Raw genomic sequence first — 142190 nt, 5'->3', positions numbered from 1 at the left:
GGGTGTGGATAGCAAGCCTAGCATCAGCAAGGTGGGAAGTACCTGCTTGAGGTGCCAGGTTACCTTTTATGAAAAGGCTAGAATTGCATTAACCCAGTGATGTGCTAGATGACGAGTTTGTCCAGGAACTGGCCAAGTGGTGGCTGGTGGCCTCCTTCAGATCCTGGTGGGACTCCCAGTGCTTTATGGTACGTGCATAGTGTGGCTAATCTCTAACAGAAGGAACCTAGGTGCTGTCCTCACCTATGACTCACTCAAAAAGGCTGGGGGCAGCACTGCTTCTTACACCACCCCAGATCATTCTACCCTTATCAGCTGGCTAAGGCCCACCTCTGTCCTGGACAAGCCTTAGCCTTAGGCAAGGGCAGTGAGGGCAGCCACTGCCCAGCACGCCATCCTGTGGGGCTTGGCCAGCTGTGCCTGGCTCTGAGACTCCAGCTGTGCCTGGCTCTGCTTCCACCCATCTCCTACACAAAGATGATGTGATGCCAAATCAAAGTCCCCAGCTGGAGGACAGGAAAGAATCAGCAGAGTGAAAACCTGTGGGATGGGAGAGCATGCCAGGCTCTTGTGAAAGGACAGCACCCAGCAAGTGTCACCATAACTAAACAGCAAACGAACATACAACCCAGTGGAGGATCGGACCTGTGATTCAAGCCAATACCTTTTGTGGAGAACTGACCATACATTAGGCACGTCTCAGGAACAGGACACCAAATAAGCCCGGTCCCTGCTGAGTACACTGGAATCAAGCGCTGGAAACCAAAAGCCTACAGGTGTGAACATGGCCCGCCCTCCTTGGCTCGTGTTGAGTCAGAGTGTTGAGGATTCTGAGGAGTGAGTCAGCTCTCACAGGGCTGCACTGGTCCTGCTAGAGCAGGTGCTGTCAGGGAGCTTGGCACCTCCCCGGGGCCTTTCTCCACACACATCTGCACTCTCCTACCTGCCCTTCCACCAGGAGACCCTCGCCAGAAGCCAAGCAGATGCTGGAACAGCTCAGAGCAGAACTATGAGCTAAACAAAAATCTTTTCCTTATAAAGTACTCAGATTGTAGTATTTTGTTATAGCAACACAAAACCAAGACAAAAAGGATCCTAAAATCGTACAAAAACAAAACATCAAAATTAAGTCATATGGGGCTGGTGTTGTGGCTCAGTAGTAGAGTGCTCGCCTGGCACATGAGAGGCACTGGGTTCCATCCTCAGCCCCTCTTAAAAATGAAATAAAGATATTGTGTCCACCTACAACTATATATATAAAATTTAAAAATCAAGCCATATATAAATTATTGAGAATCAGATGGTGTGAATTTCTCAAAGAGAACACAGAGAAGTTGGAGACAGTTGAATAAAGGTGTTTTCTAAAATCTAAGAGAAATACTTTTGAACTTCTAATTCTGTACCAACCAATCCATCAAGTATTAGAATAGGGTTGTCTGACATCCAAGCTCACAGAAATGTCATCCTTATTTGTTTCTATTAGTACTTTAAAAGCTAAAGTTGACTTCTACAAAAATGAGGGAATAAACCAGAAAGGGAACACTTTGGGTTGAGGACTCAGGGGGTGAGGAAAGTCCCCAGGTCCCAACTAAGTGTCCAGCCTGGAGAGCAAGGAGGAGTGCTCAGGCTGAGTGCTCAGGCACCACACTTCCGTGTAGTAACAGCAGGCCTGACAACTCAGCAGCCCAGGAGGAAGAGGAGAACATTATCTGATGGCTTGGACACTTGGAGGGGAAATTCAGCTTTCTGTGGGAAATTATGGGAATAATGTAGCATGATACAGAAAAGCAAGCCAAAAAAAGAGACAATAATTAACTCAGCTAATTTCTTTAATTACAGGAATAGAAAGAAAAGAAACATAACAATATTGCTTACATGATTTAAATAATAATTACACAATCTGAGTAATATATATCCTCAATATTGAATTAAACAAAATGACAATATAATCTCATACAGGGACAGTGAGCTGTGTGTGTGTGTGTGTGTGTGTTGTGTGGTATGTGTGCATGTGTGTAGTGTGTGCACATGTGTGTGGTGTGTATGATATGTGTGTAGGGGTGGTGTGTGTGCATATGTGTGTGTGTATGGTGTGTGCATACGTGTGGTGTGTGTGCATGTGTGTGTGTGTGTGTGTGTGTGTGCATGTGTGTGTCCAGGGCATGGAGAAGAGTGAAATCTAATCTTTTATGATGGAAAGTTAATGGATGATGAGTACATTTGAAAAATAAAAAGCTGATTTTTAAAGAACGTGCAAGGGTCTGAATGCTTATGTTCCCCTGAAATCCATGAGTAGAACTCCTTATCCAGGGTGTTAGGAGGAGGGACTGTGCGAAGTGGACAGGTCTTGAGGGTGGGGCCTCAAGAAGGGCACTGCCCTTGTGGACAGGCCCAAGGAGAACTCCCTCAGCCTTTCTCAGTGAGGAGAGGGCTGGAGAAAGCAGCCCCACTGAGGTCCACAGGTGGTGCCTTGACCCGAGACGCTGGCCTGCAGAACTAAGTCTCAGTGTGAGCCCCAGCCTGAGGTGTCTGCTGCTGCGGCCCGAGGGGCAGCAGGACACTATTTTATAATAACAAGATCAAAGAGAAGAAAGAGCTGAGTGCAGGGCGCTGCCATCTGGGGCGCGAGTTTAGGGGCCCTTGTGCCAAGAGACTACGATAAAACCCTCTGCCTCGCTGCACTGTTACAATACAGAAAATTAAAAAGCAATTACAATCAGGTGACATCATAGCACAGCTGGCAGTGAGTCACAGTTGTCATATCAAAACTCCTCTTGGAGCTGACCTAGCTTCCAGACCCATCAGGCAGAGGGAAGGAGGGCTGAGCTGAGGATGGCCAGCGCTGGAGAGGAGTACGGCACCACACCTCCGGTGGCACCCAGCCCTAGCCCACAGCCCGCTTTCCCAAAGTGTCCGCAAGGGACACGGATCATCACTCTTCTACAAGGAGAGACACTAACAGAGGCCAGGGTTGTGAAGTCTTAGAATACAGGTCTCGGACCTGGGAAATGCTGACCGGCTATGGAGAGAGTCGATGTAGAGATGGGGGTGACGTGGTGTGTCCAGCACGAGGCTGATGGGTGGGGTGGGGAGGTGCTCAGGAAACCCTCAGGCTGCAGCCCCCCACCTGCATTCCCCTAGGAACAGACCAGTGCATGCAGAGGGAGCCACAAGCCCCGCGGGAAGGAGCTAGGGCCTCGGAACAGGGTCTCAGCAGTTGACCCTGACCCGAGGCACAGGCACAGGGAACATGGCACTGTGAGTTGTGTTAGACTCCTAGTCCCGCAGGTCCTAGGAGGAAGGAAACGGGAGAGAGAGCGGGGATGCACTCTGCCTCTTCAGAGCCCTGCTGGCCTGGAGGAAGAAGAGGAGATGGAGGCCTCAAAACCAGAGAGGAAGTGTAGAGAGGAGAGCACAGGAGTATGGCCATGTGGTGTGGAGGTTACTGCGGAGGTTACCACGTCCAGCTGCATCGCAGAGCCAGCTCTGAACACCAACATGTGAAGGAAGGGCGCCTCCTGTGGGATTCCCTTCCACAGGTGGGTAAAACCGGTCCCAGCACAAGGTGCTGCTGCATATCTTGAAATGTTCATGCACTAAATTTTTGCTTAAAATTAATAGTTGGGAAGCTGGTTCTTCCTGTTGTGATGTCACTTCTGTATCTTTGTTGTAATAGATATTTTACCTTGATTTTAATTAATAGGTGGGCTGTATTAGAAAATAACTTTTCCTGCCTTTTACGTAACTAGAAATACAGTTTAAAGGTGGCTTTTAACACAGCAGAGAAGACCATTAAAATGGTAAAATTTAAAGATGGAAAGAGAAAGTTTTGATAAATGGTAAATTAAGATGACAGACTTTTTAAAAAAAAGAGAGAACTACTCACATACGGCTGGGGAGGGGGAAGTACTGAAGGGTCCTGGAACTTGGGGAGGCATTTGTTTGCCCAGAGCATCTCTGGTGTGGGAGAGACGCTCCAGGAAGGGCAGCAGGTGCAGCTCTGGGAAGGCAGGATTTGGTAACGGTACCAGAACATTTTGAATCATGTACCTGAGTAGAAAAAGGGTATCTGACAATGCCTTAGCTAGGAAGTTTGTTAAATAATACTACAAGCAGAGGATATGGAATCTTCTAGAAAGAAATGTAGGTACACTTAAAAATCCAAATCTCTTTGTACATATTTCTCTCTTACTATAACAGAAACTGTGGGGCTATTGGCCACAGTGGCCACTAGCTTTTCTGAAGGGGACAATTCAGAAATGGGGCCATTCTCCATGGGCAGAGGCTGAAGCAGGTCTGGAGCCCTGGGTGGGTAACTGGTCATGGAGCTTCCCAGGATAGCAAGCTCTAGGCGAGGCATGGTTAGTAGACCAAGGGAGGACGTCAGAGGAAGCGACTCTTGCAGTCAGATGAGGCAGCCTTCGTGCCAACACCGGTGGCCACAGCTTCCCTCAGAGGCCAGTAGAGACTCCTCATGTCATAGAGCCATAATGATCCCTCCACAGAGTACCCGGCTGGTGGGTAGAACATGAAGATCACCTTCTCTGCTTCCTCCTCTTACTGAGAGCAGTTGTGCAATTGGCTTTTTATTGCTTTTTATGTTCTAAAACTGTCAGTCACCTGCTGATGGAAGGCAAACCCCACCAGTGACAACTGGCCACAGGCTTGTGGCAACGAACGTCCTGAACCTGTGGAGGCCTGGGGTCAAAACTTCCAGCACGCCCTGGCCCTCAGCCTGGTCCAGCACATGCCTCTGTTCTGTTCCACAGGTGGGTCCCCTGTGGGTCCACTGAGCTCCTGCACAGACGGAGCTTGGGAGGACGTGGGGTCTGGTGAGCTCTCACGCTGCAGACTCTTTCCTCCTCCTGGTGTGGACACCACCCTTCCTTCCCAGCTGGCCTCTAGCCACTGTTCTTCTCCCCACTCCCCACAGGAAGCGTGTTCTCCCAGTGATGGGTGCTAACTTTGCATCAAGAAAGCTGAGGCAGCCTGGGATTTCAGGGCTGAGGTCATGGCTCAGTGGTAGAGTGCTTGCCTAGCACATGGGAGGCCCTAGGTTTGATCCTCAGCACCACATAAAAATAAATAAATAAATGTATCATGTCCAACTACAACTAAAAAATAAATACTTGAAATAAAAAAGCTGGATTTCAGTGCCAACCTGCCAAGTACCAACTAGAGAACTTGGCCAAGTGACCCTTGTGTCTAGGTCTTGATTTTCTTATCTGTGAAATAAAGATCAAAAATATATTCCAGTGAACACCAATGACGTAATAAATGAGGATATTTAAAAACTATAAAGTGACCTATGAATGGAGCTCATCGAAGTCGTCCTTCTATCTTGCCTTCCCTGGCTCCCAGCTGCCACGCCGCTGCCAGGCCTGGGTCAGGCGCGGTGGGTGCCAGGGACATGCCATGCTTTCCTCTCCCCTCCCACTTGGCCTACTGCTAATTTTGTTTTCTCAGGTTATGTTCACTTTTGCAGCTATCTCAAAATCGTCCCTCAGGACTTAATTAATTATATAATAAAAAATAATAAAACAAATAATCAATTAATGGTATGAGGTACAATCCCTATCCCTACGGGCTTATATCCTAATGCGGGGACATGACATATCTTTAAAGCCATCTCACAGCACAGGACTTTGGAAGCCCTGGGTGAGTGATGGGTGGCAGGGCACAGCCTGAGGCTGGGAAGGCAGGAAGAGCAAAGGAGGCAGTAAGAGCTGGCGTGAGCTCAGGGCTCTGAAGCCCGGGAGGAGCAGGAGACCTTTCAGGCCAGGGGAGAGATACACCTCAGTGGGAGCTGTCACAGAGGGGAGCCCTGGGGAGGAAACTGCAGCAGAAGGTGGGGAGGTGACTGCTGGGGCCCAGGTGGGGGTGGGTGAAGCTGCTAGCTCTCGGCCACCCACACCTCCTATCCCGATGGCCTGTCAGCCTGACGGCCTGTCGGAGCTCCAAGCCTGAGTCACAGGATGACTCTGGGCTTGGTTTGCAGAAGAACAGTTCTCAGCATCATATGTGAAAGGGCCCTAGGGAATGTCACACACATCATTTGTTGCCGCATGAAGGTGTTAGAGTGGCTGAGAATTTCAGTTAGAAATCACTTATTCAGAATTTCCTGACTAGGATAAAGGGGGTGGGGTTATGGTTAGTGCCAGGTCCCTGGGAGTGTGTGGGCTCATAATCAGGGGTCATTGGTGTGACAGCACCCTAGTGATGTCCCAGCATCAGGGTGGGAAGGAGAGTCCACCATCCTGGAGCCTAGAGACAGGTCCGTACACAGTACCTTACTGCAAAGAACGGATCTCACTAGGTCTGGCCTGTGCCTATGAATGGAGAGTCTGAGGACGACTGGCCCTGGAGAGGCGGAGGCCAGTTGCCTGACACTGGGCAGCTGGAAGGGGAAAAGAGCAGGAAGCCCTTGCTGGTTCCTGGTATCCTGTCCAGGCTCTGCAGTTTAGCTAGCTGCATTCACCTGTGACTGTTCTGAGTTGGCTCAGCTTAGCCCTGTGGTCCTGATCTGTGCACCCAGGACGGGCCTGCAGCCTCTGCTCCTTCCTCTTCCCCAGTTCAGGAGGCTGACCTTGATACCTGCCAGGGGGCCCTCTGCTGCAGGTTCATCTGCTTCCTGTTCCCCATGGATTCCGGGAAACGTGTGACTTGAATCTCACTTGGTGCAATGTCTCATACTGTTGGAGGGAAACCTCCCTAGGGAACACCTTTCATTAGAAGAAGCATCTTCTCTGAGATGAGCCCTGTAACTGACCCTGAGCCCTTTACCTCTGTGTTTGCAGCATCGAGCTTCCTTGAGAAGAGCGTGGCTGCACTGCCCAGCACCACTGACAGCCAAGCACTGTCCCAGGGCTTTGGGGCACTCCCGGGTTCCTGGCATTCTGTGCACCTAGGCACATGGAAGCCCACCACTTTCCGTCTCTCACAGTCCATCCTCCCAGGCCTCAACTTCACAGAGCCCCTTGGACGTGAGCAAGAGCAGCACATCTTACGTAAGAGGAAAGTTCACTGCCCAGAGCCAGGTATGAAGGTTCTGAAGTGAGGGAAAAGAAAAAGTGGAGGGCAGCCACATCTCCCATACTCCCCCATGTGCCTGTGAGCTGGGGGGACAGCAGGCCCTGGAACACGGAGGGCTGTTTGCACAACACACTGGGTCGTAAGTCCTCTGCAGGGGCCAGCGGGACACATTTATGGAGGGAGGCAGCATTTCCTCCAGCGTGGGAGGAGGAGGAGGCTACGTGAGTCACCAGTGGCTGACTCAGCAGCAGCCATGAGCCAGCCCCCAGTGGACAGAGGAGTGCGGTCCTTCAACCTCCATAGAGGAGAACTCACACATCAGAGTTGGGCTGAACTGACAGATCTAGGACTATCACTAAACAGAGGGGACCTTGGGCCTGACGATTTTGGAGACTGAAAGTAGGAAACATGGATGTTTACACTCAGGAAGCTCTCCGCCTCCCAGGAAGGGTCAAACAAGGCTGCTCAGGTGAACGTCCTGTCCTCTCTGCTCCTCTCGCGACACCATGCAGTTGTACTCCTGCACTGGCACCTGGGTACCACTGCCCCAGACAACCCCTGCTGCTACCGCAGGGCCTTTGGTTCCTCATCACCCCCTTGTGAATATGTCTCCCTAAGGGGTCCGGAGGCAGTGGGCTTGGTGGGTCGACCTTCAAGTATCCCCAGCCAGCTGGACAGAGAGTGACAGTGCCCCGGCCCCACCTGGAGGCTCCAGGACAGGAACAGGATCACACTCCTACAGCAGCAGGAGCTGTCTGGAGGAATGGGGCTGGTCACCAGGGAAACCCTGTGGCCAGGCTGGTGTCTTTGCTGCAGGGTGGGCGAGAGCAGACCTGTGCCCAGGCCTCTGCAGACTGCAGAGATGCAAGCAAAGCGCCCACTGCGCTCATGGAGCCTCAGCCCGAGCATCACAGGGCAGGGGCTGGTGTGGGCATGCGCTACCTTCCTCTCCTGCACACCCCCCCCCCAGCCTGCCCTGCCTCACAGGGGACTGTCCTTCAGGCAAGGGAGGTGAATACCTCCTCCATCCCCACCCCCAGGCCTTGTGCTGTCCTGGACTGAGGATAGGCCACCTCTTCTTTCCTCTTTTGGGAAATAAAAGTCTGGGTCAGAGTCTCCTAAACTGAAGAAGTTACTTGGAGAAGAACGACTTTCTCTGTGGAGCTAAAGGCAAGCGGAACCCCCATGCCAATGAATCAGCAGCGCTGGCTCACGTCCATGAACTCTCCAGAGCAGGGGTGGACAGGAAGAGCCCAACACCGCACAAGTAGCTGGGCTCAGATGAGGGGCAAGTCCTAGAGACCAAGGGCAAGTCCTAGAGGCTGCACGCAGCCCTGCCACAGGCTGTTTCCTCGCCCCTGCTTATCTGCTCTCACTCAGATCCCATGGACTCTGGAACGAGGCTGCACCTGCTCCCCAGCCACTTGCTGGCTTTCACCACTGACCCATAAGCACGCTCCTCAGTCCTGCTTATCTGAGATGGCTTTGGCTTCTTGGATCTGGGGCTCATGGTTTCACTCTTTGCTTTCTACTCTGACCTTTTCCTATGCCCCAAGGAGCCAGTTTGGAGAGCCAGAACCCAACTGTAAGTAATTGCACACCTGTGCAGGGCTTGCAGGCGCTGCACTGTGGAGCCCAGCCTCCCCTGCGGTGTCCAATCCATATCTCACTCTTGCATATCTCACTCTTGCTCCCAGCAGCTGAGTCTGAGGGCAGCGTCCCAACTTGGTGTCACTGGCCCAACCCAAAGCCATGACACAGGGTAGCAGAGAAATAGCTGTGCATCTTCATCTCATTCTGCAGAACAGGGCATGGCTTCCCCTAGCCTTTGGAATAAGACTAGAATGTGTGTTGGTGTGAAGTCCATTATCTGATGGTCCTGGGAAGTCCTGTGATGCTCGGGCTGAGGCCCCGTGAGCGTGGTGGGCGACTTGCATCCTTGCATACTGAGCATGTCTGAGAGAGGAGCCTCAGGATCACAGCCTGCCTTAGGAGAGTAGGATCTCGCTCCCATGGAACATGATTTGGATAGAGTGCTCAGCTCAGAAACCGATAACAGGCCTCCGCCCACCACTGTCCGTTAACAGTATCCATTCATTCGCACCATCAAAACCTCAGCACCTGCCATGTGCCTCACCAGGAACAAGCACTGGGCACAAGGTATTTCCATCTTTGAGAATTTGGCCTCATGAAGATGATCAGAGGAATAGGAACTCCTGATACAGAGCCTGAGAGGCAATGCGGAGCCAGAACAGGGGCGATCTCGAGTCCTAGGAAGTGACTGCCGGAGAATCCACAGGAGGCCCGGGGGACCCAGAGGCAGCTTGAGCACCCCTCTATGAATGTGGATCTTGGGGACCCACCTGTCATGGGCGACTGTCTGTGTGCTCATGGAGACATTCATGGAGACAGTCATGGAGACAAGTTCTAAGACGCCATCTTTAGGAAACCGATGTCAGATGGCTTTGTACGTCTTACCCTGGCAAATACCCCCTTCTTTCAGTGCTGTCAAGAATCCCACCCCATGGGATTGGGCATGGAAGGACCCGAGTAGGACTTGGAAGGTCATGTTCTTTTATCCTCGCTTGCTCTTTAGGGAACCAGGTAATCTGCCAGGCAGAGAGCTCTGCTCACTACCTTACACTGGGCACAGGCAGTCTCTCTGTGTCCTGTTCCTGGGACCTGCCAAGGCTCTCTGGTCATGTTGATGTGTCCAGAGTTTCATGTAGGTCTCTGTACCTGACCTGCAGGCTGTTGGGAAAGCCTTGCTCTCCTGCGATCCTCAGGTCTCTGCAGCCCTCAGACTGTCTGGACAAAGCACTCTGGCCTATTTCTAAAGCTGTCCTCAGAGTGCCTCTGGGAGGCCTCGCACTCTTCCTCCTGCAGCACACAAAAAAACCTGCCTCAGGAACCTGTGAGGCTGCAGGCAGCGGACTCAGCACACCTATGAGGGCCCGAGGACAGAGGCAAGCTTTTGCCTCAAGGGCTTCACGTCCAGCAGGGAACGCCAAACATCTACAAATTAGGAATGAAACAGTGTCATAAAGAAAGACTCAGCACTCCAGGAGCTCCATTCTGTTGTTCCTGAAAGACCAGGCTGCCAGGCGGGCCACGTCTCCATTGCCACCCAGTGCCTAACTGCCACGATGTGTGTAGTCCGTGAGCCCTTGATGGATACTGTGGGCCAAGAGCTGGCAGTTCCCGCGCTTGGTAGGAAACAGTCACAGGAGCCTGCCAGCGTCACTGTCACATGCCACGTTCAGGGCATAGCATGGTAAGGGTGGTTCTGTACAGCCACCAGGGCGACGTGTACAGAGTGCCCGTGTCCTTACACACAGGGCTGTGTCCACGCAGGTGCTCCTGGACTTTAAGGTAACACCCAATGAAACCACTGTCAGCGGGAATACCCGGGATGGGAATGCACACGGCACAGCTCAGGCACCTACCACCTTGCCGGCCCCAGGCTGCACTGGGGAGTTTCTGCTCCTGGCTGCTCCCACTCAGGACGAGACTGCATAGCTGACCCACTGTGCCTGGGAGATGTCAGAACCCATAATTCAAATCCAGGTTCTACTGTGTCCACATTTTCTTTGTACCATTACAAACTGAGAAATCCTGAACCAGCGTCACGACTCAGGGATTGTGTGTGTGTATGTGTGTGTGTGTGTGTATGTGTGTACATACACACACACACAGTTGCACATGTATAATGAGATTTGGGGAAATACCAGGACAACCTCTAATAAAAATTTTTCAAGAGGAGGGGCAGAGGAAGTCTTAGGGACTTAATAAAACAAATTGTATTTGACACATGTTTGATCATGTCAGAATGAACCCCACTATCATGCTTCACTGTAATGCACTAATAAAAACATTTAAAATTTTCCTACTATTTTCCTAAACCAAAAGATTAATGTGGAAGAGGGAGATCATAGGAGGAGAAAAAAGGCTGATGACATGTGTCAGGAAATGGGGCCAGGTGAAGGGACTCCAGGTAGACTGCCAAGTGGGGGTTCTGAGGACGTGGGGACAAGGACTGATGGCATGACAAGGCAGTGGCAAAGCTGGGAAAACAGGGATTTGAGGAGATACCCTGTGGCAGCTGAGGGGCCAGGCATCTGTCCACCTGCTGCTCTGGTGGCTGAAGAGGCCCTGATCCCTCCAGCTGGCCCGGGCAGGAGTGTGTGGCCCTCAGGGAGCCTGCTCTGGAGTCTGAGGAGCCTCGTCCTCATCCTGGCTCAAGTTACCCATCGCTGGGGGAATTCTCAGCTCTCCTCTGAGCTTTTCCTCATTTCTGAAATGGAGCTGTGACCTGACCTCGTAGGTTGTTGAGGGAAATAGAGCAGAAATCCCTCAGGATGGGGCCTGCCTGGTAGAAGAAGGTCACGTTCATGGCTCTCTCTGGATGTCCTCTTGCAGGGGTAGCAGCTCCCCCAGGACGGTTGGATTCTCCTATGAGTCCCTGGAGTGGAGCTGGGCCCAGCCAGACAAGAATTCCAGGAATATTTCCTGCTTACTAACCTCCGAAGTCTTCATCGTGACTTATTCCTTGATGTGAGAGGACTTTCCTGGAGCTGGTTTTGATTAAGGCAGGGAGAGGACCAGTGAGAGAGACAGTGGGAGGAATTTCAGGCTCCTAGATGAAAGGGGAGGTAGCGGGAAAGCCTTCAGGGCGTAAGCCCTCCTCACTGCCTGCCCCTGTTTTGCTGCTGCTGGGTAGGGGGCACCCTAGCACCCTGTGGCTCCCCAGCACCCCCACCTGGGCAGAGGGTACCTCTCCCTCCATCAATGTCCTTCCCCAGCACCCCTGGGGCCCCGTGAGTGGATGTGGCCCCTGCACAGTCACCACGAGGAGCCTACTGCCCCATCACACCCTGCATTTCTGCATCCTGCGCCCAGCTGTGTTGAGAATACTCCAGTCCCCCCCGCCCCCCATTCTCCTTTCCATGTTGGAATTAGGACTGAGAAGGTAAGATTAAACCAACTTGACTCTGCCAATTTCAGAGTCAAATCTCAGGATATTTTCTTGAAGACTGTGGTGAAAAAAAACCAAAATACTCAAAAGAGTTATTCTTGAGATATTTCTGATTTATCTGGAGCCAGAAAATTGAAGACATTTATAAAAGGCAGATTTCTGTGGGGGGAAATTTTTTTTTAATGATCCCCTTACCTGAAAGCCAGATTGTGTTTAGAATGTGAAAATTGGAAGCAGATTGAATAGGGGCTGCTGCTTGTGGCTTGGGCCTTTTGAAGTTAGAAAAAAAAAATGTGCAGCCCTCAGTCTGGGCTGAGGAGGCTGGTGTCAAAGGCTGCTAGGTGACGCATAGGCATGAACACGCCTGCCCACAGATAAGGCATTCATGGAGGCAACAGTGGCCACATCTACTCCATGCAGAACTAGTTCCCCAGCTGAGCGAGTCGGGAGAGTGCCAGACTCTGAACCCACACTCAGTCCTCTTCTTCAGGGATGTCGAGTCTTTCACGTGAACTCAATGTATTCATTCTTTGTGCTTTTTCAAGAATGAGCAGTTAATATTGAGCATTTTCCCAGGCTCATTCAGCAATTGTCTTTTCCTCTGAAAACAAGATCGAGGCACCCACATCCTGAGGCTGAGCCAGTCGTTCATCAGCTGACTGAAAGCGTATGCACAGCCTGCTCTTCCAGACAGTTCTAAGTTTGCTAGCTCTCTAGGTTCTTTAACCTTCAACACCCAGGGGAAACAAAAACTCATCACTCCAGCAAAATTAACCAAAATGAGAGCTCGTTCAACAGGAAGCCAGCAGAATTCCTGCATGGAAGATACATAAAATATACATGAACACAATTGTTGATATTTTTTTGTTGTTGTTCTGTTTAAGACATGGCCGTTATCAACAGAGTCGAGCTTGTTCTTTGTAGATTTCAGACTGCAGAAACATATGGCAAACAACTTGAAATCAAAGAAGATACCGATTTCCTTTACACTGATCATCATCCATTTCCAACCAAAGGAAAAAGTATAGTGGGATTCTCATTCCCAATGGAAGAGAGGAGACTGGAGTCGTGTGACCCAAGATGATATTCATTAGGGTGATGTTGTCCAGAAATTTAGATTCTCGGGGAAACAGTGAGTGCCTGCAGCTTGCACACCTCACTCCAGGCTAGGTTATAGGTGAGCAAACCAGATCTAACTGTGCTGGCCATTGCATCTGGGATTTCAAGCTCAGCATTTTCTCACTGCACTGACAGTGGAGCTTTTCCACTCACAGGTGGCCAGGGGAAGGCAGGAATTTGTCGGGATGAGAGAATCCAAGGGCAATGCTCAGTCTCCTGCTCAGAGAAGGCTCTGCTGCAGCTCTTCTCAGTTTACCCATAGCCTTTATACCCCACGCATGGCAAAGCCTGTCAGAGAGGAAAGTTCATATGAAGTCTGCCCTCCAAGAGACACGCGTCTAGAGTAGGGCTATCAGGAGACTCTGGGCTGCGTAGGCAGGTGGGGACAAACAGAGACATGAACAAATGGCTGGTGTGGAGAGGGAGACAGAATTACTCATGGCACCTGAATTTGTCTTTGAAAGATGAGTGGACTTTTATCATATGAGAGAATGTCAGTTTACCCGTTGTCTAAAAGGATACAGAAACTCAGAAGATGGGGGTTCAGTGACAGGTGACAGGCCATCACTGGTGACTGAGAGGAAGGAGGCGTCACTGCTGATGCCCGACAGCTAAGTGGAAGCAACTGCAGGAGGAGGGGAGCCTAGGAGTGGCCAGGTGGGCACGGCATGGAGACCCTGGCATGGGGGCACGTAGAGGGACGTGCAGAAGGCACCTGGCACCGTTCTGTGGGTCAACTCCTGATTTGGTCTTGACTGGAGGGGCTGGCTGAATTTCTCCCTCTCTCTGTAAGGAACCTTGAAGGCACCACTGGGACTGTGGCAGGGTGGGGGCGTCACAAGCACAGGCCCCGAGGCCGGAAGCAGCCGCGGTGCTCAGGGACCAGTGAGTCACACACGGGGCTCTGCCTCCTCTGCTCTAGGAGGAACTGGACAGGCATCTAAGAGGGAGGTGGAGACTGCAGACGGATCCCACCTCTGCTCCCGACCCTGAGGGAGCAGTGGTGGGAGGAGCTGCCCTCCTTGGGCAGGAAGGACCCTGTAGCCAGGAAGGCTGAGAAGCAAGCACAATTTTTAAGTCAAGAAGGACTGGTTCTGAGGGAAATAAGTCCCCACACAACCTGCTCCGTGTGAGAGCCTTGAAATTGCCCAGGCTGCATTAGACCTTTTCTGACCGAGTGGAAAGGGTCCTGTGAATTCAGCCTGAAATGGGCAGCCCTCGACAGGGTGGCCTTGAGGCTATCTGGAGGTCAGGGAAGAGTCCCAGGGGTGAGCTGTGAGACAGGAGCATGGGCACAGGACCCTGGCAGCACAGGTCTTGTAGGGACAATAGGTCTTCCCATCACCCTCCCGGTGCCACACCTGGGCTCCAGTACTGCAGGGCAGGGCTGCTCCCTGAGCTCCGGGGCACTGGCACCATGTGCACCAGCTTGGGGGCTGCTGGGGGTCAGCACTGAGCTGATGCCCTGTGTGCCTCTCAGACACAGCCCTGGAGGGAGCATGGGCTGGGGATTGTCGTCAGCACTGGCTCAGGGACAGGCCTCTAGGGAGCCCAGGACATTAGCACCGCCGCTTTGGTTCTGAATGAGTTCCGGTGACTCTTCTTGAGGGTGTTTGGGGACAATGGAATATCCCCAGCAAGGGCAGGCTCCGAGGACGCTCACCCAGGAAGGTTACTGACGGCCACGTCAGGCTTTATGAGGAAAGGAAGTCAGAGTTAGAAGAGAACATGGGCCCCAAGAGCCAGTGCTGGGCTTGCCAGCCAAGAGAAGTGCTCCCGAGCTCCGGGGTCAGCTCCTCCTGAGGGCTCACATCCTATTAAGAAATAGACTTCAGCCACATCCTGACAGACAGGAAACTAGGGCATCTGGCCACTTCATTTCTTCAGGGTTTGTTAACGAAAGAAGACCAAAAACATTAGCACTTGCTGTGACATCTGGCTGCACCGTGGGGTCCTGGAAGGTAGCTGGTGGAGCCCCTACAATTGGTAGCTGAGTACCAGCTTCCCTTCCTGCCTGTGTGCTCAGAGCTGAGGATGGACCTGGACCTGGAGCATGCAGAGGCATAGTCTGCCTATGGGCCACGTCCCGGTTCTTGCTTTCCCTTCTTGAAAGCATCGTGTCCAGAGCTGTTTTCCTGGTAGGCCATGCTCTTCTGGGGACCACCAGGCATGCGGCAGAGCAGGGTCTCACTGGGGGAATCCGCTCTTGTGTTCCCAGCGTGCTTCAGCAGACCCTGATGGACCCTCTAGAGGTCTAGGGAGAAGCTACTGCCCTCATGGCCAGCTGTGGAATCCAGTTGGTGACACTGACCTCTGTCACCAGCACAGCGGGAGATTCCCCGGAGAAGCCTGGAAACCCACAGATGGCCAGTGCCCTGCCCAGGTGTGCATGAAGCATGTCTGCAGCCACCATGTATAAGGCACTGCTCTGGGTGGTAGGAACCCAGAGACAACTAGCTCACGTCGGCCTCCCCACCTCTGGGCTCCACATGCTCAGATGCAACCAACTACAGACCCGAAGTGTCAGGGGAAACCCGAGTTTGCACTGAATATGAGCAGAGTTGTTCTACTCATCATTCCCAGCATTAGGGTGTAACAATGACTGGCCTGGTGTGTGCATAGTATCTAGAGGTCAATGACTGGCCTGGTGTGTGCATTCTATCTAGAGGTGATGCTTGGGTATCTGTGGGGGTCCTAGAGCTGAAGGTCCCCTGAGTGATGAGATGCCTTAGAAGGAGCCAGCCCTCCATGTCGAGAAAAGCACCCATCGAGGGCTAGCTTTGGAGCACAGGGAAGAAGGAATTTGTTTACTCTGCACCTGGAACAAGTCACCTGTCCAGGGCCACAGCAGTCTTTTTCCAAAGAGGGGGAGGGGATCTTCTTGGGGCCTTCAAGCCTCCCGTGCGCTGCTCGGTGGGGTGTGACTGCCAAGGTGAGCCTTTGTCCCCAGGGACTCAGGTGGAGATACCAATCTCCAGAGGAGTGCTGGCCATGGGACTGCACTTCCTGTCGCCTTAGCCCCTGTCCTCCTGCACTTCAGGACAGAGGAGGAAGTCGTAGGTCCCAGCAGGCCTGCGACCAGGAAGGGAAGCTACTTGGAAGTGGAAGAAGAGCCATCTCTGCAGAGCACCTTCTGTGCAGCAGACCCTGCACCCACTAGCTTGTTGGCTTATCAAGACCCTTAACTCGTTCATACTAAAATGCTCTTGGAAGGAATCACTTCCTTCTTTTCCAAAGACCAGGACACAGAGAGGCTGAGTAACCTGCACAGCATTACCCAGAAGACAACAGAGCCAGGAGTCGCTGGGAGGCCTTGAGCCAGGGCTGTCTCTAACGCCATGGGTGAGTGAACAGATGAGCTCTGGGTGAGTGACAGACACTGTCTGTCCACCTGCTGCAGTCGGAGGCCTGCCATGTGACCAGCCACCAGCACTGGGTTGGACACACGGCTGACGCTGGGTCCCTAGGGGTACCACTCTGGTTCCACAGTGACCAGTGGGAGCTGCTCCCTGGCTCCTCGCTTCCTACTCTCTCTCCAGCCTGGTGGCATAATAAAGATTCTTGGAAACACGGTCCCAGCACTGTTTGCCTGCCCACATCCACCCACCTCGAGCTCATGAAGAAAACACCACTAGAGATTTCCAGAAGCACTCAGGGCAATAGCATTGCCCACAGCCACACACTGGACAGGCCGCACCCTGGGCTCTAGTGCCTCATCCTGGCTTTACCTCTGGGAAGCACCACCCACTGTCCACCACGCTCTGCCTGCTTCCAAATATGTTGGAGGCACAGGTTCAAAACGACTGAAATGAGTGGTAGGCTGAGCTCAGAGCAGTGGGCAGGGAGAATGGGATCCCAGAGGCCCAGAACTAAGAGACCACTGGCCACAGAAAGTGACCCTCAACTTGCTGGCCACCAAAAGAGAAATGGCCAAGTGGAGCTTTGCAAATGCGGTGAGGCAGGTCTCTGCACCAGCAGATGTGGACGTTTGCTCTGCTTGGTCCTGAGACAACCCTGGGTGTCATCCCTGTCCCTGGCTTTCCTTTTGGAAGCAGGTCTGTTCTCCTGGCGTTTCCACCCAGGCAGGGAGCCACCGGAGGAGGACAGGGACTGCGGCACAGTCCCCCCGTCTGCAGAGGTGTCACCTCACAGAGGTTCATAAGTGTTCCGTAATGAACACTTGAGCCAATACGTCCTTATGTCACCATCCCTTGACAGCAAGGAGGAGCAGCCTCTTAGAGATGTGCACATTGTCTCTCTGGCCACGTTTGATGTGGCCAACTAGAGATCAGGCAGACCATCCGGCGAAGCCACCAAGTGTGCTGTGAGTCCCAGAGTCCACAGAGATCCCCAGAAGCGACCTCCACCAGCTTTTTAAAAGACATCTGTGGGTCTTTTATGCACGCTGTGGTGTGTAAGCCCATTTTCTCAAAGAGAGACGCACAAGGTTTAGCACCGTTCCTACAGCCAACGCTAACCACATCCATGACCCAGTGCGTGGCTGAGGGAGGGAGGGTGTGCCTCTGGCCCCTCTGGGCCTCCTTTCCTAATGCATTGAAGATTCATAAGCAAAGGTTTATCTGTTAAGGCCAATTAGGAGTATGCACATGAAGTCAGGTACTGGCCTGCAAGTTCCCAGGCCACTGCCAGTTGCCACAGCCCTTCACTGTCCCTCCCCTTCACCAACCCTGCCCAGCTTTCCATTCCACAATAAACTGGGACATACCAGTGAAAAGACACAGGGCCTCTCTTCTCTTCTGTCTGCATGCCTTCCATGCACATAGCATAGACACCCACCATCTTTGGAGAGAACATTTTAGAATGTTGAATCTGAAAATCAGCATTCGTGTTGGCTGTCTTGGTTTTGGTTTGATTTTGCGTTGGCTTTGGTGCAGTTGGCACTGCCCACAGTGCCTTATCTCCTCTTGCTGCAGCCCAGGTGTCCCGGGCTACACAAGCATGGCCCATGTTTGTCACCTAATGTGCTGTGACAATTCATTAGCATGGTCAGAGCCTAACTTTATTCAGGATGGCCATTCCAGAGGAGGAGCTCCAGGTATGCTTTCTAAAAGGCCAGCCCTGGGAACTAACCAGGAAGCTCCTTGAGGCAACTCAGAGGCCGCACTTACCTGGCTGCACAGCATGTCTCAGTGACGTGGCTGAAGAGAAGGTTTTGTAACTAAGGTCCTTCTTATCTCTGGGTGGCAACCAACTGAAAGGGCAGGGACTTTTCTGTCCCAGCATGTGTAGTGTGGGTGGCTCAAGTCCTCTGTCCTGCCCCCTCATGCCCTGAAGGACCACGGGCACTCACGCTTTCCATCAGCCCCACTCAAGGGAAGGACCAATCCTGGCCCCAGGGTCCAGGGGCTCAGGGGAGTCCACAGGCTCCACTTCCCTGGGAGAGGGCCCAGCATCTCCATTTGCCTTTCTTCAGATATAGGAATTATCTTTGGGAAGATTAAGGGCGGTCAGCTGGGAAGCTCCCTATGAGCAGGTCCAAACAGGCCCCAGAACATCAGTGGGAAGGATCTAGATTGTGTGCTGTTGAACAACGTGGGCTGCCAGGCCAGCTTCTAACACAGCCGGCATGATACCGCCTCTGCTTACCGAGGTTTGACAGAGCCTTCGGAAAGAAAGGGTTTAGATGGAGGGATTCTGGGATGAGCCTGGGGCCGATGCATCAGCAGGCCACTGAAATCCTAGGAGCCTTGAGGGCATGGTACCTGCTGCTCGGAGCTGGCTGCTTTTCCCTCCAGGAGCTCAGCAGGCGCCCAGGGGCCTGAGAAGAGCACCAGGCAAGGGGGAGAAGTCTCGCCCACCATTTTGGGATTGTGGCTCTGTTTGGGTCAGTCAAGGTGTGTTGAGTAGCCAACTAACGTGTTTCTATGTGAAATGTTTACTAAGCGGTCACTTTCGTCCTGTCGATGATGCTGAGTCTACATTCTGAAAACATCAAGCTCCAAAGCCACCTTCACCCTCCGAAGTTGGGGGCCAGGGTGGTTCCCGTAGAGAAGCAGAGAGCTCTGCCTCCCACGAGTTGGTGAAATGCAGTTCTGCCCTGCTCCCACTCAGAGCCTGGGACCTGTCTGGGCTAGCCCCGGGGCCCCACCTCCCCTGCAGCGTGTATCCCCACCCCTCAGCACCACTGCGTTCTGCTGGCTCTCAATCTCCACTCTTGTGCTGACTTTGACCTCTACTGAAACCTGGTGGGGGCACGGAACCCAGGACCTCAGGCACCTGGGCACGGGCTCCACTACCCAGCCCACATGACTTTCCTTGTCAACCCCAGGAGCTGGCACATGGCCAGGGACGCAGTGGGCACTGAACACGTGTTTGTGGGGTGGGACAGCAGCGAAAGCACTAACTCTGCAGCCTGACCTTGCCTGCCTGCACATGTGCCTCCCACAGCCACTGCCATTAGAGCTGCTCCCACTCACTGCCTGGCCTGGCCTCACTGCCATCCACGCCCTGCATGAACACATGGTCCCCAGCCAAAAGGAAGTGGTGGAGCCCCAGGTGGACCCTTTGGGTGCAGTGGAAAAGGAGCAGACGAAGAACCAGGCACCCCTCCGAGATGTCCCCGGTGCCTGGCTCTTTGTCTGCTCCTTCGTCCTCCTTGGCCCTCTCTTTTCTCCACCTGAAATGAATCTTTTTTTTTTTTAATTTTTTTATTGGTTGTTCAAAACATTACATAGTTCTTGATATATCATATTTCACACTTTGATTCAAGTGGGTTATGAACTCCCATTTTTACCCCGTATACAGATTGCAGAGTCACATCAGTTACACTTCCATTGATTTACATATTGCCATACTAATGTCTGTTGTATTCTGCTGCCTTTCCTATCCTCTACTATCCCCCCTCCCCTCCCCTACCCTCCCCTCTTCTCTCTCTACCCCCTCTACTGTAATTCATTTCTCCCCCTTGTATTATTTTTCCCTTTCCCCTCACTTCCTCTTGTATATAATTTTGTATAACCCTGAGGGTCTCCTTCCATTTCCAAGCAATTTCCCTTCTCTCTCCCTGTCCCTCCCACCTCTCATCCCTGTTTAATGTTAGTCATCTTCTCATGCTCTTCTTCCCTACTCTGTTCTTAGTTACTCTCCTTATATCAAAGAGGACATTTGGCATTTAATGCCGCAGTCTTGGCTGGGCACAGAATCACGAGCCACTCAAGCAGGAACAAAACTTTATTTTGCAAAAACCACCAATACTCCGTAGGCGCCGGCAAGCCAAACCCGGTCCTCCCACGCGGGCGTCTGCCGGAACCGCGCGTCTCCCGGAACCGGGCCCCCCCCCCCGACCTCCCCCGGAATTTCCTCCTACTATCCTTCCCCAACCAATGGGAACTCTCCATGAGTCCCGTAACATGAGTCCGGTAGCAGGCCAAGGTGAACAGCGGGAGTCCAATTTCCATATGAATGTAAATCTTAACATAATCATATCTCAGTGGCTAGCTGGCGTCACTTTACAACCAAAGGTGCCATACATCGTATTATTTGCTTGTGGCTCCTAGCATCTGCCCCCTTCTGTTTAATTAAGCAACAAGCAATGTGGCTAGGGACCCTGCCTGGTAGGTTGTCCAATTCAACATATGGTTCTTACCTGTCATGGGAGAACTGACCTTTAGGCGTCAGCTTCCTGTCTTAGGTTGAATCCACTGTAATCAGATCAACCCGTCACTGACTACCGGTCCAGCATTCAGCCATGCTTGTGGATAGGCCTATGCACCAGTGGGGGGGTGAGGTTCTTGCCTCACCTCTGTTGGCCCCCAAATTTTAGACCATCACTAGTAGAAGGGAGGAGGATACAGAAATGCCACGACACCAAGCCAATTGATGGCTCCTTGGAAAAATTGCGTCACTGGTGACACCATCAGCAAAGATATGCCAGCATTACCACAATTAACATGGGGTGAGCTGGCAAGGAAATTGCATCACTGGTGACACCATCAGCAAAGATATGCCAGCAGTACCACAATTCGGTGCACCAGACGATATTTCATAATGCATGTAACTGATATATAGTCCAGGCAAGTTCTGCAGGCAGTTCAAATCGGAGGAGTCTATCAATATGTCCATTTCCTCCCAAAGTAAATCAAGTCCTTGATAGAGGTAAAAGACTTATACAATGAAAACTACAGAACCCTAAAGAGAGAAATTGAAGAAGATCTTAGAAGATGGAAAAATATACCCTGTTCTTGGATAGGCAGAACTAACATTATCAAAATGGCGATTTTACCAAAAGTTCTCTATAGGTTTAATGCAATGCCAATCAAAATCCCAATGGCATTTCTTGTAGAAATAGATAAAGCAATCATGAAATTCATATGGAAAAATAAAAGACCCAGAATAGCAAAAACAATGCTAAGCAGGAAGTGTGGATCAGGTGGTATAGCGATACCTGACTTCAAACTATACTACAGAGCAATAGTAACAAAAACAGCATGGTATTGGTACCAAAACAGGCGGGTGGACCAATGGTACAGAATAGAGGACACAGAAACCAACCCACAAAACTACAACTTTCTTATATTTGAAATGAATCTTTATCTCCCCCGTTACATGCATCCAGCAAAAAGAGCAAAAACTCAAAAAAAAAAAAAAAAAAAAAACCAAACCAACAACAAGGCCAGGCTGCAGTACTACTATCAAGGGACAGCTCCTCCACAAACCTGCCCTCAGGACTCCACCAGGCTGGGGGTGGACCTCCCGAAGCAGCTGCAGGTCTCAATGTTAGCACTTACTCTGGGATCTTGGTGGTGCTCACGTCTCACCTCCATGGCTAGATTGTAAGCCCTGCAAGTCAGGATGTTTTTATCTTGTTGCTCCTGGGTGTGCCCAGCACAGTGGTTTTCAATAAATACGTGTCACACTGAATTGAGGAAAGGCGAAGGCTTCCAGAGAAGCCTCGTGAGAAGACAGTCCTGAATTGGACGTTGAGCTGTTAGACACTTGTTGAAAACCTCCCTCAGGACCGGTTGCACCACACTCCTCACTGACATGGAGATGCACTGTGGCCTCTGGCTACCCCAGGTCGATTTCAAAGGGCCTTAAGGGTTTCAATGACTCTGTGTCCTTGGATTTGATTTACAGAGACAAGAAGTGACTTTCTTTAAAAGCCAACACAAGTGGTTGGCAGAGTGGAGAGCGCAGGGCCTGGCTCAGCTGGGAGCTCTCCCTGCAGGAGCACCTCTCCTGACCACCACCACCATGCAGAAAAGAGGACATCTTCCGTAGGTGGCACTTTTCCCTGTGGGCTGCACACAGAGTTCCATAAACAGTAATTAATGCATCTTAGACATTGACTCGATTGTTTACCCTGGCTCTCAATTAACTAGTTAATTGCCCAGCTAGGAAGCCTGGGTTGGTGGGTAATTGTATCAGGACACGCACAGGGTGACTCACTGCAGATCTGCTATGGAGACAAGGGGCACACGTGCTGCTGCAGGAGCGGCCCTGGCCAGCAGGCTGCCTGGGCAGGTGTGCTCAGGACGGCACCCCCACCTTAGTGGGCGGCATGGACCTCCTCAGGCGGGCCGCTTTCCCAGGGCGTGAGCAGGACTCTTCCTGTTTTCAAGAGTGCTCTGCTTGTTAGAATGTGCTTTACAGATTCCAGGAAAGGACTCTTCCTCTGGGTTAACAGAACACGAAGCCGCAGTATTGGTAAGGCACGGACAAGGACAGGGTGGCTCGAGAGGCTGACCTCTGTCACCACCAGGCCCAGGTGGTCTAGGTGGTGGCTCCAGGCAGGCCCTCTGCACTGCCCTTTTTAAAAGCCTTTTGTTTTTGTTTTTCAAGTGACACAGTTGGATGTCTCTGCTACGCACAATGTGAGGTTCTGCTACGCACAATGTGAGGTTCTGATGCTTTTGTGGGTCGTGTGTGGGCTAGTTGCCACAAGCCAGCTGACTGGAGTGCCCTCCCCACCTTGGTTTTTGTCTTCTGTCCTGGGGTGAGAACACTTCAGATCTCCTGTCTTAACCAACGTCAACCCGACACACTGTGTGATCACCTGTGATCTCCACGCTGCGCCAGACCCCTGGAGTTGGTCCCTTCTATCCACATCTCCAACAGGGGCTGAGCAGGTGCTCTTTGCAGACGTTTCCCATTACTGCCCTCCCAAGCGATGTCTCTAGGGGCGTTAGGACACTCTGACCTCTGGCCTCTCTGTCTCTAGGAGTTCCCCTATTTTATGATCTGCATAGAGGCAGAGTCATGGGGGATACTGTCCCTGTCATCTCACCTCCTGTCCTCGGGGCTCATCCATGCTGCTGCAGGTGGTGGGCCTTCCTCTTGTTCTGTGGCTCACAGCTCCCCATCACATACACACCCCGGTTTTGTCTTCTCCCCATAGGGCGTCAGTGGGCACACAGGCTATTTCCGCGTCCTGGCTACAGTGGGCGATGGTGCAGTGTGTGAGTGTGTGAGGGAGGGTAGATACCCTTCAAGACACAGACCAGCTTCCTTCACGTGCACTGCCCAGAAGTGGGGGTGCTGGATTAATAAGGGATGAGGACCTGAATGGAACTGCATCAGAGAGGCTGTGGAGAGAAGGGAATTCTGGTATACTGTTGACGGGAGTGTACATCGGGACAGCCATTATGAAAGACAATACAGAGCGCCCTTAAAAAATTAAAAAAAAAAAAAAAAAGAACTTCCATGTGAGCCTGCTCTGCCTGGCGGGATGCAAACCAGGGGTACACCCCGGTAACTGTGCCTGCTGGGAACAGAGCAATCTGCCCCTGAGGGGAGGCTGGCAGGAGGCTGGCAGGAAGTGAGTCTCAACCAACAGGTCAGAATGGGACTCCAGGTGCAGCAGGGAACTGGGGACACTTTTCCCAAGTCCCAGGGCAGAAATGGGTCAGCAGGGCCAAGAAGTTTGGGTCAAGCTGCACTCGACTCCTGCCTCTCTCTTCCCCTTACCAGGTCCCAGGTTCAGGGTCTCAACTCATCTCTTCCTGTCCTGGTCAGAGTGGAGGAGCCGCGGTGAGTGGGCTTGAGCCCAAGGTGGTGAGTTCTGTAGCGACAGCCAAGCCAGGCTGGAGAGGCAGCAGCCACAGCTGTTCATGCCAGGTTAGAAGTACCCCGTCCTCGTAGTAGGGTGACCTGAAAATCAACGCAATGCTTACCCTGAGAGGATCTGGCCCTAAGCTGTGTTTTTGTTTAAGGGTTGTTAGCTAAACAAAGATAGCAATTAGTGTTTAAAGTTATGTCGTGGCCTTAACGAAGGGTTGTCTTCTATAGAGAAATTAATGAAGGTTGAATTGTGGACAATTACTGCTTATCTCAGTGAACCATAGAGGAAAACAGACCTGCTAACTTGTGTACCAATGGACAGTCCCCACTGCTGTTTGCCAGCTGCTGTCAGTATTGAAGACACTGGGGGGACAGTACGGCCATTAGCAGCACTAGACCACAGACTTCCACCAACGTGGAGAGACGTGTCTGATGCCTGGCCCGGCCCCTCTTGCCCACCTGCCTTCCTTTGTGTCTGCCTTTCTCCCTCCCGCATTCCATCTCCCTCCTTCCCACTGTGGGTCAGGGCACAGGGACAACGACCTGGCTGGTAAGAGCCCGCAGACTGCTCACAGAGCACGCTGGGTTAGAGGACAGGGAAGGCTGTCTCTGCCGGGACCAAGAGTCTTCCTAAGGCCCTGAGTCCTTGTGGGGTGTGGGCTTTGGCCAGATGGAGGATGTTCTGGGTAGAGGGGGCCCCAAGTATGGAGACCTGGCAGTGTGAAAGAGAGTCACTCACTCAAAGGATGGTCAAGTTTGTCCGTCCAATATTTAACTGAGGAAAGATAAGTTTTATAGAATAATGGCTCTTCCATGGGTCATTGTTAAATTTTCTATTAATTTCTTAGGGACGTGTGCAAAGAACAGTACAAGGTAACACAATTGTTTGGCTCTTCATGCCCTTTATCTCTGATTCCAGGAAAGCAGTGTAATTTTTTTTCGTGGGAACTCAGATCTTGAATTCTGACACCTTTTCAAAAATCAGGATTGGCTAAAACAGATGTCTGATGGTTGGGGCATCAGGCCAGGGAAGTCCTGCCGCTTCTGTCTCCTGTCCTTCTTAATGACAGGAAAGCACCTGGAGGAGTTGGGCACGTGCCTCTGCCGTGGAGAAACGCAACAGCGTCTTCTCTCCTTGGGGCGACAGGGAGCATTTCAAAAGACAGATTCTAGTGGCTACCGTGGCCATAAAGGCGACTCGACACTTAACCAATCTGTAAACTCTGCTCGTGAGCGGTCGAAATGGTTCATTTTAATCAGAGGGCTTCTTGCAGCTGTCACTGGTGCTGCTACCTGCGGCATTTTTCTGCGGCTAAGTTGTCTGGTGGAATCACAGGAAGCCATGTGCTCCACTAGCATTTCACAGAAGCATTTTACAGGTTTGACTGTGGCTCCGGTGGGGACAGATTAGCAAATCCTATCATCTTGAAGGTTTTCCAGGCGGAGCCATCCGCACCCACTCTGCAGGCCAGCACCACAGGGCATCATAAAGTGCTTGTCCATTTGCTGCAGGAGACCGGAGGCTGCTTCCTGAGCAGCACCGGGGTTGGGGTCGGCAGGGAGTCTCTGAGTTGTCCCTCAGGGGAAGAGGCTGGGGCTCAGCACAGGTGCAGCACACAGGGCATTGGCTGCAGTGACAAGGGGATGCTCCGTTATGGGTGAGATGACTTGGGCAGGGCTGGCCATATAATTTGCAGGATCTGATGCAGAAAAAAAAAAAAACCCTGTAGGGCTTTGTTCAAAATTTAGGAATTTCAAAATGGCAGCATTGGAACCTTAGTTTCAGGTGGAGGAAGCAGGCCCTGCCTGTGGGAGGAGATAGAAAACAAGGATTATTGAGGAATTCTAGGGAAGATCAACCTTTAGGGAAGATAAAAGAAAAGCCAGAGAAGACACTGAGTGGGAAGGACAAAGAAGTAGATGGAGACCCGGGTGAGAGGACCCACAGGAGCCAAGGAGAACACACAGAGTAACCAAGTGGGTCTTCCTCCACCTCCTGGCAGGTCCAGGGCCCGGGCAGAGGACTCGCACCCCTTGATGCAGAATGCAGACATGCTCCTCCTGTTGCCAGCGCCAGGTGATGTCAGCTCCAACGTGTCCTTGCATTTCATAGCTCAGAGGTTGTCATTGATCTGATGAAAAAAGTCTTAGTAATGAAAAAAGGAAGAGCCAGATGTCAGGTTGCGAGGTGCAAAAGCAGAAGGGACTGAGTGGTGGCGGCAGCTCTGGCGATGGGCTTGAGGAGAAAGGATGGAGAGAGGGCTGCGCCCGGGGCGGGGTACACCAGGTGCACCTGAGAGAAGATGCTGAGCTGAGAGAGTTGGCGTGGTGGGGTGGGGCAGTGCCTTCTGTTGGCTTTACGGTGGACAGGACTGAGCATGTTTTCACAGGGAAGTTGAGTGAAGAAAGGAGAAAGGAAAGAAGAGAGGAGACAGGAAAAAATATATTGGAAGAGACACTTGCTGAGTTACGGAAAGGTGCAGGATGGGGGTGGGTCTGTAGAGGGGCAGAGCTGAGGCTGGGAGAGCTGACGGGCGGTGCCGAGCAGGTCCAAAACTGGTGAGCAGAACTTTAGGAAAGATGTTACATCAGTCCCAAAAATGGTAACAAGAAAAACAAGGACTGGACAAATAGTCTTGGAGCGCCAAGCTCTCAGGCAGGGGAATTTGCCCTTTGTGTATAAGTGGAGTCTCCATGGTGCCTGAGCTCACAGGGACTAACATGTCCATTTCTGAGAGAAAGGGAGCATTTACATTCAACTGTGTGGAAAAGACAGTAAGAATGAGTGAGTGGAGAGTGAAGGTCCGTCCTCAGGAGCATGCTCACATTTCTGGGAAAAGACGGGTCAGTAACTGAAATAGTCGCTGCCTTTGATCTTCCCTACCTCACAGACTAGTGGGAGACCGTGCTGCCTCGTTGTCAAGACCCGCCTGGACTTGCCCAGGCCTTCCTGCAGGCCTCCAGAGCCTTCAGCATCTTGGTGGACCCTTGTGTTGTGGGATTGATTGGTTTCTTTTCCACTAATTATTTCTTTACACACACACACACAAAAAAAAAAAACTTAGAAATTTGAAACGTTTCCATAAAGATTTAACCAGTTTCAGAAATAGATTCTCTCTATTGAGCAATCATGTCCAAACCCACAGAACTCAAAATCAGAATACGATGTCTAGAAATGTGAGACTAACAGAGCAAGCCTCCCCAGGAGAGAGCATCCCCGGAAGAGCACTCCCGTGGGAATTACTCTGTCAATTTTACATCAGTAGTACAGTTGATTTCGTTGCTTTTCTACAGGAAAGATTTATTGGCTTCTGACTTCTCTCCTGTGGGGTTTACCAGTTCTTGGGCTTATGGTCTGCTTCCCCCACTAGACTGTAAACTGTGTGAGAGCCGGGTTATGTTCTGTATCCCAAACACCTGGAGCTGTTTCCAGCTACCATAAACACTCAGTGAATACTTGTCAAAAGAATAAGTGAACATGTTGAATGTTTTCCATTTTGGCATACCCCATCAACCCACATACTGATACACAGCTTGGCTTTTCATTCTGATCCCATTTCTCTTTGGTTAGAGTAATGGGAGCCAGTCTCTTAAAAAAAAAAATTAGGCTGGGCTAAGAGACAGCTTCATCCAACTGAGATGTCCCACCTCTAACCACCAGAGGTGGTGGGAGGAGATCCACCCATACAGGTCCAGAAGACCCATGACGGGTAACTCCTGGCTGGAGCCAGGCTGGGTGTCTCACACTGGACAAGGCAGCGACTTCTCAAATAGCTTTTTGATGTAATTATTATTTTGTTCTTACACAGGTAGAAAATGAAGCTCTCAGAGGTTCAGTTGCTCATAGTTAGAAGCTCATTAGTGAAAATGCTGAAGCTAAGCAAAGAATCTTGTTCCCAAATTCTTCCCCACACTGGGAATTGCTCTCTGAAGTGCAGTGTACTGAGAAAAGAACTAAATAGAACACAACCAGAGAAGGAGGGAGGAAGACACATGCCTGCAGATTTCATTAGTGATTCCAACACGGGAAACAAATCTATTTCCAATCTGGCAACTCTTCTAGTTCTCTTAGCAAATCGATACATTGGCTTGGCTCTGAGAAATCATGTAGATATAATTCAAAAATTATGAGCAATTGAGAAATAATTTCTAGATTGAAAAAAATGTCCGAGGCAAGCTTCCATTTCCTCTTAATACAGGGAAGGTCACTTCACTTTGTTCAGGGATAAGTTCCAAACCTATCACCCCTTTGACTCCACCTCCTCAGAGGTGACTCACAGAGCTGGCTCTCAGACAAGGAGGTGCAGGGCGTGTGTGGGCAGCCACAGCATGTTCATCCCGCTCATTCTCCTACCCAGCTTTTTTTTTTTAATCCTTTTTCTTTTTTGTGTTCATTCATAAATCATCAAAACATCTGGCCAGTTTGCTTCCCATGCAGATGTTTGGTCTAATTTATGTTGCTATGTTTTAACCGACTGCATTGGCTTTATAGGTAGATGTAGCTTAAACAAAAGTGAGGGAACCCCGCAGCAGTGGGGAGATGGAGCCCTCCAGCCATCAACCACCCAGTCTGCTCCTCCTTCCATGATAGCTTCCTGGATCAATCAAAAATAACGTGTCATCACTGAAGAAGTTCCTAGGGAAGTAAAAATCACTTGGTGTCTCTCCTGATTGGTATCACAGCCTGAGAGAAGCTGGACAGGGCCAGAGGCGGAAACAGGACCGCAGGAGGCAATGATCAGAGAAGACTCTCACACTGTACCAGGGGCTAGCATAGAATGAGAATTCAGACCCAGGTTGTCAGAACCACCAGCACCAGCTCTGCCACCCACACTGTCCCTCTGGCTGCACCTCAGCGTGCCCGTGGTAAACTCAGTTCATCACCTCGGAGGGTGCCAGCCGGTGGAGCCACTCACTCACAGATGACTCTCCACCCTCCCTCCAAGCACCGTCCAGGCTTCAGACCATGTTGAGAAGGCCTGTGTCCATGGTGATGGCAGTGGTCCGCCCTGCAGCCCTGGCCCAGGCAGGCAGCGTGGATGGGGACATCATGCCCTGTGTGCGGTAGCTAGACTGAACCACGTGGGACCATTCCTGTCAAGTCCAAGTTACTGACTCTTGGGTAGTGGGTCACCAGTCAAAACTCTTTTCCTTGTAGGCGCCATGTACTTATTATGGTCTCATCTTTAAAAGACAAAAATACCAAACCTGATTATGAAAAGTCTCAACTACAAAACCATGATTTTGCAACTATTTATTAATAATAAAAAACAAAGAACTTTATTTGATCTATTTAAATATTGCTTATATTTTCTCTATAATTTTTGCTTGTATTGGACCATTTTTTGAACTAAAAAAACAATTTCATATGACTCAGCACAACATTTATTAACTGATTTGTCACGAGAGCACAGCCTAAGCTGCTTACTTCTTAATATCACATGCAAGCAGACAATGCAGAAGTCCCACATTGTGGCTTGAATGACTTCATGCACCTGGATAACCAGGCTCAGGCAGAGGAAGGCCCCCCACCGCCAGGGAGACTCCCACTCTGGGCACTAACTTATGCCTTCAGTCATTCTCTCCTCATTTAATTTCTTTCAATTGTGTTTTATGATTGCTTCATAAAGATCTTGTACATTTCTGTAGATTTATTCCCGTTTGATAGTTTTCGATGTGAATGTCAAGGTGTCCTATAAATTTCATTGTCTGTTTATTGTTGGTATAAGAACAATTCCATGCTGAATTAAAGAGCTTGAGAAGCCACCTGTAGGTTCCAGCACTCTGTGGACCTTTTGCATTCTCTGCCAGGCCTGGCAGCTGTCACCGTGAGTCCTGGCTCAGCCTTTCCTGGGTTGTCTTCTCTGTGTCTTGCCTCGCTGGCTGGGCCTTCAGGAAACTCGACTGGAGTTGGTGGTGGGTGCCAGCCCCTTGGCCTCCTTGGCCTCCTGACCTTTGGTGCAGCACCTCCCCTGGGCCTTGGGCTAACGTGCTGCGTGGTGATGTGGCTGGGCTGTATTATTGACAGATCTGGAATGTTCTCTCTTCTTCTCTTGGGGAGGATCTATGTGCAACAGGGTGGTTTTTTCCTACTAGTGTTCAGAAGAGCTCACTAATGCAGCTATCTGGGCCTGTAGTTTTGTTTTGAAAGGCTAGCTATGAGTTTATCTTTGTGTGTGTAATTTTGAGGCACTTTTCTAAGGATGTATGCAATTTAACTCATGTGGCAAATGCATTCACTTGGGATGACGCTTTGGGGAGGAGATTACTGGGGATCGGACCTGGGGACGCTTCCCCATTGAGCTACATCCCCTATCTTTTCTATTTTTTATTTTGAGTCAAGGTCTTGCTAAATTGCTGAGGCTGCTCTCCAACTTGTGATCCTCCTCCCTTAGCCTCTCAAGTTGCTGGGATTACAGGCATGTGCCACTGTGCCCAGCTCTTAAACTTATTTTATCATCTGCAGAATATGTAACTTTTTGTATTCATTTGTCTTTTTTTATTCTTTTTTCTTACCTTTGCCTGAGATTTAGTGAATTTTGTTATTCTTTCCAAAGAACTAAATTTTGCCTGTGGATTCTCTTTGTCTATTTTTTTTTTTGAAGTCTTGACCTTATCTTTGCTATTTCCTTCCTTGTGTTTCTCTGAATCTACCTAAATTTTTGAGATAAATAACAAGTTATTTGTTTTCCACCTATCTTCTTTTCTGATATAAATTTATAAGTTTCCCTTTACCCATGACTGTAGTATCCCCCCAACCTGTTTTGTTATGTAGCAATTTTTATATCATTAAGTTCAAAATATTTTCTAATTTCCAGTGGTATTCCTCATTTTATCAGCATGCTGTTCAGAATTTATTGGTCCATTTTCCAATACACAGACCTTCTAAGTTGTGATCAATGTCACGAGGTGGTCAGCAGACATGAGTGCCTTGTATCAGCACAGTCAGCGTGGCTGAGTGCTTCCTGAATACGGAGGAGCAAGCATATTCTTCAGCCAGTTTGTCAATGTGTCACCAGGTCAGATCTATTCCAAACTTGTTCAGGTTGTCTAGGTCCCTAGGGATTCTTGCACATGTGTTCTGTCAGTTACCAAGAGAGACCTGTGAAAATCTTGAAATCACTGTGATTTTGCATTGTTCTTTTTTCTCTTGGCCCTGCTGATTTTTGCTTTGCATACTCGGAGCCTATTACTAGGTGGCGTGAATGTGCATCTCCCACACCCATGTTGCTTGTTAGTGAACTTTTTGTCTTCCAAGTCTGTATTTGATAGCATGTTTGTCCTGCTTCCCTTTGCTGGGAGTCTTCACAGTCATTCTCAACGCTCTACCTTCAGCCTCTCGGTTCAGAGCTAGTCTACGTGTCCCGAGTTTCAGCATAATCCGTTTGGCCTTGGTGGCTGCTGCGTGTTCGTGGTCACCGTTTCCATCTTTCTTACTTTCTTTTTTCCAGCTTGCCTTTGGCTGATCAGCATCTCACGACGTCACCCCCACTGCACTGCACACAGCTCCTCAGCACTACCTGGAGGTGAGGGCCACATGGCCATTGAGGTCTGCATGGGGCCACTTGGAGTCCTTGGCTAAAGCCACACAAGACACTGTCATTACTGTTCCCATTTGGATTCACACACACACTGGATGTTCCCAAATAAGATCATTTGCTCCACCCAGAATCGTTTCCCTTATTGTTTATTCTGTTCTATCATGGATCTGCCAGTCATGAATTCCCTTGATTTTTATCTGAGAATATATTTCCCCTTAATTTTTTCAGCATTTTAAAAATGCAATAATTTTCTTGACTAAATGACTGACTTAAAATCAGCATACTAGAGTGATGTAGCCACATTGATGTTTACAGCAGCTCAAATCACAATAGCTAAACTACGGGACCAACCTAGATGCTCTTCAACAGACAAATGGATAAAGAAAATGTGGTACATATACACAATGGAATATTACTCAGCCTTAAAGAAGAATGAAATTATGGCAGTTGCAGGTAAATGGATGGAGTTGGAGAATATCATGCTAAGCAAACTAAGTCAATCCCCCAAAAACAAAAGGCTAAATGTTTTCTCTAATAAGCAGATGCTGATTCATAATGGGGGAGGGGGCTAGGGAAGAATGGAGGAACTTTGGATTGGGCCAAGGGAGTGAGGGGACGGGAGGGGGTGTGGGGGTGGGAAAGGTAGTGTAATGAAGGACATTATTACCCTATGTACATGTCATTGAGGAGCTGGACCTCTAAGCCCTACAAATATGTATTGCTTATTTGAAAGGCCATTTGATGCTACTTTGAATGCTTCTTAAAGACCTACCACACTTCAGTGACTCCTGAACCCACAGGAAACCTACAGACCAAAGCTGAGTCAATATTCCCTGAGCTGTGAAGGAGAAAAGGAAGGCACTCAGTCCTTGGTGTACACGATACAGATTGGTGCTTAGAGGAACACTGAAGGGTGAGCAAAAACATGGAAAGCTTCAAGGAGTGAAGAGCATATACGTGCTTCTAGTTCTCACTGGACTTTTATTTAGAGCAGTAGTTTTATAAATCTCCCCCTCTGGCTGAAGGCAGGACCGAGTGGAGGGAAAGCCGGAGTGCTCATGCTGGGAACGCCTGTCTTCAGGAGCACGAGTCTAACACGAGCTCAGATCAATTTTGAGTTGGACAGAAGTGTAGGTGCTGCCTGCTGGACACCTTCATGCTAAGAAGACAGAGGTGAGCATCTGGGCCAAAGGGAGGGTCGGAGGAATGCAGATCTAGGTAGAGCCAACCCAGAGCAGGCTCCCGGAGCCGAGCTCTGGGTGGGGGGCACAGGATGCCTGGGCAGAGCACTGCAGGGGGAGCACCCGCCCAGCTCCCCGAGGTGATGCCACCAGGTGGGTGGCCTGATGCCACAGCACTAGCCAGCCACTCACCACCACATAAGGCAGGCCCTCCCCAGCTTACTGTGCGAGTCGGATCCTTGACTGAGTCCTTGGGGTATCTCCAACCCTTTGCCCAGTGCCAGCCTCCCCCTTCCCAGCCCACGCATCATGGGCTTCACCCTGGTGGGCTGCTCCAGAGCTGATAGCCTGTCCTCTCCCTGGGCATGACCAGGCCCGCTCCTGGGCTCCTGCACTCTGCTGCAGGGAGATGGGCTGCTGGGAACTGGGGTGTGGGGTGCAGAAGGCCTTCCACACTCTCGCTGGGATATAGGAAGATGGTTTCCCTTCCTGCTTTTCTTTTCCTGCCTGTGGAGTGAATGCCTTTCCCAGGCCCTGCTACCAGAAAAGTGTCAGCTTGTTAGTTAAACTCTCAGAGCATGCAGTTGAGAAAACACTGACCATGAAAAGTCCATTCAGCAGACTTGAGAAATGGAGCCGTTTTCTTTGTAGAATTCACATGAAACAACAGAAGAATCTTTAAAATTAATCAACATTGTTTATCTACCCTATATTTAAGTTTTTGAGAGCTGCTTCAAAAATAATGGCTAAAGATCTATATGCTCTATCTTGTGTTTTTTAATAGCTGGATTCATCTGCTTCCTCTGCTCTGTGGTTTTATGGATCTCTCCAGGCCCATACATCACATGGTCATTACAGGCCCTTCCAGAAGAGAGGGACGGAATGCCGTAATTGACATCTCCCCCAAACTTATAGTACTTGGGCTCTGTCATTCTTTTCTTTAATGGACCTGTCCCTCAACCTCCCTGCCCTCAGCATAAATCAGATGCCAGCTGCACTTCCCAGGAGCCTGGGAGTCTGAGCAGGGGAGAGCACTGGACAGCGGGTCGGAGGCTTCACCCACCTGGACTTCCAGTGCCTGTCTAAGGCATGGCTCTGTGGCCACCAGCACCTGCCTTTTGCTCTGGGAGGGTGGACATCCCTGCACAGGGGCACGGCTCAAATCTTGGTATTGTCCTTGCTTCTCTCACCAAGCACTAGTGTGACGGCACCAGAGATGTGAAGGACTGCTCATCACAAGGAACAGAAGCAGCTGTGTCGGGCAAAGTCCCCAGAGGGCAACAAGTGGCCCTTCCTTGGGGCAACACAGATATGCCAAAGCTCAGGAGCCATTCTTGGATCATCACTGAGGTGACATGGCCAGATGTGCACCTCCTTCAGCGAGGTCAAGTCTCTGGCTTGAGGTCCTGGCATATTGCCCGGCTTGGTGCATTAGCAATGGTAGCTGTGTCCTTGCAGCAGTGTGGCCGTGGGGGGTGCCAGCCCTGTCCTGCCCTGGCACGGGGAGGCCTGCCACATGGTGCTATTTCTTGTGGCGTATTCATGCTGGTCCTGCCACCTTCTAACATAACCCTGCTCCTGAGGAAGCAGGAGGGCCTACCACCCCGATCACGTAAGACACATTAAATGTTCACCATTGACCAAATGGGCTGATTTAAGACGAGTGGCTTCACTTTTCACCTCAATTCCTTCACTTACAAAAGAGAAAGCTCCCTGCCAGACCCCAGAATACCATTCATCTTGTGGGACCTGTGAGGGGAACCCAGCAAGAGGTCCCTTCACAGAAACGGCCTCTCGACAGACGGCTGCCTCCTGCAGGCAGTGCCTCAGGTGAATGCTGGGCTCCTGGCATGTTCCGTGGGCAGCACTAACCTGCACTCAGTGCTGCAGAGGGCTCCAGGAGCCAAGGGAAATGTGTGACCTGGGGTTCGTGTTGAGAAGGAACCTACCTGCCTAGAGGAAAGAGGCCATGACCGTGGGGACTGTGCTTCTCTAGCCACATGGGGACTTCAGCATGAGCTGTAAGAGGGCTTCCCAGGGGGGCGGTGTGTGAGTGCCATCAAAGCTGCCAAAGTTGGGGGAGACCCAGTTTTTGCAGGCCCCCTTCCCAGGTCCTGGTCCTTCTGGGTCTACCTTGGAAGTGACTGTAAACTGCAGCATGAGATCCAACTGCCCTCTGTGTTTCAGAATGGGAGGTCAAGCCCCGGCCCCGAGTGGGGGCCTGGTGTCACTGGTAGTTCTTCTGCACTGCTAGCTGCTGGGATGGACCCCCAGCTGGCCCTGCTCACACATTTTCAGTGGTGTCCTGCTGGCTGTGGGTAAGAGAAAATAAACGTGTCTCTCTTTGTGTAAGTCCTTGCAAACAAGAAGGAAGAGTGGTGTGATGCATGAGAGTAATTGTCCCCACAGGTTCCTCCCCACCAGGCAGCTGCGATGATGTGAGCGAGTGGGTAGCCCCCAGGTGGAGGAGACCTGGCCTCTGGAGACCCTCCCAGTTCCTGCACCATGTTTTCCCGAACCAGTCACATTCTCTGTCCATGGAGGACATCTGCAGAGAGACATGGAACGCTATCTTCACCCTCCCAATTTGGCCGGCTGTTTTTCTTTATCGCACTGCACAAATAAAATGTAAGGAGGCCAGTTCCACCTTGGCATGTAGCCTACAGAACCGGATCTGGGTCCAGCTGCATGTGCTTGTCACATGGCTGTGTGAACCCCAGCATTTCTGCTTGTTCACTCGGGAAGTGATCTGAGGATATTGCAAAAGTTTTTCTTCAGTTGTCTCCAGAATTACTTTATGTAGAACTTAAAGTTGTCTATTATCTATTCTGAGAAAAAAAATCAATTAAAAGGATCTTTTTTTTGGCAGAGAGAGTGAGAAAACTTGAAATGCAGGCTCATCATGTTCCTGGAGGGACTGTGTGCTGGACATTCCCTGCCAGCAGGTACGAGGGGCCTGGGTCCACCTGCAGCTTGCTCCAGAACATGATGCTGTCCTGGCATCTGTGGTGCACACTAGGCTGCCTTCCTGAAGCCTGTCCTGCTCCCTCTGAGGGACTTAGAGCCTTCTGGTGCTGGTGCCTCTCTGCTGCCCTGCTGCCTGCTGTCCCTCTCCACACCTGGGAGGCTGAGGGAGTACAGCTGGCCTGGGAGTGACCACAGAAGCAGGCTCCTCTGAACTGTGTTTTCTCCCAGGACCATTCTTTGTTCTGCATCTGGGTGTGGCCTTTGAGAAGTTCCCAGAACCTAGTAACTAAATGGCAGATTGACTTCTCTCAAAGTGATGCGGGTTGGTCTGTGCATTGGGGATGGAAGCTTATTGGGGGCGGGGGAAGCAATAAATTATTCCTTTGGGGATTTCTTCCAACACTGAGAACCTGTGATGATGCCTCATAGATTGTTTTAGGGACAGAAAGGAGGAAAAAATTCATGTAGATATCTCCTCCCCCAGTCTCTCTCAGTCTGGGTAGGATAGAGACTGTCATCTATTTTATCTTTAGGATTTTGCTCCATAAAAACATGCATATCTCTTATAGAAGCCATTGTTCCTTTGTGGGGTGGGAGCCAGCTCAATACCACATTATACATTTATGTGGTTTTGTGGAGAAGTGAAGATCAATAGGGTCTTTCCAGCCACATGACCATAAGGATGGCTCTCTTCCCCTGCTCTATTTATTATTTATTAAATACCTGCTTGTGAGAAATACTATCCCAGAGCTTAAATGTGATCAAATAAGAGGAATTCATATGGGCCCCAATCTGTGTAATGATATCGCTTGAATCTTTGGGGTTTATTGAAATGTGTTTATAATTATAGAAGATTCGTCCTAGGGAAACATTTTATCAATCACTATCATGTTAGCTTGAACCACAAACTCAGGGAAATACGTGTCTTCCTATCCTTTGAAAATTAACCAAATTTAATTAGAAACATTCTCCATTTTCTAAGATCATGATGAGGAAGCGCCCAGGCAGGAACGCTCCCTGACCAAGGCGGAGCTTTCTCACAGGCTGTCACGCTGGTCACATTTCACGGAGGTTTTTTGCCAAGCAGCATAAGGTAGAGGGATGAGTTTTAGAATGTGGCAAAAGGAAGGGTGAAGTGGTGGGACCTATGTTAAGGTCCGAAAGCTAAGATCACACGTGACCTTGCAGAAGTGGCCAGCCGGGTCTGCCAGTGCCAGAGAGCAGGACAGAAAAACCCAGAAACTGAAGAGCTTCCTGAGGGACTCTGGGTCCTTCACCCCAGCTGGGGTCCCTTCCCCTGGGGGAGACCATCTGCAGAGCACACTGGTGGCAGGTGAGCCTGAGCTCACTTTGGTCATGAGGCGCAGGGTCTTTTGTAGCTGGCGTGGCCTGGCTGATGCTTTCTCCAGAGCAGACTCATGTCCCCAGTTGCGCTCTCACCTGTCTTTTGAGGAAAAGCTGGGGAGTTTTGGATTGTGCGTCTGCTCAGATGGGAAAGAACACCAAAGGCCTTTGAAGCCATCTCCAAAGGGCAGCCTGAGTCCTGGGCCCTCCCTGTGGCTCTGTGGTTTTGCAGTTTCACAGAGACTGTGGTAAACAAAACAGGATGCCATCAGACCTCAAAGTGGGGATAGCTTGTTCAGCTTTATTTACGAGCTGCCTTGGTGCAGAGAGGAGGGCAGGGAAAGGAGGTTTACAGTGATGACCTCACCAGTGACTTATTGCTGAGCCCAGGTTATGCTTTGGCCATGGCTTTCTAGGCGACAGGATGTGTCCAACTTGTCATCGCTTCCCTGTGGAGGTGAAGCCTGTGTTGCTATGGCTGCTCCTGAGCACACACGAGATGTTAAAAATGAGTTCCAAGTGAAAGTTTCCAGCTGCCTGGAAAACGAGAGTTCTCTTTCTCTTGTGCTTTCATGCAGTTGACTTTTGAACGACTGCTCTGAGAAACTGGATCCCATACCCATGCAATGCCCGGCCTCAGCAGATCAGCTGGCTGTGGAAATAGCTGTTCAGGCAGGGGATGACTAGGGAAGGCCAGAGCCCATGTCCAGTGACCTTGCAAACCGCGTGCCTTGGAGAAATGGTATCATGTCCCAGGGTCTCAGTGTCTGTAACTCAGGCACATTCTGATTGTGGGAGCATGCTCAATTCTCTGCCTTTGAGGTCCAGGCATATCTGTGTGCTGGACTTCACTCCTGCATCCTCTGAGTGGGCTTTGGCAGCTGGTCATCACTGCCCAGCTATCATCAGACTGGACAACATGCTTCATGTGCCCTGATGTTAGGATCCCTATGACAGAAATTATACACAGACACGCAGACCCTAGATTTTGTGTTCATTCTTCCCTTCGCTCTTTTCCCAATTTGACAACTCATGACTGGGTTCCTTTGAGGCATCAGACTTTCATGCAGCCAAGCAGAGTACTACTAAGAAAAATAGTAGCTAAAGAGCCCTGGGTATCAGATTAAATAAATATAGGCTTGGAGCCAGGCACAGTGGCACATGCCTGTAATCCCAGAAACTCTGGAGGCTGAAGCAGGAGTATCCCAAGTTCAAGACCAGTCTTAGTAACTTAGTGAGGCCCTAAGCAACTCAGTGAGACCCTGTCTCAAAATAAAAAATAAAAAGGGCTGGGGATGTGGTTCAGTGGTAAAGCATTCCTGGGTTCAATCCCTGGTGCCACTCCCCTCCCCAAATAATATAGACTTAGGAATGAGGTTGTATTAACAAAATAGGCATAAAAGCCAAACATAAGTTATTTGTATGATGTCTGAATATAAAAGATGTCTGTTACAGTGGTGCACATCTGTAATCCTAGCTAGTCAGGAGGCTTAGGCAGAACTGCAAGCTTGAGACTACCCTCAGCAATTCAGGGAGACCCTGTTTCCAAATAAAATTTAAAAAGCATGGTGGTGGGGGCTGGGTATATAACTCAGTAGCAGAATGCTCTTCTAACATGTGTAAGGCCCTAGGTTCCATCCTCAGAATAGCAGGAAAAAGCCAAAAAGATATCTTTGTAAAATCAATTGCAAAAATCTTTAAAGTTAACAATAGTATTCCTGACTCATGTCTTTTAATTTCTGAGTTTTAGTAATTCTCCCAACCTAGGATATAAGAAGAAAGTAGAAAAATTATTAGTCAAACCCCAAGGGAAAATACGAAATACATTCCAAGAATTAACTGGAAGTTTCACAGAGACTAAATTATGTGCTGATCAGTTCTGATAGCTTGTAGTACACACTGAAAAGAAAGACTCAAAGATGCAACTGAAGTCGACATGGAGATCTGCAGCAAGCCCAGTGGGGCAGCAGCTGCCATATCCTCCCGTCCCGGAAAGGAGCAGAGGCAAAGCAAGGTGGCCAGGATTCTGTCAGCAGCAGGCATTCTTCCAGTTCATGCTGCTGAGCTGTTTTTGAGGACCGGGGCAGTGCAGGTGCCTGACAGGGGTGGTGCAGGAATGGGCAGGGATGGGTAGGGACAGCACTACAGGGACACGGGCAGAGGAGGGGTGGAGCCTGGGGCCTTGCAGATTTGCAAGTGGATTTAGAAATAGAGGATTCCTTGGAGATTTTGAAAGCTGTGCAGATGGAAACTTGTACTTTGAAACCGGGAGAGACGGGAGCTTAGGGTCAGTTGCAGATGAAGGCAGAGGAACTGCAGACGGGGTAGACACGGGCATCTTCTGTATCTCAGAACCACAAACAGGCCCAAGTCGAGGCCTCTGTCCTCCCTGGGTGAAAGTGAGGTAAATACACAGATGTCACCTTTCGCGCACCCACTTTTTGTAACTTCCTCAGCACTGAGCCTGTCCACACCAGCCGGGCCTCAAAGGAGGCCAGTGTGCCGCGGGCAGGATGGAGGCCTCCAAGACACTTTCTCCTCCTCTGACTCTGGCATTCAGCCTCTCACTCTCCATGGGGGTCAGGACAGCACTGTGGGAGGTACTGATCTGGGTCCCTTATTGCAGAGTGCAGCGGTAACAGCAGAAAAAGAGCAGCATAGGGACCAGAGGTGGCCAGCAGTCCTTGTGGGCAGCGCCATCTTTGTGATGTTCTTGCAGGACAGGTGCAGGATGCAAAGGGGCAGGTGGCCACATCAGACTGATGAGGACAGTTCACAGGGCGATCATTCAAGCATCTTGTGTGTTCGGCCTGTTGGGCTAGAGGTGAAGGGCCCTCAGTTCACTTTTCAACAGACAATCACCAAGTTCCAAATTCCCACACAAGGCTGAGGTAGCGCTCAGGCAAGGAAGATGAAGCCCTGGGCCTAGGCAAATGCATCTACCTCCCGTGCCCTCAAGGCCTCTGGCTGGATCGCAAGGGGAAGCATAGAGGGGTACACACGTGACAGACAAAGCCAACGGTAAAGGCACAAAAGCACAGGTTGCTGGGCTGGGGTCCAGAGGACATGGACCCCAGGGAGAGATGGACGTGCAAGGCTGGACCTTGGCCCATCATGGAGGAGAGTGAAAAGGAAGCTGGAGGGAAGGAGGAACCACTAGGGATTTTTGAGCAGAGAAGTTGCAAGATTGGACCTACAGGCAAGCTTACTCTGACAAAATTGTGCCCAGGGACGAATTACTGAGGTTCACTCAGACAAGGCTGCAGGGATGAGGAGAGCAAGGGTTCCAGGTGCTCAGACTCGAGACAGCATAAGGCTCACGGGACCTGTGCCTCTGAGCAAGGCTCCCACTAATGTGATGGAGACAGCTAGGGTCACGTTCGTGCACAAGAATCCTGACTTTACGTGAGGCCATCCTACTGTGCCAGCCTGGGAAGGTGGGAGGTGTATCTCTGGTAACACTGAGGTTGCCTTTCTGTGTCCTGTGTCTTGAGGTCTTAAAGGCCCAAGACCCTCCCATGAGTAAATGACATGCATATTCACAAAAGGGCAGGTGATGTTTCTGGGGAGACCGCTCCTGGAGCCACATAAAAAGTTACACGATGACACCAAGCCATGAAGAGCCTTTTCTCCCTGCACTCACAGTGATGGGAAGGAGAGGAGCGTGGAAGGAAAGCGGAAGGAGCTAGCTCTACAGTAGCTTCAGAGAAAAGCCATCCAAGCCCAAGCTGGTTGGCTACAGAGGAAGTGGAAGGCAGCAGAAGCCAGATGCCTCACCCAGGGGGTGAGGGAGAAAGCGCGTAAGCCTAGAGCGCAGGAAGCCAGCTCAGGGTTCGCACAGCAGTGTAGGCTGCAGGACCTGGCTTGGAGGTCAAGGAGTGTCTGACCTCTGATCAACAATTTGGGACTGGAATTTTAGGAGGGGCCTCTGGAGGTATATCTGCAAAAAGGTATTTGGAGAATTGGAGAAAACACTGGTTAGTCAGATAGACATGGAGTTCTGACAATTTCTGGAAATATTAAACATGCTGCCACAGAAGTAAAGTCCCTATCGTTTTCTCGCAGACATGACTGACCAGCTTCTTCTGCTCCTGACCCAGGCTTCCTCAGCCAGCTACTGCTGACTCAGGCCTCCCCTGTAGCGTGGGGTTCTGGACCATACCCAGCCTTCTCTTTGGCATGAAGGCATGTGCTCACCATTCCTGCTTCCACTCCAGCTGGAGAGCACCTGCTAGCCGAGGCAGGGAACGGGGAGAGGCTTTCAGGAGAACTGGCCTCTTCCCTTTTCCCTTCATCCCTCCTGGCACACAGCATTGCCGCCCTTCCACACTAAAGCCACAAACATATGAGAAGGGCCCAGAGAACATAAAGGCAATGGCCTTGGCAGACATAGCCTCTGTGCCGATGCCAGAGGCCTTCCGCTCCGCTGTGTGTGCTGACCCCTGCAAGGCAGATCTCCTGTGGCCAGCCAGACACAGTCCTAATTCAGGTGCTCTGCCTCTCTGGGGGTTTCCAGGGGTAGGCTCTACTTTCCTGCTGCTGTAATAAATCACACGGTGGCCCAAAGCACATCAACCACTTGTTTTGCTCACAAATCCACGATCGCAACAGGGCTCAGTGGGGGTGGTTCCTCTCTTCCAAGTGGCACCAGCTAACTAAGCAGGACAGGGCACTTGCAAACACTTTCAGGTTGTCTACTGGCAAAATCAGGGCTTGGGGCAAAGGCCTCTGTTCCTGCCTGTGTGGTTCTCTCGCAGTTGCCTGGGCTGCCTCGCAATGTGCAGGTTGCCTTCCAAGAGCAAGAGCAGAAAGGGAACAGGGGCACATTGGTGGCATCATTCTGACCCAGCCTTAGCACCTTCGTGGCTGGCTGCCCCCACGGCTGTCAGTGGAGAGGGGCATGACACCCACCCAAGTTCCAGGGGAGCAGACGTGGGAGTCCACAGTGTGTGGAGAAGGGGCTGTAGCCTCCTGGAAGATGCAGACCCCCTGGAGGCCTCACTGCTCCTGGGCCCTCTGCTGATGAGAGGCTTCATGGCTCCTAGGGCTTCTGCTGCCCTGCTTCAGAGATGGGTGTGGTCGTTTGCAAAAAGGGGAACAAACCAACACCAGATCCCCGGCTGATTGCAGAAACCCTGTCACGGTTTTCAGATAGAGGAGTCACAGTGGACACTGGGGTCTCCTGCCTCCCATGTGGTATGAAGGGGGATCCCAACCCTTGTCCTGACCATCGATCAGGCAGGTAAAGTCCTCCTCCTGAGCACAGATGCAGGTATGTTTCTCCTGTTCCTGAGCAAGCAAGAAAGCTCTGCTATGAAGCATGGTCAAGCGTGTGCACGGTGTTAGGCTCTTTGGTGGAAAGGAAGGTTGGCATATGGCACAGTGCCACCTCACAGGAGACTAGAATAGTATCCGTCAATCCTAGGGGCACAATTGCCAGGAAATACTTCTCTTTGGATAGAGTCTCGGTGTGTCTGTCCATTATGTCAGAACATCTAAAGGGACAGGATGCCGGGGTTGCAGCCAGGCTGCTCTGGGTCCCATCCCTGCTCTGCATCCCCAGCACCCTGCCTCTGGGGGCCTAGGGAAGGCCATGGGTGCCAGAGAATGAAGAGCCAGGCTCCCTCTCTACTCTCTGCTTTCTCCACTGTCCTTGGTGGAGTCTGAGTCTTGTCGTGGGACAGGCAGCTTCAGCACGGCTCTGAGGCCCTACTTCCCTGCTGTCCACACCCCTGGGGACCCTTTCCCTGTGGTGGGAACCAGACATAGGCTGATGAGGAGAGTATGGCAAGCATGATGGGTGGCCACTTCCAGGCCTGGGGGAGGACCACGGCTTCTGTCTTGCTCACACCCTCCCTCCTGTTCCCACCACTCGCTCCCATGCAGCAGGGGCCATTGAGTGGCCTGAAGCATGAGGCCTCTGGCCAGCTGCCTGGGAGGAGCCAAGGCCTTCCAACAACGGCCTGTGTGAATAGCTCCACCCCCACTGGGACCTTCAGGTGACCACAGCCCTGGCCAGCTTCCTGGCCAGAGCCTCCAGGGCCATGGAACAGAACCCTGGTGAGCCACACCTGGAACCCACACCACAGACGCTGAGGTGGTGCACAGTGCTGGGAAAAGCCCAGCCACGGGATGCACCTGGGCAGCTGTCCCTTCAGCATCTCCTCCCTCTTAAGTAGCGAGTAGGGTCTGATGGGCTGGGTGTCGCTGTGGTCACTCAGCCTTGGGGGCTACCTGCTGTGGTAAGTGCTGTGTGGCCCCGTTGACCCTGTGGGGTCTCCACACCCCACCATCCACTTACCATCACCAGGCCCTTCCCACTCCAGTGGTGCCCATGTCTGCACGATGCCTGACTGACAGCAACAGCTCATGGCTGCCAAGTCCACCAGGCTCTCTGTGTCCTTGAGGCCATCACTCACACTGTGAGAGTCAGAGGCTGGAAGGTAAAGGCCAGAGTCGGGACCAAAATGTCATGAGTGCCCTACCGTGTCCAGCACCAGACACGGGTAAGGCATGGTGCTGTGACAAGGGACACTGCCTATCCCAAGTGTATTTACCATTAAAAACCCGCTTCTTAAAGGCAGTGCTCAAACTTTTTAGACCTCATTTCCACAAACATGGGTCTGTCTCTAATTCGGACATTTTGCAGACTGAAACCTCTAAAAGCCCCAAAGCATACCTTTAATTCAGTGAAGACAGTATTTTACTTAGACCAAACAGCTAAGTATTCTGTTGCCATGTGCCAAAGGCCTATGACTTTTTAATTTCCTCTTGTCCCTAAGACTTGCAATTTCTGTTTTCATTGGGTCAGTCTTAGAAGGAAGCACATAAAGACCAAAGACCACCGGGCTCCGCTTTGTGGTAGTGGGTAAACTCACAGGCCAGTCATCTTCCTCAAATGGCTAAGCTGCCTGGCCTTTGTTCAGAGAAGCCGGCCAATACATTTCCAGCTGGTCATTAACCAGGGCTTAGTCCTAGGAGTCACTTCCCTTCGGGGAAAGGTTGGTAGCTAAGAAAGTCAGTTCTGCCTCTGGAGAAAAACAGAAGTCTCCAGGAAGAACCCCCGCGTGATGGCCATCATTCTCACAGGCGAGGTGGGAAGATCTGAGATTGCTAAGAGCAGTGACTTCAGAGAGAAGAGTCCTGCTCAGGCACCGGGCAGTCAGAAACAGAGCGGACAAACACCAACAAGAAGTAGTGATAAGACACACTGCCACCACATTGAAAGTCTGGAAGGAAAATAAAAATTTAAAGTCCTTTAAAACAAGGACAAGAACAGCAAAGGTTCCAGTTGGTCTTAGACGAAGCCTGGAGACCAGGAAGCTCAGTTTTCATAGTCTGTGACTCCATTGCTCAGTGACAGATTCCACTCCACACAACCAACCTTTAAATGAAATAAAGATCGTAACATGTTCTAGCTCTAACAGCAAAGAGTCAGACAGCTCTTTGGGGTTTAGAAATTTAGAAGAAATATTCTGTCTAAAATATGCTTTTCCCAGAACAAATGAACAACAAACCATACTTAGAAATTGGTCTCATGGGAAGGGCCAGAGATTTCCTTTTCTGTAACAGAGCAGTGGCCTCTGCTGACCTTGGAGGTTTGCATCATTTCCTGTCCAGGAGCTGGGGGGGTCTTAGAGGGTTCTCATCTCCTTTCCATGGTTGGTAGGTTAACAGATGGAGAAGCTCAGGGATGGAGAGCAGTCCTGCTTCCCCTGGCTGGTTCATGGCAGATCAAGGCTAGGCCTCGAACACCCTGGCTCCAGTTCAAAGAGAGAAGCATGCTTTACCCAGAAAATAATCACTGGTAAGTCAGACTAAAGGGCAGGTTAGGCTCCATGTAGGAGGGTCTCGATTGTCAACCGTGGTGGCAGGACCTGTCTTACCTGAACTGTCAGTGTTCTGTCAGGGTAGAGGGGATGACAGGAGTGACAACACTGTCATGATGAGTCACAGCAAAGAGGGATCACACCGTCCCACTGTCTGTGCAGTTCAGAATAGTCCCAAGAGGAAGTCTATCCAGCCCTGTCCTTGTGCCCTTTGTTATCCTTTTAATGAGCATATCTATTACCCACATCAAGAGGATTAACTTTCCTCACAGCAGCTACAATAGGGATACAGCACCTTGCTTGGGTTCTGTGCTTGTTTCCTTTGGAAAGAGTTAAAGGGCTGAGCTAGCTGAGTTTCAGGTTCTGAAGGAGGTAAGAAAAGCCTGTTATGCCTCTGTAGAACGATTCGATAGCAGAACCTATATACAGAAATAGAAATAAAATCTATATTCTCTCCAGTTAGAAGGAATTTCCCTCTAAGGTTCAATAACTTTCAGGCAAATGCTGACTGCAGTTTTCAAGAACAGAAGGCTAGGCTAAGGTCTGAGTCTACACACACACATCATCCTGGTGGAAATTACTGGTGGTCTCATGGCATCTGAATTTAAGGAAAGATGGCAATTGTGCCCTTGCTGGGAAGAGGGGCTGACTCAGGGCTCAGAAACTCAGACTTTTACATTTCCTATCCTTCAGTTACACTTGATATTTCGTGCTTACTTTTGCAGTCAGAAGGTAAACGTGGATTAACTGATTAAAAAAAAAAAAAGCCACGTTAGCAAAGCAACAATTTCAGGTTAGTAAGTAGCTGCTTAGGTTCTGGAGATTCCATTTTAAGAGCAAAATAATTCTTTTTCACATTATAATCACATTATCTCTAAACTGGAAAACATTTCACCAGATTTGGTTCAAAGTAAACTAGACGCACTTTAACCTTGAGCAAAGACCAAGGTTAAAGTCAAGATTCAAGGAAACACTGTTGTATTGTGTGGAAAGGTCCAGAAAGGTAGAAAATGGAAAGTAGCTCAGAGGGGACGGGGCGGCTCAGAGGGACAGGGCGGCTCTGGGCTGACCTCACCACCATCCCCCTCCTGGCGGCTGCAGTGGGTCCAAGTCCCAGTGACCAGCAGTATTTGGTCTGGTTTTTCTTTCTAGAATTTTCATTCACTTGTTTGTCTCTTCCACTAGAGATACAGCTCAAATTCATCTTTGTGGAAAACTTTTACACTGTTGGTGGGACTGCAAATTAGTACAACCACTATGGAAATCAGCACAGAGGTTCCTCAATGGGCCAGGCATGGGACCACCATGTGACCCAGCTGTGCCACTTCTAGGTATTTATCCTGAAGAAGTAAAGCCCTCTTACTCCAGTGACACACGCATACCTGTGTTTACAGCAGCACAATTCACAATAGCCGAACTGGAACCAGCTCATTTATCCACTTATGGATAAATAATAAAGAAAATGTGGTATCTAGACACAATGGAGTTTTACTCAGCCACAGAGAAAAATGAAATGTTGGCATCTGCAAGAAAAATGGATGGAAATAGAAACCATTATGTTAAGAGAAATAAGTCCAACTCAGAAGGTTAACGGTTGAATGCTTTCTCTCATATGAGAAAACTAGAGAGGAAGAAGGAAAATTGGAGTGGATCTTGTGGAAATCAAAGGGAGATCAGTAGAGGAAAGAGATCAAGGGGAAGGAGAGGGGAGGGAGGGGGAAGGGCTGGGGAGTGATACTGGCCAACTTATATAGTTAATATGTGTGCATGTACAAATATGTAACAACAAATCTTATCGATACGTACAACTATAATGCACCAATATAAAATATGTGAAACAAAATTCACCTCTGCAATCATGGCGCCTGCCTAGCACATGTCTTGGCAGACAACAGCACACAAAGAATATTTGATAAATGGATGGATGAGCAGATGGATGAGTGGGTGTATGTATGTATGGACAGATGACTAGAAAGAGTGAGTGGGCATTTATCCTTGGGTTGTTTTATATTCTTGTCACCTGTTCTATACTCGTTGGGGACTTTTCAGCCTCAAAGTAAATATGAACCTCTTTCACCTATGAGATAGGCAGACTTATGGCATTGCTCTCCTCTGAGGGTGGCCAGCATGTAGGAGGAGTTCAATACACACATGTGCAGAAGTGATAATCTTGGAGAGGTGCTCTGATCTCTAGAGAGCACTTAACAAGCTGAGATCACCAACAGCAGGGTGCTTGGGAGGAACCAGCTCAGCACTGTAGTGGACAGCACCTACAGATGCACATTCCTCTTTGGTATCTGCTCCCCTTCAGGCCCTCCCTCTTCCCCCAGTCTGTTCCAGGCAAACCCCTCCCCCAAACTTCCTCTCTTTGTATCCATGAAGTGCGAGTCAAGTGCCAGCAAATTTGATTTTACTGCTCCACATGAATGCTAGCCAATTTTCCAAGTGGGAACCCTGAAGATAATAATTGAACGTTGTCTTGTCTGGATGCGTCCCCTCTAGTGGTTCCCTGGTGGTAAACCACTGACACAAAAGGATCAGAACAGCAGCCAATGGAGTGCAGTGTGGTGTGTGCTTGGCACTCCCAGGCACTGCTGTGTGCAAGGCCCCACTGGTTTGTATGGAGATGGGTGACATGGGCATACAGGTCCATATTTTTTCTTGGGCAGTTTGGCTCAGGGAGTATGGTGAGCATAGTCAATGAGCCAATTGGGGCTGGTGACCTGCTCCATGGTTTGGGTCCTTGGCTGACTACTATGTCTGTGTCTGTGGAAGAACATGGTGCTACAGAACTTCAGGTACCACTCCTGCTTTGGGGACACAGCCAGCAGAGCCTGTCCTTGGTGAGCAATTTCTGGGCAATCAGAAACAGTCTTGAACTACACACTAACATAAGAAATTCCATCTGAGATGACATGGCTTTGTGTTGTATTTCACCTTCTAGGAGGGAGCGATCATACTCCATTATTGATGACTCCGGCTACTGCACGGAGAGAAGCTGTGGCTAGTGAATGTGATGGGTGACCCTCCTGCAATGGCTTTGCACTATGAGAGTAGCCGGAGAGGCCACTCTGTCACGATTACTCACCCATAAGTACCTGCAACACTCACCCACACCCAGCTTCCTCATTTCCTCTGGGCTGATGAAGGAGACAGGAAGGGAAGGAGAGATGACTAGGCCAGCACAGTGAGATCACCGCGAAGCTGGGGTTCTGGCTCTGCATGGTGGAGGTAAAAGCTCCGATTGCATTTTATAGGTTTTCCACTCTCAGGAGGCCAAAGCTGAGGAGTGAGGCCTCCATCTGAGCCACAGTCTCAACAATCCCACCAGCTGGCTGTCCTCATGCTTTCTGCACAGTGGCAGAGGTGCCCATGGGATCAACTCCCTCACTGTCAGCCTTGGTCAGTGAGACAATAACCAAGAGCTCAAGAAGGTCTCTGTACAACCTGGGAACATGGGCAGTAGACATCTGTGCCACTGGAGACCCCTAAGACCAGCTTCAGCTGCAAAAGGGCCATGTCCAGAGCTACCATTTGTCTTTCCAGGCTTGTGCCCTATCTGCTAATACAGAATTCCAATTCTCCACAAAAACATCACCTTTCTTTTCCTGACATCCTCAGGGGATGAGTTTCTACACACGGGATTGAATCTGCTGGTATCTCTGCAGTGTGCCCTGGGCACACCGTGCAACATCAGTCCAGTTGTCTCTGTAGGACACCACTGCCTCCCAGAGCCTCTGCCTCACCACCTTGGTCTGCTTATGGGCTCTATGGTTGCCTCTGCCACCACCCACAGGGCAATGGGACCAATGTGTCTGTGCCGTGAACAGGACTTGCTGCATCTAGGTACGAGCTCTCTGTCGGGTCATGCTGTAATAAAATCAGAGGCACTGGCTGGTGCCCTGCTGCCACACTGAATTTTAGTCAGTAATGTTGAATAAGAGCCATCTCCTGTTATGCAGAGATGGGGACATGAAGGCGTGCTCCCAAATAAGTCAATCAGTGACAGGCATCACCAGGTACTATGAAATGTCTTGCACATTGAGGTTGCTTAGAGTTTACTTAATAACTTTTAAAATGTTATAGAAGATTGTTAAAATTAGAAAAATGGTTTGCCAAATTAAACACAGCTCTAGGTTCATAGATACCATTAAAAATAAATAACATGTAGAAAGTGAATATGTGTTAGATGGACACACACCTTTTCTGTTATTTATTTCCTTAGAATGGTCACCTGGCAGCATACCTGTGGTGCTTTGGAAACTTCCTGTTGACAGACGCCACCTAGTGGACAGGGAGCAGCTGCTCTAGATCCATTCAATGAACATGCTGACTTAGTGTTTATGAACAGGGGAACCCAGAGAACACTGGCTCCAGAGAAGTGCGTCCCAACTGGCAACATGTCACGTGGAGGGTTAAGTCATCAACTTTAAGTTGGCTATGGCAGGACACAGGAAAGCAGCAACAGTGCTTCATCTCAGTGCTTCCATCCCTGACACACTGGCCAGCTTCCAACCAAGCCCTCCTGCTGACAGGTCTGCATAGGGGCAGGCAGTGGTCATGGTCCACACTGGAGATCACAGCATGCCAGCTGTGGAGCTGCAGAATAACAGCATCTTTACCTCAGAGGTTTTATTATCTGTTTTTTTTTTAAGATGAGATAAATGAAAAATTGAGATGTAACTTGTTTATGGTTACATATCTAATAAGCTTTCAAACCAGTTCAGAGCCAGGGTGGTTCGATTCCCATGTCTGTGGGCTTCTAAAGAACCCTGATCTTTGGGCTACCCAAGTAAGGATATGCTGGAGGATGCTTCTGGTCCCATGCAGTTTCTACTCTTCCCCCACTCCTCTCCCTCTTTATCCTTCCTTCTCTTCCATCTTCTCTCCTCTCTCTCTCTCTCCTTTTCCCCCTTCCTCCTTGCCTGCCTCTCCCCTTTTCTTTTGTTGGCGAGGCAAGAGGGCAATAAGATATATACAAGCTGTTCAGCAGTAAGCTTGGATTGGTGAAGATGAGACACTAGGAGTAGGAAAACGTGAATTGCAATGGCCAAGAGTTTGAATCATCAGAAAGTAAAGCACCTGTCCTGGAAGGGTCTTGGAGATACATGGGATTGGGCACATTACAGCAAAGACCAGTATACAGGACTTCTTGCTTGTGAAGCATACAATGAAGAATGTAGAAACATTTCCCTGCGGGAGGATATTTGTCCCTGAGCCTACTTACTCCATCCAGTGTCACCTTTCCAGATCTCTATGGCATGTTCTATGCAATATTAAATTCCATGCATGCACATTTTAAATGCATTGCCTTTGCACTGCTCTTAGAATTGTTTCCCGTGCAAAAATCCCAGCTGAGCACTCCTGTTCTTCCCTGGGAATGGCCTTACTATTTAAACATAGGACTCTTCTGTGGCCCCCAGAGCACAAAAGAGCACAGAGTGGGCCTCCAATGTATTTGTAGAGCTGAATTTTTATTAGGGGGCTTGTTGGGCTCCTAGAGATAGAGTGGACTTATACCATGAGACAGTATTCAATAACTCTTACATTACTCTTTTGAGTTCCCTTCTTCTGAAACAGATGCTTTCCTGCTATCAGGACTACTGGTATATTACAACACCAGGGCTTTCTGAGCTGTAACTAAAGCATTTTTAAATTTCAGCAGGACTGCTACTTTATTTTACTTACTAGACCATATCTGAACACATCTGTGCTTTATGAGAGGTTCACATGCTCCTGACATGCTCTACTGCATGGGAGGACATACTTTCTGAGAAGCAAACTGTACTTGGCAGATGAAGTGCCAGGCAACTGTGGTTACATAAGTGGTAAGTTGTGCTTGGCTAGAGGGCACTGCTGTTTCCCAGACAGGCCTGTGCAATTGGTTCCTAGGTGTATTGCCCATGCTTCCCTGGCCAGCAGATTGCCTCTTTCCCTCCTTCTTGCCTGGCCCTCTGATAGCCTTGGTCAGGAGGCCTTGGCCCACTGGACCCTTGATTTACCTGCAGGACAGGCTCTCTGCTTTCCATGGGCCCCACCCACAGGCGGTCCTGAACACCTGCTTAAGCTCTGCTTGTTCTGAAATTCTTTCAGGGTGGTCAGTAGCCCTTGGGTCCCATGCATCTAACACAATGCCCTGAACAGTTTAAGTAATCAGTACCTAGTTATTGCAAATTACGAATATCCATTTCATATTAAATAAACACTTTAAAAATGATTTGTAGTAGAACAGAGAAGGAGGAATATAAACCCATATTAGCCATTCAGGTTTATTATAGTGTGTGCACGTTATTGTAGCTTGAATCTTGCCGTGGTTTATTATGGAAATAAAACTCGTTTTGCTCAATTCAATGGTGAATAAGTACAAGCAGCATGCAAGGTCAGCGCACAAGCCGAAGTCCTTAAGACGGGTAGATAGCTGGTTTGCCTTTGAACTCTACCCCTTTTGTTTTTCCTAGAGGAAAAGAGGTAAGACTGCCGCTGGAATTACTTCAGTAGGAGTCCACGTATCGAGGCATAATTCTAGATAAGTCATCCCTATAGTGTTTCTTTAGGCTGCCCTGGATCATGGTGAAATTTCCAAGAGGAAGGAGGCATTTGAGGGGCGGCAAGTGGGGGTTAAGCAGCGAACGGAGCCGCTTTCGGTTTTAGGGAAGGTGAAAGACTGAAGATACGCTCACGTGAGCTTTTAGGTAACCCCAATTTCATACTTCGTATCTGATATTTTTCTTTAAAATTTACGCAAAACCTACAGCTTTCCTAGAAAAGGCACTCTTTCAGGAAGACCCGAGGCAGCGAAGCGTTGTGCAGGTATCTGTACAGGTGCTGAGCTCCTGCAGTCTCCGCCCTAGGGTCAAGGCTGCGTTCCCTTCCTGGAAAGCCAGCGAGGGGCTGCTGGGAAGAAGACCTTTCAGCGAGGACGCGAGCAGCAGGTCTTTTAGCGTATCCTTAAATGTTAGTGGAATGAATACACGACGGTCTTTCAAATGCTGATTATGAGGTGACAGGAAGCCCCCAAACTCGGAGAACTCAGGAATTTTATCTTGACACAGGATCGCTGCCCGACGTGTTTTATTACACCCGTTGCCATACATCATGCCCATTTAAAAATAAGATACAAAGGACTGTACGGTGTGTTCACAGAGAAATACGGCGCGGGAGGCCCTGTTTAACTTTACCAGGGCTGTGTCCTGGACGTGCCTGAGCGGCGAGCAGAGAGAACACCTCTCGGGAAGAATTCTGCCTCCTCAACTGGACGCCCGACCCAGGCTGGGCACAGCCCCTGGCTCGGTTGCGGCGAAGCCCGCTCGGACAGGCCTCGGTGGTTGGGGGCAGGTCAGCGGAGACCCGCATCTGCCGCCTCGGCTTCCTGCGGGCAATGACTCCCACGGCACCCTGCGGGCGGCGTCACCTCCAGCCAGTTCGGAAGACTCCCCCGAGGCCGCCAAACTTCCAGCGCCCAGGTCGGGATCCAGCGATGCACACTCATGGTTCCGGCGAGGCTTCCTCGCAGGTGATGCGCGTCTCCTGGGAAAGTAGAAAACGGAAAGTTATTTCCCCGCCGCTAGGCGAAGACCCGCGCCTCTCCCGCTCTCCCGGGGCCGCGCCTTCCCAGCCGACAGGTCCCCGCGCCGCGACTCGCCGCTGGCGCCTGCAACGCAGTGCTTCCGCCTCGCTCCTCCCAGCCCCGGGCGGCGGCGCCGCCTCGGCAAGGGGGCCGGCGCTGGCTTCTGCACCGCGGGTCGCTGCGACCCCCCAGCCGTCCCGGGCGGGTGCCGCGCAGGGCCCCCGACAGCTTTCGCCCCGGCCGGCGACGCTCAGGCCCCGGGCGCACGATCCGAACGCCGGTGGGCGTTCGTCGCAACTCGGGCAAGAGGGTGAGCACGGCCGGGTCCCGGCCGGCCCTGTCCCTGCGAGGGCGGAGCGGACCGCGGCCTCGGGCGGCCCCTCCCGCCGCCCGCCTGGGAACCGCGCACCGCTGCGCGAGCCGCGGACGGAAGGGCGGCGCGCGCACCCGCGGAGGCGGGGCTAGGTCCCAGCCGCGACCAATAGGAGGCGGCATTCCCGGACGCCGGCCAATGGGAGGCGGCGGGCGGTGCGGGGTCGGTGCCGGGCGGCGGGCGGCGGCGGGAGCCGGCGAGGAGACGGAGCAGGAGCCGGAGCCGGGCAGGAGGACGCAGCGCTCGCCGCCCGCGTAGCCAGAGCTCCTGCCTCCGCAGTGCGCCGCCTCCGCCTGAGCGCAGCGCGGAGTCCGGGCCGATGGGCCGCGCGGGTCGGCGGCGGTCGGCGAGGTGGCGGCGCGTCCTGCGCGCGCGGGCCGTAGCGGGTCCGGGGACTGCGGCTCTGAGGTGCGTGGCGGGCGCGGGGACCGTCCCGGGGGAGCCGCCGGCTGGGCGGCGGGCGCGCGCGAGCCGGCGCTGTGCTGGGAGCCGGGGGCCGCGGGTCTCCAGAGCGCCGGGCGACCGGCGAAGGGTCGTGCCCATCGCCGCGCGCGGGCCGGGGCGGATGCGGCGGCGAGGCTGGGCGTGCGGGCCGGCCACCTTGCGGGGTGGGTCCCGGGGCCCGCGGGCCCTTTGTGAGCGCGGACCCGCGCCCTCCCGCGCCGGCCGGCCCGCGCCCCACTGCGTGAGGGATGTCCCCGCGCGCGCCCTCAGATCAATCTCAGCTGCGCCGCAACCCAGGAATCAATTGCGGCTTATCCTCCCGAGCGAGAGCCTGGAACAAGTTGGCGTTGCCCCCCGGGAGGTATTTGTCATCATTAACCTGCTTCGCCGAGATAATTCAGCCCGGGGGTGACTCCAGCCCGAGTGTGGGAAACGGCGGGCGCGCCGGGCGGGGAACTGTGCTCCCAGGACAAAAGGGCACTGTAGACCTGGGGGGCTTTGCTTTGAGTTTGAGAGTTCGCCTTGGTGTGGACAGGGCTGGCTTAGAAAGGAAAACCAACAAACAAAAACCTTGGCGACTTTCATGGGTTTGCTCAGTAAGTTCAAAATAGTCTCACAAATTTTTCTTTTCTTTGCCTCTTTTGTCTGCAGTTTTCATTTCTAAACTTTAACACTAGATGGCTTTCTTATGACAAGCCTTTGGTAAACTGCGCATTTGAGTTGCCTATCTGCAATCTAGATTGTGATTTTTATAGTCTTACAAGTAGTAATGAAAGGAAGAAAATTTCCAGGGTTGTTGACTTTTCTTTATTTTAATATTCTCTTCCCTATAAGAGGTATACAAACCAATATTTTGCAGGCTTGGAAAACTGTCCTTTCATTTCTGGCATTCCCAAAGGTGAATTTCAAAGGAGAACTTGATTACCGTGATTACATATTTAGGAATGTCTTTCGTGTTTTGATTTATTTATGGGGGAATTCAGTTATTGGGTGGGCTTTGTAATTCTGTTTAGATAATGTTTCCTCTTATATGATCTTGCGTTTCATATGTCTCTTTGATAATTCGCGGGAAAGGGCAGTCTTTCTTGAGCTGTGAGCATACACTGCAGGGATTGTTCCTGGAGACCAGCTGATGCATTTGGGAAGAGGTGCAGTTGGAGTGTGTCTGCATGATTCATACCAGGGATTGTGTCGGGCAGCTTCATTTCCTCTCCCCAGATGATGTTGCATCTTCATTTCTGAGCACAAACCTTTTGTGACAGGTACAATTGCCTGTAGTTGACCGGTTTGGCGGCAGCCGTCTCCCAGTTATGCTGTTAAATACTTGATTCTAAAGCAAGAATGCAGCAGCCTGTTTAAATCCTGCCTTGGTAGGCAGACTTATTTATAAGCAGGAGAAATATCTTGAAGTTATCTTTATAGCTGTCATTTATTGTGTGCCTTGCTCAGCGTAAACTATGACACATTGAATTTGTTTGTTCTAAATTAGAGTGTATTCATAAGTAGCTGAAGGAAAAAATAAAAGCTACTGAGCAAACATCTGGGAAGTAGGGAGTGAAGTGAAATGAGGAATAGCTTTTTATCAGTACCCACCTGCTGCCTATAGATGGGGTGAGGGGAGTTTGGGCAAGACGCAGTGCAAGCATTTGGTCCAGAAAATAAAGAGAGGGATACACATGTGGGGTGGAGCTTCTGGCTTTGGAGCAGGGCCTGGTATTTCCCCCAGATGGCTTTTTTCGTAAAATGCTTTCTATGTTTTTAAGTGTTAGGCTTTCTTAAAGAGCTTACATTTTATTGTTTGTAACTTTTAGCTAATAGTGAAATGATCAGATTGTCATGACTTGGCATCTGTGACAGTATGGTAGTTAAAGCTGTATAACATGGGATTTGGACGTTTCTTATTTTTTTCCCTTGAGGCTGGGGTTCCCTGATACCTGAGCTCAGTCAACAGCTGTCCATCTTGGAATCTATTTATCTGAGGCAAGGGGAGAAGTGGGTTATTAATTTTGAAAATCTGTCCATTTCTGAAAGTGAGGAAATAGTAGCAGGTATCTTGAAGGAGTGATGGTTTGGTAATTAAAACTTTGGACATCAGAATCCTTGACTGCATCATGGAGAAGAACTGCAAGTTCACCTGTGTGCAGCCCCTGCTCCCCAGTCCCAAGGGGTCAATGCCCTGGTTACCTTTTGGAACTGAGTAGTCATTTAGTGTTTGAAGAGCTGACCTTCTTGCAATGGTGCTTTAGGGTTATAAGCTTCCAAAGACGTACTAGGTTGGAAGAAAAGTTAGGCTGTTACTGTTAACTGAAAAGCTTAGCTCTTCTTCTCTGTTTTAAGCCTGAGTAAAGTAGGAAGCAGAGCTCTAAAGAACCCAGGACTGTGGCTCTGCTGCTTCTGTCAACACAGCTGCCTCCCTTTCAGGGTGGGCAGAAGGCACCAGGCAGGGTGGTGGAGGGGTGCCGGGGGAGCAAGCTTCCTCTCTACTGCTTGTCACAGACGAGTTGGGATTAGTTATTTCCACAGTCTCCTTCAGTACCAGAAGTTTAGGTTGCTTTATTGTTTAAAATTATCAGTAATGCAAATGTCAGGCTGGGATAGTTTATGTTTTCCTGATTGTGTCTTTCTTGGTCTTGCACGTTTGTGTTTGAAACCTGTTTTGGGTATTAGCTGCTTGGTTTACCTTGAAGTCAATGATTCAGAACTTTTCTATTCCAGTTGCATTTACCTGTGACCCCTTTTAAGGAGAGGTATCTGTCTGGTAAGAATTTAAATGCCTCACAAGTTCAGGGATAATTTATTTTGATCCTTTCTGAACTTGATTCATAAGCTTTGTTCTGAAGAGCAGAAATCCTGGGATGGGGCCAGGTCTGACCAGCTGTATGGGCCCTCTTTCCTATAAGATGTCGTGTTTAGTGTGATTGGCTTCTTGCTGTATTTATCCCTGTTCGACCTTGCATGGCAACCTGAGTGTTGGGAAGGAAGAGGGTATGCAGTGAGTGTCATTGTCTTAGCATCTCTGGGTCAGAAAGGACCTTAAAGGTTATCTTTTCCTTATTTTACACTTTCTATTTCCATCCTCCTGTAAAATTAAAAAAAAAAAACCCACAAATTTTAGGGATGGGCATATTTGTCTGCATTTAACATTGTTATAGAAGTATATTGAAATTAATAATAGCAGTTACTCTCATCATCTAAGCATTTCATCAAGATGTATTGATACAACCAAAGGTTGTATATGCTGTCAGACTGCGGGGGGCTCTTCCCATCTGGAGAGAACATCTGTACCCAGCTACCTGCACGCCCATGTGCCCATCCGTTCTCCTGTTGTATGGAGCACTGAGAATGTCCCCAGAGGACCAGGATGTGGAAGTCATGGACAGCCCGGCCCAGCCTTCTTCAATGCCTGAATTCTCTGAGGTGGTCTTCTGGCAGTACCCAGGCATGGCCAGTAAGGGGTGGGAGTGCTACCTTTTAGATGGCCTTTAGAACTAGAAAGGTTTTTGACTTAATGGGATTGACCTAATTCTACCTGTTTATCCACATTTTACTGTCTTGGTGGCCTTTAGAACACATCCTTTTATAGAGGTAGTTTAGTTATGGAACAGTCCCTGTAGGAGCTGGGCCTAGGATCCAGTACCCCACCTGCCCCTGACCTTTCAGAGTAGAGCAGGAACATCCTTTTTGGCCACCTGCTGCTGTGCTACTGTGCTGCTGTGCTCTGAGTTTGCATTCGCTTCTGGGCTTCTCTGACTTGGTGGCTTTCTGGCCACCAGCCCTATGCTCTTTGTTCCCTACTCCTGCCATGGTGTGCCAGACTTTATTGGGCTTTATTTTGGCTGGTTCCTCCCAGGGTGCTTTGGGAATTTGATCCTGTCACTTAACACCTTTGCCTGTCCTCCCAAAGAAACATGGTGCATGCCTTAGCTCAGTATTGTCCCTTGGGCTGTGTCCTGATGAGCCTGGTGAGCTGGCTGAGCACTAGCAGCTGTGTCCCATTAGCCACAGGGCTCCTTCCAGGCTTACCAGGGTCACGCCTGGGCTGGGGGAAGTGCTGCTCCATTGCTCGTGATGGCCACCTTCCGCCTTCCCGCACAGGGTTGTGAAAGCGTGTTCTCAGCTGCTTTGCTGGTTCTGCCTACCAGGTTGCTATGAGGAAGAAGCGAGTCATTCTTTATGTGTCCTTGGTAAGTCAAGCCCTGTTTTGCATATAGTTGGTGATTAGGAAATAATACATGTTTCATGACTGAGTGACTAGAAACTAGGGGGCCCCATGACTTCTGAAGACCTTGGGGGTACCAGAAAGGACATAGGAAAAATGAAGAAGTCTTGAACTTTCTCAGCCCATTTGTCATATCATCCTAGTCATGTAACATGTATAAAACTTAAATGTAGTAAAAATACATATGATTAATAACGAAAATTATAACATAACATAAATTAAAACAGTCACATAGATAAGTCCTTGGTAGTGATCTCCAACCTATTTTAATACACCTGAATTAATTTTGTTGCAACATTTACAGAATAGAATCCTTGGGACTTAATGGGAAAGTTTGCTTCTCAGTGTGGTTACGGTAGTATTTTGAGTTGCTTCCCGACAGGGGGGATGGGAGCCACAGTCTTGTCCTGTTTTCTTGGTGCTTTAGTTTATACACTTTTTCCCATTTCCCAGGTAAATCTGCTTCAGCCGTAGGGCACCTGAAGCTCTGCCATGTGGGTGCTCTACTTTCATCCTTGCTGTTGCTGCCTTTCCTGAGAACGTGGCAGGAGACCAGCAGTCCAAAGGCTGCTGTATGTGTCTTCAGTTACTCTTAAGTTACCCACTAAGTCAAAAAATCTGAATAAACCATCTGAGCAGTTAAAAATTGTTTCTTTGAGAAATGGGAATGTTGGGCAGGCCAAACTGCTGTGTGGGCTGAGAAACTTTTGACTGTTGGCTCTGGTAATCCGTGTCCCCAGCACAGCACTATTCTCACTGTGTCCCCAGGTGTCTTGATGGTTCCTTGTGCAAGCAACAGTGGGATTCCGGTGGCCCAGGAGTAGCTCTGGGATGTGGTTCCTGTTTGTACTGAAGGTTCTAATAGTGATGTTAGGAATTACAGTTTGATCCTTCCTGCAGAGAAAATGCTACTGTTTCAGCTGTTTAATGCCTCAATCCAAGGAACAATGGTTGCTTGGAAGTAGGTTCCTGAAGTTTCTTCCTCTGTGCATCCTAGCTGCACAGCCAACTCCCAGATGTCTATACATGTGGGCATATACATGTACAACCTTGAATGTGCACATGTGTGATATACATGTGTGCATATATGTACCTTTTGCCAGCCGAGACATCTTGCACAAGACAGTGTATATCTCATGAAGAATGAGTAGCAGCGGAGGTGCCTTCTATGTACCTCAGTGTTCATTTGTCATCTCTTGAAATCTGTGGCCCTCACTTGGAGCCGCTGCTCCACCACTCTGCCTGTGGAGCTCCTTCCTGTGTTTGAAGAGTTTCTAGGTGCCTACAGCCTCTCAGGGGAAGCTCCACTCCTCATGGCCCTGTGATTCGCATTCATTATTTTTCCTAAGGGCCTTTCTGACATTGGCCTGTATTTCCCCAGAACTGTTGTGGTTTACATGGTTTGGGCTTTGATTTGGAGGAGAATGATGTCGTGGTGCTACCTCCTTGCCATGACCAGAGCTGTAGAGTGCTGCAGTTGTGCCCTCATGAATGAGAGGAGCATCTACTTCATCAGGCAGTTTTGTTATTCGAAGGTCATTCTAAGTCATTTGCTTGGAATATTGGGTCTCTCCACCCATTCAACAGTTCTGAAGGCCAAGTGTGAGGAGACTGGTGTTCTGGCTCTGCAGCCTGAGGACCACAGGCTGGGTGGCGCCTGCTCTCCCTTCTGTCTGGCAGGGCTTCCCCTTTACAGGTGCAGAGGCTGCACTTTAAAGGGGAAAGTGGCCCTCTGAACCTTATTAGTTCTTTCAAACCCAGGCCTCTTGATAGCACATCCAGAGCTCCCCACTCTGCCCTGCAGCTGCCTGCAAGAAGGGGGCCCTCAGTTAATTTCTGTGGGAGGGGAAACAGGAGGGCAAGGAGTAGAGCAGGAGTGCACATGTGCAGTGTAGGGGCCCACTCACTATCCCTGGGGTTGGCGGGGCTGCCTGTGAGCTGCAGGTTCTGTGTACAGAATGCCTGGTCTGTAAGCCAGTGCGCTGTTATCAGCGGGGAACGCTGTGTTTGGTGGACCGAGCCAGGCAGTGCCTTTATTGGGAAGCTGGTGGGCTCTTCTGTGGTCATGCAAAGAACATTTCTTTAGCCTCCCAGTCTTTGCCAAGATTAAAGGAAGTATAAGAGGAAAACAGTTTTTATTTTGCATTTATACTTGGCTAGATTTGCATAATCTTTGTTTAAACCAATTGAATGTGAATCCCTAAATAAATTTCAGGCATTTAAATATTTAAAAGGATTCATCTACAGTACTTTACTCACCCAAAGAATAAATGCTTTCAACAAAGAAAATAACACCCTTGCAGATGCAGCCCATATAGACTTTGTTCACCTTGTCATTGAATTATAAAACATTAATATCGAAGCTGGATTTGAACACTCACTGAAATGCTTAGTTGGCACTGTGCCAAAACATTGTTCCCCTGGTAGGAAACAGGACAGTTTGTTTAAAACTGGCGTTTTGCCAGCCGGCGTGGCTCTGACGCAATCACTGCTGCGCTCCCACGGATGATTTTAGGGCAGTTAAATCTGGGATGTCTGTTGGCGCTGTCACAGTGTGTGTGGTTCTGTCAGGCTTTCTAAATTCATCCCTCTGCTTGGCACCACAGCCTGGGTTCTCGGGGAAGTGAGCTGTGGAGCCAGGGGATGTGGACCAGCTGGGCTGTGTGTGAGTGCTGGGAGGTGCCAGGCCAGTCCTCAGTCTCACCGTGGAAGAGACTTTTCTGGGCTTCCTGCTTTCTTGGAGCAGGGATATCTCCGGTTTCCCTTGCTGTTCCTGCCACGATTAGTTTGTTAAAACTGAACCTTAACCTGCTTTTCTGGAGAAGGTAAAATGAAGGAGAAGGATGATAATTAAACATACAAACAGGCCTCTTCCCTTCAAGCTTTGTGGAGCATCATAGAGAAGTGAACTAGAATTTCATGCTGTTGCAGAGGACGGAGGTGGGTGACGGCTGCTTGGTGGCCTTGTCTAATTTGCTGAGTTTCCTGGACAGCAAGGGTAGTCCACTTTTAAAATGAGGATGGGGTCCCCACAGTCTCCAGGTCATTTTACCCTCTGGCATTCTGCCATGGCTTCTAGGAATCAACTATGTGTTGCAAATGCCTCACTATAAAATCTCAAAACACGACCCTGAATTGAAAATATTATACTGTGTGTAGATTGTCATGGCATCCTAGGGTGTGCTGCCCTGAGGGCAGAGACATTGCTCCATCGCTGTCTCCAGCCCTGGGCAGAGTGGGACACAGTCAGCAAATCAACCAACACCTAAGGACTTCAGGCCTCAAAGGGACCTGTGGGTTCTCCTGTAATGAATCTCCCCATGTTGCGCACTTGGAGAAGAGAATCTGTAACTGTGAGGGCTGTCGCCTGTGGAAGGGCTCCTTAATAGGTGAGTAGCTAGTGCCCACTCAGCTGTGAGTGTCTTGTGTATCAGGAACAGGTTCCTGTATAAATGAGAACTGAGGACAGATGGCACCACACTTCTTCTGTTGGACATTCTGGGAGCTAAGAACGGTGGGTGGGTGTGGTCAGGGGTCATTTGAGGGTCGCAGTGGGACTTGGGTTGAGCTCGGGAAATAGTTAGGTCTTGAGTGCTTTCTGGGGTCTTCCTGTCCTCTCCTGGTTCTGTGGGGACCAGCAAGTGCATGCAGGGGTCTCAGTTGCCCATTTAATCCTGGGACTCTCACTCGATCTTGCCTGCTCAAAACCAGACTCTTCTTTTGTCTGGTTAGTTTCAAGGCTCCAGAAAAGGACTTTATTGACAAAAGCAGCAGTCAGGAGAAGCAAGGGGCAGCGTCTCCCAAGAGCTGACGGTCTGCTCTTTCATGGAAGATGGGCAGTCTGATTTTTTTCTTACAATTTGTAAAATGTTATAGAGTGTGTCATAAACCTACAAGAAAAGTTACTCTGGATGCACCTGAGAGATAAGCAGTACTTTGGTATGAAATAACTGAGTCTGTTTCACTTGTTTGTCCAGAGAATCTACATACAGTATAATATTTGTAATTCAGGGTCGTGTTTTGAGATTTTATAGTGAGGCATTTGCAATATATAGTTGATTCCCAGAAGCCATATATTTTAGAGTTATGCCATCAATCAGTTTTAAACTGGCACTTAGAAAAGACAGCTGTGGAAAGTGGCAGTGTCACTGCATCCCACCTGTTGGTGGGCTCTGTGGGCTGTCCTCCAGCTGCCCATGCTGTCCCTTGGTTCACGTCTACTTCTGTGTCCCAGGAAGGAAGTGCTGGAGAGATTTGCATCCTCATTTGAAATCCAGAATAGGACATAGCCACACATGCTTTCCCTGGACATCTTGCACAGAGATTTCTAATCTCTCTGTAAGAGAGTTGAAAGTATCTTGTGGTGTGGGGACCCACACCCGCCACCCAGCCCCTCTGTGGCTGACACTGGACTCTCTTGTGTCTGCCCATCTCCATCTCCCATTCACCCCGGGGCCCTCTCCTCCTTTAGCTGCATCTCCTCCTAAGTTGCGCACACCACATCAGATCAGCTCATTACAAAGCACTTTGGCACACAGGTGGCCAGTGGATTCAATACTTGCATTATTTGAGGTGAAATTTATGGAATGAAATTCACAAATACTTAGTATCAGTTTGGGAATGTTGATAAATCCATACACCCATGTAATCCATACTTTTGCCAGAATATGAAATGTTGATACCACTGCATAAAATTCTCTCCTGCTTCTTCCCAGTCACTTTACTACCCCCATGCCAGGAAATGACTGCTTCTTTTTCTGCCATAGCTAAGAGTTGACCCGGTGAATGAAGATCAACCTAAGTGGGATCCTGCAGTTCGTGCCCTTTTACCCACCAGGTTTGCTTTGCCCTCCACTGATTGCTTGCCCTTTTCGAAGGCTGTGTTGGTTGTCAGATGATTTTGCATATGTCTTGGTGCATTTCTGCTTCCCTTTTCCTGCAGGGATGTGGTATCCCATCTGGTCTGGTCATTTGCCCATGGGGTCCTTCCCACTGAGCTTGGGGTTGGAAGTGCCCACTGTGGGATTGCTGATATGTACTGCAGGCTCACTGTCCTGGGCAGACTTTGCTTTTGGAGATGAGCCCTGCCACAGGAGCTGCTTAATTGTGAGGGCTGCTTGAGAGTCAAGGTGAAAAAAATATACCTGTGTTTCTGCAGAGCTGATGGATCCTTTGTAGCTCAAATGTAGCAGTTATTAAAACAAAGGTTTCCTGAGTTCAGTTTTATGATATGAGGAGATTAGCCAACTAGACCTGAAGAACCAGATTTTAAAGTCTGCACCGAGGGGGTGTTGCCTGGCAAGATAGAATCTGGTTGACTTGTAGGTTTCAGGGCCTCATAGCTGCCCCTTGAGCCCTATGCTGCTGAGCCTCTGGTGCCCTTAAGCAAACTGGTTTTCGTCAGCTGTCCTGGCTGATGGTGGTTCTGCGTGTGCCTTGTGCTGTCAGCATGGAAAGATTCTTGAGGGGCTGGATTGATAGGGTGATCATCCTCCCTGCTCCAGGGACACTTCTGAATGTAGTGTCAGACAGGACAGAGGCAGGCTTTCTTTTTTTGTTTGTTTGTTTTTTGTTTTTTGGTGATACTTGGGATTGTGGGGATTGAACCCAGGGGTACTTTACCCCTGAGTCATGCCCCAGCCCATTTACTTATTTATTAAAATTTTGAAATGGGGTCTCACTAAATTGCCCAGGCTAGCCTTGAACTTGGTGATCTTCCTATCTCAAATTCCCAAGTTGCTGGGATTTTAGGTGTGTGTCACTGCTCCTGGCTAAGAAGCTGTCTGTCATGAGTGACAACCTGAGGTCTGGCGTGTGGGCACTTCTCTCTGGTTTGATGCTTTCAACCCAGGTCCTTCCATCCACCATCTGTCTCTGTCCCAGAGCTTCATTCCAGCACACTGAGTAGTCTGCAGTGGTGGGCCCAGGAAATGGGTCAGTTGAAGGTTTGGTTCCCTGGATATACTTCACTTCTGCTCTTTCTCCTAGGGATGACATGTCACCTCTAGTTGCTAGGGAATGCCTTGCAGCTGCCAGCCCTGGGCCTGGGCCTATGGAGTAGCATAGTGTCTTTCGGTTCTGCCCCGCCTGGTGTCTGGCGATGCCTCATTTGATGCTGGTGCTGGTATTTGGGGCTTCGCTGGCACCTGCTTCTGTGGTAGGATGAAATTCCTTGTGACGTGGAGACCCTGGCTTCCGTCCTCTGATGCCAAGGCATAGATGCATTCTGAGAGGATCACAGGGATGCTCCATGGGTATCCAGAGGCCTCTTGCTTCCTCTTCAGGAGCCTCAGTTTCTACACCTGTGAACGGGCAGCCATTGACCGACCCTGTGGTGTCCTGAAGAGGGTCAGCTGGGTGGGGCACCTGTCTGCTGGGCACTCAGGTGTGTGCACTTACTTTCTCTTGGAGCAGGTGCGGTTCTGGGGCCTTGGGCTGTGGGGCTAGACGAGATGTTGCTGTCTGGTGATTCTGGATGGAGCAGGTTGTGTGATATTTCTCTAAATTGGTTTTAGCTATTTTTTGTTTTGTGTCTTTTTTTTTTTTTTTTGCTGTTGGAGGCAGTGGTGCCACCCTCTGCTCTAGACTGTGGTGTGGTTTAGTTCTGGCTAAGGAGACTGAGGTTGCAGACAGGTGCCAGAACTTGGGAGCAATGTCACTGGGGCGTGGGTGGGCATCATCGAGCACCTCGTTCCTGGTCAGAGTCACTTGCTGAGTGGAGTCACAGTGCTTGCTTACAGGTCTCACAGGGGCCTGGGGAGCAGAACCCTCTGGCTTGCATGCTGCTTGGGTGCCTGGGGCCAGGCACTGTTAGGAGCTGGGGTCTGGGAAGCACTTGGCCTGTGATGAGCTCATACCACACTGCTTCCACCTGAAAGGAAGCTCACTGGCTAGCACTTTGAGGGACCCTTGAAGCCAGTTCTAACCCATTGATGTGGCCACTTTGAGGGCCACATATAGCACATCCTGTGCTGGGTTCCAGGACAGCAACATGTGGCCAGTGACCCTAGGTGTCAGGGTGTGGCAATGGGGTGGGGCCACTGTGCTGGTCCTGCATTGAGTCCTAGGTTACTCTGTGGCTTCACAAGGATGTGTGGAGCTGCCAGACCAAAGCATCCCTTCTAGAAGGTCAGGTCTTTTTCCTGGGTGCTGGAGAGAGCAGGCTTTGCTCCTGTGCTCCAGGCTGAGAAGTTGTGTCCAGCTTTGCCCTGAAACTTTTATTCTGATGGTTGGAGTGTTCATGTTCTGGAATGATGATGCACAAAAGAATACTTGGTGATAGGGCTGCATTTGTCACTTCCCACTAAAAATTTGTTTTGAACTCTTGTTTGAAACATGACATTTAAATTTTTCTGAGGTGGAAAGGTGAACGGGCTCTGTCACGGGAGTGCTTGTGTTTGGAGAGCCTGCATAAGGTGTCCATCCCCCTTCTGTTGCTGCTGTCTGCTGGGGTGCACTGCTGGCAGGTGGGGGATGCCGATCTTGCTAATTTTTGCCAGGGACTTAAGCACGGGTGGGTCTGGGGAACCTCCCGCTTGAGGGGAGCACAGCTGCTCAGGATGGCTGAGCAGAGGCACGGTCTTGAGCCTCCTTTGATTTGGTGGCAGTGGCTGTGGGTAAGCAGCTGCAGAGGGGGTGTTTCTGACTCTCTAAGGCAGTTGGGAGTTTCTCACATGACTTGTGGGCAACAAGAGCTGTGGCCCTTGACCGTGTGTGTGGACTCTGAGGGCTGTGACTGTCTCAGCTGGAATGTGAAACTCATGGGTGAGTGGGACTGGCCTGTGGTGTAGGGAGTGATGAAACCACGTGCCCGCTGGAGCCAGGCGCTAGATTCTCCTGTAAGGGTCCTACTCACACCCACCTCTGCCCTGGTAGCGCTGCTCCCTCTGTTGGAGCTTTTATCTTTTTCTGCTTCCACAGGCATTGTGGGCACAGGGTTGGTGGTGTTGATTGGTATGTAGCTGGATGGGGGTGGACAGGAGTCCTGCACCGGGCCAGGTTTCTCAGTCTGTGTCCATGGGAGTGGGAGGTGCAGGAAAGCTGCCAGTGCACTGGTGATTCTAAATGAGGTACTCTGCCCAGCGCCTTTCTGCTCAGTGCTGTCACTGTTAGACTCAGAACAGAGGCCTGCTGGCCGTGCCTCTGGTCCTGTGGGGATCTGTAGGTTTTTGCATTCAGAGCCTGCCTGGCTGCTTGCAGCTTAGAGATGGGGTGCATTTCATGAGTTTAAAAAGCACATAGCATCTGAAATATCATATTTTGTGCTTCCTAAGCTGAGATGAGCTAACTCACTCATCAACATTTTTGGCATTAATCAACATTATTGAATTATAACTTAATTGGAAGTTTCCAACAGCCTGATCCTTCTAATCTTGCTTTATAGTAGTATTTCTGTTTCACATTTTTAAATCCTTGCTCTGTTCTTCAAGTTTAAATTCTTGGTGACTTGTGGAATTGTCTGGACACAGTTCTGCATTTGACACCTCGAGAGGCTACATGGTACACTCTTAGCTTGGGGAAGGTCCTCTGGACCCCATGGGGAACATAGTGCTTTGTGGGGTGCCTGCCATGATGCTCCTGCTCCTTGTGTGAGCTTCTGCAGCTTTGCCACTGTTCCCCTCAGGGTTTGCTTCAGTGTCCTCTAAAGGTCCTATAATGTCAAGGCTCCTCATCTGATTGAGGCCTTAGCTGAGATCACAGCATCAGCTAGAAGTGAGGGTTGAAGCTGCTGAGCTGTCTGCCTGGGTGTTGTGCCCATCCTGTGCCTGTGTTCAGGCCCCTTCCCTGGGCCCTGATGCGACCCAACTGCTGGGGATGGATGTGGGTGTGGTGCCTCCTGTGGCTGGTGTGGGGTGACGGTTGCTGCCCTGCATGTGTGCAGGGCCAGGGGTTGTTTGTGTGCTTGCTTATTCTCTTGTTTTTAGAACTCGGAGGCAGACACTGGCTAACATACAGGTGTTTAGCTGTGTATAGAGTTCTCTCTGAATTCCTTACATCTTCCATTTGAATAAAACGACAGAAATCACTGAGGTGGATCTTCCTGCTCTTGTCCTCTGTGGCCCTGGCCTGAGTCTTGCTGCTGCTTGAGCCCTGGAAGCCTGCTATGTCCAGCCCCTGCTGCCCTCCTGCCTGCACAGAAAGCTCCTCTAGGTCAATGCAGGCTACAGAACTTCTCTGTGGAAAGGACCTAGGGAGCTTCTCTTTCTCCAATTGCAATCCTGTGCAGGTGGGTCCTTCTGAGAACATAGTGAGGGCTAATTATTAAATAGATACAAGTGATTGGACACATTTCATCACAAGATGGAAATAAGACACACTTATAGCTTTGTTCCTGAAAGTCTGCTCGAGAGAAATGAACTTGGGGACAGCAGCTCCTGTGACTCTCAGTTGCTCTGCAGTTGTGACTAGATTCATGCTGGTAGGAGCTCAGTCCCCACGTGAAGTGCTCTCACCAGGCAGCCATTAAGCAGGTTGGTATTGGAAGGTTTCAGTGTGGGAAGTGGCTTCTTGCTTGGTAGCCAGTCAGGCTTGGTTGACGCACAGCTTTGTGGGGGAATGCATATCTCAGCAGGCACCTGTGATAGACCCTCTCCTAGAAGTGTCCATGGGAACTGAAAGAGATTCTGAAACAGTTCCAGCAAGTTCATTCTTCATTTAAACTTTTATCTGGAAGACAAACAATGTTGCATTCCTTAACTTACCCTATTCTGTCGGCCAAGTTCCTCTGTCCTTTGAGCATGGTGGAGTCTGGGTGTTGCACTCTTCTGCGTTATAGTTGACAGCTAGTTGTAAAATGTCACCATCATGATGCCATCCTCATGGTTTCAGTCACGTGCTCATCACTCAAGTTCTGCCACATCTGGTCTGGTCTGTGGGTAGTTTGTGTATGAAAATTACCTTTCAGAGGATCAGGATAAAATTTTGGGGCACAAACTACTAAAAGAGGTTACTTTTAAAAACCAGCTGCCCCTTTTTAAAAGGGAAGGGTGTGGGTTGCTGTCAGATCATGTGTTGACCTTGTGAAGACTGGCCTATTGCAGACAGTGGGCCAGGAGTTCCTGGGAGGATTTATTTGGGGGCTGTGATTTAGAATGTAGTCATGGTATTTTGGAGCCCCTCTGCCTAGTGACCCCTCTTCCCATGTGAGCCTGCCTGGGTGACTGCTGTCTGCTCTTCATTGGCATGGATGTCTGACCCACGCCTTTCCTTTTCTGGGCATGCTGGTCTGTTCTGGGTGCACATGGAGCGCCTCAAGTTTGTGGAATATGCAGGATGAGCACACAGAGGAAAGCCTTTATTAACTTGAGTTACCTGCTGACACCAAAATGCTAAGTAAGCTGTCTTTGAGGGAGAGGACCACATGCTTGGCTAAACCCATGCCAGGAGGGTGGAGGGAGGGAGTGTGTTGAAATGGGGCACGGGCCTTGTGTTCCAGTCTGTTAATTTGTCTTCTGTTGTTTTGGAGTCATTGCCACATGCAAGTGGCCTGTCCTCTGCAGCAAGCCCCCACTGGACATTGGCCTCCTTGCAAGAAGCTCTGTCTAAATATTCTGTGTTCCCAGCAAGACGTGTGCGATTGCCAGGTCCCTGCACCTGTGCCTGAAGGCCCTTCCAGGACAGGCCGAGAGATCAGAGGAGAAGGGTCAATACTGCTTCCCAGTGCTCCCTGCTTCAGGTATGGCTTCTGCATCTTCTAGGTAGAGCTCTAGTTGTATGTGGGTTTGTTTACCCCAGTGAAACCACATAAGGATACTCAGCTTAGTGTAGGTTCTAGTGTGAAAAATATTGGCAGTAAAATGGACTTCTGATGTTGTATGTAATCAAGTAATTTAAATCCATTACATATCTTATAAGGCTATTTAATAACGTGGAAAAATGTTTGTAGAATAGTAAGTGAAAAAATTTTCTTACAGAGTAGTATATATCTCAGCTTCCCAGGAAAATCAACAATGCATATGTATTGTTCAGACAAAGATACATTAAAAATTTGTGGTATTACTTACATTTTATGTTGTGTTACATGTGTATAATTATCTTTGTCCTTTTGCACTTGTTTTCCAGTTTTTCTAAAATGAACATACTAATTTTGCAAAAGAAGAAGCATGCTATTAAATTATTTGAATGACTTTTATATTTCTTTAAAAATGATTAATCTATCTCATTATAGTTTCCTGGTTCAATATAAGTTGGGTTGATTTTCTTGTATTATGCAGTCTCCCTTGTGCTATTCTTTTGAGTGTATATAACAGAAGTTTTTAAGGAACGTAATTAGTAAATATTGACTAGCCTTCTACTCCTGAATGTTCTCAGTACCTGTTCTTCACCACGAGAGCATCTGTAGTCTGTTGAGTCTCACATAGGTAGATCTCCTTTGAAAGTCATTTGCTGGTCTTGAATGTTGGACCTTAAGCATCGTGCTTTTCCACCTTCTAACTTATTTCTTTAAACTCGTTACATGAGAAAGAACATATACACATGTATAATTTTTAAAAAATATTTTTATAAGTTATAGTTGGGCACAATACTTTTATTTTATTTTTCTATTTTTTATGTGGTGCTGAGGATTGAACCCAGCACCTAGCACGTGCTAGGTGAGCTCTCTATCATTGAGTCACAACCCCAGTCCAAAATGTATAATTTAAAAGCATTGAGATTAATTCCAGGGTATTTTTTAGTACTAAGGAGTAATGTCACAGTTTATTGGTGAGGCACTGAAGGAATTACCACAGCAACGTCATTTAACCCTCACAGTTCCATTCCTCTGATGGGGCCTGTGAAGATCACGGGCAAGGGGAAGTAGTTCCGTGTTGCCACCAAGCGGCAAGAGATTCTTGGCATTTGCTTTAAAAATACCATAGAATCTCTCTGCTTATCATTGGAAGCAGACATACCTTGACTCAGATCATTTTCATGTCTTTTTAGCAGAAAAATTGCCAGCCCTTTGATACTATGCTTTTTGACATTTACATTAAAAATAAAAATTAGCTAATTTGTAAGTTATAAGGTCTCAAAAGTAGTTCATTACTCTTTCACGCCTGTTAATGCTTCTATTAAAATTCTGAAATGGCTTATTAAATTAAATGCAGTGTCAAAGGCTAATTGTCTCTCTGTGAATTAGCCTGTGTGACATATGGAAGCGTGATTTAAGAACCGTGTTTGAGTACTCTGAAGTCAATTCTTAGCATCAGAGTGCAATGGTTTAGGACAGAAAGCTTTAGTGGATGTTGAAGTCCATTCTCTTGTCGTTGCCAAGGACACCTGTGCATACACACAGTATTGACGTGTTTGCAGTGGTGTGAACCTGGGGTACTGTGTGGCTCAGTGCTGTCGGGCAGCTGAGATAACTGTATCTGGCCCAGCACTGTCTCAGGCAGCAAGCAGTAGGGGCACCCGTCTGTGGGCACACACGGGCAGATGCTGGTGACATGTGTGAGAAGTAGCACTGTGCTGTTGGAGACTCAGAAGTCTCTTCTTATCTTTATAATTTAAACAGCTGCATCCCTGGAGTCAGTATAATCTCAGTGAAATGGGCGCAGGGTTTGGAATACCGTGTTCTGTCAGGTCTTTGGACACCTACCATGGTTTAGGTACAATGATGACCCAGGAATTATTGAGCTGGGTACCCTCTTGGGCCAGCAGACCCCAGTTTCCACACTGCTGCCTGGAGCTAGAATGTGTGCTGGGAAAGGCAGCCGGGAGGTTCTGGGCCATGCTCACAAAGGTGCTTTTCTGGTGCTCGGCAGAGCAGCTGTGCCGAGGTGCTCCTTTTGTGTGCCACTGAGCGCCTGGTGTGTTCCCAAGAGCCCGCAGGCTCAGGCTGGACCTGGGAGCAGGTGGCCAGGAGGGCACAACTGTGACCACCTAGAAAAGCTGAGCAAATTTTGGTGAACGTTTTAAAGTCAGAAGAATTGTGTTCAAGGAGTGCTGTTCCTCTCGGTGATTCGAGCCAGAGTGCAGGTTGGAGAGGCATGGCTGGGACGTTCCCTCTTGCTGTGCAGCCTATGGAGGGTGAGGAGCAAGGTCTGCAGATGCCATGTGCCTTTCCTCTGACTGCACTTGATCCCTGCACTGGAATTGGGTCTTCTGCTTGATCGGGGCTGGGAGGGAGCTGCTGTAGCTGACAGGTGGCCAGAGGGCCGGCTGAGGACTCTGATTAGTGGGCTCCTGTCTTGCTGCCTGCTCACTTCCCGTCTGTATGTTGAATGCCTCTTTCTGTTGAATACCTTTACTTAACAGGTGGTCAGAAAAGGGTCACCTGGACTCTTCTGGGGGTTGCAACTGGAGCCCAAAAGAAGAAACTCTTGATGAAGATGTGGTGCAGCCATGCAGCTGCTGCCGGGGCCTAAGGACCCCCTGTGGATCTGCTGTCCCCTGGGGTGGTTGGCATCTGCCAAGGGAGGGCTGGCCCTTAACCTTGCCACTGTGCTCCCAGCACCCCTCCAGCCCCTGTGCTGCCAGCTCACTTCCTGGGCACAGACCCCTCTGTGACCCTTCCCGACTCTGTAGGGCTGTGGCTTGCCTGTACACCCGCCCTCCTGGCCTTCTGCTCCTCTGACCCTCATGTAGCCTCTGTTTTAACACCCCAGTCTTGGCTTTGGTGGCACTTCTCTCACTGGGTCTCATCCTGCACCTGCTCATTTCTGGCTCTGCTGGGTTCCATGGTCGTCTTTCCCTCTGGATGAACATGTCTTTCTAAGGGGCTTCTTTTGCTGTCTCTGAGGTGGTGACCTCGAAATCTTCACTTGGGCGACCTTCTCATTGCCTCTCAGGTGATGTTGGTTTCAGGAGCTGAGTTCACCCTGGGTCTGCTGCCTACCTACCTCTGCAGACGTCTGCGCCCTGCTCCTACAGTTGTGCTGTCATGGCCAGCCTGGCATGCCTAATTGGAGCCCTTGTCCCCCTGCGCTGTTCCTCCTCCACCGCAGCTCTGCCTGCTCACCTCCCGGCCTCCCCCTGTTGGGACACTGGGACTATCTTGCTGTCCTTCTTGGAATGGAAGTAGCTTTCTAGCCTGGTGTGTGCGAGGGTGGCACCTGTGACCGCTTGCATTCAGGTTGTGCAATTCCTTGGTCTCAACAGCTATGTCCTGTGTGCTCAGACCTGTGATGCTGGTGGCTGCCACATGGACAGCAAATGGGGAGGTTTTTCTGGTGGCACAGGGCTCTGTGTGGATACCCCGCACGGCTGACATCCATGCTCGGCTTATCTCTTTGACAGCTTCATCCTGCACATTGCTACACACATGCTTTCTGGGCAAGTCCAGCTCTGCCCTCCCTGCTCAGAGCTGCCCCACTGCTGAGCAAACAGGAACCTTGAGCCCACCACCTCTGCACCCATCCCCTGCTCAGCATGTCTGCGGGCCACTGCTTCTTCAGGTGCACCTGCGCTTGGTCCTCTGGTGACACATTCTCAGGCCCTGAGACATCTGCATCCTGGCTGGCCTCCCCAGAGGATGCCTTCTCTGCAGGCGTGGTCTCAGATGTTTGTCCTTTGCACTCTGAAATAACATCTTAAATGTCACATACTCTGCACATTTCTGGGGACATGTCACACATCTCACATTTAAGCTGTCTGTTTTTGTTACTAGAGGTAGACAGTAGCAGATATGAGGCTTGGCCTGGTTGGAGTCTGTCTTTCCGTGAGTCCAGAGAACTGATTGTAATGGCTGATTGGAAATGTGCTTGTGGAGGATGTAAATGAGGTTGTGGCTGGGTAGCCCCAGCACGGTGGCAAGACTGCCAGGTGTGTTTAGGAACACTCCGTCATCAACCCATTGACTTCTTTTTTTTTTTTTTTTTATTGGTTGTTCACAACATTACAAAGCTCTTGACATATTATATTTCATACATTAGAATCAAGCGGGTTATGAACTCCCATTTTTACCCCAAATACAGATTGCAGAATCACATCGGTTGAGGGGAATGGGATAACAAACATGGAGGGAAATGAATTACAGTAGATGGGGTAGAGAGAGAAGATGGGAGGGGAGGGGAGGGGGGATAGTAGAGGATAGGAAAGGTAGCAGAATACAACAGTCACTAATATGGCAGCCCATTGACTTCTTGTGTCCTGAATCCAGAATCCCCACATGGGCTGAGTTTCCCAGGGATTGCCTTTGACACTCAGAGCTGGATTCCAGAGGCCAGGTGGGTCCTGATGGACTTCTTGATGCTTGGCGTTCTCAATTGTCCTGGGCCAGTGACTGGAGGGTTAGGACTGGAATGCTGCAGGGAGGTAGGAGCTGGGGAGAACGGAACCATGGGCAAGACAGGGCTGCTGGGCCAGTTTTTGAAGAGTGGCAAGTGGAGAGTGAGGGTCTGGACACTGATTCCTTGAGCTGTGTGCATGGACCCTGGGGCTTCCGTCCCTTACATGCAGCCTGAAGGACAGGGTGGTCTCTGTCACACAGGTCCCTCAGTGGCACCTGCTGTCCCTTTGCAGTGTCCAGGGAATCGCTCTGGAGCTGCTCTCCCTGTGAGTTGTGTCAGAGTCTTAAGCTGTGCCTTTGGGAGCAGTGGAAGTACTTGTGTCACAATGCCCAGTGACTGTGTTTACGGAGGCCTGTGTGGTGTTGGCCGTTGTGTAGGATGCGATGAAGGCTGTCTGACCTGGTGGCTGTCTGGTGTCACATCCGTGTCCTCCTGGAGTGGCTGCCATCTCTGCTAGCCTCCTGCCCCCTGCAGAGCGGAGCCATGGTGAGTCATTCACTGCCTGTCAGGGAGACCATGCTGTCTCTACATGCAGGCTCCTTTGTGTGGATCGCCACCTGTGTTAGGAAATTATACACAGGCACTCCTAGGCAAACGCCAAAACGAGAAGCTTCTTTCTGACAACAGATAGGTTCTTGGTCACCCCGAGACGTGGTTCCTCATCTCTGCTCGCTTGAACACACTTCGCAGGCCGTGAGGCTTGCTGAGATGAGGCCTGCTCTCTCACATGGAAGCTCAAAATAGTGAGGATGTGTGAGTCAGATTTTGTTGTTGTGACAAAAACCTGGAAAATAACAACTTGGAGGAAAGAATTGTCCTGGCTCATGTTTCAGGTTTCAGTCCACTGTCCACTGTCAGCTAGCCCTAGGGCAAGAATCTGGGGGAAGGAGGTGGCAGAGGGAAGCTGCTCACTGCATGACAGCCAGGAGCAGAGAGAGGGAGGGGCAGGGGCAAGACAGTCTCCAGAGACAGAACCCCAAGGCCCTGTGTCTCCAGTTTCCTCGCCTCCCAGTAGTGCCATAAGTCAGCAAGCCATCAGCCAGGTCGTACTCTCACCATCAGTCACCTCCCAGGGCCCCGCTGTGGACACTGCCTCCCACTTACGAGCCCTCGGGGGACCTTCTGGATCCAGACCATGGTGGAAGTTAGAAAGACTGATTGGACAGTGTTGATCTGGGCTATAGCTTACTAGGGAAGGTAACTGGAAGAAAGCTGATTTCTTGTTTTCAGATGCTGCTTAATAGAGCACAGAAATGTACGTTTGTCACTCTAAACGCTGCCCCTTCTTGGGAAACCCTCAGTGGCCACTGTGTGTATAGCCCCTTCTATGCTGAGCACCCGGTTCTCAGATGTTCCCAGGAGGCAAAGCCTGCAGAGTGGTTCAAGCCTGTGAGAGACAAGCTCATCCATCAAGACCCAGAGAATAGCCTGAGGCAGGAGGCAGCATGGAGCCAGGCTTTCACTGGAGGTCCTGCAAGATAGGGTTTCTGGGGACAGGTGCACCCAGAGCAGTTACAACCAGCGTTCCCCCCACCACCACCATGCACAGGGCCCTCTCCTTTCCTCACTGGCTGAGCACTGTAGGGACACAGTCCTCTCAGATATCCCCTGGTGTTACTGCTGTCCCCTGCTCGGTTACTTAAAGAAATGTGCCTTTAGCTGTCCCCATCTCCCTTTGACCTCTGGTGGCAGGAGGCCTTGTTGGGGTGAGTACACTGGTTGGTCAGGTCAGCCGGCCTGCTTGAGCTTCCCTTGCTCCTGTTTGTCAAGGGTCTGTGACCGCCATATGCAGGTGTTAACTGTGGTGACTATTTGTTCCATTTCCCTTTGGCATTTTCTTTTTACATCCCCAGTAATTTTACACTGCAAGCTATAGGCTGAAAATTGAGCACTGGACTTTCCAATTCTCAGAGGGCCCAGGGACCTCTCAAGGAGGACAATCACTCTGGCATGGGCCGGTGCCAATGGCCAGCTGGACTCTGTGTGCGTGCACACAGAGCCCAAGGTTTGCTTTCTGATGGTGGGTGCATTAGTCTGAATAGCACTTTGAGAAAGGTATTTCTTGTCTGGGATGGAGAGATGCAAAGCAGACAAGTGACTGGTTTGTTGGATGCTCTTGGGCAAGTGTTCCTGCAGAGCTGACCAAGATTGGCAGTAGTAGTCCTCCTGCTGGTGCTGAGTGGCCTCCTATGGGGAGGCTCAGGCCTTGGCTCAGGGCTGCTAGCACAGATGGATTTTCACAGCCCTGCCCAGGGCTGCAGCATGGACCCAGGGGAAGCTGGCCTCTGCTTTCAAGGGGAGTTCTGCCCCAGCATGCAGCTGCATGGGCCTGTGGCTTCCCCCACAGTTTCCCATATTTTGACTTAAGGGTGCAGAACATGATGCAGCTTCCAGCAACAGGTAGGAATTTGCCCCTGGTCACCGTGTCTGCTGCTGGGGCTGGTCAGCTATCAGCACTTTGCTGCCCTGGCCCCCCTGCCCTTGATGGCCTTGGGGAAGACAGTGGTGGAGCAAGCTGTTGGATTAGGCCTCATGGCCAAACTCAATATTAACTGTTGATGACCCAGGCAAGGTGGAAGGTAGTCCTAGAAGCTGCTGTACTGCACGTGACCAGCAGCCCCTGCTAACTTTAAAATGTGTAATGAATCTGGAACCTGTTCTGTTACGTTCCAAAGAGTAAAGCATATGCCAGGTGCTGCTACCTAGCATATACTCACTCTTACCAAGGGAAATAGAGTCTTTGGGGCTGATGGACTTGGGTCATCAAGGAGATTGTACACTAAAGGGCCTGGAATTATGATGAAATGGACAGGATAAAATCCCTAGAGTTTGGAAGTTTTATTTGGGGGACTGGCTTCTAGTCAAGTAATAGGGTGGTTTTGTGGGAGGCCCTCCTCGACTGCCGACTCACCATGGCCAGGCCAGGTTGTGGAGTCCACCTGCACCTGTGGCCTATTTTCGTTTGTCAGTCTGGCTCTTCAGTCTATACGTGTCCCTAGATTCCTGTGCTGGCTCCTCTCCCCCATGGTGCTGGTGGGGCCCTTGGGAGGGGACTGGATCATGGGGGTGATCAGTGCCCCAAGAGGCCCTACCAGCGTGTGAAGGATTGGTGAGAACATATCTTCTGTGAGCCAGGCATGGAATCTTCCAGCGCCTTGATCTTGGACTTGTCTCCAGAACTTTGAGAGAGAAACTTCTTGTTTGTAGGGAGCCCAGTTTGTTACTTTGCTAAGGCACTGGAGGACTGAGACACTGCCTATTATAGCTATGTATTTCCCCACACCTTACGGGTTAATCAAAGGACAACAGGTATTGTTGAGTTTGCTGCCAAACTTTTTTTTTTTTTCCTTGTACTGGGGAATGAACCCAGTGGTGCTTAAGCACTGAGCTACATCCCCACCACATTTTATTTTTTTATTTAGAGACAGGTTCTCACTAAGTTGCTTAGGGCCTCACTAAGTTGCTGAGGCTGGCTTTGAACTTGTAACCCTCCTGCCTCAGTCTCTGGAGTTGCTGGGATTACAGGCGTGTGCCACCATGCTCGTGCAAGCTCTTTATTTAAAAATTTTTTAAAAAATTGTTGATCAACCTTTATTTTAATTAAAAATTTTTATTTTTTTATTTTAATTATTTTTTTTAATATTTATTTTTTAGTTTTCGGAGGACACAACATCTTTGTTTGTATGTGGTGCTGAGGATCGCACCCGGGCCACACACATGCCAGGCAAGCGCGCTACCACTTGAGCCACATCCCCAGCCCCCCCAAATTTTTGTTTTTTAAAAATTTATTGTACTTAGTTGTACACAAACAGAGCACACATTTCAATTCTCTGGTTGTATATGATGTGATGCACCATTCGTGCAATCATACATGTACCTAGGGTAATGAATGAAGTCCATCTTATTCCATCACCTTTCCTATCCCCTAGCCCCTCCCACCCTCCCCTTTGCCCAATCCAAACTTCCTCCATTCTTCTCATGCTCCCCCCGCCCCCATCATAGATCACCATCCACTAATCAGAGAAAACATTCGGCCTTTAGTTTTGGGGGATTGGCTTACTTCGCTTAGCACAGTATTCTCTACCTCCATCCATTTACCTGAAAACGCCATAATCTTATTCTTTTTTAATGCTGAATAATATTCCACTGTGTATATATACCAATGTTTCTTTATCCATTCATCTATTGATGGGCCCCTAGGTTGGTTCCACAGTTTAGTTATTGTGAGTTGAGCTACTATAAACACTACTGTAGCTGCATCACTATAGTATGCTGATTTTAAGTCCTTTGGGTATAGATTGAGTGGGGTAGCTGGGTCAAATGGTGGTTTTATTCCAAGTTTTCTAAGGAATCTCCATACTGCTTTCCAAAGTGGTTACACCAATTTGCCGTCCCACCAGCAATGTATGAGTGTACCTTTCCCCCACATCCTCGCCAGCATTTATGGCTTGTATTCTTGATGATTGCCATTCTCACTAGGGTGAGATGAAATCTAAGAGTAGGTTTGATTTGCATTTCTCTAATTACTAAAAATGTTGAAATTTTTTTTATATATTTGTTGATTACGTATATATCTTCTTCTGAGAAGTGTCTGCAAGCTCTTTTTTAAAGGAATGCTGATGGTGCAGAGCGTGTTTGTCCTTGGGAGCCAGGCTCTGGTGGCCTGAGAGCAGGCCAGGGTGAGGGCATGGGTCCTGGCAGGCTGTGTGAGGGTCAGGTGAAGGCTGCAGTTCATAGGTGGTGCCTTGCTTTAAGAAGGTGGGGATGTGGAGGCAGCCAAGGCTCCTGTCTTGTGAAAGTGTTCTTTCTAGTGCCTGGGGTCAGCCTGGGGCGCAGGGATTTGTTTGGGGTTCCAGTGCTGACTTTGCTCCAGCGTTGCCCTCCCTGGCCTGGGTCATGGTAGCAGTGGCCTGGCACCCTCATCCCCCTGCGACCCCCAGATCGAGTGTTCTTGCTTCCTTTGGCTGGAGTCTGGGTCTGTGCCAGCAGCAAGGCTGCTGCTGCCGGCTCACCAGCCTCTGCCTCCATGCAGACATTGATGCTTGAGAATATGGTGACCAGTGTGTGGCTTGCCAGAGCATTGTATTAGGATCCTTCCTAACACTGGGCATTCCTTCAGTGTCTTCTCACCTGTGGGATACAGCAGGGCTGTTCTCCTGGCCACGTGGTGTTGGAGGACTCCTCCAGGGCTGTGTTCTTGGTGTCTGTCGCTGTTTCCTGAGGTGATGGTGAGCTCAGAATCCACAAGGTGTTCTGGGAAGTGCAGAACCACTCCTGGCCAGCCCCTTGCTCCTGTCCTGTGAGTTCTAGACCTAGTTTTCCTGCCTTTCTGCACCTTCTTTTGTGTCTGCCATCCTCACCCTTGGCTTAAACATGCCTTGACCTCTGCAAGGACAGCCAGGAAGGCACCCTAGTGAATGGGAATAGCTTGGGAGTGGCCAGGGGAGCCACAGGCTTTCCCAACAGTGGAACCCCCAGGGATGCAGCCATTGTGCCCTGCAGTGTTCTGATTGATTCTGGTCTGGTTAGCCCATTCAGTCCAGGTTTTCAATTCTGTGACTCTTTTTCAATGAACTCGACCCAGGTGCACTAGAGGTGATGTTGTTTTGATTGGTATTAGTGCTGAAATTGTATTCACATTGTTACATAATTGTGGTACATATTATGCAATTATGTCCTATAGCCTGTATTTAATTTGTGCACTTTTCACATCTGGACAATGGGAAAAAATGGGCTGATGTTTGGTGTACTGGTCCCGTCTGAACCTCTATGCTAGCATTTCAATGATGATTTCCATCTGTTCTTAATGAAACTATTTTTTTTGTTTTCCTTTGAAATTTTAAGGGAATAAAAGCTTAATCTTCACATACTGTCCAGAGTCAGACCTTCCCTTTATATTGAACGTTGAAGACAACTGTCATTCTCTGCACGGTGCCAAGGCTTCGGCCGTAAGGTGGCACCCTATCTGAAGTTGGCGTGCAGTCCTGTGCAGATGGTGGTGTCCTTGGCTGGCCTGATGCTCCCTCCTGGAGCAGGGAGCCACGCAGAGTTAGTCTGGGGACACTGCAGACAGAAGGAAGGTGGAGCCGAAGCCTTAGCAGCAGGGCACTGGCACAGAGAACCTGGGCTTCCGGGTTCTGCCTTATGGAGGCACCCAGGAAGGCCATCTCTTCTTGCTGGGTCTTCAGTGGCCGTCAGGAACCGGGAGCTTTACGCTTTCTCTGACCTCTGGCTTAGTTTCTTGTCATTTAATCAGGCCCTGTATGATCCCTGATTGGAACTAGGAGGAATTAAGGTACACGATGGTGCAGGAGGGGGTGGCAGGGAGACAGAGCTCCAAGCCTCTCCTGGTCCCCACTGGGGTGCATGCTGGCTGCATGGGACAGCTGTAGAGTCTGCCTCCTGGGTGATGTGAGAGTGGCAGAGGTCCTGGGATGGCAGGAAGCACCTCCAGGACTGGCTTGTCTGGACCTTGAGGCTTTTCCTCACTGTGGCTGTGCTTGGCCTCTCCCCAGTGCAGTGAATTCAGGGAACAGAATTTAAAGGTGATTAGGTGGTTTCAGGTGACTCAGAGGCCAGACTGGGCCCAAGGAAGAGTGTGTTCACTTCAGGAGGCTAGAGTCCTCTGAGTGGTGGTGTTGGGAAGGGGGTCCTGCTGCTTGCTGGAGAGCCGGGGAGGTGAGGGGATGGGCCTGGAAGACCACTGAACTGAGGACGAGGACAGGTGCATAGCTCAGGATGTGTGGCGGGCCTGTGCTCACCACGGCCCTCGGCAGGAGCACCCTGGTGAAAGCTCCCCGAGTCCCCCAGCCCCCCTACTCCTCAGCCGCTTTCCAGCACAGCAAACACCCAGCTCTTAGCCCTGCCTTCTCCTTTCTGTGTTATCAGCCAAGTGGCAGGGTCCTGCTAGGCAGGTCCCCTCTAGGGGGTGGGGCCGAAGGAGTGAGGTCATGGGAAGGCCATGGTGGGGGAAAGGGGGTGGCTGGAGAGGCTGTTCTGGAGGCTGCTCTGGCTGCCTTGTGGGAGTGGGCTGAGGCCCCACCTGCCCTGTGGGTGTGAAGCCTGGTTGGTGCTGGTTCCATCCAGAGGAGTCTGCCCATGGTATGCTCCAGACCAGAAGGCCCTGTGTGAGGCCAGGTGTATGGCCAGAGGGTAGCCCCCAGGACCTGCTCTGAGGATTTTGCTTGCTTGACACAATGTTTTAAGTGGGTGTCTTTATTTTGTCTTACTCATTGCAGAGAATTTTTATCTTCCCATCTGGTCCAGTGGCATGTTGGGAAGTCCTTGTCACTCTGCTGAACTTCCGAGGTGCCTAGCGGTATACTATAGTCTGTGCAGTGTATGTCCCATCGTTTGAATGAAGCTGTAATAAACCATCTCAGGTAGAGTGTCCTGGAGACAGTGACTCTAGGATGGACCCCGAGGCTCTTTTGCTGTAGAAGGCTCACTTCTTGGTGAGGTGTAGTTTCCAGGTACAGCCTTGAAGGGAGCTCACCTGCAGGGATCCCCGTGGCGTCTCCCCAGTGGTGTCCAGCTGGGATCCTGGCAGGCAGGCAGGTGCTCTCAAGGCGCTCTCCCAGTTGGGCAAGTGTTTGACTTTGGACTTGAAAGGGCACCTCCTTGCTGTCCTCAGTGCTATGGAGTCTGGTGAAGGCTGGTGCGGTGGCTCTCTCCTTGCTGGACCAGGCCAGGAGTGGCTTTCTCACTCCGCATTGTTGAGTCACACAGCAGAGCAAAGTGTTTCCATTGTTTTCCTCCCATGAACATGGGGACAGAGTGCTCCGAAACCTTGAAGAGTTGGTGCTGGTCCTTGTTTACGCCTGGTCTTGTGTTTAGTTTCTCAGGGCTCTTTAAGGGAGGTTGGAAAGGTTCTGACAACAATTTTTTTTAATTTATTTTTTTATTAGTTGCTCAAAACATTACAATGATCTTGACATATCATACATTTGATTCAAATGGGGTATGAATTCTTATTTTTCCACGTGTACAGATTGCAGGATCACATTGGTTATACAGCCATGTTTATACATACTGCCATACTAGAGTCTGTTGTATTCTGCTGCCCTTCCTAACCCCTCCCCTCCCCTCCCTTCCCATTACCTCTCTCTACCCCATCTACTTAACACATTTCTCTCTTTTTTTTTCTTACCCCTCATACCATCTTATATGTAATTTTGTATAACAATGAGGATCTCCTTCCATTTTCCGTGCAATTCCCCTTCTCCCATTCCCTCCCGACAACAGTGTTTTTTGTTTTTTGTTTAGTTCTAGGAAACTTACCAGTCCATTGAGTTCTGGGTAACTGTGCACTGTCCACATCCTTTTCTTTGACTTTAGGTTTTCCTTAGTCCTCTAGCCCTAGGGTAAGGGTTCAGACTGCCTGTCAGTCAGCTCTTGCTTTCATCTATCCACCAGCCATGTTTATTTAAAGCCAGCAGACAGTGTACAGTGGAACACTCTTTTTAAAGAAGTGAGCATTTTAGGCATCCACAGTTGTGGGCCCAAGTCAAGAACCCTTGGAACTCGAGTGGCAGGTGGCCTACTGGCTGCACCAGCTCATACTTGTTCACCTCTGGAGACAGCGAGAGCCACTGTGTTGGAGAGAGCACTGCTCGTGACTCGGTGACTGCTATCTGTGTAGCTTCCCGTTTTAATTCTGACAGTAAGCGTCTGCCAATGTCTGCTAAATATTCCTCCGGCTTGTAGAGGGCCTCAAGTATGCCTGCTGTCAGAGCTGGTGATTTTCTCCCCTCCCCTCCCCTCCCCTTCCTTCCCCTCCCCTCCCCTTCCTTCCCCTCCCCTCCCCTTCCTTCCCCTCCCCTCCCCTCCCCTTCCTTCCCCTCCCTTCCCCTCCCCTTCCCTTCCCTCCCCTCCTCTCCCCTCCCCTCCCCTTCCTTCCCCTCCCTTCCCCTCCCCTTCCCTTCCCTCCCCTCCTCTCCCCTCCCCTCCCCTTCCCTCCCCTCCCTTCCCCTCCCCTCCCCTTCCCTCCCCTCCCCTCACTTCCCCTCCCCTCCCCTTCCCTTCCCTTCCCTTCCCTCCCCTCCTCTCCCCTCCCCTCCGCAGTGGTTCATGTTCAGCAGGAAGTCAGTGGGAGCTGGTCTTTCAGCAGTGATGGGGCAGAGGCTTGCTAGGAGCAGTCTGGGAGTGGCCCGCTCCAATGGCCCTTGGGGGCTGGGGCTGCTGCAGTCTTAACTGTGGTTTTGTTTCCTTAAGCAAGAGTCATATTGTATCTTAGTGAATTAAAGATTAGAACTCAGAAGTGCCTTTAGTTCTTTGTGGGCCAGGTGGGTGGGTGGTGAAGTGGCTGACACCCTTCTCTGGCCAGCAGGGGTTGGGTGTTTGTTAGTAGGAGGGCTGAGGTGCATTTCCCTCCTGTGACTAGCTGCCAGGTATCTTTGGCTCTCTTAGATTGTTCTGCTCTGGCCCTAGCAGGGGACCCAGAGACCTAAGAGAGCCATGCCTGTCAGGAGACCCAAGGAGGGAGTTCCAAGGCCACACAGTACAGGCCAAGGGGCTCCATGGCCATGCCATTTGAGGCCAGAGGTCAGGTGGAGGCTGCTGAATGGGGCAGCTGGTCTGGGAGCCCCACTGCCCACTGGGGTAGACCAGGGCAGCGTTGGCCATGTGGTAGAGAGCCATTGTGGGAAGAGAGCACATCCCTGGTGAGTAGCCAACCCCATGGGGTAGACTTCAGCCCTAGCCGACCTGGGTGTGTGCGTGCGTGTGTGTGTGAGTGTGTATGTGTATGTGTGTGTGTGTGTGTGTGTATGTAAACCTCTGCTCAGAAGTGCAGACAGGTAGGTGGTGTTCAGTTTGGTGGGTAGGTGGAGAATCACACTGAGATGTTTATACCAGGCTGTTGCTGATTTTAAGTCTTTCCATTCACACGCTTTTCTTGTTTCCTCATGCTGTCTGGGCAGATGCCCTCAGGTGGGCTGAGCACCCTGCAGTCCTCCTGTGTGGATGGCCTTCTAGAAGCACCCACTGGAGATGAAGAACGGAGTGTGGCTCTCTGGCCTCCCCCTGCCAGAGCTTCACTGGCCAAGGCTGAACACCTTTTGTGGACAGTGCAAGGACTGGCCAGGCACAGCCCTCCTGCTCGCTGTCTTCTGTGCTCTCTGTGGGTGGGTTTCAGCTCTCTTCTAGGGTGCCCTGTCCAGCCGGCTTCCTTTGTCCAGTGCATGTGGGTGAAGTCACAGTTGGATGTGGCGACTAGCTGGGGGCTACAGGCTGGAGATGTTCCTGCTCATTGAAGACTGCACCTTCTTGGTGGTGGGGCAGACTGAGGAGGAATGCCAGGAGGCACTGTCAATGTGTGGCCCTGCTGTGGGCTAGGCCCAGGTGGTGTGTGTCTGCAGGCCAGGGTCCTCCTCTGGAGTGGGACAGTGGGGCTGAAATTGCATTTGATGTCTACACCACCGTGTCTTTGCTCTGTCCCCTCCTTTTCCAGAAGACAGTGTGCGCAGAGTCCGACTGCCTTTCTCCCCGCAAGCTTCAGCAGTCTGTCTTGCTGAGTTCCAATTCCCCCTTTCTCCTTACCTTTTGAAGGTTTGATTTGTTGTTTTCTCCAAACTCAAGTGGTTTATGAACTAAGTTGAGTTTTATTGACCATCACTGTCTGTTGGTGACACATGCCTTCTGGACACATGGAGCCATTGTTAGAGGAGTTCTTGAGATAGACTGCAAGGTGGCTGCCTGGGAGGCCTCAGGGTGAGGGGGGCTGGGCATGTCTGCTGTGTGCCCCTCAGGTGTCCAGGGATCTTGTTGCCTGAGTGGTGTGGAGGACAGGAGAGTGGACGTGCAGGCTGGGCAGGAGGCGTGGTTGGAGAGGAGAGGTGCGTGGCCACAGGTGTGGAGATTTGCTTCTCTCAGCCCTAGTGCTGCAAGCATGCCACTTCAGCAACAGGAGCTCACACCGAACTGTACATCACTACTCAGAATTTCTTTTCAGTGCTGGGTCTGGAGCCTAGGGCCTTGGCCAGGCAAGTGCTTGCCACGGAGCTACATGGCCAGCCCCCAAAACATGGATCCCAAGATGCACATGATAAATGAAGTCCTCGATGGAACCGAGGGAAAGACCTCAGTGGAAAGCACCGAGCCAGGAATCCAGTGGCATGCCCGTCTCTGCTCCTCACTGTGCTGAGCACATTTTAGAGCTCAGGGTCCCACCCTCCGCTCTCCAGCTATTTTGTTTCCCTGGCTGACTCCACAGGCACGAGCGAAGAGACTACAGAAAGACAGCTCCTGTGAGGCAGAGGCCAGCGGGTCTCCCTGGATGAGTGACTGGCAGAAGCTGGTGATTCATCGAGAAGTCTCAGCCTGCATGGCGAAGCATGGGCATGCTCCAGAGGCAGGAGGGGAGCAGTGTAGTGAGTTGGCTGGGGAGGTGACACTGCATGACTGCAGGGTCATGCGGTCAGTTTTGGCCATCTCTAGGAGACTGATGGAGACACAGGCGTCCCAGCAGCTCACCGTTTCCCCTGAGACCTCAGTGAGTGTGTCTCGCCCAGTGGGGAGAAGGTGACTTGGCTCACCTTCTGCCTGGCGTCACAACACATCTGCTCACCTACGTCCTTGATCCTACAAGTGCCTCTCCATACTCCTCCTCCTCATTGCTCCTGGGAGTTGCCATCAAAGTGTTCCCTTCAGTGGTGTCTGAGATGTTTCGGTCCCAAGCCTGTTTTGAACCCTTAAAAACTACTGGGAACACCAAAGAGTTGTTTTATGTGAATTCTGTCAGATCATGTTAGAATTGAAAAGCTAGTGATTTTAGAAATCATTACTCAACTTAATTTTAAAGTGAAAGTAATATGCTCGTTAGGTATTAATGAATATTTGCGTGGGCCCAAGCAGAAGCACTTGAGAGGTTTGCTGTATTGGGTGCAGATCCCTCATGCCTGGCTCCTAGAAGCAGCTGGGTGCTGGGCTGTGCCTCTGTGTCTGACTCTGGTGTGTGGTCTTGGTTGCCATCCTGTCCAAGAGAACCCTGCCTTGCCTGATCTATAATGGGAAAGGAGGGAGGTTTTAACTTCTTTTCAGGTACTTGGGTCTTCTTGAAAGCCCCTGAAAAGGGGCAGCTCTCTGAGAGGGGGTCAGGTGCAGGTCCTGAAATGCATCTATCACTCCTTGTTTTTGGCAGTGCTGGGGACAGAAATTAGGGCCTCATCTGTGCGAGGCATCTACCCCTGAGCTCCATCCCCAGTCCCTCTGTGAGCTTTTAAAGCTATTTAACCATGTTCTATGTGTTATTTTGAAAATCAGGCATTGGCCATGTGGAAAATCTACCATATATCAATATATTTACTGGCAATATATTGCCAATCAGAAAAGCCTTAAGTTCAGGGACATCTTGAAGGTCTCAGTGGTTAATACAGGTGTTTGGGAAGTCTGACTTTTGCATGAAAGCATGGATCTTGTTTTCCGTGAAAACAGGCCCACTGGTTCCTCTGAATACAAAGACAGGTGGGTATCATTCTTCAGGTGGAAGGTGGTTTTCCATGAGGAGCAGCCCCTTGGGACGGCATCGGTGTGCCACACCAGGGCTCACTGGGTGGCCCTTGTGATGTTCCAGGGCCAAGGCTGTCTACCCAGGCCAGGCAGTGAGATGGCCTTTGTTGTCTTCATTTGTAGCAGTGTGGAGTGAGGCCTTCAGGTTGGCAGGCACACTGTCCTGCTTGGAAGGGCTCCTTGTCCTCTGTCACTGCCCACTTTATGCTGGGTGCTGGCGTTTTTACCTGCTGTTTCTTTAGCCCGTTTGAGTTATTGTGAAATGAGTTTGACCACAGATCCAGTCCATGAGCCTTGAGGACCCGAGGGTCCATGGTTCATGCCTTTCAAGGGCCATTGCTGTGCGGTGCATAGGAAAGGTGCCCAGTGAACCAGATGGGCCCGGGGTTAGTCCAGCATCCCAGAAGTGGGTTCAGGGCCTGGGTGTGTGCTGTAGGTCTCCACGGCCTTCAGGCCTTCACTGCCAAGGCTCGGGTGCTCAGGCCCCCCCGTGGCTGAGGAAGGAAGGCCACAGGTGCGTGGGTGGCTTCATGGTTAGCAAGTCCGGCCATAATGCACAGAGCATACAGGCCCTAGCCAGATGCCTTCTTCAACCTTGGGTTCCCAGCCTCCAGAACCAAGAGACAGACAACCCTCTGTTTTTAGATTACAGGGTCTATGGCATTCTGTCATAGCACGCAGCACAGAGTGAGTGTGAGATGGGTGTGAATGTCACCGAGCGTGGAGCCCGTTGGAATGCCCGCCTGTGCCCTGCATACCTGAAGCAGTAAGTCATGAGCCACCTCAGTGGTTAGTGGGCAGCAGGCAGAAAGGCAGTACTTCTTAAGAGCTGGCTTCATGTTATGAATAGGCAGACTCAGGGTCAACTCTTCTGGTATTATAAACATGATACACTGGGAAACGTGGGACCAGCCCTCCCATCCCGCTCCTGGGACCTGCTGTCCTTGCCAGATTCCCAGTCCTGTGTCTGTGTTCTTGTACCCAGAGGTTGGTACCAGCTGTATGGTCATTCTCCAGGACCACGGCTGCCACTGGAGCTGTGCAGGTCAGGGCAGTTGGCGGTGCCTGTGTGGCTGCAGCACCCAGAGTCCAGGACCTGCCTGGCTGTTGGCTGGTGCAGAGCGCTGCCTCCTGTGTGTCCTGTCTGGGGTGGTTGGAGAAGGGCTGCCTGGAGGGATTCCTCTCTGCTTTTCCTCAAGAGAAGCCTCTGGTGGATGTGAGGGCTGTGACTTTATCTTTGTGTCCAGTTCTATCTTAAGACTTTCAGGATGGCTGTTTGCAGAGAGTTGTCACAGAGTTGACGTCCCCTGCTGTGTTTCCTGTTGCATTTCCTGAGTGACTGCAGGAGGGGATACCTAGGTGGAGGAGATAGATATAAGCCCTGTGCTGCCCTTTCATAGGAATTTCTGTCCTGGGAGTGGTGGCAGCAATAGGCTTGTCTGGGTATTGAAGTGAGCTGTCCCTTGGTCGCTGACGTGCCACTGTGGCCCGCATGTCCAGGGGAAGGATGTCTGAGCTCTGTGGCAGGAAAGCAGCGGGAGCTGTGCCCTGTGGCACATTGTGCAGAGATGCAGGCTGACTGTAGGTCTGCAGCAGGTCCCCAGCCTGGAGTCTAGCTCCCCTGAGGTGTTGCTGGGCTGGCTGGTGAAGCCATCAAGTCCTTGATGCCTCCTGTGGGTTTTTTTTATTTTTCTTTTTGGTTTTGAGTATTAAACCCAGGGGCACTCGACCACTGAACCACATACCCAGCCTTTTTTGTATTTTATTTAGAGACAGGGTCTCATTGAGTTGTTTAGCAGCCTCACTTTTGCTGAGACTGGCTTTGAGCTTGTGATCCTCCACCTCAGCCGCCTCAGCCCCTGGGATTACAGGGGTGCGGCACCGTGCCCGGCACCTCCTGTGGTTTTGAAGTACTCCAGTGCCATTGTCCTGCCTGGAGTTCTGCGAGTTGACATTATTTCTACAGATTGGAGACAGCTCTTTCCAGTCTTGCCTGTCCTGGGGCTAATCCTCCGGGTTGTGAAGGTGTACTATGGTCCCCTGCTTTTGTAGAGGGCTGGACTGTGCCATGCAGATTACCCCAGCTGGCACGCTCCCTCCTGCCCCTCAGGACTAAGGCCTGCTGCCAGGTGAGCCTGCCACCAGCCTCCCTCCTTGCACCCTGCAGTGGTCACCTGTCTCTCACTCTGCAATCACAGAGCTTTGGGTGTTGGGCCCTTGTATCCCTTTTTGGATTGGGAAGAAGTTTTGGAGGGGGGAGGAGGAGGACAGTAGAAGGAAATTTTTCTTCAGCCGGTTCCCTTCCCTTTCCTCAGTAGCAGAGTGGACTCAGCAGATGGTGTTGGTGGACAGTCCTCCATGGGTCTGGTGTTGGTGAGGATGTGGCAGAGCTGTGCCTCCTGACTGCAGTGGAAACTCGTGTGGGTGGGGCCGATTGTGCTTTCATGACACTTCAGTGGGTCAGTGGATTCTGTGTTTTTTCCCTCAAATTGCACATTGGTTTCAGAAGTCAGCCTCATTTTCCACTTTGATGGATGTGAAGCCTGCATCTTGACCCCAGAGAGTAAATGCTTGTGAGACCTGCCCTTCCTCTAGGGGGCACTCCATGTGCATCAGAGGGGTACTCACCATTCTTTGTTCTCTTCTACCAGTAGCCAGCCTGCAAGGGACTGGTCTACACTGATTCGTTTTCCTTTCTCGTGACTACCTGGTTCTCATGGCTGCTCATGGGTCTGTATAAATAGGCAGTGAAGCACGAGTAAGAAACTCCCTCCCATTTGGTCAAAAAGCAGCACTCTAAGAAAGTTCCAGGTGGAGGCATCTGTACCTTTGACAAGCTCCTACAGTCACTTGAATTGGCCTTTCTTGGTTTACTGTGGATTCTATTAACCTATCCTGGAAATGGAGAAGGGACTGGCATTTCACTAGTGTTGTCTTCCCTCAGTGACATACTGAGCATGCTTGGGTTCATACTGCAGGATCCCCAGGAGAAACGTTCTAAGTTGGAACTTGGCTCCGCCCCTGTGGAGCCTGCAGGACACCAGGTTCTCCTTGTGCTCCATTTGATTGGGGCAGCCCGAGGGTTGCAGGTCAGCACTCTGTTAATAAGTGATCCTTGCTTCTCTTTAGTGTTTTTGCTTGTCTGGAAGCAGGGGATGAGGGCACTAGCAGACTATGATGGAAAGTCATGGGGCATTAGCTATGCATGCAACATAATGTCCCTCTTTTTTTCTGGTTGAGGTTCTCAACAGAACTTCATGATAGACATCTTACTTCATGATGGACATCTTTAGCTAGGGAGATTGTTCCTGCTTCCCATTGCTAGATGGTGCCAGTATTTGTAATGTTTCACCATCGGGTGGAAGGAGGAGTGTTCACCACGCATGTCCAGGCCCTGGCTGCTCCACCCCTGCCTCAGCCAGCGTGAGAACAAGAGAGCGGGACAGAGCGAGGCAGAGTTGCAGAGGGCTGGAGAGGGCACGCACCTTGGTTGTTGTGCCTGGAAGTACGGGCTCTGCAGACACTGAAAGGCAGAGCTCATCAGCTGGAGTGGAGCAGGAACACATCAGTTCTCCCACAGGCTTCTGTATCTGTCTTGTTTGTGGGAAACACTGAAAGAGCCAGATACTCTCACAAGTTCAGGGAGCATCTAGGCCATCCCAGGAGGATGACGATTTAGTTATTTACTCCTAAAAATTCAGAGGAGAGCTGCTGCAATGAGTTTCTGGAGGAAGGTGAAGGTGTATGCAGGAGCTCACCTGCATGCCATCCACTGCCCTCGAGGGCCTGGTCCACCATGACCTCAGTCACACCTGCAGACACACATTAGAACAGTGCTACAGAGGTGGGGAGGGAGAGGTTGGCAGTGTTCTGGAGGCAGTGGAGAGTGGGCCATCTCATCCCAGAATCTCTTTACGGGCTCTCCCTGGGTGTTGGAGGAGGCTTGGCAGGTGGTGAGGGCCGGTGAGGCCGGGAGGGATGCCGGCATCTGGGGTTCTGGGAGCTCCTGGTGTAATCTTGGTCTCCCAACCCCCCAGGACTCAGAAGTCCCTCCCGAGTACAAGGAGCAGGAGGTGGGGACGGGCAAGCAGGAGCCCCTGCAGGTGTGTTCCCTTCACTGCTGGCAGGAGTGCCCTGCGACTTCACCTGGTAAGCTGTGGCCAGAGGGGGGGTGAAGTAAGTGGAGGCTGGAGGGGCTTGGGCTCTGTGGGAGTGCACTGTGCCTGGCCTCTGGACACACAGGCAGGGGGTTGGCAGTTCCCTGTGCTTCAGCCATCTGGTCCCTCCTGGAGGCAATGCCTGGCGCTGGCAGCAGAGGAGGCTGACTGTGCTCCCTGTCCTTCTCGGATTCTGTCCCTGGGAACCAGCCCTCGCCCTGTCTTCCTTCCTGACTAGCCCTCATGCCCTACCCTGTCCTGCTCAGGAACCAGCCCTCATGCCCCTTCTCCCCACCACACTCCTTCGGAAACCTGTGTCAGGTCTTCCTGAGAACTGAGCACGGTGACGCCCGGTTGGACCTCAGACCTAGGCCAGGTCCCGCGGCCACTTGGGCAGAGAGGGGTAGGGTGCACAGAGGGGAGTGCCACGAAGGAGAGGCTTGCAGAGGCCTGGGCCTTGGTTGGTGACCGCCTGTGCTATGGGAAAGAGGCCCTTGAAGTAGCCCATAGCATCAGAGACCCTGGTTTGTGCTGAGTGTCTGCAGCTGTTGGTGACTGTGGGGTGAGTGGTCAGTGTGTTGAATGTTGTGCCCTTGACAATGCCCTGGCATCCAGAGTGCATTTCTGGGAGTGAATGGCATAGTCTGACTTGGTCTCCCAACTCCCCAGGACCCAATAAGTTCCTCCCGGGTATGAACCTCAACTCCAGTAAGGAAGGTTCCTTCATATTCTGGAGTGTCTCCGGGGGCCCTGGGCCCGTGGTGGCATCCAGCTGTGGGCCTGGAGAAGATGCCTGGGCTCTGCTGCTACCTCTGGCTTCAGGTGTCCGTCAGGATGGGGTGGGGTTTGCCACAGTTCACAGGGCCACAAACAGGAACAAGGAATGAATCAGTACTTCTGACTTCACTCTTGGGAATCTCACTATTTTGAAATTTATAAAATAAAAAATATACACAGCCGGGCACAGTGGCGCACACCTGTAATCCCAGCAGCTTGGGAGGCTGAGATAGGAGAATCACAAGTTCAAAGCCAGCGTGAGCAACGGCAAGGTACTTAGCAGCTCAGTGAGACGCTATATCTAAATAAAATACAAAATAGAGCTGGGGATGTGGCTCAGTGGCCGAGTGCTCCTGAGTTTAATCCCTGGTACCAACAAACAAACAAAAACCTCCAAACAGATAGAGCCTTCCATTGGTGCTGCTTGCCCTGAATACCAGGAAGCCCAGCTCACCAATTGAGGAAGGAGCAGCTAGTGGGGATGTTTTCGTTCCTCTTAGAGGGAAGACGGTGTCCCCTGCACTTTCCCAGAGCTGCCTCCACTTGGAAAGCAGCTGAGAACTTGTTGGAATGGAGGTGGGCCAGACCTGTGTGCACACCTGGTTTCCTCAAGGAGCTTCCTTGAGGTGTGAAGAGCTGCTGCAGTGCAGACCCAGGATGGGGACCTCCTGCCCCCAGGTGTGCCTCACATTTCATGCACAGGGGAGATTGTTTGAGAAGACTTTGCTAAAACTTGCTTTCCCTCTCTTAAGGCAAGCACTGTAAAGTGCAACAGCCAGAGCCTTGGGGCACCACCTGCCCAGGAAGAAGTGAAGCCAAGCTCCAGGGCCTGCTGCTGCTGGAGAACCGAGCCTTCCTCTCCTACCAGCAGACAAGAGCAGCCAGTTGTTGGGTGGGCCGGGTTATTTGCAGGACGTTTGCCGTATGGCAGGCAGGAACAGTGGCTTCACAGAACTTGTCCATCTTAGAGGGACTTTGCAGCAGGTCCATCCATGGAGCACCACGTCAGACAGCAGTCAGCAGACCCACTGCGCAGGAGGGAGAGTGCTCAGGACTGACTTGGGACTCACAGGAGGGTTTGGGGTATGCCAGTGTGTGAAGTAGGGAGGACAGAAGCTTCTCTTGGGGAGAAGCAGGGACTTGGAGCTGAGTCCTCGTGCTTTGAGGACCATGGTGGTTCTCTTTTAATGACTGGCAGGCCCAGCTTGGTTGCCTCTCTCCTGAGGCTGCCCAGGCAGCTCCTGTCTTGCAGTGCCTGGTGCCCTGGCCTGTCCTTGGGCAGGGACTGTCATGTGCACATGGTGCCTCTGTCCTGGCAGCTGAAGTCCAGGAAACAGACAGTGAGCCCTCGCTGGGTGGATGGCCACTAGAGGCATGTGCTGCCTGAGTGGCGACAGGAAGGGAGGTTGGGGCCAGGACGTGGATATCCAGGGCTACATCCTTTCTGGATTACAGTAGGTGGCAGTGTTGGGGACTCCCAGATGAACACTGCTATGCTGTTTCTGTTGACACGGTGGTGAGTGTGCCACACCATCCTTGTAGAACGGACATTCTGTGGTGGCAGGTGGCTCCCCAGCCCCTCCCCAGTCCTGGTAGCACTGGTGCACTTTCTGTCCCTGTAATGGACTCTGGGAGCCTGAGGCAGCTGGACCTCACAGTAGCACTGTTTGACCCCCCCAACCCAAGGATCCCACTATACTGTCCTTTAGTATTTTAACCTCAGAATTGGGTACACTTGGCTTTAAAGTGGTCAGTGAGAATTTCTTTCCCTGCACGAAGTCAAGTTCAGCTGTAGTCGAGAGTCTAGAGTAACTTCTTGTCGACTGTTCTATGCTTCATAAAGATGGAGACAGATTTAAAAAGGTAGGCTTCCTAAGACAGGCCAGTTATGCCTTTGGTTTTTGAACTGGACTCCTGTGATTCTTAATGTTGTTTTTAAAGACTGTTTCTACAGCCGACATGTGGATTTGTTTCACTTCTCTGCAGCACACAGCGAGCAGGGGCGAGCAGGCTTTGGGAGCTCGTTTGAGCTCTGGAAATGCGGCGGCTGGGGGCTTAGGGTCACCCATGAGTTCATGCCTGTGTTTAGAGGCGATGCTTGCACTGATCTCAAGAGTGTCCCTCAGGTTAGCGGTAGAGCTTGAGCATGCTGGTGGTGATGGTGCCTGTGGCCAGCCTACTGGGAAGGGTGTGTGCACCCCAGAGACTGTCCCCTTCACCCATCCTTAGAGCCGGGGCAGGACTGCCCTTACCTGTGAGGGTTCGTAGGCACTGCTGTTCCTGGAATAGCAGGAGTAGTATAGGTCTGCAGAGGAGCCCTGTCAGGAGTGGCCCGGCAGGCCCAGGCCCTTGGCCGGTCAGCACTGGACCCCTGTCCTCCTTTGTCGGCACATGTGCGTTCTGCTTTCTCATGTGCACACATGCACACACACATGGTTTTCTTTGAACTTTCACCCCAGAGTACTTTGGCATCTTTCCTAAGAAAGATGGTTTGTTCACAGCAGTTCTGTTTTTGAGCAGTTTACTGTTGATTCATTATTTGTCCCCATCTATTGTTTGTATTCCAGGCCTGTCATTTGACACACCCTCCCCCTGCATACAGGATCCGTCTAGTGCCCAGTCCTTTTTTTTTTTTTTTTTTTTTAATAGTTTGGGGGATAGAACCCAGGCCCTTGCCCATGCTGGGCAGGTGCTTCTCCTCCCTGAACTCCAAATTTGGTCTTTGGTAGGTGAGGTGACTGGGAGCGTGCATCTGAGCAGGCGTCAGGATGCATGGCACGGTGGGCCAGCTGCCATCAGTGTTCCCTTACTGCGGTTACACCTGCACGCGGGTGAGTGAATGGAGTGGGGCCAGCCTCATGGGACTGCAGAGGGGGTGCTTCTCTGATGGGACTGGGCTCAAGTGTCACCTGAGCAGCCAAGTGAATTCCGATGCGGACGTAAAACTCAGGGAGGCCATTGTCATCTCAGCACAGGAAGCAGGCGGTGTTACCTGGGTGTGCTGGATGGAAAAACTCTCACCCTGTAAGGCTACTCTTGCCCCCACTTTCTTGGGTGTAAATTCACTCTGTACCAGCTGACTGGTCAGTTAGGGATAACTGGTGCTACCTGGACAGAGCTGATGACTCTCTGGCCTTTTCTGTGCCCTGGGTTGCAGCGAAGTCAGAAAACGGCTCCTGAAGTGCTTGTAAACATTTGGCTATGTTAATGAAATTCTCACAACCACCTCCTTGAGCTGGGTCCCCAGGAAGGGACTTCCCACAGGGGAAAGTGCACGGTTAGAATTCTGCGTGTCATGGCCAGGTCCCATTCAAGTGTGGTGTTCATTGAGCGTCTCTTGGCAGCTTACAGTGAGCCCATGGTCTCCATCAAGCAAGTAACCTCAACATTTTAATTTTCTGATTTTAATATTAAAAATATATCGTCATTTTAATTTTTATGTTCTAAAAAAAATCCTGTGGTTAGGTATGTTCACCTGTTTTCTTTTGCTCATTTGCCTTTTGGATCACTACATGTACTGATGTTTTTGTCTCTTGAGTTTGGATGTTAGTCCTCCGTCACCTGTCATAAACAAATATTTTTGCCACCTCTGTTTGCCTTTTAGCTTTAAGGTCCCGCAGTAGTTTTGTCTCTACTTAGCAAATACATCAGTTTTCCTTGCGTTCAACTGTTGTACAACTTCCAGCCTGATTGCTGGGCTGGGAAAACCTCCCCACTTGGGATTGTGGCACTCCTGTCCCCGTCTTGACGTTAATGTGTGTGGATCATCTTGCCTCTGTATCTGGTGAGGTCCAGTCTGCACCCTTTCCAGTCAGCCAGTCAAGCCCAGGCTCTCTGTTGTTTTTAAATCCAACTTGATTCTCATAGCGAGTGATGTGAAGTGCAGAAAGCCTTCCTAGCAAAGGTGGGGGCCCATGCCGTGTGCACCCAGCTGCTCTGAACAGACCCCCTTTCCTCTATGCCAAAACCTTCTCTAAAGCTGTTTGACAGTCGTTCCCAGCCCCAGAGATGGCTATTGTTGAAATGTGCAGGTGGAGTTTGGCTGCCAGGGTTCTGTTTTCTCCTCCGCAGTCCCTCCATCCCATGAACTCATGCGTGGACAGTGCATTGCCTGGAATCTGTAAGCTCTGTGGAGGTCTTTGCCAAGGAGGTGATGTGGCTTGCTGGCTGGTGGCATTGCCCTGGATGGGGTTACTGCCATTTGGTTCTGGTTCCCACTGGTGAGGTCAGGACTGAGTCCTCTTAAGAGAGACTTAGAAGTGACATGGAGGCAGGGGCAGGGGCTCGGGCTCGGGCTCCACCCGGTGCCAAGTCACGCACTTAGGATTGTTCTACAGGTGTCTTAGGACTGGGTGGGCTTCCTGCAGGCAGCTTTGGGGAGGACCAAAGAGAAGGCTGTATACAGTTGGACTCATGCTGCCCAGCCCCACACATTGTCCTTGGGAAGAAGTGTGCCCGGGCATGTAGACCTGCATGTGCTCAAGGACTCAGGCACACGCTGTACTGACATGGGCGCCTACTCTGTTCTCACAGGCAGCTATTCATGCATTTGTCATTCCTAGGACTGCTTGGAACACCCGGCTTCTCAGCATACTTGTCCTGAGTGTTGGATGCTACGACTTCCCGGCTCAGCTCCCTCCTGCTTCGGTGGCTCTGCATGATTGCTGAGAGGAATGTGGGGCTGACGTGACAGTTGCAGCATCTGGCTTCTCGTTACTAACCCTGAAACCTCTGAAACTTCACACAGGTCTTCATGGTGCTGGTGTTGGAGGTTGCACAGTTCCAGCCGCACTGCCCTGAGCGCCCCAGCCTGATCAGCAGGCTGGTGCACAGACAGACGGTGCTTCTGCAAGTTGCTTTCTTTGAGTCAATTGTCTGTATTAAACATCTCTGTCTGGAGGAAGTGTCAGCCGGAGGTTTCACAGAGGAGGTGTTGGTGAGCAGCAGCTCTGTAGCATTGAGACTTTGATTCACTAGTTAGACAGGGGCTTTGGCTTCCCCCAGAGCTCTCCTCCAAGGTAGTTAGGGGCATGTCTAGTGCAGGCTGAGAGGAGGGATCCGTACGCTTCTCCTGCCCCTGGGTTGTGGGATCATGGGTGATTTGGTCCCCTGCACACCTGGAGGCACAGTAAAACAAAGGCCTGACCTTTGCCCATTTGAAGGACCATTTATTTGGAGGGGAGTAAAGAGTCTACATGTGCAGCATGGCAGGGTCCTGTCTTGGCTGTCCTCTGATGAGAGTCTTTGGGTCTTCACGCTGAACAGCGATGACACTAGCTCACCGGCTTTCTGGGCCACATCTCAGGTGACCTTCCTTCCATCTAAAGGTGCTCTTCTGCTGTTTCCCTGCTGGGGGATGCAGGGCACTTGAGCCACCAGACATGGAGGGCTGTCCAGGTTGCAGAGGTGTGCTAGGCTGTATCTGTGGCTGAGGAAGTAGATCCGAGCCTCCGGTGCTTCGCCCCCCTGCGCCAGCTCCTATGTCCCTACAGCTCTGGCAGGTGGGCTAGGGGATGGGGTGCGATTTCATGGAGGAGCCCAAAGTTGGGTGGCAGTGGGTTTGCCACCCAGGTCTTCCTGTTGCCAGCCTTGGTGCTGTGGGCAATCACCCGACCTGCCACATGCTTCCTGAGGTGATGCTTTTGCAGTCCTCTGGCCTCCTTGTTTTATCTGAAGAATCCACTGAACTGCATCAGATCTTATGAGTATTTATTCTCCCATCTTGGCTTTTTGACCTGTCTCCTCAATAAAAACTCAAGGCAAGATTCTCTCTCTCTCTGTTTTTAAAATAAATATATTGAGAAGAGAAAAGGTGAATGCTAAATTAGAATTAGGGGTGTAGGAGTTTACAGTTCAGCTTTCATTCTCTAGTTCCCTGGGTGGCCTGTGTCTCGGGCTGCCTATCATGACTTGGTGGTTCTGTGCAGCTTGGTTTCTGAAGTGAGGAGCCGATCAGCTCAGCCTTGTGGGACTGAGTTGGGCCACTCAGAAGGCTCAGTGGCCAGAGGGACCTTGGGCCTCCTGGCAGCCCAGCAGGCGGGCCACGCCTATGCTGACCCACTCCCTGCTGGCTTTGTTCTTCTGCTTCCCTGGCCTGGGCAGTCCATCTGAGTTGCTCGAAGGCCTTTGATCTTTTAGGCAGTTTTCAGCCCCAGCTGTACACCCAGGAAGCTTTTGAAAATACCAATGCCTGAGATTTACAAACTGAACTAAAAGTGGAGCTTCTGATACCTGCATTTCCTATGCCTCCAGTGAATCTGGCATCAGTGATGGCACCAGAGGCCAAGCTGGGTACTTATGGTTCAGTTATCACTCTGTTCAAGGAGGAGGGTCTCTTACCACTGGCCCTGGGCATGTGGAGTGTGCATTGGCTCCCCATTTTCCTGTAAGGGCCAACATGGCTCGCTGTGTGTCCAGGGGAAGGATGCATCTAGGGGGCCAGTGGGGAAGCCCAGGAGTGGCGCTCCATCTGAGAGCAGGCCTGGCCCCTTTCCTCTTCCTCCTCCACGCAGGCGCACTCCTCCCTGTGACCCCTGCCCTAGGCCCTGTTAGTAGGCGCTGCCATAGGTAGGCTTGTGGAGAGGCTGCTGGGCCCTCTGAAGCCACTGTCCTGTCTGACAAGGGCTGACTCAGAGGCAGGCACTCCCCTCACAGTTCAGGCGTGTAGGAATTGTTCTTCTTTAGAAAGCACCTGAATGGCTTTAACATGCAGAAGTTTGGCAGCCTGACAGGCAATGCCAGGTGTCTGCACAGCTCTCCTCCAGCACCCTTTGCAGGTGTTTATTAAGTTGCAAATCTTGTTTCTTCTCCTTTTCCTTTTAGAATGTGCTAAAACATGCGTAGTTGGTGGTGCTTCCCAGAAAGTGAGCCTGTGAAGTGCTGTCCTGTCTCAGTCTGCCTCCCGCCTGGCAGGGTCTCTGCACTGGGGATCCCCTCTGTCTCCCGCCTGGTAGGGCCTCTGCACCCAGGATCCCCTCTGCCTTGTGCCTGGCAGGGTCTCTGCACCCTGGATCCCCCCTGCCTCTCACTGGCAGGGTCTCTGCACATGGGATCTCCTCGCTTGGGTCTGATGGTGGACAGAGAATGCCAGCACTGTTAATTTGTTTGTTTCAGAAGGCAGGCAGATCTTGCTGGTCTAATCCCTTCTCAGAAACTTGTGCCAGTCCTTCAGGGTGAAGGCATGTGGTGTTCCCATGATTGCCCTGGGAAATTCCTCTCTGGTGTCCATGGAGCAAGTGGCTATTGTCCATGATCCTCTCTCCCATTCAGGCACTTCCCTCATTAGGGTGCTGTAGTAAGCAGTGTATTAGGGTCAGTGCTGTGGGGCTTTGACCTCGAAATTATGTGTCCTCATGCAAATAACTCCCATACTGATTTCTCTCTGGGCCAATAGCCAGGCAAAGCTTCTCTGTAGCAATGCTTGGTGGGTCCAAGCCACTGCTGTGGGATGGACCCCTAAGGTCTGTAACTCCTCCTCCTGCTGGTCTTTCCTGAGCATGTCCTGGTGCCCCTCAGTGAGGACAGTCCGGGAATCTTGAGCTTTTCCTGACTGCGTTTGGGTCAGGAAAGCTTCCCATTTCTCCTCATGATGTCTCCACTGCCCTTTACCTTCTGGCTCTGTGAGTTTACTGCTCTGCCTGGACACCAGCTAGTCTGTTATGCCTCTCAGGCCCCCTCAGAGAAGCTAGTGCAGTGGGTGCTGTGGGTTGTGGGCTTCTTGGCCTGCCATGGAGAGGGTTAGTGGCTTCCAGCCCGTGTGTCAGAAGTCAGTCTCCCGAGCCCTCCCCATACCTTCCTCGGGTCCCCTCTTCTGACCAAATGTTGATTTGGCAGGGGTAAGGTGTGGGCTAGACCATCATCCCAAGGGAGCTATGTGTCTCCCTGTGACAGTGGCAGGAGGAAACCGTGGTCTGTGTTCACTCATCCCACTCCCAGTTAAAAGGCGGTTTGGCCTCTAGGTTGGGCTTCTGTGTGTTGGTCGTGTGCTGCTGTCTGTGGGTGTTGTGGTTAGCCCTGTGAGCTGGCGGGGTGTGAGTATGTCTCCTCAGAGGCACAGGCCCATATCAGAACAGCTGGTCCGTCTGAGTGCCTCTGCTGATAGCATAGTGACCATAGATGTGGGTAGATTGTTTAGATAATTGAAGGCTGGCTTCCTGGATTTATCTATGTTCTGCCAGGATAGATGCTGATGGGGTTGGGAAGAGAATCAGGAGGGACATGGTGGTCCTGGAACCCTCCCCGTCACTTCAGAGGTGGTGGCCTTCCTCCTAGTGAACCAGTGAATGGAGTCACAGTCTGTTGGGGACGTGGAAGGTACTTGATTAATGTGTCCTGCTTTCAAAAAGGCTCTTTTATGTCTGTCTGTATTCTAGCTTAAGGCCCTGTAGTTTTTTTGTTTACTTTTTTCTTTATAAAAATCTAGACTGTCGAATCCATTATCTCTAATGGGGTAGCTTTGTTTCTTTGTTCCGCAGGTTTTACTTCTTGGTGCTTATGCATCAGTGGTACCTGCCGTGGTCCTGGTCCCCTGTGAGCAGTTCATCCACACAGGTGTTGCTGACATGACTCAGGGCTGGGTCACTGTGTTGCTTGTCTTGACAGAGTCTCCTGAAGACGAGGCTTCTGGCCCCATCCCAGGGCTGGTAGAAACAGGTGACAGTGGACATTCTCCTGCCTTTCAAGATGGCCAATAGGCCGCTCCTTCCTTCCCCAGAAGATTGAACAGTATGTCTATGGAGGTCAGCCTTTTTAAAGAGATCAGTGATGAATAACAACTTGGAGAACCATGGTACAAAGATGAGGACTGGGTTAAACTGTGTGTCCCAGGGGCTTTTTTTTTTTTTTTTTAAAGAGAGAGGAGAGAGAGATTTTTTTTTTTTAATATTTATTTTTTAGTTCTCGGCGGACACAACATCTTTGTTGGTATGTGGTGCTGAGGATCGAACCCGGGCCGCACGCATGCCAGGCGAGCGCGCTACCACTTGAGCCACATCCCCAGCCCTGTCCCAGGGGCTTTATTAAGAGCCGTGGTGTATTCGATCTCCAGGGTGGAGCCGCTTCTTTGCAAGGTATTATTTGATTAAAGAAGCTGCTAATAGCCAGGTTGAGGATCTCTGACTAATTCCTGCTATGGGGCTGGGAGCTGGGAGTTTGGATGTGTGTGACAGTCTGAGGACAGAAATATGGGCCTGGCCACCAGGCTGCCACCAGTGTCTTGGACAGAACTTATTTTTTTTTTTTGAACGTGAACTAAATTTCTTTGCTGTCAAGGAAGATGTGGCCAACGGCTGTATATGCCCTGGGTCCATACACTTGTGGACTTTTTTGGGCCCCTAAAGTCCTACAATTGTGTGTAGTAGAGCTGACAAATTAGGGAGTAGAAATCAAGAACAGACAGCTCGGCCAGCAGGGGGGAGTTTTCCAGAAGTTTCCCACTGAGGCGTGGGGGTTGCTCTCCTGAACTGTGGCTCTGGTTTCCCTGACAGGCATTCCTGGTCCCCTGTGTCCGCACTGACTGGCCTGTGGAGCCCCGGCAGCAGTGGAGCAGGCAACTGGTCAGTGTGGACACAGAGCTTCACCTAGTGTGTGGCCAGCTGCTGCTGCGTGAACCCGTGAGAATGAGTGCGCCTTGCGTGTGTAGCATTTGAGTGGAAAGGAAGCAGTCACTGCCACTGCCAGCACTCAGGAGGAGGACAGCACTGGGAACGTCCTCCTCACCTCTCCTGTGTCCCTGTGCATGGATTACAAAGTCACCACTGTGCTTTGTGTGTATGTAGGTGTGTGCTCCTGAGGAACTCCAGCCTGGTGCAACTCAGTAGTCCATGTTCTTCGTCAACAGCATTCTCTGTGTTAGAACATGCGGCTTTTTTGTTTTACAGAAGCCGACAGCGTTCTTGTCAAGAACGGACCTGGGTGCAAGAGGGTTGCCCTCGATGCTCCCAGGTTTGGTGTCTGCTCTGGAGCCCTGAGCACTCCAGGTTTACTAGGTCTAGCTAGGAATGCGGACATTTTTGCTAGTATTTACCCACATTGAGCTTCCCTTCTGTATGAAGATGTGGAAGGAAAGATTCGCTAGTGCCTTGTGGCTGAGTTCTGCAGAGTCAAACTGTTGGCTCAGGCTGCTGGGGTTGAGTCTGGGCTGCTTGGGTAAATCCAGATACTCTTCTGCTTCGCATAATTGTGATCACCCACCCGCCAGTGGATGAGGACTCTAGAGTGTGAAATTAACACATCAAATGAATTTTATATCATGGTAGCCTTGGTTTGGTTTTTGCAAATTAAATTTTTCAGGAATTAGCCTCAGCCTTACAAAAGTAGCATTAGTTTAGGCTGGAAACCAAGCTGTTTCTGCAGCAGTTCCACCCTGAGAGGTAAGAGGTGGTTTGACTGGGATGAAGAGTCTTGTTGAATCGACTGTTCTTCTGTTTGGTGGAAACCACCATTGATCAAAGGTAACTGCCATCATAAGACCTGACCCCCATGGGTGTGAAGAAGTGCACCCAGGGATGACCATCCAGGAGGTGGTCAGCCCGCAGACACCGCCTCTTCCTAAGACTTCCTGGTGAGAGTCCTTGTTTGGTGTTTGGGAAAAGATGGTTTTCTTCTCAGTGCTCTGAGGATGGGTCCATCTCAACCCTCTCAAGTTAACCACGCTCATTGACCCAACTACTAACAGGTAGTAATTTACAACAATGGACGTGGCCACCATGATCTGAGATCTGACCTCCTCTCAGCCCCACATTGTCTCCCTGAAGGTCAGGCGAGGTCTGCCATCAAAGCAAGGAAGAGAGAAATGGAGCAGTTGGACTCAGGCCTGCACTGCCCATGCAGTGGCCAAGGATCCCTCCCCTCTGGAGGACAGACTCCAATCCACTTGGGTTCTTTTTCCATGTGGCCAGTGTGCCTACTGCCTGTCCCACGCTCCTTCCCTAGTCATGCGGTGGCTGATCAGGTAGTAGCTCTCAGGCCTGGGAATTCTTGCTCTTTGGAGTTGAAGTCCAGGGGCCAGAGGATCCTTTTCTCTATTTCCCAGTCCCCTGGGGAGTTTGCCGCAGATGAAGGCTCATGGCAGCTGGCGTCCTGGGTGGGGTTCTGTCAAGCGGGCAGGGGCTTGCCACTGTTTCCAGGAACGTGGATTCTTTGTTTTGGCTGCTTCTCTGTACCAACACTGCTTTGCTGATGTGGAATAATGATTCATTTAAAAGTTCTGTGTCATTTAGATTTACGATGTTACTGTCTCCTGCTGATCTGACTATGTCTTGGACTGGCACGGGGCGTCTGGCTTGCTGGCAGGGTGTTGTGTCTTCATGGGCCAGGTTCCCTGTTAGAGTGAGAGGGCAGAGCATGGAGGAGGCGTACCTGATCCCTAGACCCTCAGCCCTGCAGGACAGGTAGGACAGATGCCATGTTGTAAGTGTAATGTTGGGTGGGGTCTGCCAGAACACAAAAGGCGACTGCAGCTTCCTGAATCTGCGAGATCGTGGAGGATACCACTGGATGGCAGGTGCTCTTGGGGAACGGGAGTTAGTGCCTGGCCATGGTTCAGTGGGGTGGGAATGGAGTGGTAGGGCCTGGTGTGCTGGGTAGGAGAGAGAGTGATATGATAGGGTAGAAGGAAACGCATGGGAGACACTGAGACATGCTGAGTACCTGCCCCAGCTGGATGTGACGTGACTTCAGGCGCTTGGAGCCTTGGCCTCTGGCCAGTCAGGATGCTGCAGCCATGTGCTGGTAGAAAGAGCCTCAGGGGTGCTCACCCGGGAAAGGCATGTGGTGCTCTCTCTGTCCTGCCACTACCTTGCACACCTTACCTCCCGTGTCTGGTGGTGGACATGAGGCCAGCCTCGCAGATGCTCCCTCCTTCACCAGAGGGGATTTGCTGGCACCTGCGGTAGCAGCTGCAGTGTGGCTGCTCTGCCCTCATGAATGCTTGTGAGTCCCCTGCGGATGGGGTGCAGGTGCATTGCCCATGCTGGTTGCGGGATCTCTGCTGCCTCCCTTCTCTTCACTCTAACTGCCGCCCAGGGGCTCTTCAGTGGACTTCGGTCTCTTGGCCCACTGGTTTCCTCGGTCCTGTGCTCAGTGAGACATAGTATCTAGGTCTAAAAGTTTGAGGGAAATGAAGTGAGTTTTCAAGAGTCCTATTCTGTAACTTTGGGTGAGCTGTCCTGACTTCTTGTCCAAGGTGAAGTCTGCCCCAGGGCTTGATGACCTGGTTTGGGTTTTCATCTGTGGCGAGAGAAGATGCCTACTTTTTCAAGGCACAGGTTGAAAGACTGTCCTGCTGTTGGAAGCAGCTTGGCTCCTCCTGGACAACAGGCCGACCTGACTGGTGGTTCTGAGCTATGGGGTGCTGTCCCTCATGTTCGTAGCGCAGGAAGGAGCACATCTGCACATGTGGTACCTGGGCTGCAGAAATGCACTTGACCATCTTGTCACTGAAGTGGGGTAAGAAGAAGGGTTTTTTGAAGCCTTTCTTTAAAAATGTGCATGTGGTGATGATCTGGTTCCCTTTACCTTTAGCAGCAGTGGCCACCGGAAAACTGGCATGCCAAGAGGAGAGGTGTCTTGAGTGCTTCCTGGTTTTCCTGGGTTGGCCGTGGGGTGCCTCTGGCCACACCCACTGATGACCTGCTGGGATCTTCCCAGGGCAATCCTGACCAGGCTGCCGTGGTCCTTAGCTGTGGGTTGTCTTCTGTAAAGGTGGCCATCCTTACTTCGGGATGCCATCTGAGGACCTGGGGCCAGCGTGGTGGTGAAGGCCTGTGATGGATCCTTCTTGCCCTCGGCGTGGCTTCCTGTGATGGACAGGGTGCAAGCTGGCTTTGTGCAGGAGTGGTTCTGGGCACTTCCCAGAACCCTGTATTCCTGCCCTTGTCCTCAGCTGCACTGAGTGGGCTCTCTTTGTACTCGGCTGGTGTTTCTGTGGAGTGGCTCTGGAGACCAGGTCTTTGCTGTGATGCATGCTGACTGCCAGGTGATATCAGGCTGTCAGGCTTTGTCAGGGACTGGAAAGGTGAATTCTGACCCACTGTCTGCTTTTCTGGCTACTCCTGGCATTTTGGTGAGTGCCTGCGTGTGGCAGAGTGGTTTAGGCTCTGTTCCTGTCTGTTCAAGGTCTGTCTTGGGCACTGCTGATAAGTACTAGGCCGTGGGCTGCAGTGGGAGCCGATGCCATCACCGTGGGGTTCCCGCTCCAGGCTGGCCTCAGGGAGGACAAGCATGGCAAAGAGGGCAGACTTGGCCTTTCTTCCCTGGCCTCAGCTTACCAGGGAGGGGGTGGTGAGTCTGGAACAGTTTTCTCTTTTCTCCTGGGCGTGGGAGTGACGCTGTGAGAGACAGACGTGCTGGGGGCTTGTTTGGTGGAGGTGTCCCTTGTCCTCAAGGTGTCCCCTGCCAAGATGAGCCTTCCAGGTGTTTGGGTTGTAACTATATTTAAGTGTAAGCCTCTTCTAGAACTGAACGAGTAATGTCCATATTTAGCTGACTTGGCTTCTGGTTTTACTTCTATTCCATGGACACTTATTATCAGGAAGCAAGCCAAATGCTTCACAGAGAGAAGCAGGTTGAATTCTGCTAACTACAGACACAGGTGCTTGGTGTGCAGACTCCTTCACTTGGAAACTCACTCCTGGAAAGCATTTCCTTGTTGTTATTTTAATAAAAATAATTGACCTTTTTGAGCCCACCCAAGTGGCCAGCGCCAGCAGCTGTGAAAATGGGTGCTCACCCAGCGGCTGCTACAGACCAGCTCCTAGAAGAAGCGCCACCCATGTCTGGTGGCACGGGGTGCGTGCAATGCAGAAGGCCACCTCTGGGAGGATGGCCTATGCCTCCCTCCCTAGTCTGGCGCCTGTGGCGGCTCTTGCAGAAGCTATTGGAAGGAAATCTGTAGCGTCCTGAGAAGGAACAAAGGGTGCTGTTTTGAGGGACGTGTTGTGGAAAGAGTTCTCTTTTTGAAGGCTCTGGTATTTGATAGGCTGGATAAAGTGTTGTTAAAAATAGACCTCCAAGTGTTTTGTTCCTCAGTGCCCCTCTGGCGCGGTGCCTGTGTGACCACTCACTGTGGCGCTGGGGCGTTTGTCCAGGGCCTGGGGTTTGGGCCTCACTTCCCTGGGTGGGGTGCTGACTGCACGTTCCTCCCCCTCAGTCCTTTCCTGGCCTCCACTGGTGGCTGCACTTGAGTGGCACAAGTGCCTATCACATGTCTTTCGCAGGGACAGACCAGAAGTCAAGGTAGAAGTTTAAAATTGAATTTATCCATTTTTGTTCTTAATTTTGGAGGAAACTCCTGCAGATGGAATGGGAAGCAGCGTGTGCCGCCTCTTCCTCCCCTTGCTGCTGGTTGCCTGTGGGCTTTAGGAAGGCCTGAGCGGGGCTGTCAGAGCCTGGGTTCTGTCCCTCTTAATCAGGTATAATGTGGAATAATGATTCATTTAAAAGTTCTGTGTCATTTAGGAAATTGGACAGTCACTCAGTGGTCTCCCTAGTGCATGGTGACTTGAACGCATTGTCTGACTAAAAGGAAGGCAGGCCCACAGACTTGAAGGCACTTCCTGCGTGGGCTTCACAGTGGACAGGGACCTGGCAGGTCTGCTGGGACATCGTGCGAGGAGAGGGAGCACGTAAGCTGCGCCCTAGCCCTGGCTGCCTGTACCCTCGGGCAGTCTGGGCAGTCACACAGGTAGCAAGAGGCAGGGCGCAGCCGGCTACGGTGCCCTGGTCCCGTCCCATGCCCTGGTCCTATCCCGTGCCCTCATGCTATCTGCTCTGATCCCTCCCTGGCTCTGGCACCTGTGATTCGGCAAATGCAGAGTGCTCACCCTGAGCACCTCGGCCAGGGCCCCTGTCTCGGTTTCAGCTTTACACGTCATAGTCGAGAAAGCATGGGCTGCCTGATAGGGCAGTGGGTGGGCCTGTCTGCCGCTGTCAGCGAAAGCCACATCTAGTCGGGGCTCACCCCGTCAGGCTCTGGGCTGTGACTGGCACTCTCAAGGTGAAGGCAGAGTCCCTGTGCCTGGCCCTTACGGCCTAGCTCCTTGATGGACAATTGCCTTCGCAGCGAGACTCTTTCTGGTCACTGGAGCAGGGGACTCAGCCACACCCATCTTCTTTCTCTCCTCTGGCCTTCTCTCGACCCTGCAGTTCCCACCGGTTTGTGCGGGTGCTGCTTGCTCCTCAGCTCCTATTGCTCAGATGTGTGTGGTGCCCCCTGCCCTGGATCTGCTCCCCCTGGGGGGTATAAGAGCACAGATGGGCCTGCATGCTGTGGCTGGAGTGTCTCTGGAGTGCCTGTTAGTCCTGGACCTGAATCCTGTCATCTTCACCTTCCTGCCAGTCCTGCAGGCTCCTCACTCAGCCACTGCCTCTAGATGACCCTCCCCTGAGCTTGCTCTACGCGCCACTCCTGATGAGTTGCCCAGCGTCACCCTGAGCGCATTGTCCAACCTTGTCCACCTTAAAAGCTTCTTGAATCTTTTAAATGACCGCTTGGAAAGAGGTCTTAGTGTTTCTGCTCAAGCTGTGCATCTGCTGGGTCTTCTTGGGTTGTCTCCTCCCCAGCAGAGGTGGCTGCTGGTCTGTGCTCTGCCCAGTACAGTGGTCGGGTGACACACAGCAAGGTGCTGCTGCTGCCCTGACCGTGGCAGCCACAGCGGTGACTGATGCTCAGAAAGGCAGATGCACTGCTTTTCAAATGCTTCCTGCTCTGTGTGATCCATCTGGCTACTTTCCTGGTTGATGGCACTGCTGCTACCAGGCTTGTTTCCTGTGAGAGGGGCAGTGGCCACTGGCCCTTGAGGTTGGCAGTCCTCTGTGCATGGGTTAAGCCACCCTCATATTGAAATTTCTATACTGATTTGACGAAAAAGAAGATAAAAATACCAAAAAAGGCACAGTAATCAAGTCTAGCTTATAGTGGGTGGCTGGATAAGAAAGTGCATATTTAAAACATTTAGAGGTGTAAATTTCGACATGATAGAATGCAGCCATGCACCCTCCAATAGATGGCGGCTCCTTGAATCGTCTGTCGAGCTCTTAGACAGATGGTCCTTTGAGTAATGAACACTCTCCTTTAAATACAGCAAGATGCCATTTGGTAAACTGATGAAGTGGCATTATTAATACATATTTCATGCAGCAACAACAAAAATACCCAGGTGGGTGTGGACAGCTGGAGTTGAGGTAGATTCTGCGCTCCATCTTGTAGGTAACTATGCGCCTGGCCCCTTTCAGCCATCCCAACATGGGTCTCCACTTCTGCACAGGGAGGAAGAGGACATTCCTGGCATAGCTGCCTCCTTTGGGACACTCTACGTGAGAACCTGTTCTTCCTCCCTGCACAGGACTGTCACACACAGAGGTGGTGGGGACACGTAGGGACCAGGTACAGGCAAGGGAGAAGCAGCCTAGCGCTGCTTGTTGTTCCTGTGTGACTTAGAAGGCCCAGGTTCTCCTCGGGTTTGTGCCTCAGCCCCCGGAGTTTCAGGCAGCACCTGCCTCTGTTCATGTCCCAGAAAAGGGAGCTCCTGCCATCACTGAAGTGTGCCTGCCTTCATCACTCAGCTGCATCGCAAGTACATTGGAGGCATCTCTTGGCCTAGCACCCTTTCCCCAGGCTCATGGAGGACCAGTCTGATCCGAGGGACGTGTGGCCTGGAGGCTGTGTGCTTTCTGAGGCCGGTGGTGGTCATTTTTCTTAATCACTGACCCAGCCTCAGGTATTGCATTATGGTAACAGAAAATAGACTAACGGGTGAGCTCTCCCAGAAGTGACCGGGGGACACATCTCTCTCCGACTGTTGTGTAATTTAGCTGTGTGTTCCGCATATAAAATTCTGGTGTGATTTGGTGGGGAGAAGAAAAGAGTTCTCTTCACTTAGAGAAATGTGTTCCCATTGTCCAGAGGTTGCTCAGGGAACAGTTCTCCCACCCCTGCCCTGTGGTGTGGCTTGTGTCTCGTGTCCTTTCAGAGACAGGCTGTGAGCATACAGGCAACATCTTGTCACTCCTTGTCTAATTTGTGTGCTCTGAAGTTCACTAATGTCTTTGAAAACGACTGCATTGTGAAGTTCTGCTTGTGGGGTTGGGGTAAACAGGTGAGAAGTGAGTCCCCTGGACTGGCGGGTGCCCCTGCTGCCCAGCTATGAATGCCCCAATGCCTGGTTGTGCTCTGTGGTTGCTTCTGAGAGCAGGAAATGGCTTTCTGTTTTGTGATGGGTGCATCCCTAGCCTCAGAGTCACTGCAGCTCAGTTGTTGATGGTGCATACCTCAGTGACACTGGAGAAGGGAGGGACAGAACCACGCCTCAGTCTGTGTCCAGCAGCTCTGCAGCACCCAGAGAAAGCTGTGACTTATTTGAACAGAAAATCTTTACATATTGGCAGGGAAGGAAGCCACCAATACAGTGACTGAAAATCACAGCAGTGTAACCCCACTGCTGCTCAGCTCCAGACAGCGAGGTGATTACGTTTGGGCTGGGAAACTGGATGCTGTGTGTATCCAGCTGCAGATGACAGTTAAGGAGAGCCTCTCTGTTCCCTGGTCTTTTTGCCTGGGAGGAAGGACGGACGCTGGCTCCTGGGGCTGGAGTGCCATCTGGTTGCATGCAGTTCATCCTGCTCACCGCTGTGCTGCATGCGTGGACCACTGGTGTAGCCAGCAAACCAAGCTGCTGCAGCTTTGGGGGATGTAGACTCATGGAGCCCCATGATGTTCCTGTCATGTACTTTAGTCCAGAGTCTGGCCTCAGACGGTGAGAGCAAATACAAAGTGTATGCAGTAAGAAGCCAGGAGTTAGCTCGCAGCCACTGTCCCTGTGTATGCTGCATCCTGCATGTCCTGCAAGGCACCCCTGAGACTCTGCCTGCGGAGGTGCTGAGCCGTCTGGTAAAGGCCAGTGGGCCTGAGGCCTCTGGAGATGGGGATGTGCTCTGGGATCTGCTCCAGCCTGGACGGCTGCTTTGCTGCCTGTGGCTGTCCACCTGCTTTATGGCCTCTCTCCTGGAGAGGTGTGGAGATGAAGCTGCAGTGTGTTACAGGCTTCCTGTTCACAGGTGTCTGGGGCCTCTTGGTGCTTGTCTGTGGGCAGGTGGCCTGTACCACCCACTTCAGAGTGCTGTGATTGAGGTGGAGCAGAGCGAGGAGGCCCCAGGCATTCTGGGCTTGCTTTCCTTTTGCCTGTGGAGACCGGGCTGTGCACGTCGTCGGGATGCAGTCCTCTACAGTGCTGATTCTGCCGCGTCACACAGCAGGCCTTCTGGAGAGTCACTGAAATGCTGTGCGCCTGGGCAGACTCACGGTCCTCTTGCCAGCGGGGCTGAGCCAGGTGAAATGTGAGCTCAGAGGCTTTCACTGGTCAGCATGGGCACAGGCTGTCCTTTAAAAGGCAGGGATGTTCGGAGGGGACGGAGATGCTCAGAGCACCTCTGCTAGCGCAGCCTGAGGCTGTGGAGGAGCACATGCTGACAAAGTTTACCGGAAATAGCTTCTTGCAGATTCTTGAAATACTTAGCTGATTTTCTGAGTCAGGGAATTACTAGGCAGCAAAGCCTGATTTTTGTCATGTGCAACTAACAATGTATACAAACCAGGCACCGTCCATTCATAGCCTCAGCAGACGGTTAGGGAGGAACACCTAGAATGGAGGGGACACAAGGTCCTGGTGGGCTCAGCTGGGCCCAAGGATGAAGACAGAGACTGCTAGGACCAAGGACGTCGCTGCAGCACACATGAGGCAGACACTTTCTGTTTGCCTAACTCACTTCCTTTAGCTCAGGGCCTGGTTTCTTGGACAGTGGGAAAGGCTGGGGTCAGGCATTGCAGGGCCCTGCTTGCTGGGCTGAGGAGTTTGCATTCTCTTCTGTGGTAGAGGGAAATGGAAGAGGTGGGAAGGGTTGAAAGGACCCAGGAGGATCAGATGTGCAAGTGTGAAGGCCATTCTGTGATGATTATGCACCAAATATTTGAGAACTTCTGCAAATAAGTGTTTTCTATGCAGCATATCATATGATTGGATCTCCTTGAGTAGTTCTTGAGAGGTGGACATCACGCCTTGGCATAGATGCAGCTCTGCTTGTAGGTGGAAGGTTCTATTGGGTGACTTTAGTTTCTAAGGTTGGTTGGTCAGCTTACAGTTCCTATTATACATGCCTGCAGTAATCAACTTGTGAAGAAAAGATGCTTATCTTGGGTCCCGTGTTTAGAGGTTCCATCTGTGGTCGGTTGGCTCTGCTGCTTTGGGGGAGCATGTGGTAGAGCAGAACCACTTGGGTCACTGCCCGGTAGGCCCCAGGAGGCGAGGGCATGCCCCAGTGAGTGGCAGCTGTCCAGCAGGCCCGCCTCCCAGTCATGTCTCACTAGGGATCGCGCCATGAGCGTGAGGGCCTCGAGGCAGTCAGGGTCCAGACTGCAGTGCTGTGTGTAGAGCACATAAATGAGTCTGTCCCAAACATTTCCGAGAAATAGTTCCCAGCCTGTCCTCTAAGTTAGGAGAATTGGTGCACTCGACTCAAAACACATTCTCTTGAGGCCCCAGAGTTGCTGAAAGCCGCCTGTCCTCTAGGTTATGTGTGTCTGTACTGGGACGGGAAGCCCGTGGGGCTTCAGGCTGTGCACAGCAGGAGTCCCCACAGTCACAGCTCCTGGGTGGCGAGGGTCCCATGTGGCTTCTCTTGGAGGATTTGAAACCAGAAGATGGGGTCCTCACTTCCACTCTCTGCTTTTGGGAACTGGGGCAGGCAGGAGAACATGATGGTGACATGAGCCCCTGGGAGGGGAGTGGGTGCCCAGCAGGGTGGTATGCTCAGTGCCTAGGTAGAAAGACACTTTTACAGGAGCAGACATTGCCATGTTGTCCTTTCCAAGTCCGTTACTGCCCCGCCATGTTGAGAAGGAAGTGTGTGTTGGCAGGGTAAAGAGTCCTCTGCACTTGGTCTTGGCCCTCCCCCACACCCGCATGCCTGGGTCCTCCTTTTCCATGGCCTTGAGACCAGTATCTTGTGGCAGGTTTCTGTGGAGGACCCCGTCTGTGCCTTGCAGTCTGGCCAGTGTTCAGGTGGGCGTGGTTGCGACTGCTGCTGCCTGAGGTCACTTGGCTCAAGAGGTTACCGTAGGGTCGAGAACTTTTCTGGGAGACTCGGAACAGTGATATTTTGCCAGTAGGGCCATACCTACCTGCTCTTGACATTGAAGACATCTCCAGTCAGTGAGTAAACAACAGGTGGGCTCCAATGTCTCAGCTGGAGGCAGGCACAGTTCCCAGAGGGTGCTCCCAGATGCCATCTCACTGGGCCCTGTGGCCTGACAGGTGGGTCCCATGATGATCTCTAGTTTGCAGAGAGGACAGAGACCCAGGTCAAGCCATCAGGCCACATCACAGGGTCACTTAGTGCAGCTGTGGTCCAACCTTGTGCCTGACTGTACTGCCCACCTGGGCCATCAGCCATTGTGACTCTTTCATTCCTGCTGAATGATGGGCACGAGGTCAGGCTTTCGGGGGGCTTTTCACTAAGAAAATCAAGGTGTGCCTGCTTCATGAAGTGCCCAGTCACATCATAGTTTGTGAGTTCCAGCATGTGTTTAATGTACAGATGGAAGACTGACCATCCACAGCAGTCCTTGGGTTGCTCTGACGTTCTTCTCTTGTGCCGTTGGTGAGCTACGTACGTGTGTGAATGTGAATATTTCTTAATTCTCTTGTTCAGAATGGGCTCTGTTCTGAGAAATGAGCCGATCTTCATTACTGAGTGCTTGGCACAGCTAACTGCACACGCAATGGAGTTATAAGATAGTACTGGTACAGGATAGAACAGCATAGTGGAACCATCCAAATTAAAGCACTTTTTTTTTTTTTTGGATACTCGGAATTGAACCCAGGGTCACTTAACCACTGAGCCACATCCTCGGCCCTTTTGTGTATTTTACTTAGAGACAGTTTCTTAGGACCTCACTAAGTTGCTGAGGCTGCTTTGAACTCAGAATCCTCCTGCCTCAGCCTCCTGAGCCACCGGGATTACAGCCTTGCACCACAGCGCCCAGTTTAAAGCATATTCTTTAAGCCTTTTTTTGGGGGGGGTGGGGGTTACTGGAAATTGAATCCAGAGATGCTTTTACCATGGAACTACCGCTCTAGCCTTTTTTATTTTGACACAAAGTTGTCACTGAGTTACTGAGGCTGGCCTTGAACTTGAGCCATCAGTATTGTTAAGTATTTGGACATGAATAGGCTTTTGATGTCAGTGGCATTTGTAGTGAGTTTCCAGGCAGGGGGCTTCTGCTCCCTGCCTCTGGAGTGGGATCACTCCTGGAGGTGCAGTTCTGAGCTCAAGACATCTCCAGTCAGTGCGTAAACAACACTGACTTGGCGCAGCCACCCCCGACTGGTCCTCTTGGAGACGTATGATGGCGCTCTGAGCAGTTTCTGGGCCTGTTTGCCCCAAGCCTGCTTTCAGTTCCTAGGCTCTGTGATTGATGTCTGAAGAGGTGAGAGGAAAGCAGCACCCATGGCAGTAGTCCAAGAGCCTGGGAGCTGTCATTTCGCCCTTGGAGCGAGAGTGTGGCCAAGGTTGTCCCTGAGCTCCTGGGTTAAGTTAGATTCTCTCCAGCTTTCCTCACCGTGTTTTATATCTGAGCAACATCAGCATATGAGATGTTGGGAAGAATGTTTTGCCTGGTGGCCACAGAGAAGAAGCTGTGTGGTGATGGAGAGAGACTTGGGGAAGTGCAGGGCAGTCTTAGGTCACAGGGGCACGGCTTTGTAGGCAACGCTGGCTTATCTTGGCCTTAACTCTCTTGGAGCAGCTTCCCTGCTCTCCTTGACCAACCGAGGGGCTGGAGGTTGTCTCACCAGGTTAGTCCCCAGTGTGGCCCTTTGCTTCTGCGAATTCTGTCCTGCCTGGCTGCAGAACCTGCCCCTCAGGAGAAAGTCCCTTGAAATGTCAACGTTTGTAATTTTGATGGGACATTGAATCTCTTTTCTGTGGAGCATCTCAAGGTTCTGTTCAATGTATATAAAATCAGCAGCCCTAGTTACTGGTAGGAATTCTTTGCTGCTTTTCAACATTTATAATGCACGCATCATGAGGAACTTGCTGGAGGAAGGCTCACTCAGAGTTCCTCTCTGTGAGGCGTAATGCGTGGACGAAAACCTGGAGAAGACCCTGCAGTGATGTGGGACCGAGGTGCAAGGTGAATGCCAGTCCTTCAGGTGGACAGTAACTGACCTAAATAGAGAACAAATTGTGCTTGAGAACCGAGGATATAAAATGTATATCTGAAGAATTTTCTACAGAAGCTTTGTTTTTCTCAGACTTGCTTCCTGACGTTTTGATTTTGTAGAAAAACCGTTTTGCCGATAAAAAGCATTAAAATTCAAACTTATGCTTGTGTTTCATACTAACATGTTTTTCAATCAAACCAGGAAAATGTGAAAACAGATTTATAATGGAAATGTTGATGTAGTTTGAGCTGAAGCCAGACACTCAGGAGGGAGACTGGGTTAAGCGGAGAGGCTCACAGACACTACATGGCAGCTTTGGAGGCTCCTATCCCTGTGTTCCCAGGTGCTGGTGTGCTTTCCATTGGCGCCTGGCTTGGGGCCCTTTGAACCCTTTGGGGAACTCTTTCTTCTGCCTGGGACCAGAGGGCCCAAGGTGTGCCGCATGGGTCTGGCTGCGGGGTGTGGGTCTGGGCATACACCGCTGTGGGACCGTGTATCGGAGGCTACCCATCATGCCTCGTGTGTTCATGGGTATAAATCACAGTTGTAGAATTTGTGTGTGGCACTCCCTGTTAGGATAGATTCGTTCCATGAGTCACAGCCTGCATGCTCCGTGCTATAGTTCAGAGGTGGGGAGAGTCTTGAGGTCAAGGGGAGCTGTGTTGGGGGTGTGTCGATGGGCTACATGGCCAGATGTGACCACCCAGGCAGCCTTCCCGGTGTCCAGCACCACAGGGCTGCTCTGCGGGTGCCAGCAGGGCCTGGTATGAGCGTGGGGGCACGCGGTATGGCTCCTGCTGAGGCCTTAGCTTCACACGGCTCACCAGTGCCACCCCCTCCTGCCTTCTCACTCAGCTCTGCTGACCGCCAAGGTTTGATTTTTATGAAGTCCAGTTACAGTTGCTTCTTGCTGTTGCCTGTGCTTGTGGCACCACAGCCAAGTCCAGGGTCCTAGAGTGTTCTCTTGGAGTTCCTGGTTCTCACGTTCATGCTAGGTCTGTGGTCCACCTTGAGTTGGGCAGCAGAGTTGGGCAGCAGAGTTGGTAGGCTCTGTGGAATCCGAGCCCAGTGAATCAGACATGCTCCAGAAGACGGAGGGCTGTTCTCTTGTTCTTCTGTTGTCACTGTCTCCATTTCCAGGGATGCATCTCATAATGGCTGCACTGTGTAGGAAATTCCGTCACCCTGCGTCGGCCTGGATGCTCCGCATGGGAGTGTGGGCTGTGTGTCTACACGATTCCAGGCCCCTGCTGTGAAACCGCATGGGTCATGCCCACACTGACACTTTCCTACCGAGGGGAGGGCTACTGTCCTGGTCCACCCACCACTGGGCGTCGGGGGTCTCGGCTTCCAGCTGAACTGCAGCGTTCCTCACACTTGGAGAGGCAAGGGAAATGGGTTTGATCACGTCTTTCTTAGCGTTGCTGTTTTCAGAAGAGGTAGAGTTTCTCTTCTGAATTAGACCGTCATACGTGTGCTGGGAAAATATAAAATACCTATCAATATTTTGTCTCATCAGAGACAGAATAAATGAGAAGAAAAACATTTTCAAAGAAGAGTTGATCACATTGTTTCTGCCAGGTCAGCCACAGAGTTAACGACTTGCAGGTGTCTTTTGTTTTATCCAGCACGTTTGACAAAACGATTGTGGGACATACGAAACTTACTCTGAAATGCCAAATCCCTAAGGACCCCTCCCACTCTTGGGGGTATCTGAGATGCGATTTGACCATGAGTGGTGGGTAGGAAAAGGCCTTGCCAGTGCCTGGTGTTGGCCCACACGGAATGTTGCACCCATGACTGCTGTTGCTCTCGCAGCTGACGCAGCCTGTCAGGGTGGCCGCCGTTAGGCTGGGCTGTGTGATGTCACCATGGCTGGGGCTGAGGGGAAGGCTGCTGGCCTGGAGTGTGGGTCAGCCGTGGTGGGAGAGGGGAACACTGTTGGATTGACAGGTACTGCAGGACCGTGGAGTGTGGGCTGTGTGTCTACACAGCCTGGTTCTCATATTCATGCTAGGTCTGCCCCAGAACGTGTGACTGCAGGCATCCTAGGAAGGCCTTTGAGTGCATGGAAGGCTCTGTGTGTGGCTTCTGGCCACCCTCTCAGGGAACAGTGCTCCAGAGAGGAGAGGTGGCAGTAGCTCTGTGGAGACCTGAGGTTTTGACAGTTCAGGGGAATTGATGTGGGCAGAAGCAGAAGGAAAGAAGCCAGACCACAGAACCTGTTGACCCTGAGCTTCATCAATGCTAATGTCTGTTTCCTATCTTGACGTAGGTGAAGAGAATACCCCTGGTCAGCTGTCTGGAGGAATGCTGTTGAAAAGTAGAGGCAACCGAGTTGTCAACAGCCGAGAAGTGGGTTGGCTTGGAGAAACTAGACTCAAAGGACGTTGATTGCTTTTGGTGACGAAGAGAAAATAGTCCAGGCCTTTATGTGCCTGTATTCTAGAGTTGCAAATGGCAGTGGATGTAGGTTTACAGCAGTCTTACTGGTGACGCTCAGCTTCTCACCAGGTTGGACATGAGTGACCCAAGACAGCCACCAGCAGAGAAGCCCAAGCTTGGCAGAGCCTCTTCCCAGTTCACGGGCCCTCCTAGAATCATGCAGTCAGATGATTATTTTGCTCGGAAATTTAAAGCCATTAATGGCAACATGGGACCTGCTGCTTCCTTGAATGCCTCGAGTTCCAGTGAGAGTGGTGGTGGACCAGCCAGCAGTACCCCAGCCATGCCCAAAATGGGCGTTAGAGCCAGAGTGTCTGAGTGGCCACCTAAAAAGGACTGCCCCAAGGAGCCACCCTGCAAGACACTATGGGACAGCCGGTCTCAGAGCAGCCACGAGAGTGTGACATCCATTCTGCAGAATGGGCAGAGTGACCAGAGCGAGGGGCAGCAGGGGGAGCAGCTTGACCTGGGCTTGGTGGAGGCCAAGTACACCATCGGAGACATCTTTGTTCATTCTCCCCAAAGAGGGCTGCACCCCATAAGGCAGAGAAGCAACAGTGATGTCACCATTAGTGACATCGATGCCGAGGATGTCTTGGACCAGCGTGCGGTCAACCCCAACACTGGGGCGGCCCTGCACAGGGAGTATGGAAGCACATCGTCCATCGACAGGCAGGGCCTCTCTGGAGAAAGCTTCTTTGCTATGCTGCGAGGCTATCGCATGGACAACTATGACCCCAAAGCAATGGTCCCACTTGGGTTTCCTGAGTTTTTTCCCTGTGACTCTGCAATCTCCCCCAGCCTGCAAGCAGCAGCTCAGATTTCTCGGGGAGAATTTGTCCGCATCTCAGGATTGGACTATGTGGACAGTGCGCTCCTGGTGGGGAGGGACAGGGACAAGCCTTTCAAGCGCAGGTTGAAATCAGAGTCGGTGGAAACCTCCCTCTTTCGGAAGCTGCGGACCGTCAAGAGTGAGCATGAGATCTTCAAGTTTGTGTCTGACCTGGAAGATGGCCGCCTGGACAGGGTTGTCCACCCTTGGAACTGCCAGCGGTGCTTCGCACATTATGACGTGCAGAGTGTCCTGTTCAACATCAATGAAGCCATGGCTACCAGGGCCAACGTGGGGAGATGGAAGAACACTACCACGGGGGCCTCGGCCGCCTCGCAGACCCAGGCGCCTGCAGGCCAGGCGGGAGGCTGCGAGTCCCCTCTGGGCAGCAAGGAGGACCTCAACTCGAAGGAGAACCTGGATGCTGACGAGGGGGATGGGAAGAGCAATGACCTGGTTCTCAGCTGCCCTTACTTCAGAAACTGTCTCGAGCCAGCTCAGCCTCTCTGGGCTCCAGTGAAAGCTGCTCCTTTGAGTCCTCCCTGAGTTCCCACTGCACCAATGCAGGCGTCTCCGTCTTGGAGGTGCCACGGGAAAACCAGCCCGTCCACAGGGAGAAGGTCAAGCGCTACATCATAGAGCATGTCGACCTCGGGGCCTACTATTACCGCAAGTTCTTCTATGGGAAAGGTAGGAGCCTGGCTGGCTTCGGTGTGCTCGGGGTGAGTCCTTAGGCCAGTGTGGCCTGCTTTGCATTGGAGCAGGTCCCTCAGGGTTCGGAAGACCGGCCCACTGGGCCTGGGCTCGTCCTTGCCTCAGTCCTTGTTGCTGCTTTGGAAACCCAGCTCTGCCTTCGCTGATTAACGATCCCCAGTGTGGAAGTGCCTTCTTTCTCTGTCCCTTGTCTCTCTCTCTGTAACTCTGTCTCTGTCACTCTGTGTGACTGTTGCTCTGTGTCTTGCTCTGTCTTATCTCGGCCTCTCTGTCTCACTCCATCTCTGTCTCGCCCTGCCTGTCCCTTCCCGTCTGTGCGCATCACATCTGTCAAACTGAACTTACTCCTCACCCTTTTAATAAGCCTTCCCTGACAGGTTCTGTGTGTGGACAGTTCTGTGGCTTTTCCCACTCCTGTCTTCCCTGTATTTTGCTTCCACCATGTTGCTTTATGTACTGAACATGCCAGACCCTGTTGAAAGGACATGTGGGTTAGCATGATAGACAGGTGGAGTTTCTTTGTAGTTCTATGATTGGTTTCATATATTAAGAAACAATTCCCTGGTGGTATTGTTTTTAAAACTCGTCAGTCCCAGGTAAAATGAATTATTTTGCTTTTGTTTGCATCTTTAGGCTGGAAGGGTACTTCCTGCAGAGGGATGTAGAGTCTTTGGCCTTCCACTAGTGTCCTTGATTATTGGGTTCCACGGGTGGCAGAGCACCTGGCAGTAGCACGTGGGTTTCCCATGTCCTCCTGCTTGGTGCAGTGGGCCCCTCAGCCCCTTCCTTCTTTCTCGGGGTTCTACTTGTCTGTTGGTCTCCACCTGCCACCCCTCTGCCCACAGGTGCCGCCTGGCAGAGCCCTCGTCCCTAGCAATGCTCTGTTCTGAGTACTTGCAGTTTTGGACTCTGGGGGCTTCCCTTGCTAGGGGTTAGTGTCACTCAGACCTCAGGAGGGCCTTGGGCCCCTTACAGCCCTGCAGTCACATGGACCCTTTCCCCAGGGATGACCAGAGTGGGAGAAGTCATTTGCCAGATAAGTTGCAGTTATAACATTGTTTCCCCCTTCTGCGTATTGATGTCGCCTATCACCACGCTTTCGCTAGGTCACGTAGGTCAGAAACGGTCACGAAGCTGGGTGAGCAGCAAAGCTGAGCAAGCTGACATTCACCCTGTGACACAGTGGTCACTGTGCCCAGAAGTGGTGTGCTGCCACAGTCTTGGTCTCACTGTGGCCCTTCTGCGGCGGTGCTCACTGTTGTGCTGTGTTCCAGTGGCGGAGCCCAGGAACCTTTGGCCTGTCCTCGGCCTGTGCAGTAATGAGCCATGACACGGGCAGCCCAGGTGTGACTCAAGGCTGGTCTCTGGGGGAAGTCGGTCGCTTCCAGAAAGGGAGGCCCTGGAGCAGTGGGCTTCTTGTGAAGGCTGCTTTTGTTGACGAACTGTGGCTTCCAGTGCTGACTGTGAGGTCGAGGCTTCTAGGCTTCTCATGCTCAAGATCCCCAGGTGGCTGATGTCAGAACATGCCAGTTCTGCGTGCGTCGACATTCTGCACATGCTTGGTGCCAGTGACTCTTTCTCACGTCCCAAAGTGCATTTGGAACAAGGAGCTGATGTTGACCGGGTCACCTCCTTTGGGTTGATTGTGTCCTCAGGAATGCTCCAGGGGTCTCTGGTTGCTAGGTGCTCTCCCTGCTCCTGTGATTGCTCTTTGTCATTATTCTTTTAAATTCTGATCTATCACCTTTTAAAAATTTTTTTAAAGTCAACATACTTTTTCCACATTTTTTAGTTGGTGCATTTTAGTTGTACTTATTGAGGGTGATCTATGACTTCCTGATGACTCTTCCTCTGCGAGTGACATTTCTTTTGCTTTTTCTGATTTACTTATAATTTTTGAGGGCATTGGAAATGACATCAGACTTGTTAGATTGGAATGTGAAATAAAAAATTAATAAGCTTCAAAGAAGAATCTGTGGAGATGCCTATGACTCAGGACAGGTAGACACAGACGTCCAGGGCCGAGGTGATCCTCTCTGGGCCAGGGCTTGGCTGAGGCCCCAACCCGGGCCTCCTCTGTGAGGCCTGCAGGAGTGGGGAATGCTTGTCTGCAGGGTTCTGTGGCTCTGTACTGGGCCAGGAGGGACCCACGACCCATGCTCCAGTGCAGCCGTGTGCCCAGTGTGATTGAAGGTCTCCTGCTTCGTCTGGTCTCTATGTGGTTCCTGGTTCCCAATTAGTCAGGTGCCTAGGCCGAGGCCACCTCCAGAGCAGCAGCCCATGGTGGCCTCACCCTGTTCCCAGCCATGTCATGCAGCTGGTGGGGCTCTTCTGTCTGCAGGCTCTGGAGTCTTGGGACGCCTGGCCCAGACTGGTCCTGCTGCTGTGTGGCAGATGCCTCCTGCTGTGCTTTGTCCCTTCCCAGCACTGAGTGCCTCTCTTCAGAAACTGGCTTCCGGAGGTCTTTTGATTCCTTCTGAACACGTTTTATTTGTCCTGTGTTCTCTGTGTAACTACATTTCAAAAGTATGATATGGCTCCCGATCTCTGGGAGATGTTTAAGGTGTGAACTTCAATAAGGCAGCTGCTCCTTAGAGGCCTGTGGTGTGGAAGGGCTGCTATCTGTGGCAGGGCATCCTCGGGGCTCCCTAGGGATTTGTGGGGGCCATGGCTTGCCACTGTGAGCTGCATGCATTGTGGCTTGTCCAGGCAGGTACCCCTGTAGCCTTCAGTGAAAGGGCTTGGGGAGCAGAGCTGCAATAGGTCCCGTCCCTTCCTCTGCTGTCAGTGGCCATTTGCTGCCCTGCTGTTCTTCTAAGGGAGCCCCTGGTGAAGATGTGGTCCTCTCTGCTCTGAGCTATGCCTTGTGGTACAGAGGGTGGCAAGTAGATCAGACCTCGAGCATCCACATGCCCAGAATTGGGCGGCAGGGACATGTGCTGGGCCTGTTGTGCAGGACAGCTGGACATCGTGCGTGTCAAGGTGCGAGGTGTCAAGGCCCTCTTGCTTCCTCCTGAGCCTTGGTGCGCTAGCGCTGCCACATGGGACAAGCTCTAGGGGAAAGCCCATTGTACCCGCTGCCCTGGCCTTTTCCCTGCAGTTGGGCCTTTGGTGATGGCTTTGTTGAACCACCTTAGGGTTCCCACAAGCTCCCCTCCACTGTGGCTTCAGACAGGGGAGGCCTAGGACAGCAGTTGTGGCTCCTTCCTGCACTGCACCGCAGGCTCACTGTGGGGTGCAGGAGGTGAGGGCAGCATTTACTTTTCATGTCAGCTTTACTGAGCACGCTCTGCCACCATTCCTCCTGAGCCTCGGTGAGACCTGCATGAGGAGGTAGCACAGCTGGGGACATGGTTTAGGGTGTCCTGTGTGAACAGGTTCCAAGCTCCCTGAATGACTCTGAAGTCAGCCTTTCTGCCAGATTCATTCTGGGGATTTCCCCTAACAAGTCCATGAGAAGAAACAGGCCTGGTCTGCAGCTCTCACAGGGTCCCTTACGGGAGCTTGCCAGGGCTCCTGTGTACCCAGATTTGAAGCTGAGATTGTGTTTCTGTGTTGGCTACAAAACAGTGTGTCCCAGAGGACCTCCTTCATCTACCTGTGCCTTAGTGGCTTCCCTGGACTTCTGGGCCCAGGGCAGCTCAGGATTCTTTTTGCAAGAACCTTCCAGAAAAACGTTTCTAGCTGCTGCCCAGTGCAATGAGGCCCCACAGGAGCCGCAGCCCTGTCGTTCCACAGTATGCAGGCCCAGCCCTCTTGGGTCCCTTTCTGCCCCAGGGTGCGAGCCCTTATGCTCTGGGGCCCCACCTCACTGTGAGTAGGTCCCTTTGGGGGGTCTATGAGGGTGCTGGGTCTTTCTAGGCTTCCTTTCTGGGAGCGCTTCAGCTCTGCTGTTCCCAGCCCTGCGTCCTCACATGGCTTCTCTTGACCCCTCTTCTTCAGCACTAGCCTTCGCCGTGTTAGCCCCTCACTGCAGGACAGTGCCCACCAATCTGCTCCAGGAGCCACTGAGAACAGAAGGCTCCCCTGGAACTGGGGAGCGGCCCTCTTGCCTTTGTGGCGCCAGCTTCTGTTTTGTGGCTGGGATTATCTTTTGCCATTAGACACAAGTGTCTGTTATAACTTTTAGTTGGAGGTCCACACTCCTGGGAATCAGAGGCCTGGGGGGCGTCCTTGGTACTCAGGTACCACTCAGGGTGGCATGTGCACCTGGATTCAATCCCAGAAGCTTTTGGGAGAGTCCTTGAACTCGGGCTGGCGTCTGCCTGCTACACAGTTTGCCGCAGGGTTTCTCTAACAGGTAATGGTTCTCCCTGGGAAGAGACCACTGCCCACCCACTGGTGCAGGCTTCAAAGGGTGGCCATTTGTTTGAATGGTTTAGAGATGGGGAGAAGCAGAGCAGTACGTGGGGTGGCCGGAGAACAAATCCGATGGTGCAGCCACCCTTTCCAAGCACAGTCCCTCCTGTGTCCCTGAGATGGCAGCTGCAGGACGGAGCACACCTTTACATACAGTTGGGTCTTACTGCTGACTGGCGCATGCTTTGAATTTCATGCCTGGTGGCTTCTTTCTTCCTGTTTTATACAGTCACTGACAAAAATTAATAGGGAGTTGGACACTATTAAATTCACACGGTTGAACGGAGTGCCATCTAACAATGGGACTATTCTGAGAAATAAAATCTTCCCTCAGAGGACATAATCGCCTCCACGCTTAGCTTCTCTCCCAGCCAGTATTGCCGTCACAAACAGAGGTCCCATTGAGTCCTGGGGGCTCCTAGCCAGGTGACTGCCCAGCTGCACGTGGGACTCATCCCTGTGGGCCATGCGGGTGATATAGAAACGCTGTGCCTTCTCCTGCAGGGTGCAGTTGGGGCCTGGCTGTGTATCCACTACAGCATGTAGGACCCCATGAAGGGCCAAGCACCACCAGGCCTGTTGACCTGGCCTGAAAGTCCTCAGCTAGTCCTGGAGCAGGGGGAACTGGTGCTGGAGCCTGGCCGGGGTTCTTCTGAGCGCAGATCTCAGCACCACAAGCCTAGTAAACCCACCCTGTGTGCACAGGCACTTACTTGGCCCCAGCCCCTGGGGTGCAGGAAGCCATGGGTGGGCTTCCAGGGCCTTCCCCTTCCCACATCTTCCCAGTTTTCCTTCTTCCTCCTGAGCAGAGGCTGTAGAGACATGGGCCCCTGAGGAAACCCAGTGAAGGCCACCTCCCTCTCCAGTCTCTACTGTTCTCAATTTCCTTAAAGTGGCCTCTTGCAGGATACCGTCCCCAGCTTCCAGGAAGCTCATCCCAGCAGTGCCCCCTTGCCTGCATTCATGAATGCAGCCAAGCCCTGCAAGTGAGCCTCTCCCCCGGGGCTGCTTCATGAGAGCAGCTAGAACCAGGCTGACCGTGGGCAGCAGTCACCCCAGATGGGAACCTTGACCAAGTTGCTTCACCTCTCAGCCCTGTCCTGTTCGTAACACGGGGACTTAGCTGTGTCACCTGGTTGGTCAGAAGGAAGTAAGTTGCCTTATGTAAAAAATGCTTAATATTTTAACCATTTTTTAATTTTTCTGTAATGCCGCAGATTTTCTTTTATTTACTTATTTATTCTAATTTGTTATACATGACAGCAGAATGCATTTCAATTCATGGTACACATATAGAGCGCAAGTTTTTGTGTCCCTGGTTGTACACAAAGAAGAGTCATGCCATTCATGTCTCCTACATGCACTTAGGGTAACGATGTCCATCGCATTCCATCGCCTTTCCTACCCCACTGCCTGCTCCTTTTTTTCTCCTTCACCTCTGCCCTATCTAGAGTTCATCTAATCCTCCCATGCTCCCCACCCACCCCCATTATGTATCAGCGTCCACATATCAGAGAAGACATTTGGCCTTTGGTTTTGCTAACTTCACTTAGCATTATATTCTCCAACTCCATTCATTTACCTGCAAATGCCATGATTCTATTATCTTTTTAATGCTGAGTAATATTCCATTGTGTATATATGTATACCACATTTTCTTTATCCATTCATTTGATGAAGGGCATCGAGGTTGGTTCCACAGTTTAGCTATTATGAATTGTGCTGCTATAAACATTGATGTGGCTGTGTGCCTTAGTATGCTGTTTTTAAGTCCTTTGGGTATAAACTGAGAAGTGGGATAGCTGGGTTAAATGGTGGTTCCATTCCAAGTTTTCCAAGGAATCTCTGTATGCTTTCCGTACTGGCTACACTAATTTGCAATCTCACCAGCTCTGTATGAGTGTTCCTTTCTCCCTGCATCCTCATCAACTGTTCTTATTATTTGTATTCTTAATAGCTGCCATTCTGAGTGGAGTGAGATGAAATCTTAGAGTAGTTTTGATTTGCATTTCTCTAATTGCCAGAGATGTTGAACATTTTTTCTTTTTTTTTTTTAAGAGAATTTCTTTTTAATATTTATTTTTTAGTTTTTCAGTGGACACAACATCTTTATTTTATTTGTATGTGGTGCTGAGGATCGAACCCAGCACCGTGCACACGCCAGGCAAGCACGCTACTGCTTGAGCCACATCCCCAGCCCTGAACATTTTTTCATATATTTGTTGATTGATTGTATATCTTCTTCTGAGAAGTGTCTTGGCCCATTTATTAATTGAGGTTTTTTTTGGTATTAAGATTTTTTATTTCTTTATATATTTACTAACATCTATCTGATGTTAGTGTGGCAAAAATTTGCTCCCATTCTGTAGGCTCTCTGTTTACCTCACTGATTGTTTCTTTTGCTGAAAAGAAGCTTTTTAGTTAGAATCCATCCCATTTATTGATTCTTGATTTTATTTCTTGCACTATAGGAGTCTTATTAAGAAAGTTGGGGCCTAATCTGACATGAGGAAGATTTGGGCCTACTTTTTCTCCTGTTAGGCACAGGGTCTCTGGTTTAACTCCTAGGTCCTTGATCCACTTTGATTTGAATTTTGTGCATGGTGTGAAATAGGGACTTAATTTCATTCTGCTGCCTATGGATTTCCAATTTTCCTAGCACCATTTGTTGAAGAGGTTATCTTTTCTCCTACATGTTTTTGGTGCCTTTGTCTAATATAAGATAACTGTATTTATGTGGGTTAGTCTCTGTGTCCTCTATTCTGTACCGTTGGTCTACATGTCTATTTTGGTGCCAATACCATGCCATTTTTGTTACTATTTCTCTGTAGTATAGTTTAAGATCTGGTATAGTGATGCCTCCTGCTTCACTCTTCTTACTAAGGATTGCTTTAGCTATTTTGGGTCTCTTATTTTTCCAAGTGAATTTCATGACTGCTTTTTCTATTTTCTATGAGGAATATCATTGGGATTTTGGTTAGAATTGCTTAAATCTGTATAGTGCTTTTGGTAGTATGGTCATTTTGACAATATTAATTCTGCCTATCCAAGAACAAGGGAGATCTTTTCATCTTCTAAGGTTTTCTTTAATTTCTTTCTTTAGTATTTTGTTGTTTTCATTGTAGAGGTCTTTCACTGATTTCCAGGTATTTTTATTTACTTTTTGAGGCTATTGTAAATGGGGTAGTTTTCCTAGTTTCTCTTTGAGAGCATTTGTCACTTATGTACAGAAATGCCTTTGACTTATAGGTGTTGATTTTATATCCAGCTACTTTACTGATTTCATCTATTAGTTCTAGAAGTTTTAGGATGTTTTTAAATTTTCTAGGTATAGAATCATATCGTCTGCAAATAGTAATAGTTTTGAATTCTTCTTTTCCTATCCATATCCCTTTAATTTCTTTCATCTGTCTAATTGCTCTGTATAGAGTTTCAAGGACTTTGTTAAATAGAAGTGGTGAAAGAGGGCATCCCTGTCTTGTTCCACTTTTTAGAGGGAATGCTTTCGATTTTTCTCCATTTAGAATGGTGTTGGCCTGGGCCTTAGCATAGATAGCTTTCACAATGTTGAGATATATTCCTGTCATCCCTAGTTTTTCTAGTGTTTTGAACATGAAGGGGTACTGTATTTTGTCATGCTTTTTTTGCATCTATTGAGATGATCATATGATTCTTATCTTTAAGTCTGTTGATGTGATGAATTACATTTATTCATTTCCATATGTTGAACCAACCTTGCATCCCTGGGATGAATCCCACTTGATTGTGGTGCATGATTTTTTTGATATGTTTTGTATTCCATTTGCCAGAATTTTATTGAGAATTTTTGAATCTATGTTCATTAGAGATATTGGTCTGAAGTTTTCTTTCTTTGATGTGCCTTTGCCTGGTTTTGGAATTAAGGTGATATTGGCCTCATAGAATGAGTTTGGAAGTGTTTCTTCTTTTTCTATTTCATGAAATAATTTGAGGAGTATTGGTATTAGTTCTTCTTTGAAGAACTTGTAGAACTCGGCTGTGCATCCATCAGGTCCTGGACTTTTCTTGGTTGGTAGGCTTCTGATGGCATCTTTTATTTCATTGCTTGAAATTGATCTGTTTGAATTGTATGTATCATCCTGGTTCAGCTTGGGTAAATCATATGACTCTGGAAATTTGTTGATGCCTTTGATATTTTCTATTTTTTTGGAGTACAAGTTTTCAAAATAATTTCTAATTATCTTCTGTATTTCTGTGGTGTCTGTTGTGATATTTCCTTTTTCAGCATGGATGTTAGTAATTTGAGTTTTCTCTCTCCTTCTCTTTGTTGCATGGCTAAGGGTTTATCAATTTTATTTATTTTTTCAAAGAACTTTTTGTTTTGTCAATTTTTTCAATTGTTTCTTTTGTTTCAATTTTATTGATTTCAGCTCTAATTTTAATTATTTCCTGTCTTCTACTGCATTTGGTGTTGATGTGTTCTTTTTGTAGGGCTTTGAGATGTAAGGTTAGGTCATTTATATGTTGCCTTTTTTTTCTTTTAAGGAATGAACTCCATGCAGTGAACTTTCCTCTTAGTACTTCCTTCATAGTGTCCTAGAGATTTTAGTGTTGTATCAGTGTTCTCATTTATCTTTAAGTATTTTTTAATCTCTTCTTTGATGTCTTTTATAACCCATTATTCATTCAATAGCATATTATTTAGTCTCCAGGTGTTGGAGTAGCTTTTATTTTTTATTTTATCATTGATTTCTAATTTCATTTTATCGTGATCTGATAGAATGCTGAATAGTTATCTCTACTTTTTTTGTATTTGCTAAGAGTTGCTTGGTGGCATAGTATATGATTTTTAGAGAAGAATCCATGTGCTGCTGAGAAGAAAGTGTATTCACTGGTTGATGGATGTAATATTCTATATATGTCAATTAAATCTAAGTTATTGACTATATTATTGAGTTCTGTAGTTTCTTGTTTAGCTTTTGTTTGGAAGATCTGTCCAGTGGTGAGAGAGGTGTGTTAAAGTCACCCAGAATTATTGTGTTGTGGTCTGTTTGACCCTTTTGAACTTGAGAAGTTTGTTGGATAAACATAGATGCTTCATTATTTGGGGCATATATATTTATAATTGTTAAGTCTTGTTGGTTTATGGTTCCTTTAAGCAGTATGAAATGTTCTCTTTATCCATTTTGATTAACTTAGGCTTGAAGTCTACTTTATCTGATATGAGGATGGAGACCCCTGTTGTTTCCGTGGTCCATGTGAATGGTATGTTTTTTCCTAACCTTTCACCTTCAGTCTGTGGATGTCTTTTCCTATGAGATGAGTCTCTTGGAGGCAGCATATTGTTGGGTCTTTTTAAAATCCAGTGTGCCAGTTTGTGCCTTGATTGGTGAATTTAGGCCATTAACATTCAGGGTTATTATTGAGACATAATTTTTATTTTCAGCTATTTTTGTTTATTTTTGGTATCTAACTTGATTTGGTTTCTCCTTTGATTGATTTTTTTCCTTTAGTGTAATCCCTCCCTCTGCTGATTTTCATCATTGTTTTTCATTTCCTCCTCATGGAATATTTTGCCAAGGATGTCTGTAGTGCAGGCTTTTTAGTTGTAAATTCTTTTTTGTTTATCATGGAAGGTTTTTATTTTGTCATCAAATATAAAGCTTAATTTTGCTGGATATAAGATTTTTGGTTGGCATCCATTTTCTTTTCATTTTGAAATGTGGGATAGCATGAAAAGACCAAATTTAGGAGTTATTGGGATACAGGAAGGCATAGAGTTCCAAACCAAAAGAATGAACAATGTATTCAATGAAATAATATCAGAAAAATTTCCAAACATTAAGAACAAATTTTAAAATGAGGCTTATAGGACACCCAATGTACAAAATCACAACAGATCCACACCAAGGCACGTTATAATGAAAATGCCTAAAATACAGAATAAGGAGATATTTTAAGAGTCACAAGAGAAAGGAATTAGATTACATATAGGGGGAAAACAATTAGAAGTAATACACAAATTTTGGGCTTCCCAATTATTTTTTACATATAATTTCTGATAGACTTAGTGAAATGATTACTTGTTTGGTTTAATAGTAACTTCAGAACCACTAACGCACACACAGGACCCATGGCAGGAGCAAGTGGAGGTGGCTGCTGGACAGGCAGCATTTGGGATTGACAGTGAGTCTCCTTCGTGTTGGTTCCAGACCCCTGAAGGACTGCTGGTGATAGAATCGCTTTTTGTTCTGGTTTGGCTTTTCTGTCAGGAGTACCTCTGCTTTCAGCTTGCAGGACAGCAGGGATTGTGTATTACATGTGCATTTTAAGAGGTGGTGCTGAGGTTAAAGAAGGTCACGGAGCTAAGCCAAGAGTAGGTGGGTGGTAGGAAGCCAAGCCCGGAGGCACAAGCTGGTAGCCAGGTGCACTAGAGTTCCCTCCCTCAGGAGGACACCTAGCAGTAGGCCCAAGGACAGGGCTCTTTCTCCTCCCACAGTGAAGCCACAGTGGAGCTCAGCACACAGTAAGCCTACCACACTCCCTTATTTGGGCTGAATACCTCCAAACTAAACGGATGACCCTTCTCCAGGACATTAGCTCTGGGAAGCACTCACCTGTACCAGCCACTGGGCCCTGGCCTGTATCTAAACAGAGATATGAAGAACAGGACAGAAAGCTATAAGACACTGTCAGGAGCAATTGAATTCTTAAATAAAGGGAGGGATGCATCATTGTCCTGTTTTAGGTTATTCAACATATAGAAATTTAAAAATCCTTAGGTGGGATGATAGACGTTCATTCAGAGGGTGTAAATTCAGAATCAGAAAGGACCAGTGAGGCTGTTGAATGGAGTGGTCAAGTTAGGAGAGGCCCGAGGAGGGGCCCCACCTGATCAGGGAGATGCTCTGAAGGAGATGGGTGCCCTGGCAAGAGAGTCCAGAGTGCGCAGCGACAGGCCTGGGGAGGCCTGGCCTGGAAGGTGGGACTTAGACTGGCACGGGGTGCCACGGAGACCTCGGGCAGAGTGCTAGTGTGGAGCAGCGGTGTTGGGTGGAGAGGTGGTTGGAGGCTGGGAAAGGAGGGTGAGTGGGGACATGGGGAATAGGCGCTATCTTCGCTGACAGGCAGTGGGGGCCCTCGATGGGGTGCCTTGTCTCTGAATAGAAGGCCTTTTCCCCTGGACCTCCCGACCCCAGTTGTAAAAGGGAGGTGTGCTTCTCACCCTGAAGGCAGTGCAGGTCTGTCGGCTGTCCCCCTGGCTTCCGCTGAGCATGCTGCTCTTACTTGTTAGGCATCAGGAGCAATGACCTGCCCAGGTGATCTGGGCTCTCAATTTTGCCATGAAAAGGGGTTTTATGTATTCACTCTTTCTCCCTAAAATATTTTGAAACTCTAGGTTCGTCTTTTGGGCGTTACCAAACCTGGAGCCTGGCGCCTGGCACATTCTGCAACCACCTCCCTGGGTGGTGTCCTGGGGGCAGTGGCGCCCTGGTGCCTGGCTGTGTTGTCATTTGCTTTTGGAATATTCTCAACACGTCTCCAAAGGGACACAGAAGTCATCAGGATAGTTTGTGGCAGCAGAGCAGGCCCTAGGCTGCCTCAGTGTGCACTCTCACGGACAGTGTGATGCTGTGGGTCCCCCCACTCACCTAGATTCAGGAGATGGCCCATGTTGGTGTTGGTGGTCTGTTCCTGTGACTGTTTCTACTGAAGTTGCAGATGACTGCTCCTGGCTCAGTTTGCCTCCGACCCGGCCTTTTTTAATGAATGTTGCTTTCAATGGATTTTGTTAGAATAGTTACCTGGCCCTTAAGAGGATACACTACACCTGAAGGAAATGTCCCCCTTAAAAAGATCTAATGGCTCAGTCACTAATGCATCTTCCAGCCCCTTACATGGTGTCCACTGCTCCAGCCAACCCGCTCTGTAAGAAGATGGTGTCGGCAGTCCCTGGGCTGGTTTCTAGGCAGCCCAGGTGGAACTTGCCTCCCAGGACCGTTCACATTGTGCCCTGGTGGCCGTTGCTCTGTGTGAGACTGGGAGTCGTCCTGCTTCTGCTTTCTCAGTAGCACGTTCTCCCCAGAATTCTTGTGGCAGGCAATGTTAGCATAGCTGAAGCCTTTAGGGAACCATGGGTTTCCTCTAAGTACCTGGTGTTCACTGTTAGGTTTTTTTGTAGCTAAAAACGTAAGTCAGGCAAGATTAGCCAAAGCTAGTAAGGTGACATTCAGAAGGGTTAACTGGTGTTCGCAAAGAGGGCAGAAAAGTCAGTTGTGTGAGCATGCGCCCTGGAGAACCAGCTCTCCACAGTTCATTAAGACGTGAACAAAAAGCACCTGAGGGTCTGCGTCTGCCACCTGCTCCACGTGAACGAGTAGAGCGGCTGCTAAAAATAGGCACGTGTTTGAGCAGCATTAATAAACGTGGGTAATTGCTCCCTGTTGGCGCAGTTGCGCTGTACCTCTGTGTGGTGTTGAGAATTGGCTGTTTCCGTGGAAGTCCTCATAAAGTGTGGCAGGTGCATGAAGCACAGTAACGCCTTCAGCAGAGCTCGCTGACGGGAGCCCTTGTCCAGGAGTTCAGGAGAACTGTCCACAGAGCGGTGAGCTCCCATCATGGACATCTCTGGTCCATTTCAGGAGTCAGAATTGCTTCCCAGAATATTCTTTGCTACCACTGCTGACCAATGACTGGCCACATGGTCATTGTCACAGTCATCCTCCAGGAAGCTGGTGCCTGAGGGTCCTGTGCTAGATGGGCAGGACAGCACCAGGTTCCTTTCTGCCATGGATTGTATGATTCTAGGTCCCTTCAAGGACCAGCAGTTTATGGGAAAGAAATGACTGACAAGCGAGTCTAGTAAGAGATTGGATTCGTAGATGTGGTGTGACCATAGCAACCTCATGACCTCTTATGTATTTCCTGTTGCTAGATTTTGACCTGGACATGAGAGGTTTTAGTAGCAGTGTAATGAAAGGTGACCTCGCTCCTTCACTGATGGCCAGGGTCACTCTGGCCAGCCTGGATGGTTTGTTAGGTGCCCCCAGGAGCCCTCATTCAGTCCAAGAAGGTTCCTCCCAGGTGGAAGGGGCTGTGCTGTGCGGTCTGGCTTCTGCGAGGAGCAGGGACCAGCTTTGGGCAGCAGCCAGGAGGGGCGGTGCACTCTCTGCGGCCATGCCCTCCACAGCTTTGGGCCGAGAGTCTTCTGCTCTGATCTAGCAAAAGCAGAATGAGATGAGGAAGATAAAAAGGAAGTGACGTGAGATGGAGTCCTTTGTCACATGAATTGGAGGGGCCACTGAGGGCCCTCGCTGCCTGTGTCCTCTCTCCTGATGCCACCTCTCTCTTGCATTGTAGAGCACCAGAACTACTTTGGAATAGACGAAAACCTCGGCCCTGTGGCTGTCAGCATCCGGAGGGAGAAGGTGGAAGACCCCAAAGAGAAGGAAGGGTCCCAGTTCAACTACAGGGTGGCTTTCAGGACTAGCGAGGTAACAGGCTGCCCTGCCCTGCAGCTGTCCAGGCTGTCTCCAGAGCACCACTGCTTTAGCCAGACGGGGCCTGGAGGGCATTATTTAGTGTATGACCATACATTTAAGGTAATTGAAGAAGGGTTGCAGGATGTTATTCTAAGTGAAAACTTTGGAAACCTGACTCATATATTCAATGGCAATGATTTTGCTGCCACCTTACAAGGTAGAATGGGTAACAGGATAAAGACCTATAAAGGGCTGGACACAGAGGACAAAGGCTATAATGCATGTCAGAACCAAAAATTAGTTTAAAATCCAACATAAAACTGGGTGGCCTGAGATGGGTGAGTGTTCTCTGGTGCTCACACTAGTTTAGGGGCGCTGTGTACCCACACTCAGTGCACTGCAGACCCAGGTTAATTTCCGGCCTGACTCTTTTTAATGAAGATTGATATTGGTCATTTCCAAACATACTTTGTATGGCCATGTGAATGTGACACCGGAAGCCACTGTGTGGTGAATGTGCACTTACAAGACTGCCATGGCCACCTGGTGCAGGGTGGTGGCTCAGTGGGAAGCTTCACTGGTAGTACAGAGTCAGAGCTCATCTGCACTGTGGTTTTGGTCCCTAGCCTGTTGGATTCAGAGGGGTGTCTGCTTGTTAACTGTCTGGAATGTGTGTTTTGATGGACACTTACCCATCTGGGAGGAGAGAGCCCTGTCCAGTCCTGCAGCTTATGTGGACACGTGTGGCCCTGTGTCATTGCCTGGGGTATGCAGCTATTCTGGTGACCTAGGATCCATGCTAGATATATACACATGAGATGAAGTCCCTCTCGGTGACCTGGTGGAGTGTTGCCCTATATAGATAACCAAGAATAAGCACTAACTGCGCTCTGGTGGCTGTTCCTACAGCTCACAACCCTGAGGGGCGCCATCTTGGAAGATGCTGTGCCCTCCACTGCCCGGCACGGCACCGCACGGGGACTGCCACTCAAGGAGGTGCTGGAGTACGTGGTCCCGGAGCTGAACACACAGTGCCTGCGGCAGGCCTCCAGCTCCCCCAAGGTCCCAGAGCAGCTGCTCAAACTGGACGAGCAAGGGGTGAGTATGGCACGAGGGTGTGTGAGTCTGTGTCTTATTTATGAGACTTTGAGTGTCCTTGTCATCGGCTTTGAAGACCACTTCCTGTAAACACTTGGAGCTCTGCTCTGCAATTTCCCCAGCACACCTTCCTCCAGTTCAGAAACCTGCTGCTGCGCGGCGGCCGTCTTGCCTGCATTGTTGGTGTGTGCCAGCGAGCAGGAGCACATCCCTCGTCTGAGAGTAGATGATGTGCAAGCCTGGTGGCCCTTATGCTTATCCTTGTCTGTTCTGAGGACAGTGCTGACAGGTGAGTGTCCCAGACTTCATGAGGAAGACCAAGACTGATGGGACTTTGTCCCTCTCCCATGGGGGCAGCGAGGCCAAGACCACCAGGGCTTCCCCAGGCAGAATAAGGAAGAGAACTTGGAGACATGGAAGTGCAGTGAGCACCTGTACAAATCTAGAGGAGATGGCCTTTTGCTGAGCCCTCTTTGGGTAGAGTTCATGGGTGCTACACGGGCAGCCGCTGCTCGAGAACCCTGACCATTCCAGTTTCTTTACAAAGAAGGAAGCTTGCGAGATGGGGGCAGTAATGCTAAGGCGAAGCAGAGTGTAGAGCCCTGGAATGCTGGGCAGGGTCTTGTGTGAAGGTTTTCCTCTGGGACAGCTCAGGGTAACAGGAGCTATGTGCGGAGCAGGTTGTGCTGAAGAAGAGGTCACAGGCTGAGGAAGAAGGAGCAGGGATGACGTGGAGCCCATCATGTTCATAGACACTGCTCAGGAGCCCACCAGTGCTACACAGGCTGAGATGGTGGCATGGTGGGTGGAAAGGAGTCTTTCATATTTCATATGCAAAATTACTTGTAGGGGAAACTGAGCGGCAGGTGTCTGAGTGCAGATGATTTATTTTAGTGAGTGAATTAGTTTTTAAATCCAGGATTAAAATTTTTAAAAGGTGGTAGTCACGTGTACTTCCAGAATTTCCCAAGGAAAATATTTTGCATGTTTTAGGAGGACTATGATATGAGTCTTTCTAGGTAAGGTAACACCACACTGGAAATGAGAAGCTGGTATGGTAACACTCATATCAAATACTCCTGAGATCTTACTGTCTCAAGAGCAAAAGCTGGCATGTCAGAACACTTGAGTAGTCAGCCTTTCAAGTGGCAGGATGCGCAGAATATGGTGACCCTGATCGTGGCTAGTAGAACGTGGGGAATAGGAAATGTCCTAGAAGCAGTCTTGGAAATGGATTGTGGAGGGGTAGAGAGGGTGTCTCAGGGCTGTCCTTCCCTCAGTCAGCACAGGCTCCACAAGAGTTGTACTCCAGCTAGGCCATCTGGGCAAGACTGTTTCTCCTTATGGTCAACCCCTCTTCCCCTTCATGGCCTCTCAGCCTGTCCACCTATTTACCTACATGGCAGATTGCTCAGGAACAGACTTCATTCTGCCTTAGTGAGGCCTGTGCTCGAGGAGGTGCAGGGCCACAGTGAGGGCTCTGCTCAGAGAGGAGCTGGACCACCATGAGGGCTGTGCTCAAGGGGGTGCAAGGCCACAGTGAGGGCTGTGTGTGGAAGGGACCTGGGCCACAGTGAGAGTGTGCTCGAGGGGGTACAGGGCCACAGTGAGGGCTGTGCTCAGAGAGGAGCTGGACCACCGTTAGGGCTATGCGTGGAGGGGACCTGGCCACAGTGAAAGGCTCTGCTTGGAGGGGAGCTGGGCCACTCTGAGGCTGCGTGCTCTATATGAGGACTGAGCCACTAGGTATTCAGACTAGTTTCAAGACAAATCTGAGGCTTTGTTTTTATCACCTTGGTTTTTTGTCAATGATCACAATACTTCTAGCCTTGGGTTACAGAAGCCAATTGTGATCCTGTGCAGAAAGGACAGGGACACATGCTGGTTCTTCTGCCATCCGTGTGTCCGTTCATTTAGGACCCTGACACCATAGAGGTTGTGACAGTGAGTGTTTTTGTCTGCAGCAGTGCCCAGGGGCAGCCTCCTCTCACCTAGGGCTGGTATCTGCAGGGAGAGTTGTAGAACCTGTAGAATGGTGTATGCTCAATAAAGCAAAGGTCAAGCAGCAAAGGTGAGACCCTCAGAGCAGTGCGTGAGAAGCCCAGCTAGCAACATTATGTCCTGCAGCTGCTATTTGGGGCCTTGATGCCGCATGTGCTGTGACCAGAGCATCTGAGGAGAGCAACTGAGGGGAGGTGAGACTTATTCTGGCTCTCAGTTTCAGAGGCCTCAGATCATGGTACAGAACTGCATGGTAGAAACAGGGCAGGCAGGCAGAACTGGAAGCCTGCTCCTTCCAGGGCAGCCAGCAAACGGAGAGCAAGAGAAGAGAGTCCAGAGGACAGATGCAGCTCCCACGGCCACGCCTGCAGTGACCCACTTCCTCCAACCACACCCATCTGCTTACAGTCACCACCAGGAGTTCATTCAAGTTATTAATCACTAAATGGATTAATCCTGATGAGGTTACAACCTTCATGGTTCAGTCATTGCTGAAAAGCCCCATTCAGAACCTTGCTGCATTGGGGACCTGCTTTCAATCTATGAGCTTTTAGGGGGACACTTCTGATCCAAACCCTACCACTAAGTATCCTGATTCCACAGTCACTCACTCATCAGTGCTTGTATGACAGTTGTGAATCACAAGAGTGTCCCTAAGGTAAGATCTTGGCAGATCTCCTGACATTTATCATGAAATGCCATAGGCATTTCTATTATAACATTATGTATTTATTTGTTCATTTTGGGGGGAAATTTCTTTTCTTGACCCTGCTAAAGAACCAGTTCTTTATTGACTTGGTAGCTTCTGCACATCGTCTCCCGCCCACACGGAGGTTGGGACCCTGGTCTGCACTGTGCGATGGGGAACTTGTGGCTGAGTGGTGCCCAGCCAGGGCCTGGTGCTTTCACTGCTATGGCGTCCGTCACTGCATGTCACTGACTTGCCTGGCCATGAGCAGAGGACGTTCCTGCCACCCAGGGAGGTCACTGCAAGCAGTGTTTGTGGTCATTGGGAGGCAGTACAGACAAGGTGCTGCACCTGTGCTGCCCTGGAAGTGAGGGCACCGTGCCGTGTTTTACGTGACAGGCAGTTGTGGGTTTGGATCCAAGGTTCTGCTTCACATCTTGGTGATAAATATGCACAGTGACAGACCCATGTATGACTGTCTGTCCCTTTCTGAGGCTCAGGTGCTGGTGAGAGGGGCTCTGATGGCCCGACTGGGAAGCTCTCCTTGGAGGAAAATGGAGGCTGTGAGAACAGACACAGTTGTGCCCTGCCGTGGAGGGCGAGCCCCGCTTCTAGCGCCCTGGTGGGGACAGGGAGCAGTTGGGCAAAAGCCCGCCCAGCGTGGCTGGAGCTCTTCCTGGCACAGTGCATCTTTAGCAGACAGGGAAAGATGTGAGAAGTGGCCGTGTTATTCAACCAGAGTTACTCCTGTGGAAACAAACAGCTCTCTGTTAATGCACATCCATCGCAGGTCCCACTGGGATCTTTCCTTAGCAGACCTTTTTTTTCTTTCCTGTCTTATATGTTTCCATGAATGTTCAAATACATTAAAGAAGGAAATGGCATTAGAACCACAGGGGGAATCTTGCTAAAGTTCTTGGCCTTTCTCCTGCCTCTGCAGGCCTGAGATCAAGTATTTGCCCCCTGGCCTGTTTACCGAGAGCACAAACCTGACTGCCTGTCCTTTTGGAACCCCAGCAAATCCCACACGATTGGCCATTTGTTGGATCTCCTGGGGATTCCAACACTTTTCCAGCTGTGTTTGGGGTTTCCTGGTTGTTACTTCTTTGTAGCACCTCATACAGAGATTGTGCCTTCTTTTTTGCTCCTTTGCTTGTGAAAATCATCCTGTGTTTCCTGAGGACAGAGCTCCAGGCTTCTGTTATTCTCGTTTTCACTGGAGTTAGCTCATCTGGTACTCTTTGCAAGTAATGACATTTCCTCCCCATTTCAGCTGAGTTTTCAGCACAAGATTGGGATCCTCTATTGCAAAGCAGGACAGAGCACGGAGGAAGAAATGTACAACAATGAGACAGCGGGACCAGCTTTTGAGGAATTCCTGGACCTTCTGGGCCAGAGAGTGCAGCTGAAAGGATTCACTAAATACCGCGCCCAGCTGGACAATAAAAGTAAGCTCCATGCCTGCGTGAGCTCAGGTCTACTGAGTGGGGTCCTGTGCACGCCTGCTCTTGGCCCCAGGAGCAGCCCACCGAGCTTCTTGGGTCAGTATGGATATCCTCAGGTGAGCAGGGAGCTCACTGTCCTCAGGAAAGCAGGGGCTCATTTCTCAGTGGGTGTGTGTCAAATGTTGCATGCCTGACAGCTAGTGCTTTGTGACACTAGCAGAGATTCCCCATGTTTCCCAAAGAATCTCAGTGTGGTCCTCCCCTTTTGCACACCCACCTCTGTGACACCCTTGTGTCGTCACATCATGGACCAGCACTGTGTTCATTGCTGAGACAGAGCATTGGCACATTGGTTGGTGTATGTTATTGGGCTCATTCATTTCTAGATTCATGAGCTGAGCAGTGGAGTTGAAGCAGTGAGGAGGAAGCCAGGTGTCCTGCTTTCCAGGGACCTGAGTCAGGTTGCTTGGAGTGGGACACACATCAGCTCTCAAGGGCCAGATTGACTACCTGATTCAAATATGGGCTTTCTGCCCCCGGGGGTATGTGAGTTGTCCAGTATCTTCCAGATGTCCTCAGAAGCTCCGTGTATTTCATCTTCCTGCTATTATTAGATTGCTACCAGCACTTGAAATACCAGGCAACATAATTTTAAATATTTGGGGGAATTCTTATTCCCCCAAATATTTAAAATTATGTGGAATTCCTGCTCTTTCACTGAAAGGGGATAAGTAGATGATAAGTCTGGGATCTGAGAGCTAGTGGGAGGGTGAAGCAGGAGCTGTCCCTGTGGGTGCCATGGTATGGCCAGCCCTGGAGCAGAGCTGGCCATATGTGAGCCTGCCTGCCCTTCTTTTCTGTGTCCAGCCCTGCCCAGTGCCTGCTCGGCCTGATGCTCTGTCCAGATGAGGGTGGTACCTGAGTCAATCTTGGGTTTTGATGTGTTTCTAAATTTGAATGGTGTTGTCTCATGTGGGCCCCATGTCCTCCATGTGTGCCAGGCTGGAGCATTTCCCCAGTGCATGTCCACTGCTCGTGCCCCAGGTATGTAAAGGCAGGGAAGTGACCCACGACACCCCACATATGAATACCCACATGCATTCAGAAGGATCCACGTGACCTTTCTTGATTTTCTTGTCTAACTCCCCTTTGCTAAAAACCATAGCCCAGCTGCTAGAGGCCACTGTGGTGCCCTGGGGACCTCCTTGTGGACAGCCACTGTGGATATGGCTCCTGTTGCCAGTGGGGGGGGGGCATCCTCTCTCTTCAGTGGGAGGCACTGAGAAATCCCTTTTAGAATGTGTGGTCCGTGAAGTATGTGGCACTATGTCTTCCCTCGTGTAGAGTTGACAGCAGCCTTGTGATCTCAGCAATGTCCCCAGTGCAGTAAGCTCAAAGATTTTCTTTCTGCAATTTAGGGAATCGGGTACCACATTAACACTCTGTAGGACTTGATTCAAGTCTGGGCCCAAGAAGAATGGAGTAGGAATGGGGCTGACCACTGAGACACCCTCGTCACTGGGCAGGAGTGACCAAGTCAGGGCAACACCCCCTTGTTCTCTGCTGCCAGCCCCTGAGCGAGCCTTGTTGGTTTCCTCTTTCCATTGCGTGCTGGTGTCTGGGGTAAAACTTCATGGCACTCACTTGGCGTGGCCTCTGGGTGCTGCTGGGCCAGGCTGGTTATATCACAACCCCAGGAGCACTGCTCCCCCGGGCTCTCACTGTTGGCTGTGCTTCTCTGATGTGAGGTGGGGCCTCAGGTCCAGGAGCGACTGCTGTGCTGGCTGCATTGGCTGCTCTGTCTCGCACCGCCCACCTGGGCTTGGGGGTCAGTGAGTCTGCCCTTTCTCATGTGGCTGAGCTCCCGCATCCCAGCTGGGTCCACTGTCAAGCTCTGAGCCAAGAGAGTTCAAGGGGATCATTGCTTCCTGAAGTCCTGTGAAGAAGGGCAGTGTGCGTTTCCTGAGGGTCCACAGGCGGTTCCCTCATCTTGGCTACTGATGGCAGAGACAGCAGGTGCCTTCTAGGATAGCCGAGAACCGCACAGCACTTCTTCCAGATAATGTCTGGACTGTCTCCAAGTCAGATGTAAATACCAGAGAGTCATGCTACAGGGCTCAGAAGGAAAGCAGTGGAGGTCCATGAAGGTTGAATATATTCCTATTTCAAAGTAAAAATTTTAGATTTTAAACTAAAAAAGATTTACCCAAAATGACTGCTCAAAGGTTTCCCCAGAAGGTGCAGCAGGGAACGCACAGGTTAGAAGTATTATCTCCTGCTGTTTAAGAAATAGAAGAGTCACAGAAGCCAAGGAGACACTGAGGGGTGGCCCTGAATTCTGCTGGCCTTGCTCCTACGCAAGTGTCTGTCTTCATTGGCCCTGTGCAGAGTGGTCCAGAACTTCTCTCTAGAATTATTTTAGAGTTACTGAGTTGATTGGAAAGTCTGAGACTCAATCTGTGGCAATCTCATGGATCACACAGATGGTTTTTAATTTGCAAAGAATCACTGTGCTTGACAAACTCTGCATGATCAGCAGGGTTCAGGTGTTGGGCAAAAGATACAGCAAGACACCACTCTCCTCATTCTCCATTTAAAAGATGTGTCATGCTGCTGTTTTCTGGTGAAAACATCCTTTAGGGAAAGAAAGTTTTAAAGTAACACTTTGTTTCCATCTCAGTGTTGTCAGCCCTACTTCATTCTTCTGTATTCTGGAAGGTCATGCATCCCCAGATGATGTAGAATTAACAGTAAATGCACACACAAGAGTGTGGCCAGCTTCTGGCTGCCCAACTGTCACTTTCAGGTGCTCCACCAGGGTCTGGGAGGGCCTGATGCCTTCCCCCTCACTACAGACCCAGGCCAAGGCACCTGGCCCTGGGTGGGTCCTGAGGTCCAGAATGAAGAGAAGCAGGTGAAGCCAACACAGTAGCGAGAGGGTGGGGAAAGTAGAGGCCCTCGGGTGCCAGCCTCAGTGGGAGGTTGTGGGAACTTAGCGCGGGCGGCAGCCTGTGCTACCAGTTCAGTGTGGCATCTGTTTTGTAGTTGAGTCATCTCTTGTGGGAATGACCTTCTGGGTGTCGATCCCCACAGTCTGCTGTGGCCTAACTTCTTTTGTGATTAACCTTGGTTTCTTCACATGTGCTGACGTTTACATTCACTCTCTAACCGACACCCTATTGCTAAAGAACTTTTGGTCCGAATTTTATGCTCACTCTTCTTCCTAAACCTACCGACTGTCTTCCTAATCCTACCTCCTATCCCTTTTTGACTGGATGTTCTCTTCTACATTCAATCATCCAAGGTACAAGGTCCTATGCCATTGTATATCGATTTATCTGAGACATCTGTGCAGAAAGTCATTCAAAGCTAAGTATCCCAATCAAGGGCCCAATGCCCTTCTGGCCTTCAAATCTTACTTAGATTTCTGTTGTCATACATATACTTCACCTATATATTATTATGAATATCGCAGGTTCCCAATACCATTCTTGATCCAGCAGAGTGATTCCTAACCCAAATCAAACAGGTTCTTAACCCTAACCATACACTGTTCCCTCAATCTAACTTTACAGAAGAGCAGGGACAGAGTTGGTCTTACAACACAGGAATGTAGGGGACCTTCCACCTGCTGAGAACCTCAAAGGTCCATGCAGAAATGTTCCCTGGAGAAGATGTAGGCAGCTACGAAGGACCCGAGAGAGCAGAAGTCATCTTCCATGGCAAACAACCTGGTCAGGATGAAGGGATGTGTCTGAATGAGCCTCTCTCTTCTTAATGTAGACAAGATGGACCAAAGCAGGCCTGTGTGGAGAGCTGTTCCTTGGTGCCTATGGTTGATATCCCATTCTAACTTGTGAAAGTGTCACAGGAAGGAGGGGCAGCCTCCATCTCATGGGACCCTTGGAAGCAACTGTTAGGACACAGTGGTTGCCAAGGCAGTGACCTCATTCAGTTCCTGAGGGAAGTGACCTCACCTCGCTTCCTTGGTGATGGAACTCTCTGAACTTGGGATCCAGGAAGCCAGGCACCCAGAGCCAGTCCCAGTCCCAGTCCCAGTCCCAGTCCCAGTGGGCTCACTTGTTTGGATTTACCAAGGACAGAGTCAGTCTTTCTTGGTACCTACTGATGTGAGGATGGCCAAATGCCAGGAAAGCTCTGAAGAGGGGCCTTTCCTGAGAAAGCAATGTACAAGTGTACCCTTTTCTCCACATCCTCGCCAGCACTTGTCGTTTGACTTCATAGTGACTGCCAATCTTACTGGAGTGAGATGGTATCTTAGGGTGGTTTTGATTTGCATTTCTCTGACTGCTAGAGATGGTGAGCATTTTTTCATGTACTTGTTGATTGATTGTATATCCTCCTCTGAGAAGTGTCTGTTCAGGTCCTTGGCCCATTTGTTGATTTGGTTATTTGTTATCTTATTGTCTAATTTTTTGAGTTCTTTGTATACTCTGGATATTAGGGCTCTATCTGAAGTGTGAGGAGTAAAAATTTGTTCCCATGATGTAGGCTCCCTATTTACCTCTCTTATTGTTTCTCTTGCTGAGAAAAAACTTTTCAGTTTAAATAAGTCCCATTTGTTGATTCTTGTTTGTGGGGAGCCATTCTGACACGTGATTGGGTGACTCCTGTTAAGGGCCTGAGGCGCTCTGGCTGTGTCGGAGCTTACCCGACCCTTTCCTGATAGAGAGCCCATCCGTGTGGGGGTGTGCGTGACCACTGACCCTGGAGACCCAATCACTGACCCTGACCTTGGAGTGCAGCTCCCCCTCAACCTTCATTGAATGGAATTCTCCCCTAAATCTCTTGTCCCTCAAATAAAAGGCTGCTCCCAGGCGTGTTCGCTCTCTCTCTCTCTCCTGCTAGCCCAGAGTAATCCTCGCTGCCCTGCTGGGCGGCTGGAGGCGGGAACAAGGGAGGCGAGCCGTCTCGGACCTAGCAATGTAAAATAAGGTACTGGTTTGTGTGTTTTATTTTGATCTCTTCTAACTAACTTAATGCCTAGAACCTCATTAATGAAACCACTGCGCAGGCCGCGTGGTAGAATTGGCGCCCACGAGGGGGGCATTCTGAATTAGTTAGATTGAGTGGGAGCGCGCGCTAAAAAGGTAAGGAAAAAATAAAGAAAAGATAAGGAATAAAGAGAATGAGGAAAATAAGGAATTAAAATAAAGATATAGGAAGAGGTGACATTTGGGTCACAAAAGTACCGGGAGATATTGTAGGAAAGAGACGTTAAATTACTTAAAATGGGAAATTCTACTTCTTCGGATAAGGAAATGTATCTAACTATTTTAGACAGTATAATTAATCAGAAAGGAAAACAGATAAAGAAAGCTCAGTTATTACAATTCTTAAAGATTGTAGGTAAATATTGTCCTTGGTTTTGTGACCAAGAGTCTCCAAATTTACTTACTTCGGAGAAATTAGGAAGAAAGTTACAGGGAGTCTGTCTTTCTACTGAAATACCTGGAGGTATAGAAAATATACAGAAAACTTGGACAGCCCTAGAAGTCTGTCTTTTTGAATACATGGACCAGAGTTCGTGGCCTCCAGAAGACCTTCTGAAAGGCATTCAAAGAGCTATTAGGTCTATTCAAATGGAAAATCAGCCTGAAGCTAATTTCCTTTCCCTTGAGCCGTTTTAAAACAAAAGCGCTAGGAGCCAAAACAAAGGTTAAAATTGTGCAAGCTAGCCCGCAGACAGATTGTACAGAACAGCATGATACAGAAGAAACATCTCTAATCTTAGAGAGCCCTCCGGAAGAGGTAAACGATCTTCCTAGAGAGGAAAATACAGAAGAAACTCCTAGAGGGGCTCAGGTTTCTTCTCAACCACGTGAGTTAGAAACCCAAATTCCAAATGGCGATAGTACAGAGTCTGATAGCAGCTCACAGTCTGAGGAAGAAGAATTAGACATAAAAACTCAGGACTTAGAGAGAAATTTTAATAGATTGCATTTAGCACCACCTGCCCAAGCTTTTAAAATTCGGCCGGTACCTGCTAGAAGGACCAAATTTAACAGGTGTGCTGAATTAAAGATGACTTTTCTTACCCCAGTTCAGCAAGGTATTAGGAAGGCTCAAGAAATGGGAGAGGATACTACTGGTTTTCACCTCTTTCCAGTTTTTGAACAAACTAATGAACAAGATCAGAGAATTAGAGTTCATGCTGTAATTCCATTTAAAACTATCAAGGAATTGAAAAATGCATGTGAAACGTACGGCCCAAATTCGCCTTTTGTTCAGAGTCTGATAGAAAATATTTGCTCACAACCCCTTCCTCCTAGTGATTGGATTTTTTTAGCCAAATCTTGTCTGAGCGGGGGAGATTACTTGCTTTGGAAAACTTACTGGACTGATTTTTGTAATGAACAGGAAGAAAGAAACAGGAGACAGGGCATAGAGACGCCAGTAACGATGTTTTTAGGGACTGAAAATTTCGCTGATTTAGAAAGACAGTTAAATTATGATTTTGTAGTGTACAATCAAATAACTGATTGTGCAAAACGTGCCTGGAGGCAAATTGTCCCCAAGGACCAGTCCAATTTAGTTCTTACCAAAATCAGACAAGGTGCCAGTGAGACTTATTCAGATTTCGTAGCCCGACTGTATCAGGCTGCGAACAGGTCCATCGGGGACCCAGGAGCTAGCGAATTTATCGTTA

General features: G+C 50.4%; 1 protein-coding gene and 1 long non-coding RNA gene across 2 annotated transcripts; both read left to right on the top strand.

The window, feature by feature from the left end:
* Positions 1–44857: 44857 nt before the first annotated feature.
* On the top strand, positions 44858–49734 carry LOC308640765. The gene is made up of 3 exons (XR_014020348.1): positions 44858–44985; positions 47952–48238; positions 49233–49734. It is a non-coding gene; the product is annotated as an uncharacterized lncRNA (long non-coding RNA).
* Positions 49735–53269: 3535 nt separating this feature from the next.
* Positions 53270–136413, top strand: LOC308641595 (signal-induced proliferation-associated 1-like protein 2; the record flags this gene model as incomplete). Its single annotated transcript, XM_081280263.1, has 7 exons — positions 53270–53355; positions 114753–116114; positions 116234–116444; positions 130167–130300; positions 131198–131386; positions 135349–135523; positions 136388–136413. The coding sequence occupies exons 2-7, from the start codon at positions 114999–115001 to the stop codon at positions 136411–136413; spliced, it is 1851 nt and encodes a 616-aa protein (XP_081136389.1). The 5' UTR covers positions 53270–53355; positions 114753–114998.
* Positions 136414–142190: the final 5777 nt, after the last annotated feature.

Source organism: Spermophilus citellus (genome assembly GCF_964194105.1).
Source record: "Spermophilus citellus genome assembly, chromosome: 2".
NCBI lineage: Eukaryota > Metazoa > Chordata > Mammalia > Rodentia > Sciuridae > Spermophilus > Spermophilus citellus.
Note: the sequence above shows the minus strand (reverse complement) of the source record. Positions and strands in the feature narration are given on the sequence as shown.